The following is a 144179-nucleotide window of genomic DNA, read 5'->3' on the forward strand; positions in this document are numbered from 1 at the left end:
AGGGAAAGGCAAAGGCTACACGTAGAATTTGACTTGCTGACAACGGGTACTGCAGAGGCACAGTGGAGGAAGGCACAGGGTGTACAGTACGAATATGGGGAGAAGGCGAGCAGGTTGCTGGCCCACCAATTGAGGAAAAGGGGAGCAGCGAGGGAAATAGGGGGAGTGAGGGATGAGGAAGGAGAGATGGAGCGGGGAGCGGAGAGAGTGAATGGAGTGTTCAAGGCATTTTATAAAAAATTATACGAAGCTCAACCCCCGGATGGGAGGGAGAGAATGATGGGCTTTCTGGACCGGCTGGAATTTCCCAAGGTGGAGGAGCAGGAAAGGGTGGGACTGGGAGCACAGATTGAAATAGAGGAAGTAGTGAAAGGAATTAGGAGCATGCAGGCGGGGAAGGCTCCGGGACCAGATGGATTCCCAGTTGAATTTTACAGGAAATATGTGGACTTGCGCGCCCCGCTACTGATGAGGACCTTTAATGAGGCAAAGGAAAGGGGACAGCTGCCCCCGACTATGTCTGAGGCAACGATATCGCTTCTCCTAAAGAAGGAAAAGGACCCGCTGCAATGCGGGTCCTATAGACCTATTTCCCTCCTAAATGTAGACGCTAAGATTCTGGCCAAGGTAATGGCAATGAGGATAGAGGATTGTGTCCCGAGCGTGGTCCATGAGGACCAAACTGGGTTTGTGAAGGGGAGACAGCTGAATACGAATATACGGAGGTTGTTAGGGGTAATGATGATGCCCCCACCAGAGGGGGAAGCGGAGATAGTGGTGGCGATGGATGCCGAGAAAGCATTTGATAGAGTGGAGTGGGATTATCTGTGGGAGGTGTTGAGGAGATTTGGTTTTGGAGATGAGTATGTTGGATGGGTGCAGCTGTTGTATAGGGCCCCAGTGGCGAGTGTGGTCACGAATGGACGGAGATCTGCATACTTTCGGCTCCATAGAGGGACAAGGCAGGGATGCCCTCTGTCCCCATTATTGTTTGCACTGGCGATTGAGCCCCTGGCAATAGCATTGAGGGGTTCCAAGAAGTGGAGGGGAGTACTTAGAGGAGGGGAAGAATACCGGGTATCTCTGTATGCGGATGATTTGTTGTTATATGTAGCGGACCCGGCGGAGGGGATGCCAGAGATAATGCGGACACTTCGGGAGTTTGGAGAATTCTCAGGATATAAACTGAACATGGGGAAAAGTGAGTTGTTTGTGGTGCATCCAGGGGAGCAGAGCAGAGAAATAGAGGACTTTCCGCTGAGGAAGGTAACAAGGGACTTTTGTTACTTGGGGATCCAGATAGCCAAGAATTGGGGTACATTGCATAGGTTAAATTTAACGCGATTGATGGAACAAATGTAGGAGGACTTCAAGAGATGGGACATGGTATCCCTGTCACTGGCAGGGAGGGTGCAGGCGGTTAAAATGGTAGTCCTCCCGAGATTCCTCTTTGTGTTTCAGTGCCTCCCGGTGGTGATCACGAAGGCTTTTTTCAAAAGGATCGAAAAGAGTATCATGAGTTTTGTGTGGGCCGGGAAGACCCCGAGAGTGAGGAAGGGATTCTTACAGCGTAGTAGGGATAGGGGGGGGCTGGCACTACCGAGCCTAAGTGAGTACTACTGGGCCGCCAATATCTCAATGGTGAGTAAGTGGATGGGAGAAGAGGAGGGAGCGGCGTGGAAGAGATTGGAGAGGGCGTCCTGTAGGGGGACTAGCCTACAAGCTATGGTGACGGCCCCATTGCCGTTCTCACCGAAGAAATACACCACAAGCCCGGTGGTGGTGGCGACTTTGAAAATTTGGGGACAGTGGAGACGGCATAGGGGAAAGACGGGAGCCTTGGTGGGGTCCCCGATAAGAAATAACCATAGGTTTGCCCCGGGGAGAATGGATGGGGGATTTGGAATATGGCAAAGAGCAGGAGTAACGCAACTGAAAGATCTGTTTGTGGATGGGAAGTTCGCAAGTCTGGGAGCGCTGACCGAGAAATATGGGTTGCCCCAAGGGAATACATTCCGGTATATGCAACTGAGGGCTTTTGCGAGGCAACAGGTGAGGGAATTCCTGCAGCTCCCGACGCATGAGGTGCAGGACAGAGTGATCTCAAAGACATGGGTGGGGGACGGTAAGGTGTCAGATATATATAGGGAAATGAGGGACGAGGGGGAGATTATGGTAGATGAGCTGAAAGGGAAATGGGAAGAAGAGCTGGGGGAGGAGATTGAGGAGGGGCTGTGGGCGGATGCCCTAAGTAGGGTAAACTCATCGTCCTCGTGTGCCAGGCTAAGCCTGATTCAATTTAAGGTGTTACACAGGGCGCATATGACTGGAGCATGGCTCAGTAAATTTTTTGGGGTAGAGGATAGGTGTGCGAGATGCTCGAGAAGCCCAGCGAATCACACCCACATGTTTTGGTCATGTCCGGCACTACAGGGGTTCTGGGTGGGGGTGACAAAGGTGCTTTCAAAAGTAGTGGGGGTCCAGGTCGAACCAAGCTGGGGGTTGGCTATATTTGGGGTTGCACAAGAGCCGGGAGTGCAGGAGGCGAGAGAGGCCGATGTTTTGGCCTTTGCGTCCCTAGTAGCCCGGCGCAGGATACTGTTGATGTGGAAGGAAGCCAAGCCCCCGGGGGTGGAGACCTGGATAAATGACATGGCAGGGTTTATAAAGCTGGAACGGATTAAGTTCGTCCTAAGGGGATCGGCTCAAGGGTTCACCAGGCGGTGGCAACCGTTCGTCGAATACCTCGCAGAAAGATAGAGGGACTGGAAAAGAAGAAGAAGGCAGCAGCAGCCCGGGGGGGGGGTGGGGAGGAACCAGAAGGACTCTCAGGGTTGTTACTATATATGTATAATATGTATAGGTCGTTGCTATAAATAATTGTATATTGGACTGTTAAATCATATTTTTGGAGAGTGTTTATCTGAGACAAGGCAGTTGCCATTTAGTTTTAGTTTTCGTTTTTGTTATATATTATTTATTCTTTGTTTATAAAACAGGTCATTGTTATTTATACTGTTATATTATTGTGTAAAGGATACACAATGTACTGTGATGGTTGTCCAAAAATTTTCAATCAAATATATATTTTTTAAAAACCCCGAAGTCGGAGACCTGGCTATCGGACACGGCTAGCTTTCGTTGTTTGGAGAAAATCAAGTTTGCCTTGAGAGGGTCACTGTTAGGGTTCGCCCGGAGGTGGCAACCGTTCATCGACTTCTTCCCGGAAAATTAATCGGGGGGTTAGTTTAGCTTAGAGTGGGGGGTTAATAAAGGTGGGACCTGTAAGGGAGGGAGACCACTTTTGCACTATGTTTATAGTTTCATGTACATTGTTTATTTTGTTATTGTTATAATACCAAAACTATCTCAATAAAATGTTTATTAAAAAAAAAGATAATCATTACCACTCTTGGGAAGGCAAGTCAACTTATGGATGAGATGGTTCGTGACAGCTTCCTGCCATTTTTCTTTTCCAAGACCACTGCAAAACAATGATCAACCTGCACTAATTTCCTTGAGCTGACCCTCCTCGGGTAGACTAGCTAGCTCTCTATTGACAAGAGCTGTTCTGTTCTCAGATATGTAGCATTCTCCATGAGAGTGTGCATGTTCAATGCACCCATGGTGACCAGTGTCACCTCCTTTATTTGCTTTTTTGAGATTGACGTACAACCACATTGGTGAGATCCCTGCCAATTGCAGTCTACTGACAAAAAAGATGATGTTTTGTCTCTTCCTTATATTAGGGAGGTGAGCAATGTGGTCTTGAAAAGGGCTGCTCACTCACTCAGGGCTGCCAAGTTCCACTTTATTCTGGTGAAAGATGGCCTGAGCCACCTGTGTGCAGGTTCACGGCAACAGCTTCCAGTGAATCCACACCTGCTGCTACGTCACTCACCCATCGCCACAGGTCTTGTGACAGATAGATGATGGGTGACTGATAGAAAGATGATAAATATGACTTGCAGGTGAATTGGATTAAAATGAGATGTGCCTCATCGGTTTCACTCTCTCGTTCTGATCTATCTTGGTCCATGTTATAACCTGACTGTAGGCCACGCAGTCTGTAATATCAAAGTCCCTCTGGCCTCACCTGTGTATGATCTCCCTAAATGAGGGGGTGGAGCCACACCCTTAAGCCAAGGGCCTCATGGGACATAAATACCCTGGCCCAAATGTGGGCCGAGCGTGGGAGACCCTTTGGGGGAGTAGGAGTTGTATTGTAGTAGGTAAAATAAGATTGAGCTTTTCTTAAAGTCATTGCTTCAGCGTGGTCGCTCACCTGGAACTTTACAGTCCAGTAGCAAGTCAAGTCTAGATGGCTAAAGACAGATTCCTATGCAATGGGTGACCATTCTTCAATGTCTTGTTGAGCTCTATGCTTTCCAGAACACTCTGCCGACCTGCCTTCAAAACCATTGAACCTTAAATTAGTCTTGTCCGTTGGAATCTGTCTTCGCATGTCAGGGTAGATAGGTTGCTACATCACTAGGGATAGAATACCAGACAGCTACTTTCACCTGGTTTGTCCCGACAGTGGATCACAGCCTTGAATTACTTACGGGCCAACTGAACCTTTTAGGGAAGATCTATTTTATTTTAAAGAAAGACAAGCAAAGACACTGAGCAAAAGATGGCTTATGATGTGCAGTGACCACTTTCTCGAAAATTCCTTTCTGGGTTATACTTGACCGACTAATCCCGAGAGAACATGGAATTCCACAGCTGAAAGGTGTCATGGACTTTTTCAAACTGAGATTAGATTAGCTCTGCAGCCTCACGCCGCCGAGGTCCCAGGTTTGATCCTGGCTCTGGGTCACTTGTCCATATGGAGTTTGCACATTCTCACCGTGTTTGCGTGGGTTTCGCCCCCACAACCCAAAGGTGTGCAGGGTACGTGGATTGGCCACGCTAAAATTGCCCCTTAATTGGAAAAAAATAATTGGGTGCTCTAAATTTATAAAACAAAACAGAGATTAGAAAGAAAGATAGAAAAGATACAAAATACTAAACTTTAATCTCCTGCGCTTGTGAAGACAAAAGGCTAATTGCACGTCTCAGCAGGCATCGAGGCGGTATGGTGGCACAGTGGGTAGCATTGCTGCCACAGCACCAGGGACCTGGGTTTGCTTCCGACCTCGGGTGACTGTCTGGGTGAAGTCTGCACATTCTTCCCTGTATCTGCGTGGTTTTCCTCCAGGTGCTCTGGTTTCCTCCCCCAGTCCAAAGATGTGCAGGTTAGGTGGATATGCCATGTTAAATTGACCCTTAATGTCCAACGGTTAGATGGGGTTACAAGGATAGGGTGGGTATTGGGTCTGTGTAGGGTGGTCTTTCGAATGGTTGGTGCAGACACGATGGGCCAAATGGCCTCCTTCTTCATTGTGGGGATTCTATGATTCTATGATCACAACCCATCTCCTGTTGGTTTATATCTTAATGTGCAAATGGTCTGAGATGAAAAGAACTGGGGCCAGGATTCTCCGAGCCTCCACGCCGCAATCGCGCTTGGCCATTGAATGAGGCCCCCACGGCGATTCTCCGCTGGCAACTGGCTGAGTTCCCGCCGACGTGGTTCACTCATGGTTCCACCCGGACTCAGCCTTGGTGGGGGGCAGGTGGGTCCGTCACTGGGGGGGGGGGCCTCCAGGACGGCCAGGCTCGCGATCGGGGGCCACTGATCAGCGGGCGCGCGCGATCTTGGGGGGGGGCCTACATTCACGGGGCCGGTCTGCTGTGTTGGTCCGCCATGTTGCGCGGGGCTGCTGCGCGGACCTCCGGCTGGAAGTGCATGGCCCCATATCGGCATCAGGAACCTGCTGGGCCTCTGCAAAACGGAGAATCACTCTGGACTTTCTTCGGATAAGTCCAGAGTGATTTGCGCCTGTTTTTCAGCGGGTGTGGGGACATAGCGCCATTATCAGAGAATTCCGCCCATGGACTCTGGTTGCAACTCATAAGCTTCCCTTTCAGGAATAAAGAGGGAAATGGATTAAAAGGTGAGCTGCAGACCTGATTTGTGTATGCTCATGCAGTTCTGACCTGTGTGAGTGCTGCATTTTTATTATTTTTCTTGGGTTTTTAGTAACTAATAAACTTATTTTTTGACTCAAAAATGCCTGGTTAAATTGGATCCATCTAAAAAGTGTATACATTTGGACTGGGAAAAGGTATCCAAGAGGGGAAGGAATCCCATTTAAATTAACCTTGTTGTGACCAGCCAAGGGTGTTGAATAAAGATGGGAAGCCAGCTCATTCTTCCTCACCCGGGACCATAACAAAATTGGGGTCCTATTCGCGGGGGCTTAACAAATTAGGGAACCTCATCCGGAGACTGGTCGTAAACCCATCGCAGCAGTTTACTGGGGTTGGTCGCTGTCGCATGCCAACTACTACTTGGAGCCACAGGTAAGAGCTGTATGATGGTGAGGCTGAAAACAGGATGATCCAATTCCAACAGACCACCTGTTAGTCGTGCTACCCCTCCTTTACATCCCTTGTTCCTTGTAAACTACTGTGCAAATGCTCTGAATATTAAGTCTCACATATGATTAAGTAAAACCCATCACTGTTACCAACGTGGAGTGAGGTTTGAATTCCTGAACAGTTTGAAGTGACTTCAAAATGTAATAATAATAAATCTTTATTGTCACAAGTAGGCTTACATTAACACTGCAATAAAGTTACTATGAAAAGCCCCCAGTCGCCACATTCCGGCGCCTGTTCGGGTACACAGAGGGAGAATTTAGAATATCCAATTCACCTAGGGACTTGTGGGAGGAAACCGGAGCACGCGGAGGAAATCCACGCAGACACGGGGAGAAGGTGCAGACTCCACACAGACAGTGACCCAAGCCAGAATTGAACATGGGACACTGGAGCTGTGAAGCAACAGTGCTACCGTGCCAATTTATTACAATAAATACAAGTTCCTTCTTACTTTACCAGGAGAAAGATGAATTGCGTTGCAAAGGTATTTACAGAACTGTTACTGAGAAACACAAAAGGAGTGTTCATGATGAAATTTATGCCAATTTTGCTCCCAGCAATTTATACCTGAGATTCCCATTCACACCGGAGGGTAAAAGCCAACTTAAAGAAAGCAGAAATCAGTCTGAACAATTTGTGTTCAAGGAAAGTTTGGAATTTACACCATATTCCCTATTTGTAAATGAACATTAAACTCTGAGACAATCATATGTGCAAATTAGACATCGCAGATTCAAAATATAATCATGGAAACTTTTCCATTTTGAAGGCTTTCTAAAGGCTGCACCACAAATATTACATGTAAATTCACAATCTGTTCATAACAGGGGACGTGAATTCTCCATAAGGGGAAGGGGGGATGGTGTGGCGCAGATTGCTTTGGCAGCGGTTTCTGGATGCAAAAGATGACAAAGGGTGCAATTCTCCGGAAAGATTTCAAAGTGTGAAAGCGAGTGGGAATTGCCACGAGCTTCCCGTCGCTCGGCTCAGCGAGGCTGGCAACGTTATTCAATGTTAATTGGTCCACTTAACGAGGTCCCATGGGTTTCCCGCTGCACATGAAGGCTCGCAAGCCGATACACAGGGACCACGCTCGCCAGCCCCCCACGAACATGGTCGGCCAACCCCACTCAGCTCGCAGCTATGGCGCCGAGACAACCGGCCCCAAGATTCGGGATGCTGACCTGCGGAGGGTCCTTGGTGCGGTGGAAGCCAGGAAGGTTGTCCTGCTCCCCCGAGGATCACGAAGGGTGACCCACAAGGCAGCCAGTGCTGCCTAGGAGGAGGTGGTGGTTGCCGTGAGCTGGGGAGTGTGACCAGGAGGACTCGCCTCCAGTGTCATAAGGTCAACGACCTACACCGGGCAGCACGGGTTAGTTGACACCAACACCCCACACACCCCGAGACCTGTCTGCGAGCATCCACCCCCCACAACCCTCCATGCAGCCCCCAACCCTCCCTTCATCCCCATTTCCCATCAACCCCCCCCTGCAACCCTTCCTTTACACACCCCCTCCCACCACTGTGAACCATGTGTGCGACAACAATGCCCTCTGTGTTTCCACAGGAGAAACTCTCCCACAATTGCCGTGGGAGGGCCCAGACCGGCAGAGGGGTTCCGGACATATGAAACCACACCACCTTCGAGAAATGGGCCCTGGAGGTGACGGAGGTGGCCAAGGACAGAGCGGTCACCAATGCGGAGGCAGGCGGACACGCAAAGGTGGGGATCCACCGGCTCCCACACAGCCGACCTGTCAAACGTGAGTTGTTATTGCCATACTGACTGACCCATCCATCCCACTGACCATGTCCATTCTCCCACAGGTCCTCCAACCTGGTTGGCCCCCATCCTGACTCCCAGGAGAACACCTCAGAGGAGAGTTCCGAGGATGCCACGATCGACGTGTCACAGCTGTCATCCCCACCCTCCACCAGCATAGATACACACACCTCGGTGGGCAGGCTTCTGGGGCACAATCTGGTGAGCACCACACAGCTGCTGATGTACATCAGGTGGAGGCAGGAACGCCCAGGTGAGACAGCACTCGGAGGTCTGCTGGATCCCAGCTGGGTCCCAGCCTGATGCTGAGCCTCTGGTACAGGATTACCCGGAGCTGATGGAGACGTTAGGGTGTGGCGGGGACAATCAGATGGAGGTGTCAGCGACACTCCAGCACGTCCACAGCCGATTGGAGTAGTCCCAGAGGCTACAGGCGCAGGAGGTGTCACCGGCAATGCGTGGCTCGGAGGCCAACAAGATGGCAACCACAGTGGAGAGCCTGGTGCACGATGACGGCAGCATGAGTGAAGGTGTCCAAGGCATCGCGCAATCAGTGACAGCCATGGCTGAGGGCCTCGGCAGAATGGCCAACTCACTGGGGGATGTTACCCAGTACCAGGCTGACCTTGATGAGGTGCTGTGGAACATAGAATATAGAACAGTACAGCACAGTACAGGCCCTTCAGCCCACGATGTTGTGCCGATCATTTATCCTCATCTAAGATCAATCTAACCTACACCCCTTCAATTTACTGCTTTCCATGTGCCTGTCCAAGAGTCGCTTAAATGTCCCTAATGACTCTGACTCCACCACCTCCGCTGGCAGTGCATTCCACGCACCCACCACTCTCTGTGTAAAGAACCTACCTCTGACATCTCCCCTATACCTTCCTCCAATCACCTTAAAATTATATCCCCTGAAGACAGCCATTTCTGCTCTTGGGAAAAGTCTCTGGCTATCCATGCCTCTCATCACCTTGTACACCTCTATCAACTCACCTCTCTTCCTTCTTCGCTCCAGTGAGAAAAGCCCTAGCTCCCTCAACCTTTCTTCATAAGACATGCCCTTCAGTCCAGGCAGCATCCTGGTAAATCTCTTCTGTACCCTCTCCAAAGCATCCACATCCTTCCTATAGTGAGGCGACCAGAACGGGACACAATATTCCAAGTGTGGTCTAACTAGGGTTTTATAAAGCTGCAGCAAAACCTCGCGGCTCTTAAACTCAATCCCCCTGTTAATGAAAGACAACACACCATACGCCTTCTTAACAGCCCTATCAACCTGGGTGGCAACTTTGAGGGATCTCTGTACGTGGACCCCAAAATCTCTCTGTTCCTCCACACTTCCAAGAATCCTGCCTGTAACCCTGTACTCAGCATTCAAATTCGACCTTCCAAATGAATCACTTCACATTTATCAAGGTTGAACTCCATCTGGCACTTCTCAGCCCAGCTCTGCATCCTGTCAATGTCCTGTTGTTACCTGCAACAACCCTCAACACTATCTACACCTCCCCCAACCTTCGTGTCATCGGCAAACTTACTAACCCACCCTTCCACTTCCTCATCCAAATCATTTATAAAAAGCACAAAGAGCAGAGGTTCCAGGACAGGTCACTGCGGGACACCACTGGTCACTGACCTCCAGGTGGAATACTTTCCATCCACTACCACTCGCTGTCTTCTTTCGGCCAGCCAATTCTGTATCCAGACAGAGAAATTTCCCTGTATCCCATGCCCCCGGACTTTCTGAATGAGCCTACCATGGGGAACCTTATCAAATGCCTTACTGAAATCCATGTACACCACATCCACTGCCCAACCTTCATCAATGTGTCTCATCACATCCTCAAAGAATTCAATGAGGCTTGTGAGGCATGACCTGTCCCTCACAAAGCCATGCTGACTATCTTCAATCAAACTATGTTTTTCTAAATAATCATAAATCCTATCTCTCAGAATCCTTTCCAGTCTTTTGCTCACCACAGACATAAGACTAATTGGTCTGTAATTCCCAGGGATTTCCCTATTCCCTTTCTTAAACAGGGGAACAACATTCGCCTCCCTCCAATCATCCGGTATTACTCCAGTGGAGAGTGAGGACGCAAAGATCATCACCAACGGCGCAGCAATCATCTCCATCGCTTCCCGTAGTAATTTTGGGTATATCCCGTTTGGCCCAGGGGACTTATCTATCTTGATGCTTTTCAAAATTTCCAGCCAATCCTCCTTCTTAATATCAACCTGTTCGAGCCTATTAACCTGGTTCACACTGTTCTCATGAGCAACAAGGTCCCTCTCTCTAGTGAATACTGAAGCAAAATATTCATTTAGGGCCTCCCCTACGTCCTCAGACTCTAGGCACAAGTTCCCTCCACTATCCCTGATCAGCCCAACTCTCACTCTGATCATCCTCTTATTTCTCACATAAATGTAGAACACCTTGGGGTTTTCCCTAATCTTTCCCGACAGGGCTTTTTCATGTCCCCTTCTAGCTCTCCTTAGTCCATTTTTGAGTTTCTACCTGGCTACATTGTAACCCTCTAGAGCCGTGCCAGATCCTTGCTTCCTCAACCTTACGTAAGCTTCCTTCTTCCTCTTGACTGGAAGCTCCACTTCTCTTGTCATCCAAGGCTCCTTCACCTTACCATTCCTTCCTTGTCTCAGTGGGAAAAAACTATCCAGCACTCGCAGCAAGTGCTCCTTAAACAACCCCCACATTACTGTTGTGCATTTCTCTGAGAACATCTATTCCCAATTTATGCTCCTCCGCTCCTGTCTAATAGCAGTATAATTTCACCTCCCACAATTAAATACCTTTCCATACTGTCTGTTCCTATCCCTCTCCATGACTATGGTAAAGGTCAAGGAGTTGTGGTCACTGTCACCAAAATGCACTGAGATAGCTGACACCTGGCCTGGTTCGTTGACACGCACCAAATCCAATATGGCAACCCCCCTAGTCGGCCTACCTACATATTGAGCCAGAAATCCTTCCTGGACACACCTGAAAAAATCTGCTCCATCCAAACCATTTACACTAAGTAGGTTCCAGTTAATATTAGGGAAGTTGAAGTCACCCATGACAACAACTCTGTTATTTCTGCCCCTTTTCAAGATCTGCCGCCCAATCTGTTCCTCCATCTCTCTGCTGCTATTGGGGGGGTCTATAGAAAACTCCCAATAAAGTGACTACTCCTTTCTTGTTTCTGACTTCCACCCATACTGACTCAGTAAACCCTCCTCGACTACCTCCTTTTCTGCAGCTGTGATGCACTCTCTAATTAACAGTGCAACTCCCCCTCCCCTTTTACCTCCCTCCCTTATCTTCTTAAAACATCGAAACCCCGGAACATCTAACAACCATTCCTGCCCCTGTGAAATCCATGTCTCCGTAATGGCCACAACATCGTAGTTCCAAGTACTGATCCATGCCCTAAGTTATTCTCCCTTATTCCTGATACTCCTTGCATTGAAACAGACACACTTTAACCCATCCCACTGAGTACAACCTGGCCCTATCAACTGTCTATCCTTCCTCACAGACTCGTGGCATACTATTTCTGCACATTCAACAGTTACCCTATCCTCTGATCCATAGCTCTGGTTCCCATCCCCTTGCCAAACTAGTTTAAACCCTCCTAGAGCTCTAGCAAACCACCCGCCCAGGATATTGGTGCCCCACCAGTTTAGGAGCAACCTGTCCCTCATGTACAGGTCCCACCTTCCCCAGAAGCCATTCTAATGATCCACATATCTGAAGCCCTCCCTCCTGCACCAGCCCTGTAGCCACGTGTTCAGCTGCACTCGCTCGCTGTTCCTTGCCTCACTAGCACGTGGCACCGGGAGCAATCCTGAAATTACTACTCTGCTTGTCCTGCTCTTTAGCTTCCAACCTAACTCTCTAAAATCACTTTTTATCCTCATCCCTTTTCTCAGCTATGTCGTTGGTGCCAATGTGCACCACGACTTCTGGTTGCTCCTCCATCCCCTTAAGAATCCTGTAGACTCGATCCGAAACATCACTGCCCCTGGCACCCTGGAGGCAACATACCTTCTGGGAGTCCCATTCGCGACCACAGAATCTCCTATCCAATCCCCTAACCATTGAATCTCCTATCACTATCGCTTTTCTATTGTCCCCCCATCACTTCTGAGCCACAGAGCCAGGCTCAGCGCCAGAGACCTGGCTGCTATGGCCTTCCCCTGGTAGGTCCACCCCCACAACAGCATCCACAATGGTGTACTTGTTTTGAAAGGAAACGGCCACAGGCAATGTCTGCCTGTTCCCCTTCCTTCCTCTGACTGTAACCCAGCTACTCTTGTCCTGAATCTTGTGTGTGGCTACCTCCCTGTAACTCCTCTCCATCACCCCGTCTGCTCCTGGATGATCCAAAATTCATCCAGCTCCAGTTCCCTAATGCGGTCTCCGAGGAGCTGGAGTTGAGTGCACTTCCTGCAGGTGTAGTCAGTGGGGACACTAGTGAAGTCCCTTATCTCCCACATCCTACAGGAGGAGGATGCAACTACCTTAACTTCCTAACATGTCCTGCTCTCAGATAGGAATGGCCGATGCGCTGCGGAGCTTGTCCCAGAAGCAGGTAAGCATTGCCGAGGCATTGCAGAGCATGGCCCAAACACTGGGGAGCATCGCTGAGGGCATCGACATCTTGGTGGAGACTTTGGGAGCCACCTGGGCTGGCAGAGCGAGATGATGCAGGGCAGCCGGTGCTTGAATTAGTTGCCTCTCCATCCTGAGGTGTACCCCAGGGCCCTATGGGCACCAAGCAGGAGGAGGGGGTGCCAGATGCCAACCCGGAGCCATCCCCTCCCGAGTTCCACCCCTCTGATGAGGCAGCGTCTCAAAGTCAACACATGGACAGGGGTGCATGGCTATGCATGTGCCGTCGACAAGTGCTCCGGGGCCCTCTGGCCCGAGAGCCACCAGAGGACGTCCACCAGGGGCATCGAAGGCCACGGGCTTTGGCTTGCTGCCTCCACCTCAGATGTGCATCTTGGGGACACCTAGACGTAGCGGTGGAGCCTGAAATGTTTAGCACGTTGAGGATCACTGAGGGCTCCGGGGGAGGGGTGGAGAGTGTGGCGGGGTGGGGGGGGGGGTGGGGGGGGGGGGGTAGGCAGGGGGGTGAGGGGGTGGTGGGGAGAGTGGGGCGGCACCATCGGGAGAGTGGGGCATTGTTGGACACCTGTGACACATAAAAAACCCTTCACTCTCTTCCGCAATGTGGCCCGACCTCCGAACCCTTGGCCCATCTCTCCAGGCACCTCCCCCTCCCCATAGCCCTCACCCACCCTCCGGCCATGGACATGTCTCCGGAGATGTGTCCCATCCCCTGGATGTTCGGATGTTGGCTGCTGCGTGTGTGGTGCGCACAATGTCCATGCATCAAGGTGTGATTGGGATGCAGGCAATGATTCCCACATGCTACGCAATGATTCCCACATGCTACATGGCCCCCCCCATCCATGGTAATCCACTTGGGTTGTGTGAAGTGCTCACTTAACCACAATTGCAAATTCCCTATTAGCGATAGCCTTCAGCCGCACAGTCAGAAACCTCGGCAATCAGAGGGGGTTATGGGTGGTCGATGGGGCAGATGGACTGGGCTAGGGTTGCGTCCTGGAACGGGTACACACAATCCAGGAGTTGGCAGGCTGATGCTGCATGCGTTGCCCCCCCCCCCCCCCCCCCCCCGCCGCTGCCGAGAACTTGGGAGGAAAGCCCAGCGCCCCCAGGCTCTTTGCCTGTGAGCAAAGTTGGCTACTCACCTCCTCGGCTCCTCGCAGAACTTCTGCCATGTTCACGTTTTCAAAAGGAGCACTAATCGGTGCTAGTGTGACCACTGCTGGGAGGCTAATGAATCACGGGAAGCCATTGGGTATGGGGTCGTTCCCGTTAATTGTATGGAAATAGAGCTTAATGGTGATAATTGGTTTCTCACCACACTACGGCGCGATCCCATTTTCGGTAAGGGAGCTGACCAGTTGTATTGCAAACTGACGCCTGTCGCGGGTCTCGTTTTGGCCTCTCCCGCTATTCATCGGCCTTGTTTCGCTGTGGGGGGCACAACGTGGCTGGGGAATAGCACCCAAAATAAATTGTTTACGCCCAAATTTCCTCCATCTTCTGCGTTGAATGCTTTTTCTTTCGGAGAAGATTGGTTATTGTGCTTCCTACAACAGTAACAACATTTCGACTTCCGGTTGCGGCGATGCGGAGCTAAGCCACACATTTCGGCGGCTCCCGCTAGAACGGACTTTTGGGCTCTTCAGAGGAGCCCCAACGGAAATTTTTTGACGACTTCCCGTGTGGGAAGGTGAGAGCAAGGTCCCCCTTACACAGTATATGGAGTGGACCAGAAGTGGAGCGGTAAAAATAATGGCTTTGGAGCAGCGAAAGAAACGAGGGAGAAAAAACAAGATGGCGGAGGGCGGAGATCGAGCAGCCTGGGGGCCGGAGCAGCAGGAGTTTCTCAGGCGCTGCGTGGAGGAGTTTAAGAAAGAGGTGCTGCCGCCACTGCTGATGGTGATCGAGGGGCTGAAGGAGACCCAGAAGGCCCAAGGGGTGTGAAGGAATCTTTAATTTATAGGGATCTTAACCTGTCGAACCACGCCAAGTTTGGGGGAAGCTTAGTTGATGAATCAAATCCTGCCGACTACGCCAAAATGAAGGAATCTTTAATTTATTGGGATCTTCACCTGTCGAACCACGCCAAGTTTGGGGGAAGCTTAGTTGATGAATCAAGTCCTGGCGCAATACGACAAGTTGTAAGATTTGTACTATTTGTAGACTGTGTTAAGTTGTTCGATTCCTTGTATTATTCGACTGTGTATAGTTGAAGGAATTTATATCATCTCTGCTATTCGGTTATCAGTAGCACTTTGCGAATACTGGAACTCAGCATAAATTTGCAGTATAAACTCCTCAGGTGCCAAAAAGAATTGTTTTATTTGTAGTCGCTTGATTACAATTTGAAAGTCATTTAAAAGGCAATTCGTAGACAATTCGAAGCTTTCAGAGAATTACAGACATTATCTTTCTTTGCTTAGGCAGACAGCTCGAAAGTAACTTTTTAAAAGGTCAAAGTCTGGCAATGAAACATGAAAAGAGAGAGAAAGCTAATCTTCAGTTAAACTCAAACTCAAAGTCAAAAGTGGACTAACATCACTGACACAGACTGTTAGGCTGACAGAACCCCCAAAAGACATCTCTAAAATGGAGACTATAAAGGACAAAACTGACTAAACTAAACACTAAAACCAAACCTAACCTAAAATGGCCGGGAGAAACTTTTTAGTTATACACTTTCATATCTGTCTTAAATCGTCTAATTACACCCCAATATAATCCTAATTGGTTTGGGTTAGACTCAAACACATTTGATTTGATGGCAAGCCGTCCATCTTCAATGTGCAACATCAGCTTTTCTGACCTAGCTGTTATCTGCATTGTGAACAATGGTGCCTTCATGTTGCTGTGTATTCAATCCCTTGACCTTGACAATTAGCACAAGACAGTGTCAAATTATCTTGCAACTGTGCTTTTTTAATGTCACACTGTCTTTGAAAATATGCATTTGCCAGAACAACGGACCTCAGTAAAAGTGAATTATGCTGTATAAATGGGTATTTAAAACTGGGGCTCAACATTTATGCTTAAACAGCTATCTTTTACCTATACTAGTTGTATTCGAAATACCTGGCTTCTACAGGGTGGAGATCCGAGAGGTGCGGGAAAAAGCCAGCGCGAACGAGGACAAGATCTTGGGCCTGGCGGTGAAGATGGAGGTGCACGAGGCGCTGCACAGGAGGTGGGCCGAAAGATTCGAGGACCTGGAGAACAGGTCGAGGAGGAAGAATCTTCGGATTCTGGGTATCCCTGAAGGGGTGGAGGGGGCCAATGCCGGGGCATATGTAAGCACGATGCTCCATTCGCTGATGGGTGCGGAGGCCTCTCCGAGTCCCCTGGAGCTAGAGGGGGCTCATCGGGTCCTGGCGAGGAGACCCAAGGCCAACGAGCCGCCAAGGGCAGTAGTGGTGAAGTTTCACCGTTTCGTGGACAGAGAATGTGTCCTGAGATGGGCCAAGAAGGAACGGAGCAGTAGATGGGAGAATGCGGTGATCCGAATCTACCAGGACTGGAGCGTGGAGGTGGCAAAGAAGAGAGCTGGTTTTAATCGGGCCAAGGCGGTGCTGCATAGGAAGGGGGTGAGATTCGGAATGCTGCAGCCAGGGCAACTGTGGGTCACATTTCAGGATCGACACCACTACTTTGAAACGCCTGAAGAGGCTTGGACCTTTATCCAAACTGAAAAATTGGACTCAAACTGAGGGTCTGTGGTTGTGGGGGGGATGTCGGTTGTATACAGGGTTTTAACTATGCGTAAGGAATGTTCCACGGGTGGGGCGATGGAGGGGGAAGAGATTTGATGGGGAGACTGTGGGGAATGTGGGCGCCGGTGCTGGAGGGAGGGGAGGCCCGGGGATGGGGGAATTGGGATAAGGCCGCAACAGGAGCTGCGCCACAGGGGGCGGGGCTGGCTCAGGAAAGCGCGGGCTTTTTCCCACGATAGGGAAGGGCGGAGGGAGGGGGGATGGAGGAGCGCACACCGATTGCTGGGGAGGAGGAGGAGGGGGGATTTCCACACGGGGGGGGGGTCAACGAGAAGGCGGGGGAAGCCGGGGTCAGCTGACTTACGGGAGTGTTATGGGGGGAGCAAAAGAGCTAGATATGGATCTAGCGGGGGGAGGGGAGGGGGGGGGAGGGGGGGAAAGTAGGGTTGCTGCTGCATTGACCGAGGGGGAACTGAAAACAGAAGAGTTGGTCGGGGCGGGGGTTCCCCGTCTGGGGGACTGGAGAGTGCGGGAGGCACGGGCACGGGACTGGCCTAAAATGGGAGATGGCTAGTCGGCAGGGGGTGGTGGGGTGGGAAGCCCCCCAATCCGGCTGATAACGTGGAATGTGGGGGGCCTGAATGGGCCGGTTAAGAGGGCCCGAGTGTTCGCGCACTGAAAGGGACTGAAGGCAGACGTGGTCATGCTTCAGGAGACACATTTGAAGCTGGCAGACCAGGTCAGGTTAAGAAAGGAATGGGTAGGACGGGTATTCCATTCGGGGCTGGATGCGAAGAATAGAGGGGTGGCAATACTGGTGGGGAAGCGGGTGTCGTTTGAGGACAATGGAGGTCGACACGTGATGGTGAGCGGTAGGCTGCAGGGGGCGTGGGTGGTATTGGTAAATGTATATGCCCCGAACTGGGACGTGCTGGATTTATGAAGCGTATGTTGGGGCGCATTCCGGACCTGGAGGTAGGAAGCTTGATAATGGGGGGGGATTTTAACACGGTGTTGGACCCAGCATTAGATCGTTCCAGATCTAGGACCGGGAAGAGGCTGGCTGCGGCCAAGGTGCTTAGGGGGTTTATGGACCAGATGGGGGGAGTGGATCCGTGGAGATTTGCCAGATCCCTGGCTAGGGAATTTTCTCCCATGTACACAAAGCGTACTCCCGGATAGATTTTTTTGTTCTGAGCAGGGCGCTGATCCAGAAAGTGGAGGGAATGGTGTATTCGGCCATAGCCATCTCAGACCATGCCCCGCACTGGGTGGAACTGGAGTTGGGAGAGGAGAGGGACCAACGCCCGTTGTGGCGGTTGGATGTGGGACTGCTGGCAGACGGGGAAGTGTGCGGGAGGGTGCGGGGGTGCATCGAAAGGTATCTGGAGGCCAACGACAACGGGGAGGTGCAGGTGGGAGTAGTATGGGAGGCGCTGAAGCCGGTGGTCAGGGGAGAGTTAATCTCCATCAGGGCTCATAGGGGGAAGAGAGAGGGCAGGGAAAGGGAGAGGTTAGTGGGGGAGATTTTAAGGGTGGACAGGAGATATGCAGAGGCCCCTGAAGAGGGACTACTTAGGGAGAGGCGAAGTCTCCAGACGGAGTTCGACCTGTTGACCACAGGGAAGGCAGAGGCACAGTAGAGGAAGGCGCAGGGGGCGACCTACGAGTATGGGGAGAAGGCGAGCCGGATGCTGGCACATCAGCTCCGTAAGAGGATGGCAGCGAGGGAGATAGGTGGAGTCAAGGATGGAAGAGGAACTACGGTGCGGAGTGCGGTGAAAGTAAATGAGGCATTCAAGGCCTTCTACGAGGAGCTGTATAGGTCCCAACCCCCAGGGGGAAAAGAGGGGATGCGACGATTTTTGGACCAACTGAGGTCCCCGAGGGTGGAGGAGCAGGAGGTGGCTGGTTTGGGGGTGCCAATTGGGTTGGAGGAGCTGATTAAGGGACTGGGGAGCATGCAGGCGGGGAAGGCCCCGGGACCAGATGGGTTTCCGGTTGAGTTCTACAGGAAGTACGTAGACCTGTTAGCCCCGTTGCTGGTGACGACTTTCAATGAGGCAAGGGAGGGGGGGGGCCCTGCCCCCGACAATGTCTGAGGCGATGATCTCTTTGATCCTGAAGCGGGATAAGGACCCACTGCAATGTGGGTCGTATAGGCCGATTTTGCTCCTTAACGTGGATGCTAAGTTGCTGGCAAAAGTGCTGGCTACGAGGATAGAGGACTGTGTCCCGGGGGTGATTCACGAGGACCAGACGGGATTTGTAAAGGGCAGGCAGCTAAACACCAATGTGCGGAGGCTCCTAAACGTGATAATGATGCCATCGGTGGAGGGAGAGGCGGAGATAGTGGCAGCTATGGACGCGGATAAGGCCTTTGACCGAGTAGAGTGGGAGTATCTCTGGGAAGTGTTGCGGAGGTTTGGGTTTGGGGAGGGGTTTATCAGTTGGGTTAAGCTCCTATCTCGAGCCCCGGTGGCGACTGTGGTTACGAATCGGCGGAGGTTGGAGTATTTTCGGCTGTATCGAGGGACGAGGCAGGGGTGCCCCCTGTTGTTTGCATTAGCAATTGAACCTTTGGCCATGGCATTAAGGGAGTCCAGGAAATGGAGGGGGGTGGTTCGAGGGGGAGAGAAGCATCGAGTGTCGCTGTATGCGGATGGCCTGTTGCTGTATGTGGCGGGTCCAGTGGAGGGGATGGTGGAGGTCATGCAGATGCTAAGGGAGTTTGGGGACTTCTCGGGCTATAAGCTCTATGTTGGGAAAAGTGAGCTCTTTGTGGTGCATCCAGGGGACCAGGGAAGAGGGATAGACGATCTACCGTTGAGGAGGGCGGAAAGGAGCTTTCGGTACTTGGGGATCCAAATAGCTAGGAGTTGGGGGGCCCTGCATAAACTTAATTTGACGCGGCTGGTGGAGCAGATGGAGGAGGACTTCAAACGATGGGACATGTTGCCACTCTCGCTAGCTGGCAGAATACAGTCGATTAAAATGATGGTCCTCCCGAGGTTTCTTTTTGTGTTCCAGTGCCTTCCAATTGTGATCACCAAGGCCTTTTTTAAGAGGGTAGGCAGGAGCATTATGGGTTTTGTGTGGGCAAACAAGACCCCGAGGGTAAGGAGGGCGTTTCTGGAGCGTAGTAGAGATAGAGGAGGGCTGACGTTGCCGAATCTGGGTGGCTACTACTGGGCAGCCAACGTGGTGATGATCCGTAAGTGGGTGATGGAGGGAGAGGGGGCGGCATGGAAGAGGTTGGAGATGGCGTCCTGCAAAGGAACAAGCCCGGGGGCGCTGGTGACGGCACCGCTGCCGCTCTCGCCGACAAGGTACACCACGAGTCCGGTGGTGGCAGCAACGCTAAAGATCTGGGGGCAGTGGAGACGACACAAGGGTGAAATGGGAGCCTCGGTGTGGTCCCCGATCAGAGATAACCATCAGTTTGTCCCAGGAAGGATGGATGGGGGGGGTTTCAGAGCTGGCATCGGTCAGGTATTAGAAGAATGGGGGACCTGTTCATCGATGGGACGTTTGCGAGCTTAGGGGCGCTGGAGGAGAAGTTTGGGCTACCCCTGGGGAACGCTTTCAGGTACATGCAAGTGAGGGCGTTTGTGAGGCGGCAGGTGAGGGAATTCCCGTTGCTCCTGGCACAGGGGATTCAGGACAGGGTGATTTTGGGTGTATGGGTCGGAGAGGGCAAGCTGTCGGCGATATATCAGGAGATGAAAGAAGAGGAGGAGGCTCTGGTAGAGGAGCTGAAGGGCAAATGGGAGGAGTTGGGGGAGGAGATTGAAGAGGGTCTGTGGGCTGATGCTCTAAGTAGGGTTAATTCCTCTTCCTCGTGTGCCAGGCTCAGCCTGATACAGTTTAAGGTTATTCACAGAGCGCATATGACAGGGGCGAGGCTGAGTAGGTTCTTTGGGATGGAGGGCATATGTGGGAGGTGTTCAGGAAGCCCGGCGAATGACGCCCATATGTTCTGCTCGTGCCTGGCACTGGATGGGTTCTGGAGGGGTGTTGCCAGGACTATGTCTAAGGTGGTGAAAGTCCAGGTCAATCCAAGTTGGGGGCTAGCACTATTTGGGGTGGCGGCGAGCCGCGAGTGCAGGAGGCGAAAGAGGCCGGTATCCTGGCCTTTGCGTCCCTGGTAGCCCGGAGGAGGATCTTGCTATTGTGGAAAGACGCGAAGCCCCCCAGTGTGGAAGCCTGGATAAATGACATGGCAGGGTTCATTAAGCTGGAGAGGATAAAGTTTGCCTTGAGAGGGTCTGTGCAGGGGTTCTCCAGGCGGTGGCAACCGTTCCTAGACTATCTCGCGGAGCATTAGATGGAGGTCGGTCAGCAGCAGCAGCAACCCAAGGAGGGAGGGGGAGGGGTGTTTCTTTTGGTGGTGGTGGGGGGGGGGGGGGTGGAAGGGTGGGGGGGGGGAAAGGGTTTTTTCCTAGGGACATTTGAGAAAGGAAAAGCATAAACAAATGGGAAAATCAATATGGGCGGGAGGAACCCATTGTACAAAGTTTTGTATTATGTTGGATTGATATGTTTATATCCTGCGCTGTTACTGTCCTTTTCTTTTTTGTTAGGGGGGGGGTTGAATGGTTGAAAATTTTTGTTCAAAAATTGTGAATAAACATATTTCTTCTAAAAACAGTAAGGACATTTCAGAAAGTGCTCCGTTAGTTGTAAAACGCTTTGTGGCGTCTGGCAGTCGTGAGAGGCGCTATATAAATGAAAGTTTATTCTTCGGTCCTTGACTGATACTTCATTGCCCCCACCCCCAAAAAAAGCCTGTGCACTTCCAGCTGCCAATGAGCGGTGAGTTTAAATGCCGGTGGGACTTTCGGAAGCCAATGGTGTGCGGTGTTAGAAGGCGCTTAAAGTCGCCATAGAAACGGGATTAGCGGGGCCTGGTTTGGAATTGATTATAAATAAATAGCCTGTTTGCCCGGCCGCTCCTCTGGTGTCCCGAATGGCCAGCCGGCTCGGGCATGAGTGTTCTGCGCGGCGCTGACTCGCCCTCGGCGCCTGGTCGCTGACATTTTTAACAAGGCCCCCCGCCCTCGATCCGCCTCATTTTCCAGAACGAGAAACCGCGGCGGCCATGGAGTTAAATTTAAATCGCGTCGACTACCTGCAGGTTGGAGACCTGACTCCGCTGACACCAGGCTTTTTAATAAATCGGACGGTATCAGCGTTTAAATGGGGAGGGGGCGGGACAAATCAGCGACTATATTCCCAAACGACAGGCGCTGCACCTCAATGGAACAGACCCAGCCTTGTCAACAAATTCAAATGTGAAACTCCATTTGACTTTGGGTAAATGAATGCCCTCTGCTGCTCCCAGATTTGACACCTACTGTACTGACATGGGCCAGGATGACCAGGTCACTCAAATTGGCTTCAGTGACTTTGGCAGGCGAAGATCCTGTTCCTGAGCAATATTCATTGGCCATTACTCAGAAATATGAATATTTAAGTTTTCTATCACTTATTGTATAGATATCCTCTTGAGAAAATATGTATCAAGTGCGGCGCCAGGGACCTGAGTTCAATTCTGGTCTCTGGTGACTGCGTGGAACTTGCACATTCTCCCCGTGTCTGCGTGGGTTTCCTCCCACAGTCCAAAGATGTGCAGGTGGATTGGCCATGACAAATTGCCCTTTGTATCCAAAAGGTTAGGTGGGGTTATGGGAACAGGGTGGGACTCTTTCAGAGGGTCGGTGCAGGCTTGATGGGCCGAATGGCCTCCTGTCTATATCGTTGGTATAAATTTGATAATGTAATTATGTTTGTCAGCATTGTGGTTAAACCAGCCACCAAAGTTCTCACATCTATGGGCTATTTTAATCTCCCATTTCCAAGACTTGCAATGACTGTGCTGATCGTGCAAATTGGGCATGTGTTCGGAGGTTTTTCCACACAAAGAACGATGAACGCATGACATGAACATTTCAGTGGGGGTACTTGCAGGTTGCAAAAACTTTGGATTCATTTCAGAAGAATTCTTTTTGGTTGAACTAGGATGGGGCACCAGGACTTCCTGGAACTTTAATGGGCTTGTGAGAGCTTAGTCGTGTTGTAGAGCACGATCGTGTCCTTGATCTTCATTTAACACACCGCTGTCCTAAATTTCAAATTAACACTCTGTACACTACCATGCAAAATACTTTGACTTTCTTTTCCTTTGACTATCCTTTTTTAAAAAAAAAAAAAAAAATCTTTTTATTGGCATTTTCAAAGTTATGTACACTGCCGTTCGTATTTGTTTATTATACAGTGCAAAAAGGCATTTTCTTAGTTTACTCTACATATTCTTGCCATCTGATTCGGCAGAGTCGTCATCCCCCCCGTTCTCTCTCTCCACCCCCCCCCCCATTCCTAACCCCCCTGGTTTGTCTGGGGGGGGGGGGTTCCCCCTTCTCCTTGTTTCTCTCCCCCCCCCCCCCCTTTTCTCCCTCTGTCAGCTTTAGCTGTGTCTTTCCTGTGGATTGGGGGGTTGCCCACCTCCATCCCTGCATTGGTTCTCTTTGGTCCTCTCAGGCTCTCAGTCTTCTTCCCCCTTCTCCCCCCGGGTTATGTGTCCCTGATGTCCCTCCTTGTCTTCTTTTCTTTTCCTTTTCTACACCTTCCAGTTTCCCACTCTATTGGCTGTTGGCCTCAAACAGGTTGTGGAACAGACTGACAAATTGACCCTGTGCAGTAAGGAAGCCTTCCTCCGACCCTAGGATGGCATATTTGATCTTCTCCAGGTGGAGAAATTCTGAAAGGCCAGCTAGCCAGTCTGCAGCAGTGGGTGATGCTGCTGATCGCCAGCCAAGCAGGATTCTCCGGCCTGCGATTAGGAAAGCAAAGCTAGGGCATCAGCCCCCTTGCCCATGTGTAACTCTGGCTGCTCTGATACCCCGAAGATTGCCACATTTGGGCATGGTTTCAAGCTCACCCCCACAACCTTGGGCATCGCCACGGAGAAGGCTGTTCAGAACCCAGCAAGTTTGGGACATGCCCAGAACATGTGGGTGTGGTTGGCCGGGCCCCTCTGGCATGGTTCACATTTGTCTTCCACCTCTGGGAAGAACCTGTTCATTCGGGTTCTGGTCAGGTATGCCCTGTGCACCATTTTGAACTGCATGAAGCTGAGACTTGCGCAGGAGGAGGGGGACTTGGCCCTGCTCAGTGCCTCGCTTCAGGATCTCCACCCCACTTCTGTCTCCAGTTCGTCCTCCCATTTCCGTTTGGTCTCGTCCAGTGGTGTTCGGGCTCTGTCCAGTAGTTGTCCATATATTTTCCCACAGAGTCCCCCTTCTTTACTGTCCGTATTCATGAGGTCCTCTAATAGGCTGACCTGCGGGGCCCAGTGGTACCCTACTGTCTCTTTGCGGAGGAAGTGTTTTTTTTGCAGGTGTCTAATTTCCATTCGGCAATTCCCATTCCTCCATCAGTTTGTTCAGTATTGCTAGTCTGTGCCCTATGTAAATGTCCCTAACTGTCAGCGTTCCCCTGCCTGTCTCCATTTTTTAAAGGTTGCGTCTAGCATGGCTGGCGAGAATCTGGTCACCGCAGATGGGGTCCATGGGGGACATCTTGGTCAGCCACTGGGCTAGATGTGTATTTCATCGAGGGGGATCGGAGTGCTGCCGTGGCTAGGGCCCAGAGGGTTGTTCCCTTACAGGAGGCCTCCTCCATCCGCACCCATTCCGAGTTGGGTTCATGGACCCATCTCCTCACTCTGCGGATGCTGCCCAGTAGTAATGTAAGTTTGGCAGCGCCAGGCCTCCCTTGATTTCCCTCCTTTGCAGTGTTGATTTCGGGACCCCCCCCCCCACACACACACACACACAAACGCCATAATTACGCTATCTACGTTTTGGAAGAAGGCCTTGGAGATGAAGATCGGTATGGATCTAAACAGGAAGAGGAACCTCGGCAGCACATTCATTTTGATTTCCTTTGACTATCCTATCAAACGCTTTATATTCATTGATAAGGTGGTCAACATGTCTTTATTGTGATAGTGCTGTAATTCATCTTCCCTTTTTTTTGTCTAGGTGGGAGTGACTTCCCAAAAGACCATGAGGCTCCTACCTGCATCAGGACGCAGAGCAATCCAAAAGGTTAATTCCCATTCAGTATACCTATCAAGATGATCATTTGATTTTCGAGTTCCAGGCAAAAGTGTGGGAGAAGAAGAAGAGAAAGAAAATTAATGTCCTATCCTTCACCATTCATTAGGATATACTGTATGTTGTGACATTATTGGAAACTGAAACTGGAGCCTGGTCTCTTAATTTTATGTCGGCATTTCTGCACTTTGCTAAAACTTTTTTTTATGCAGTTGTTTTGAATATCTTTGATACTGTTTTGGTCTTTGAAATATTTTTATGTTTTGAACTTTTAGGTGGTCATTGCAGATCATGATGGAGTGGTTACTTGTTTCGGTATTAAAAAGGGAGAGGCAGTTGTAAGTATCAGTTGAAGGTTCTGACTTAAAGTAAAATTTTAAAATTTTGGGAACGTGATTATGGCATTGAGAAGTTGGACATTTGAAATGAACACTGTGCCTGTGCCAGGCTTGGTATTCTCCCAATGATATAACCCCCCCCCCCCCCCACACACACAACCTGTTGGGCAGTATCGGGGGCATTATGAGGATTTTGGAGGAGTATGGCCGGTTCTCTGGGGTACAAGTTGAACATGGGAACGAGTGAGGTATTCCCGATTGAGAGGAGAGGGCAGGAGAGGAGGTTAGGGGAGCTGCCATTCAGGGTGGTGGGGGCGAGCTTTAGATACTTGGGCATCCAGGTGACTCGTGGTTGGCTGCAGCTGCACAAGTTGAATCTGGCTCATCTGGTGGAGCAGATGAAAGTGGACTTCAGGAGATGGGATGTGCTGCCGCTGGCAAGGGGGGGTGCAGACAATAAAAATGACGGTGTTGTCAAGGTTTTTGTTGGTGTTCCAGAACCGACCAAGTTTCATCCCAAAATCCCTTTTCAAGACGGTCAATGTGCTGATCTCTGGGTTTGTGTGGGGAAAATCCCGTGGGTTAGGGTTTTTCTGGAGCGGGGTAGGCGGGGGGGGGGGTTCTGCTGGAGCTGCCGAACATGGTGAACTACTGCTGGCCGGCAAACATCGCTATGATTAGGAAATGGGTCATGGGGGAGGGGTTGGTGTGGGAGCGGACGGAGGTGGCATCTGGTAGGAGAACGAGTCTGAGCGCTTTGTTATCAGCACCTCTGCCATTCTCGCCGTGAGCCCAATGGTGGTGTTAGCTCTAACGGTGTGGGGCAGTGATGACAGAACTTGGTGCTGGAGGGTGCCTTGGTGTGGGCACCGATCTGCGATAACTAGGTTTGCGCTGGGGGGTTTGGTGCGAGGTTTCGGGGTGGCGACAATGAGGGATTGATCGATTTGGCGATCTGTTCATAGGGGATAAATTTACGAAGTTGGAGGACCTGGAGGAAGAGTACGGGCTGCCCAGAGGGAATGGTTTTGGGTACCTGCAGGTCCGAGATTTTGTAAGGAGTGTGGTGCCGTCCTTTCCTGGGCTGCCAGCCCTGGGGTTGCAAGATAAGATACTGTTGAGGGACGAGATAAGTTTTTAAAAATATATATATTTTATTCAAATTTTTCGGCCAAACAAAATAATACAAAGGGTTTTCCCTTTTACAACTATAAAACAATATATATAACAGTGACCGTTTTTAACAAGTAAATAAATAATATGTAAACTAAATGGCAACTGCCATAACAAAAATAATAACTCTCCCAGATAATAAAATCAAACAATCCAATATACATAACCAAGTACAAATATCTATACAAAAACACCCCTGAGGACCCACCCGAGCCCCCCACCCCCCTCCCCCCTGGGTTGCTGCTGTTACCTTCTCATTTCCTTTATCGTTCTGCGAGATAGTCAATGAACGGTTGCCACCGCCTGGTGAACCCTTGAGCCGTACCTCTTAATGCGAACTTTATCCGTTCTAGTTTTATAAACCCTGCCATGTCGTTTATCCAGGTCTCCACGCCCGGGGGTCTGGCTTCCTTCCACATAAGCAATATCCTTCGCCGGGCTACTAGGGACGCAAAGACCAAAACATCAGCCTCTCTCGCCTCCTGCACTCCCGGCTCTTCTGCAACCCCAAATATAGCCAACCCCCAGCTTGGCTCGACCAGGACCCCCACCACCTTCGAAAGCACATTCACCACTCCCACCCAGAACCCCTGCAGTGCCGGGCATGACCAAAACATGTGGGTTTGGTTTGCTGGGCTCCTCGAGCATCTCCCACACCTATCCTCTACCCCGAAAAATTTACTGAGCCTTGCTCCGGTCATATGCGCCCTGTGCAAAACCTTGAATTGTATCAGGCTTAGCCTGGCGCACGAGGACGAAGAGTTTACCCTATGTAGGGCATCTGCCCACAGCCCCTCTTCAATCTCTTCCCCCAACTCTTCTTCCCATTTTCCCTTCAGCTCATCCACCATGATCTCCCCCTCGTCCCTCGTTTCCCTGCATATATCCGACACCCTACCATCCCCCACCCATGTCCCTGAGATCACTCTATCCTGAATCTCTTGCGTCGGGAGCTGCGGGAATTCCCTCACCTGTTGCCTCGCAAAAGCCCTCAGTTGCATGTACCGAAATGCATTCCCTTGGGGCAACCCATATTTTTCGTCAGCGCTCCCAGACTCGCAAACGTCCCGTCTAAGAACAGATCTCTCAGTTGCACAATCCCAGCTCTCTGCCATGCTCCAAATCCCCCATCTATTCTCCCCGGGACAAACCTATGATTATCTCTTATCGGGGACCGCACCGAGGCTCCCGTCCTTCCCCTATGCCGAATAGGGGATATGCAGAATTAACAAATTGAAAAATCATCCCCCCCCCCCTACCCCTTCCTCGCCCCACATAATCACCCCACCACTTTGTCCCAGAAGCTCTTTCTCTCGCCAGACTATTCCAGCTTCTTGTCCACAATGAATGTCCACGCCTCTTCTGCCGTCTCAAAGTAGTGGTGCTTCCCTTGGTGTGTGACCCATAGTCTCGCCGGTTGCAACATTCCGAATTGAACCTTTTTGTGAAGCACCGCCTTAGCCCGATTGAAACTTGCCCTCCTTCTCGCCACCTCCGCACTCCAATCCTGGTATACGCGGATCACCGCGTTCTCCCACCTACAGCTCCGAGTTTTCTTCGCCCATCTAAGGACCGTTTCTCTGTCATTGTAGCGGAGAAACCTCACCACTATAGCTCGAGGTATTTCTCCAGCCTTTGGTCTTCGCGCCAGAACTCAATAGGCTCCCTCCACCTCCAAAGGGCCCGTCGGGGCCTCCGATCCCATTAGTGAGTGAAGCATCGTGCTCACATATGTCCCGACATCTGCCCCTTCTGCGCCTTCGGGGAGACCCAGGACTCTTAAATTTTTCCTCCTCGAATTATTCTCCAGTGCTTCCAACCTCTCCACACACCTTCTGTGCTGTGCCTCGTGCGTCTCTGCCTTCACCACCAGGCCCTGTATTTCATCTTCGTTTTCAGCAGTCTTTGCCTTCACGACCCGAAGCTCCAGCTCCTGGGTCCTCTGCTCCTCCTTTAGCCCTTCAGTCGCCTGTAATATCGGGCCAACGCTTCCTTCTTCAACTCCTTCTTCAGCTCTTCCACACAGCGCCGCAGGAACTCTTGTTGCTCCGGGCCCCATAACAAACGGCCACCTTCCGACACCATCTTACTTCGAGCTTCCCTTCCTTGCCGCTGCTCCAGAGGTTCTTCTGCAATCCGGTCGCTAGCCTCTCCTTTTTCCATACGTGTCCGGGGGGATTCCGTTCTGGTTTACCGCACAGTGTTTTTAGCCGTTTAAATTGCTGTTGGGGCTCCTATTAAGAGCCCAAAAGTCCGTTCCAACGGGAGGTGCCGAAACGTGCGACTCAGCTGGTCATTGCCGCACCCGGAAGCCTCAGGGACGAGATAAGTGAGGGGAAGGTGTCTGAGGTCTACAAGGAGTTGATGGATTGGGGGAGGGCCCTGGTGGGGGGCATAAAACGCAAGTGGGAGGAAGAGCTGGGAGGCGAGGTGGGGGTTGAGACGTGGGCAGAGGCCCTGCAGATGGTGAATGCATCCTCGTTGTGTGCAAGGCGAAGCCTCATTCAGTTTAAGGTAATACATAGGGCACATATGACGGTAACAAGGATAAGTAGGTTCTTTGAGGGGGTGGAGGATAGGTGTGCAGGGAGACCCGCACTCACGTCCACATGTTCTGGGTGTGACCAAGGCTGAAGGGGTTCTGGCAGGTGTTTGCAAACATAATGTCCGAGGTGCTGGGGGTGGAGGTGGCCCTGAGTCCAGAGGTGCCGATATTTCGGTATCAGAAAATCCAGGCGTCCAGGGGGTGAGGAGCAGATGTTTTGGCTTTTGCCGCCCTGAAAGCCCGGAGACGGATCTTGCTCTGGTGGCGGGACTCGGAGCAGCCAAAAGCGGGGGTGTGGGTGAGCGACCTGGTGGAATTCCTGAAGCTGGAGAAGGTCAACTTTGTCTTGAGGGGGTCGGCAGATGGGCTCTGTCGAAGGTTGAAGCTGTTTATCGATTTCTTTTAAGGAGGTTTGAAGGGTCGGGGGTAATGGGGGCGTTAAGGGGGTTAAAATGGGGAAAACGGGAGAAGTGGATAGTATCAGGGAAGCGGGGGGGAGTGGGTGTTGGTTGTTTATAATGTTGTTTGGTTGTTCTTCTGTTTTGTTTGTTTACATGAAAATTCCTTGAATAAAATATATTTTTTAAAAACATAACACTACAGTTTATAAACATTTATGCTATAAACTCAGTTTTACTTTTTGACTGTCCTCAAGAGTTCCCTTATCTTATGAAATCTTTAAGGTTGATTCACTTCTGGGGACCAACCCAAAAGGTATATCACAGCTCTCCAGAATTCATACTGATTTCTCTTCAGTGCTCCAGCTATTCGTCAAGGTAGAACATTTAATGGGGGTCCTTCCATTAGCTTTCGGTTAAGGGACCCCCATTTCTTTACCAACCTCATAAATCTGGATTCCACAGCTCCAACATGGGCCTTCCTGCGAGTCCTGTGCAGTGGCTTAAAAACATCGGAAGCCGCTTTTGGTTTTCCGATGATTCCAAAATGAAACCAAGCTGATTACTTCCACAACTCCAATTGCAATTTATTGAGGATTACTGTCGATTTCTTCCTTTAGTTTCTTGCTAAAGAAATTTTCCAATTGTTTTTCCCCTTTCCAGCTTTGTTTCCTATACCGAATACCAGCTCTCAATTGTAAGCTACATCACAAGACAATACCTTTAACCTGTTTCATTTCATGTCTCGGACTCATTTTTTCTTTTGACTTCCGAGGAGCTATATGTGGTTTAGGGTCAGAACTCAGACAATACTCTAACCCTGACCTGCCCCAAACCCATCTGTTTTTTGGGGGGGTTAAAATTCTCCTTATTGTAACTGATTATGTTAATTTACAATGGGTTCTTTTTTCAGGTCAGATGATATTTGTGACTGGCCATCTTGATGACTTTTATTTTGATTATTAGGAGTCAGTGAAGTTACCTTTGGATTAAACATGAAAAACTCTGGGATAGCATTCCTTCAGTTGGAACTGATGATGAAGTTCCTTGACCCCTGAGGAGTGATTGTGTACCATAGCACACCCTGTAGTTCCAGCGTTGTTGTGGGGCATATTTTGTTGAACTAATCTCTTTTTCACTGTGGATAGTATCCATTGAGTTTATGGTGTAAATTGTGTTTGAAGCTGTCCCCAAATAGTGAAATGCTAATGTGCTTTAATATAAGTTGCAAAAATCTTTTGTGTTTGAGGAAGTCAAATGTGTGATTTCACTTGTGCACAGCCAGTGTTCAAGACCTTGCCAGGACAGAAAGTTTCCAGATTGGAGCTAGGAGGAGCCATTGGTACCCCACAGGAGAAAATCTTTATAAGTGTTGGCTCAGAGGTGCGAGGCTTCACTAAGAAGGGAAAGCAGTTCCTGTCATTTGAAACTAACTTTACGGAAATCATTCGAGCTATGTAAGTCATTCATGAATTGTGCCCATTATCTTTTGTTCAGAAATAAAGCTTCCTTCTGTGGATTTACTGCTTGCTGTTCCAAGCAATATTTCAGTGATTTGCTGCCCAAATATTAATAGAAAATGTGCTCTTCTCTCCTCCACACTTCTACCAAAAAATTCCCTACATGTTGCTTCTGAGGAAAGCATTAATTACCCTCCAGGTTTAATTCAAGTTTCTATTTTGGAAAAGCTAAGTAATGTTTGTTTATCTGACAGCCACAGACTGAGGAATTTACTTTTGAGGATATATGTATATATGTATACAATATATACGCCATCTATTAGCATTGTCAATGTTAAACTGGATGTTGTTGATAGCTTCACATATCCAGGCTCCACAATCACCAGCAATCTGTCACTTAATGCTGAAATCAATACACACACCACAAAAGCTGCAGCTGTCATGTCCAAGCTGTGTAAAGGTGTGTGGAACAACAGTAACCTGACTGAGAACGGCAAAAAGTCTACCAAGCCTGAATCCTCGGTGAATTCCTCTACTCGCGTCAGACCTGAGACCTAGACAACATGTGCTGGGCAGGAGAAAAGAATGAAGTTTCCACCTTCACAATCTTGGATATATCCTTGGCATTTCTTGGCAGGGCAAGGTCACCAATTCAAAGGTCCTGATTTCATTACTAAGCAAATGACATCTGGGCTGTCTTGGCTCTGTTGGTTGGACACCTGCAAGTGAGATATGCAACTGGGAGAGAGATACCAATGGCTGTGTCTTCTGGAGACTGAATGGAGGGGCATACATACAAATAGCAGTAGGCCATTTGGCCCCTCGAACCTGCTCTGCCACTCAATAAGATCATGGCTGATGTAATTGTGCCCTCAACTTCACATTCCGCCTCCCCCCAATACCTTGAATTCTTGACTAACAAGGGAATCAATCTACCTCTGCCTTAAAAATATTTGTTGACGCTGCCTGCTTCGCTCTCAGGAGAGGAGGGTTCCAAAGATTCACAAACCTCTTCGAGAAACAATTTCCTCTCATCTCTGTCTTGAATAAGAGACCCCTTATTTTTAAACTTTGTCCCATAGTTCTGGTTTCTCGCACAAGGAAAAACATCCTTACAGCATCTACCCTGTAAGGTTCCCTCAAGTTCTGCATGTTTCAATAAGATCACTCCTCAAACTTCTAAACTCCCAACGGATACAGGTCGAGCCTGTCCAATGTCTCAGATATCATCGAGGCACCTTATCAGATACTTTCTGGAAATCAGAGTATAACACATCCACAGGTTCCCCTTGCCCATATTGCTTATTCTTCAACGATCTCCAATAAATTCATCAAACATGATTTCCCTTTCAAAATACCATGTTGGCTCTGCTTGATTGAACTGAGATTTTCTAATTGCACTTCTATAATGTACTAATGGTAGTCAAGCTATAACTGACCTGGATTCTGCTTGAATAGAGAAATCAAATGCACTATTTTCTATCTGATGAGAACTTTCTAGCATCTAGGGAATTTTGGAAAATTAAAACCAATCCATTAATGGAAGAAATGATGAAAAACATGCAGTTGGCCAAGAAGAGGGGCCAGAGAAAAATAAGAGGCCTGTAAATCCTGTGCCATCTCAGTTCACTGTCTTTCTCTGCAGCCAATGAGGAGACTGCCATTGCAGAGTCGGGTGCCTGAGCCACACCAGGCAATGTTTAACATGGTTGACTACCATAGCACAAGCTATCTTTTATTTTTTAAATAAATTTAGGATACCCAATTATTTTTTTCCAATTAAGGGGCAATTTAGTGTGGCCAGCCACTCCACCTGCCCTGCACTTCTTTGGGTTGTGGGGATGAGACCCACGCAGACATGGGGAGAATGTGCAAACTCCACATGGACAGTGACCCAGGGCCAGGATCGAACCTGAGTCCTCGGTGCTATGAGGAAGCAGTGCTAACCTCTGTGCCACCGTGCCGCTCACAAGCTATCTTTTATGAGATGAAAGGCTACCAGCATACAGAACGTGGTGTTTTGTTTAATTTGTTTCACTGAAAAAGTGTTTGTTCATGTCAAATATTTTCATAAAATTCTCACAGCATATTGATTCTTCACAGGTATGTGTCTGGTGCAGATCTTTTCTTATGTGCGAACTATATCTATAATCACTACTGTGACTGTAAAGATCAGGACTACTACCTGTCCAGTGACAAGATCAATGATATAATCTGCTTACCAGTGGAAAAAGTAGGTCATATTGCACCGATATTAGCCTGCCAAGACCGGGTGCTCAGAGTTTTAAAGGTAATGCAACAGATTTGTCATAGTTTTTGTCCATTTTTCCAGTTTGAATTTGAAAAAATAGTTACTTTTTTAAGTGTTGGTTGGGTTTTAACATAAATCATATTCACATAAATTTAGATAAAGGCTACTGAGGTGAATAGTTTGCAAAACTGTAATGATTTAACAATTCTAAACGATAAGCAATTTTTTAGCATGCCTTGGCAAATGATGAACTCGTTACGCCCATTGTATTGAGAAGTCTGTGGTCCTGGGCACTCAGCAGGGATATTGTGATAGGCCTGCCCTCAGTCTATGAACAGAGGATGATAAAACTGAGATACATACAGTCAGGCTCTAGATCAGAAATAGGAACAAGAAATGGCCATTTGGTCCATTGAGCCTACTCCACCATTCAACAAAATCATGGCTGACCTTCTATGTCAACGCCATATCCCCCTCTTGTGGGATTCCAGTCTTCACCTTCAAAGGTCTATCCTCCTGGATTCCATCCAATAGTCACTCTGTCTCGGACCACTTTAATGACTGCACACCTTGCAGGGTTTCATTGTCGTCTCCCAAGACTCGGTTTCCCTGGATTACCGGGCATGCACTCTAGCACAACTTAAGCACAATTTCAGCTCTTCATGCGCTGAACCGAACGCTACTGCTCCAGAGGGTTACCTTTGTCCCAGAAGCCCTCAGCATGGAATTACCAACGTTCTGCCTTCTTTGATCTCCAGGGCTTCTCCTGTACCATCACTACTTAAGGCTGCTATTTACAGCCCTTTTTCTGCTTGAGTCCCTTCTTTGTTCCACTCCCTCGTGGCTCAAACTGGTGGTCTCCTGTCCCTCAAGTCTGGGACTCTCTTTGGAGCCTGTCCCTGTGTTTTGTTTTGACTCTTCTCCAGTCACTCCTGGGTCATATGATCAGGGATTTTGCGGCATTTTTATTTTTTCCCAATCTCTCACCATTTAAGAAATATTTTACATTTCTATTTTTCCTCCCAAGTTGGAGAGCTTCATATTTTTCCACTTATAATCCATCTGCCATGTTCGTGCCCGCTCACTTAGCTTGTCTAAATCTCCTTGACGCCTCTTTGTAACCTTCTCAAAACTCACATTCCCAACAAGGTTTGTCATTAGCCAACTTGGAAATATGACATTTTGGCCCACATCCAAATCATCAATATAAATTGTGAATAGCTGGGGCCAAAGCACTGATCCTTGCCATACCCCACTAGTCACAGCCTGCCAACCTGAGAATGGCTGGTTATTCCTACTCTTGATTTTCTGTCATAGAAAGCATGTCATGTATGTGGAAAGCTGTGAGAACAATCTTTGACCATGCTTAGAAAGAAAATAGTTAGGATTTATTTTGTTTGTCAAGCAGGATAACTCTGCAATGAGAGTATAAAATAGTATATAATATAGCAGGTTAATATTGTTTTATAGCTAAAAGAGTTTAATGGGTTACAGTTACAGAGAGAGAGAGAGAATATGAACAATATATGTTGGAGACATTTCACCATAGGGCAGATTACCTGAGCCAAGTAAAATAAGAGAATTGGTGTTGTAATAAGTAACTGCATTCATGTAGAATTGATTTTAGACAAATACTTATAGATAAAGCTATAGAGTGGTAGGGACATAGCTTGGATATAGATTAATAATGGAAAATTGCTGCGGGAAACATAGACGCAGGAACGTTGAATATTTGAATTGAGAAAGATACTGAGTTTTAAAGGAAAGTTGACAAAGTGGGATTAGTTTTGGATTGCTTGAGTAAGTTCTGATATGGGGTGAATGGCCTTATTTGATGTAAACCTCTATGGTTCAGTGAGTTTTTAAAGTATTTTTCAGTTCTAGAATTTTAATCTCTCCTTGATGCTAGAGCATTTCCAAATTTCAGTTTGTTACATTTTCATTTTTTTATTGATCTGTGCAAATTGAAACTGGTGCATTTATGACATTTAAAATTGTCTCTGATCGCATAATGGTTAGCATATTTGACAATCTTGTATTTGCTGTGTTTTACCAGGGATCTGACCTGTTGTATGAAGTGGAAGTCTCTGGAGCACCCAATGTCCTGGCATTACACAATGGAAATGGGGGCAAGTATGGTGCTGTGTGTATTATTATTACGATTGTCATAGAACATAGAAAAATACAGCCCAGAACAGGCCCATTGGCCCACGATGTTGTGCTGAACCTTTGTCCTAGATTAATCATAGATTATCATAGAATTTACAGTGCAGAAGTAGGCCATTCGGCCCATCGAGTCTGCACCAGCTCTTGGAAAGAGCACCCTACCCAAGGTCAACACCTCCACCCTATCCCCATAACCCAGTAACCCCACCCAACACTACGGGCAATTTTGGACACTAAGGGCAATTTATCATGGCCAATCCACCTAACCTGCACATCTTTGGACTGTGGGAGGAAACTGGAGCACCCGGAGGAAACCCACACACACGGGGAGGATGTGCATACTCCGCACAGACAGTGACCCAAGCCGGAATCGAATCTGGGACCCTGGAGCTGTGAAGCAATTGTGCGATCCACAATGCTACCGTGCTGCCCTTAAGAACAAATTAATCGACACTATATCATTCTACCGTAATCCCTGTACCTATCCAATAGCTGCTTGAAGGTCCCTAATGTTTCCGACTCAACTACTTCCACAGGCATTGCATTCCATGCCCCCACTACTCTCTGGGTAAAGAACCTACCTCTGACATCCCTCCTATATCTTCCATCATTCACCTTAAATTTATGTCCCCTTGTAATGGTTTGTTCCACCCAGGGAAAAAGTCTCTGACTGTCTACTCTATCTATTCCCCTGATCATCTTATAAACCTCTATCAAGTCGCCCCTCATCCTTCTCCGTTTTAATGAGAAAAGGCCTAGCACCCTCAACCTTTCCTCGTAAGACCTACTCTCCATTCCAGGCAACATCCTGGTAAATCTCCTTTGCACCTTTCCCAAAGCTTCCACATCCTTCCTAAAATGAGGCGACCAGAACTGTACACAGTACTCCAAATGTGGCCTTACCAAGGTTTTGTACAGCTGCATCATCACCTCACGGCTCTTAAATTCAATCCCTCTGTTAATGAACGCTAGCACACCATAGGCCTTCTTCTCGTGAGAGTCCCTATAAGAAAAGTGTGTTTTATCAACTGGCTGCAGTGATGTCATTGTGTGAGTGGAGCTGGAATGTGATTCTGCTATTTACTTTTGTTTTGAGCTGGAAGCTCTTTTTGGCTCTGTGTTTTAGTTTCACTTTCAGTTGGAGAGCTGCATTCAAACCAAGCAGATGTATACTGATGTCTCTCTGTATGTTAAACAAGATGTTTAGATCACTTGATAATTTAAAAGTGGTAACTGTTCTCTGTAGAGAATCCAAACCTACTGTCTTTGTTTGGCTTATGGATGTTGTTACAAAAGTTACTAAGGGTTACCTATAGAGTTCTGTATCTTTTTAGGGGGTTATCAGTGTTGGCAGTTGGTAAGATGTTTACTGTGTGTTTATAAAATGTTAACTGGATTCATAGAATAAACATTGTTTTGTTTTTAAAATACTTTAGCTCTATGTTGCATCACACCTGTAAAGTGGCCCCCCCCCATAAGCAAAATCTATTAAAAGTTGTGGATCAGGTGAACTCCACAATATACTTTGGTGTTCTCTAAACCCTAGCCCATAACACTATGGTTTATCCTGCAACAATGGTATAGTTGTGGTCATAAGTTACAAGGTAGGTCATGATTTCCAATATGCCTACAGCCATAGTAACTGATGGCTAGTTGTTTTTACTCCAATTCATTGTATTGTGCGGCTGCAACACCATGTTCAGTGTGCACATGTATTAGCAAAGTCCTTTGCTATGCTAGCAACTTGAGATGACTGGCAGAATTATGACCTTAGCCGTGGCTTCTCGCTACATAACATTAAAATAAATAATGCTGTAAGAAATAACTTCCATTTATACAGTGTCTTACATAGGATGTTCCCAAGTGCAGAATTCCTAAATTGGTGCTTGTAAAGAAATGTGAGTGCCACATGAGCTCAAGTGATTTGTCTTCCTGTTGCTCTAGTTATCATTTAGTCTCCAGTCATAATGGCTAATACCCAGCAGTAAACATTTTGTAAGTGAGCAGAAGAGGAAAAATATTTCTAATTCGTACCTAGTAATGACTCTTTGTAGCAATATAATCATTGCTCACTTTGTCAAATTCTGCATTTTCTCCCAACAGTAGCTCTTTTAATTGTTCCATTGAAATTTGTTCGTTGTTGATTAAATCATTTTTCTTTGTAAATACTGTGTTATGTTTGGAAGTATGATGTACTGTAATATTGACTTATTATTCAATTGGCTTAGGGGACTCTGGAGAAGATCTACTGTATGGGACATCTGATGGGAAGTTAGGACTGGTCCAGATCACAAAAAGCTCTCCATTGCATCGTTGGGAAATCTCCAATGAGAAAAAGAGGGGAGGCAAGGACTGCTTTATTTTGTTAAAGTATTTTGTGGGATGCTTTTTTAATTGTTCTTTTCCCCCAGGGAAGGAAGTGGTTGCATTATTGTCATATAGCACATCCTCTTATCACTTGAGATCAGATGAGGGCAACTTTTCTATGATTCTATAATTCCCATTAATTGTGGAAATTCTGAAGAATATGAAAGTTAAAACTGGGGTAAAGCAATTAAATACCTGTTAACATGTGTTTAATTTCAATATCAAGCAAGAAATGGCCAACTTTCAGAATGTATGCTTCAAATTGTTTCATCAGCATTTTAAAAGATTCCTTTCAATCTTGTTTTCCCATGTTTTTTGTATTTTAAATGGCTGGATGAGCTTAATGTGAATAAATCCAAAGTTGGTCCAGGTTTATTGGGATGAATTTTCCTTTAGGGTCAGAACATTGATGTCAGGATCAAATCCAGATCCTGACTCCACATTGTGTCAGAAGTATTCACCTAATTCAAAAGCAGGGCTAATTAATGGCCAGGGAGTCTTTTGCCATTCAGATAAGGACAACAGATGGACTCCTGATGCTGAAGGTTCCAATGGGATCCAGCACTGAAAGTAGCTGCAGCCTACAATGCAGGAAATGAAGAGAGGAGGTGCTCTCTCACACTATTTACAGACTTTAAAAAACAATAGCCACAGGTACTGGACCACCATTGTGGCTGTAGGTATGGCAGCTGTGGGGATGGTGGGGAGGGATAACCCTCAAATTAGTCCCGCAATGCTACTCCCACCTCTCCCAAGCCATGTCGCTGAGCAGCTGCCTCTAGGTATGTCTGGCCTCTGGACGCTGCAGGGTGACGAAAAAATTCCAGTTGACCTCTGATCAACCTTAATAGGCCTTTCAACTATTTTAACAAGCTGTCTGTCATCACCCTGTCCTACCTGCCTCCTGAAAAATGACCCAGAGTGGGAAATCTTCGGCTGGCTTGCTCAGCCTATTGTGTAATTGGGTATATATATCGGATCTCTGGTCCAAATCCCCTTTATCTCTCATGCATGGTAACAGTGAAATGTAGCCCTGCTCTCAATCAGTTTTAGAAAAAAAAAAGTGATTTCCTTCAGTGGTTCACGAGGTAAATACATTGGTGTGATACTGAGATCTGTATTTGTTATGGTTTTAGATTAATTTCTGGACTCTGATTAGTTACCTGATATAACCTAGGATGGTGTGGGACTACCATGATTTCCCATATTATCTCTGAACCAGAACGAGAATAATAAATAGGATCCTATTCCTGTTTGTATTCGTGATCTCTGATGAAACATTAATTTATGTGCAATGCATCCAGCTTGGCTGTGATATCTGCACAGTTCATATATTTTAAATACTTGTTAAAATGTAGACAATTCTGGCAAAGCCAGAATTTGTAGTTGCCTTGAAAAGGTGGTAATGATGGGTCTTCCTGAAGTACTGCAGTCCTTGTTGGGAACGTGCTCCCGCAGTGTGTTAGGTATAGAATTCCAGGATACCAGAATGATGTGATACTTGAAACAGAATTGGGGAGCAGGGCTATGCAAATAATTGGTAAATTGCAAAAAATAATACTGCAGGAGAGAAAATCGACTCAGTTTACTTTGTGTGGATTGCAGGTGCACTGTGTGTTGATTACTATGATGTTCTGGGAGATGGAGTCAAAGAGTTACTTGTTGGTCGTGATGACGGAATAGTGGAAATCTATGGATTTGATAACAACAATGAGCCTGTCCTTCGATTTGAACATGTAAGTCTTCATTGCTTGCGAGGATGAAACGGATACTGTTATTCAGATGTAGATAAATAACTCCAAAATGTAAAGATTACATTTACATATAAAATTCCTGTTTTGAAATGGAATTAAACTCCATTGGTATAAGTCATTTTTTCATTACACGGTCTGCCTCTATCTAGTAACTGTTTTTATCTTTTCTCTCTGCCTTTGTTTGTTCCGTTACTTGTTACTGCAAATGTTTTTTTCTTTGTCTTGTAATGAATGTTGGTTTCATTCTTTTGGTGTATTTGGGTCACTTGATTACCATGAAAACTTTAACCAGCTAAATTAAAATGACTATGGGCATGATCAAACCAAAAAAAAAAGTCCGTTCTGGGTGGGATTAGAGTGATAGGGAGGGTCGGCACATTTGCACAGTGGTTAGCACTGCTGCCTATGGTGCTGAGGACCCGGGTTCGATGCCAGCCCCAGGTCACTGTCTGTGTGGAGTTTGCACATTCTCCCCGTGTCTGCGTGGGTGTCACCCCACAACCCAAAGAAGTACAGGTTAGGTGGACTTGCCATGCTAAATTGCCCCTTAATTGGAAGAAAATAATTGGGCACTGTAACTTTATTTTTTAAAAAAGTGGTACGGTGGGAATGACCCTGTAATCTAACGGCACTTTTTTTTCGTTCTCAATGGGGAACGCCCATCCCCCCCCCCCAAAAAAAAGCCGCACTCAGTTGCATTTCCTGTACTGAGGACCTCCGGTCACTCGATCCCCAGTCCCCCCCCCCCCCCCCCCCCCCCCCCCAACTCGCCCGTTGAGGGGTCCTCGAGTACCACTCCCCCCCCCCCCCCCCCGAGACCCACCCAAGTGCCACTCCGCCTGGTTCCTGTTTGTGGGGACCAGTGGTGAATGTCGCCAGGCTGGAGTCTCCATGGCGAGGCCGATAGATCTGGGAGCCGGTTCAATCTGGCAAAGGGATAGTTACGTGAGTTTTTCAACTTGCTTTAACTCTGCAAGCCTGGGTCTTGCCCATTGTGGGCGTGAACCAGATCGCGACGCCTCACGAGGTGTAACAACCGTCTGGAATCATGGAAGAGATCTTGCCCGGGATGTACCGGACGTGTCCCATCCCGATTCCGGCGGTAAATCGTATCCTATATCCATTTTATTACTTAAGTAGCTGTATCAGGAGGTGGGTTATATGGGAGAACTGTACATCTATGATATTTGTTAACAATTCCTGATATGAAGAAAATGTCATGACTTCGCAACAGGTGTATAACTGAGGACAGAGTCCTCTGACAGCAAATAACGCAAGTCCGAGACGTTAACAACTGTTGAGAGAAGAGTGAATAGCGCCGAGAATGGCTTTAGATCAATATTTCTTCTATAACCTATGCGACTCTCATGCCGCACACTTACAGAATCATAGAATGGTTACAGCACAGAAGAGGGGCATGTGGCTCATTGAGTCTGCTGGCTCTCTGCAAGAGCAATTTAGCTAGTCTCATACCTCAGCCACGCAATTTGTTTTTCCTTCCGTTACTTTTCCAATTCTCTTGAACGCCACAATAGAATCTGCTCCCACCACCCCTTCAGACTCTGCATTGCCGTTCATAACCACCCAACTCTGCATTACAAAAGGGTTTTCTCGTGTAACCATTGGTTGTTTTGCCAACCATTTTAAATATGTGTCCTCTGGTTCTCAACCCTTCCACCAATGGGAGCAGTTTCTTCCTTTCTACTCTGTCCAAATCCTTCATGACCCCCCCCCCCCCCCCCCCCCCCCCCCCCCCGCGCGACGAACAGCCCCTCAAACATGGTCACAAATATCCCCCACCTTTCCTCAAACCATCCTGAAGAGTCCCTTAACTCATACTTTTATCTTCCCTAATCGCAGGAAGTCGTGCAGGTCACCCAACCAAGCCGCTACCCCCGGTGGCGATGCTGACCGCCACTCCAGCAAAATTTGTCGCCGTGCAATCAGAGAGGCGAAGGCCAAGACATCGGCCTTCCTCCTCTCCATGAGCTCCGGCTTCTCTGAAACCCCAAATATCACCACCATAGGCTCCGGGTCCACCTCCTCCTCCACTGTCCTGGCTAAGACTGCAAACACTCTCCTGCCTCTACTTATAAAGCCCAGGATCCTGTATGCCTTTGTAAACGTTGTCAACCTGTCCTGCTACCTATAATGACTTATCCACATTTTTCCTCCGGTTTCTCTGTTCCTGCTCTTTAAAATTACATCCTTTAGGTTATGTTACTTCTTCTTGTTCTTCTTACCTAAGTGTATCATTTTACACTTCTTTTGAGTTGAATTTAATCTGCCACATGTCTTCCCATCCCATCAGCCTGTCTATGTCTTGATCATTCGTGGAATGTGAGCGTCTCTGGCAAAGCCAGCATTTATGGGCGGCATGGTAGCACAGTGGTTAGCACTATAGTTTCACAGCACCAGTGTCCCAGGTTCGATTCCTGGCTTGGGTCACTGTCTGTGCGGAGTCTGCACGTTCTCCCCATGTGTGCGTGGGTTTCCTCTGGGATGCTCCGGTTTCCTCCCACAAGTCCCGAAAGACGTGCTGTTAGGTAATTTGGATATTCTGAATTCTCCCTCTGTGTACCCGAACAGGCGTGGAATGTGGCGACTAGGGACTTTTCACAGTAACTTCATTGCAGTGTTAATGTAAGCCTACTTGTGACAATAAAGATCATTATTATTATTATTTATTGCCCATTCCTAATTACCGTAGAAAACATGGTGGCTAGCCACCTTTTTGTACCATTGCAGTTATTAGGGAGTTCTTGAGCTTTCACTCAGCAAGAGTTAAGGAACAGTGATATATTTCTAAGTTAGCATGACGTGTTGGAATTTGCAGGTGCAGATGTTCTCATGCACCTTTAACCTCTTCTTCTAGGTGGTAGATGCCACAGGTTTGACAAGTCTGTTGAAGAAACATTGGCAAGTTGCTGCAGTACATTGTAGATGGTACACACTGCTGTTACAAGTGCACTGGTGGTAGGGGGAATTAATATTTAAAGTGTTTCATGGGTTGCCGATCAAGTGGGCTATTTTGTCCTGGATGATGTTGGAGTTACACATATCCAAGCAAGTGTAAAGTATTCCTTCACATCGTCACTTGTGCCTTGTAAATGGTGGACAGACTTTGGGAGTTAGAGTCTGAGTTATTCTCCCCAGAATTCTCGGTATCTGACCTACTCTTGCAGCCACAGTATTTGTACAGCTAGTCCAATTCAATGTCTGATCGATAATAACCTGCAGACTGCTGATGGTAGGAAATATGGTGATGGTAATGTCATTGAATGCCATGGGGAGATAGTTAGATTCTCACTTGTATGGGATTGTCATTTCTTGGCACTTGTGTGGCACAAATGTTAGTTACCATCTAACAGCCCAAGCCTGAATGCTGTCCAGGTCTTGCTGTATGCAGTCATGGACTGCTTCTTTATCTGAAGAGTTGCAAAGATTTCCAAACACTGTTTATCAGCAAGCCTCCCCATTTTTGAATTTAAATTCAGGGCGCGATCCTCCGACCACGCTGCGCCAGAAAAGAAACTTGCCATGGTGCAGTGTTGCTGTTGAAAGCCGGGAGCCCTCGCTCCTGGGATCTACCTGGCTCGCAACGCCGCGCGAGATACAATGCTATCTCGCGAGATGTTGCAAGGTGAATCCCACCCACGATGGGTGGGATCAACTTTTAGCAAATCTGCATACTATCCCTTCACCTCCGGGACCTTGGGCAAGCACCGTTTGGTACTGGTCCCCATTTGTGGGGACCAGACGGAACGGCACTCGTCGGGGTCTCCAAGGGGATCAGAGGCCCCCACCTGCATGCCCTTTAGGCAGGGTGGTGCCCTGGCACTGCTGGTGCCACCTGGGTACCCTGGCACTGCCAGCTGGCATGGGCACTGCCAAGGTGCCAGGTTGGCGGTGCCAAGTGGGCATTTTCTGCGCACAATCGGGCCAGAGTTGCCCTGCGTTGGTGTTGGGGGGGCGGGGGACCCTCCTATATTGCGTTCGGGCTGGAGGGGAAGTCAGGGATTCTTTTGGAGGCCTCGGAGATTGGGACGTCATTTTTAAATGGCGGCCCAATCTTTCGCTACAACGAGGAGCTCCGGCGAGCAGAACTTCCCATTGTAAAAAAAGGGGCTATGCGGCCTCGGCCGTGCATTCCCTGTTCAGGCTCCTTATTCAACACGAGTCGCATTGAATAGACCAGTGTTTCTTAGCACTGCGGGTGCCGGAAAATACACGGCTAAACGCGCTCGCTCAGGGATTTTGTTCCCTTTTGGGAAGATTACGCCCTCAGAGTGCACATAACACTAAACAACTTTTGTTCCCCTCCTGATGGTCTATTACAGATAGGTGCCAGATAAAGCCGAGGTGAGCTTTGGGTAGATGTAAAAACAGGGATAATGCAAATCTATATTTTTTTTCAAAAAGCATGCAGGATGAGGAACTACCAGATGCCTTGGATGACACGAAACACTGCAAAAGAACTATCACTGCAATACTAGTTGTAGTGGGTCATAAACTTACAAACATAGTGACTGCTTCTTACTAGTTATTCTTACAGGTTAGATTTCAACTTCAATGTTTATATACACAAGATTCACGAGATAACTATGTGTTTCGTCAAATACTTTAGTTAAGTTTAAAAGATGATGTAAACCAAAAGCAAAAATTAAAATGCTCGAATTGTGAAACTGAAGCAAAAGTTGCTGGACACACCTAGCAGGTCAGTTAGCATCAGTGTTGGAAAACAGAGAAGTTCATGATTTAGATTTAGTTGTAGACCTTGCATCAAAACTGGAAAAAATTAAAGATGAACAGCATTTTAAAAAAGAACAGTACAAAGGTTGGGGGGGTGTAAAATTCCTCGGATTATTGGACTCCGCCAAGTTGAAGGAATTTAAAGTATTCCTACTATTCGGTTACCAGCAGCACTTTGCGATTACTGGGACTCAGTAGAAATTTGCAGTTAAAACTTCTCAGGTGCCAATAGGAATTGTTTTATTTGTCTTCTATTGATTACAATTTGAAAGTCATTTAAAAGGCAATTCGTAGACAATTTGAAGCTTTCAGAGAATCAAAGACATCATCTTCTTGCTTAGGCAGACAGCTCGAAAGTAACTTTTAAAAGGTCAAAGTCTGGAAATGAAACATGAAAAAGAGAGAGAGAGAACTAAACTAAAACTAAACGTCAAAACCTCAAAAACACTCCCCAAAATGGCAGGGGGAAACTTTTCAGTTATACCCTTTCATAACTGTCTTAAGTCATCTAATCACATCCCAATATAATCCTAATTGGTTTGGGTTAGACTCAAACACATTTGATTTGACGGCAAGCCGTCCATCTTCAATGTGCAACATTAGTTTTAATTGTTTCATGTCTGAATCATGTTATGGAATGTGATTCACGCTGTAATCACTAATGGCCTGAAAAGAGAACAATAGAGCATTAGTTACTGGACTCTTGTCACCTCGTTGCCAAGGAATTCAGCCCTTGTCCTTGACAGCAGCACAAGCATAGTGTCAAATTGTCTTGCAACTATGCTGTTTTAATCTATGATGGAATTATGCTGTTTCATGCTGTTTTTTGTGTCTCTATGTTCAGAGATGACCTGAGGTTATAAGTGAATTTAAAATGGGTATTTAAAACTGGGGCTTAATATTTATGCTTAAACAGCTATCTTTTACCGATACTAGTTGTATTTGAAATACCTGGCTTCTACAGGGGGTGAATGCACACTGTCACACGTCTACACACTCACCCGTGATGTAGATTTGTAGAATGATGTGTAACGTGCTGCAAATGAAAACATGATAATTAGGTGGCTGAAGTGGGCTAACGTGACAGAGGGATAATGAAATAAATTAAATGAGTGATTCTGAAGGACTGAGTAGCTGAAAGAATGATTGGGTGTAAGATGAATAGAAATGAAAACAGAGAAACTGACAAAATGAAAAGTAACTGCAAAAAGTTGGTTGACACCATGTGCCTTGTCAGCTGCTTCTTTCACGCTTATGGTTCACAGTAGCTTGCTTTGCTTTGCCAGTGTCTGATCCATCAATTTGTAATGGTCTTACGCCCCACCTCAGTTATTGGCAGGCTATTTATGTCTTCTAAATGTCCTTAATTTATTTCACAATGCTTCTTAGTGCCTCTTGTTTAAAATCCCACGCTGGATGGGAGAATCGCCTGGGCGCCGCGCGAGTCCTGCCACGCCGTCCCGACGCCCGCACGTGATTTTCCCCCCCCCCCCCAAACCGGCGTGGCGCGAATCACGGCTGGCCGCTGGGAGAATCGCCACTTGCCGTTGGTAATGGGCGAGCGGCGATTCTCCGGCCCGGATGGGCCGAGCGGCCTGCCCATCACGACAGGTTCTCACCGGCGCCATCCACACCTGGTCGCTGCCGGCGGGAACAGCGTGGGAACGCTGGGGGGGGGGGGGGGGCGGCCTGTGGGGGGGGCGAGGGGGGTTCCTGCACTGGGGGGGGCTCAAAAGGGGTCTGGCCCGCGATCGGTGCCCACCGATCGGCGGGCCGGCCTCTCTGAAGGAGGACCTCCTTTCCTCCGCGGCCCCGCAAGATCGATCCGCCATCTTCTTGCGGGGAGGCCACGGGGAAGACGGCAACCGCGCATGTGCGGGTGACGTCATTTACGCGGTGCTGGCCGCGTCATTTACGCGGCGCCAAGGCCCGGCACGCGTAAATGACGCAACGCCGCTCCTAGCCCCCTGGGGGCGGGAGAATAGGGGGCTGGGAACAACCTCCGACGCCGGAGTGAAACACTTCGGTTTTCACTCCGGCTTCGGGACTTAGTCTCCCGATGGGAGAATTGCGCGCCCCCAACTCTTATCATTCAACTTCCTATCTTGTGGGTGCTTTTGTATTTTGATTCCCTGCCCTTTGTGTTCTGTTCCTTTTTAAATGTTATTAGACATGTACTGATATATTCATCAATTGTCTGGCTGAGTGCTGCAGCAGCAATGTTGGAAAAACCTGACACCATTCAATAACAAGCAGATCAATTGTTCTTTATCCTTGCTACTTCTGCACTGTAGGGATTCTATGATTCTATTCTATTCTATGATATTGGATTCAATATCCAGCACCTCCATCACTGGTGCACTGTAGCTGCACACTAATTTCCCTAGCTGTTGGGAAGGCAAGAGACAAACAGAAGTATATCCATGCTCCTCTTAACCTGGGTCATTGTTCGTGTGGAGTTTTCATGTTCTTGCCATGTCTGCGTGGGCCTCAGCCCCACAACCCAAATATGTGCAGGGTAGGTGGATTGGCCACGCTAAATTGCCCCTTAATTTGAAAAATTAAAAAACATGTTTATGGATGTTTATGTTTTTATGCAAATTACACTCTAGACTTTGTCTGAAAGCATCACCTCCATTCAAGGAGGATGTGTTGGAAAAGAGGGATATGATGAAGTTTTGACTGCCACATATACAGGTAAGAAAATAAATTAAATGTTTTCCATTTTTAGAATTGACCATACTTTAATGAAACAAAAGATAACCTGTGGAACTCGGTGGTTCAATGTCCAAATGCATTGGCTAAACTGGGACTGAACCATAGAGCAGAAACCATCAGATTTTGACCTTTGAAGTAGTTCACAGAATCATAGAATAATGGCACAGAAGAGGCCCTTCAGCCCATCGAGTCTGCACCGACCCCTGGAAAACACTTGACCTGCCTACCTAATCCCATTTGTCAGAACTTGGCTCATTGCCTTGAATGCTATGACGTGCCTAGTGCTCATCCAGGTACTTTTTAAAGGATATGAGGCAACCCGCCTCTACCACCCTTCCAGGCAGTGTGCTCCAGGCCGTCACTACTCTCTGGGTAAAAAATATGTTTCCTCAAATCCCCCCATACCTCCTGTCCCTCACCTTGAACTTGTGTCCCCTCATAAGTGACCCTTCAACTAAGGGGAACAGCTGCTCCCTGTCCATGCCCCCCATAATCGTGTACACCTCGATCAGGTCGTCCTCAGCCTTCTCTGCTCCAGCGAAAACAACCCAAGCCTATCCAACCTCTCTTCATAACTTAAATGTTCCATCCCAGGCAACATCCTGGTGAATTGCCTCTGATCTCAATGGGGTAACAGCACAGTTGGTTTCATAGTATCGGGTCTAGGAGGTATCAGCTGTGGTTCCATGTTCACTGATACTTTCCAGAAAGTATGTTTGATGAAGACAGGATTGTGATTTTTTTATATCTTCAGTGATGAAATGGTCTGCTGGTATTCTGATTCGGTTAATGCATGAAAAATGGTCAGGATGGGGCCATTAATTGTAGAATTGCACCTTCAGATGTCTCCCTACTTGCAGAGAAGGAAATTGAGGGCTAGTTTATTTTTTAGCTATACAGGTTTTATTTGGGCACGCTTAATAGAAATTAAACTGGCAAGTTCGCTAATACCATAATTAAAATGGCTAGAGTGTTAATATCACTCTAAAGAATATTGCATCTTGTTGAGCACAATAATTTGTTCCAAAATACATTTTCTAAATTGTAAGTGACCAGAATACAAACAACAATATTCACATCACATCTTTATTGCAAGGGGTGGTATGGTGGCACAGTGGTTAGCACTGCTGCCTCACAGCACTGAGGACCGGGGTCACTGTCCGTGTGCAGTTTACACATTCTCCCCATGTCTGCGTGGGTCTCACCCCCACAACCCAAAGCTGTGCAGGCTAGGCGGATTGTCCACGCTAAATTGCTCCTTAATTTGAAAAAAAAAAGAATTGGGTCCTCTAAATTTATAACAAAGAAACATCTTTATTGCAGTAAAACGTACCAAAGTGCTTCATAAAATTTACGCTGAACTAAAGGAGGAGAGGTGACTAAATTAGGACAGGTGTGACTATTCGCCTGATCAGAGGTATAGATTTTGAAGTGAAGAGGTTTAGAGAGGAATTCCAGAGTTAGGTTTAGACAGCTGAAGGCACTGTCACCATTTTTAGGGTAAAGGAAGTGGGTGCCATATAATGCCCAGAAAGCAGAATTCATGGAGGATTACAAAGCTGGGGAGGCTACAGATTTGGATGGATGGACGTTGACGGCTTTCAATAAGAGGATAAGGACTTCTCAATCAAACCTCTCGTGGACTATGAGCTAGTGTAGGTCATTATGCACAGTGGTGAATGGTGATTGTGACTAGGTGTGAGTTAGGGCGTGGACAGCCTGAGATCATGCCCAGGGAGATGTGGAATTGGTGGTTATGGAAAGGAACTTGTACGGTTCAGTGTTTCCAATGTTGTTTAAATGTAGGGCAATTTAGCTTATGCAGATCTGGATGTCGAATAAGAAGTATGGAACACTTCCGGGTCGCGGCGATGCGGAGCTAAGCCGCGCGAGTCGGCAGCTCCCGCAGGAACGGACTTTTGGGCCCGCTAACGGAGCCCCAACGGACCTTTAAAAAAAAATCAACCCGGGGGGAAGAACGGAGGAAGTCCCCTACAGACCTGCATGGACCAGACCCGCAGTGAAACGGCGAGGAAAGCGGCCCTGGAGCAGCGGGAGAAGAAAGAAGAAAAAAACAAAATAGCGGCGCCCATGGACAGAGAGGAGATGAAAGAGTTCATCAAGTGCTGCTTCGAGGAGCTGCGTAAGGAGATGGTGGCGCCTATACTGGCAATGGTGGAAAAACTTGGAGCAACCCAGAAAGCCCAAGAGGTGAAGATTCAGGAGATCCAGGAAAAAGTGAGTGAGAACGGCGACGAGCTCGTGGGCCTGGCGGAGAGAGTGGAGCGGCACGAGGCGCTGCACAAGACGTGGGCGGGAAGACTCGAAGACCTGGAGAACAGATCAAGGAGAAACAACTTGAGGATCCTGGGTCTCCCAGAAGGAGTGGAGGGGGCCGATGCCGCGGCATATGCGGGCACAATGATCGGGACGCTGATGGGTGCGGAGGCCCCCCCGGGATTGCTGGAGCTGGATGGGGCGCACCGAGTGCTAGCGAGGAAGCCCAAGACAAAAGAGCCGCCAAGGGCGATGGTGGTGAGATTTCACCGGTTTACGGACGGAGAGAGGGTCCTGAAATGGGCCAAGAAGGAGCGGAGCAGCAAGTGGGACAATGCAGAGATCAGAATATACCCGGACTGGAGCACGGAGGTCGCTAAGCGGAGAGCGGGTTTCAACCGGGCCAAAGCGGTGCTGCATCGGAAAGGAGTGAAATTTGGAATGCTGCAGCCAGCGCGACTGTTGGTTACACATAATGGCCAACACCACTACTTCGAAACGCCCGAAGAGGCGTGGACCTTTATACTAGCTGAAAAATTGGACTCTAATTGAGGGTTTGTGTGGGAGGGGGGTGTTTGAGAGTTGAATTATGACGGTTGTTGTACATAGGGGGTCAACCACACACAGGAAAGGATATATGGGCTGGGGGAGAGGGACAAGGCCATGACAGGAGCTGCGCCATGGGAGGCGGGGCAGGCTTTGGGAAGCGCGGGGTTGTCTTTCCCGCGCGCGGCAAAAAAAGGCGGGAAGGGGAACAAAGGAATGTACATTGATTGGGAGATTCCCACACGGGAGGGGTTAAAGGGATGGCGGGGGAAGCCGGGGTCAGCAGGTGTCAGCTGACTTACGGGAGGGATATGGGGGGAGCAAAAAAGCTCGACGGGGATCTAGGGGGGGGGGGGGAGGGAGGGAGGGGAGGGAAGGGGGGGGGGGGAAGGGTTGCTGCAGCACTGGCTGAAAGAGAACGGGACACAGAAGAGGTGGCTGGGGCGGGGGTCCCCCAGCTGGGGGACTGGAGAGTGAGGGAGACGCGGACAAGGGACTGGCCCAGAAAAGGAGATGGCTAGTCGGCGCGGGGGGGTGGTGAGAGTCCCTCCAATCCGGCTGATAACGTGGAACGTGAGGGGCCTGAATGGGCCGGTGAAGCGGGCTCGAGTGTTCGCGCACTTGAAGGGACTGAAGGCAGATGTGGCAATGCATCAAGAGACACACCTGAAGGTGGCGGACCAGGTCAGGTCAAGAAAGGGATGGGTAGGACAGGTATTTCACTCGGGATTGGATGCAAAAAATAGAGGGGTGGCAATTCTGGTGGGAAAGCATGTGTCATTTGAGGCCAAGACTATCGTAGCGGATAATGGAGGGAGATATGTGATGGTGAGTGGTAGGTTGCAAGGGACATGGGTGGTGTTGGTAAATGTATACGCCCCAAACTGGGATGATGCTGGATTCATGAAGCACATGTTGGGGCGCATTCCGGACCTGGAGGTAGGAGGACTAATAATGGGAGGGGATTTCAATACGGTGCTGGACCCAGCACTGGACCGCTCCAGATCAAGGACGGGAAGGAGGCCGGCGGCGGCCAAGGTACTTAGGGGGTTTATGGATCAGATGGGGGGAGTGGACCCATGGAGGTTTGCAAGACCGCAGGCCAGGGAATTTTCTTTTTTCTCCCACGTTCATAAGGCTTACTCCCGGATAGATTTCTTTGTTCTGGGCAGGGCGCTCATCCCGAGAGTGGGGGGGACGGAGTATTCGGCCATAGCCGTTTCGGACCATGCCCCGCACTGGGTGGAACTGGAGCTGGGAGAGGAGAGGGACCAACGCCCGCTGTGCCGGCTGGATGTGGGACTGCTGGCCGATGAGGTGGTGTGTGGGAAGGTGAGGGGGTGTATTGAAAGGTACTTGGAGGCCAACGACAACGGGGAGGTGCGAGTGGGGGTGGTATGGGAGGCGTTGAAGGCGGTGATCAGGGGAGAGCTGATCTCCATCAGGGCTCATAGGGTGAAGATAGAGGGAATGGAAAGGGAGAGGCTAGTGGGGGAGATCTTGCGGGTGGACAGGAGATACGCAAGGGCCCCGGAGGAAAGATTACTTGGGGAAAGGCGACGGCTCCAGACGGGGTTTGACCTGCTGACCACGGGCAAGGCGGAGGCACAGTGGAGGAAGGCACAAGGGGCGACTTACGAGTACGGGGAAAAGGCCAGTCGGATGCTGGCGCACCAGCTCCGTAAGAGGGCGGCAGAGAGGGAAATAGGGGGAATCAAAGATGGAAGGGGAGCCACGGTTCGAGGGGCAAGGGAAATAAATAGGGTATTTAAGGACTTCTATGAAGAGCTGTACAGATCCCAGCCCCCAGGGGGGGAAGGGGGGATGAGGCGATTCCTGGACCAGCTGGGGTTCCCGAGGGTGGAGGAGCAGGAGGCGGTTGGTTTGGGGGCACCAATTGGGTTGGAGGAGTTGAGTAAGGGTTTGGGGAGCATGCAAGCGGGGAAGGCCCCGGGGTAGGACGGGTTCCCGGTGGAATTCTATAGAAAATGTGTGGACCTGCTGGCCCCGCTACTAGTGAGGACCTTCAACGAGGCAAGAGAGGAGGGAACCCTGCCCCAGACAATGTCGGAGGCGACAATCTCCCTGATTCTAAAGCGAGACAAGGATCCACAGCAATGTGGATCGTACAGGCCGATTTCGCTCCTCAATGTGGATGCTAAGCTATTGGCGAAGGTACTGGCCACTAGGATTGAGGACTGTGTCCCGGGGGTGATTCACGAAGACCAAACGGGATTCGTAAAGGGCAGGCAGTTAAATACCAATGTGCGGCGGCTCTTAAACGTGATAACAATGACATCGGAGGAGGGAGAGGCGGAGATAGTGGCAGCTATGGACGCAGAAAAAGCCTTTGGCCGAGTGGAGTGGGAGTACCTCTGGGAGGTATTGCGCAGGTTTGGGTTCGGGGGAGGGTTTATTAGATGGGTTAAGCTCCTTTACAGCGCCCCGGTGGTGAGCGTAGTGACAAACCGGCGGAGGTCGGAGTACTTTCGGCTGTGCCGGGGGACGAGACAGGGGTGCCCCCTGTCCCCCCTCTTGTTTGCATTGGCGATCGAACCCTTGGCCATGTCACTTGGGGAGTCTCGGAAATGGAGGGGGATAGTCCGCGGGGGAGAGGAGCATCGGGTGTCGCTGTGTGCGGATGACCTGCTGCTGTGCGTGGCGGACCCAGTGGAGGGGATGGTGGAGGTCATGCAGACTCTGAAGGAGTTTGGAGAGTTCTCGGGCTACAAGCTTAATGTAGAGAAGAGTGAGCTTTTTGTATTACAGGCAGGGGACCAAGAAAGAGGAATAGGGGACCTACCGCTGAGGAGGGCGGAGAGGAGTTTTCGGTATCTGGGGATCCAGATAGCCAGAAGTTGGGGGGCCCTACATAAACTGAATTTGACGAGGGTGGTGGAGCAAATGGAGGAGGATTTTAAAAGATGGAACATGCTCCCGCTCTCGTTGGCGGGTAGGGTGCAGTCGGTCAAAATGGTGGTCCGTCCGAGGTTTTTGTTCGTGTTTCAGTGCCTCCCCATCGTGATCACCAAGGGCTTTTTCAAGAGAGTAGGTAGGAGTATCATGGGGTATGTGTGGGCAAATAAGACCCCGAGGGTTAGGAGATGGTTCTTGGAACGCAACAAGGACCGAGGAGGGTTGACTTTGCCAAACCTAGAGAGTTACTACTGGGCAGCAAATGTGGCGATGATCCGCAAGTGGGTTATGGAGGGAGAGGGGGCGGCATGGAAGAGGATGGAGATGGCGTCCTGTAAAGGAACGAACCTGGGGGCGTTGGTAACGGCACCTCTGCCGCTCTTGCCGACAAAATACTCCACAAGCCCGGTGGTGGCAGCAACACTAAAGATCTGGGGCCAGTGGAGAAGACACAGGGGTGCAATGGGAGCATCGGTGTGGTCCCCGATTTGTCCCGGGGAAGATGGACGGGGGGTTCCAAGGCTGGCATCGGGCGGGGATAAGGAGAATGGGGGACCTGTTCATTGACGGGACATTTGCGAGCCTGGGGGCACTGGAGGAGAAATTTGAGTTACCCCCGGGAAATGCATTTAGATATATGCAGGTGAGGGCTTTTGTGAGGTAACAGGTGAGGGAATTTCCGTTGCTCCCGGCACAAGAAGCTCAAGATAGGGTGATCTTGGGGGTATGGGTCGGGGAGGGCAAGGTGTCGGAAATATACCAAGAGATGAAAGAAGAGGGGGAAGCGCGAGTAGAAGAACTGAAAGGTAAATGGGAGGAGGAGCTGGGGGAGGAGATTGAGGAAGGGCTATGGGCCGACGCCCTGGGTAGGGTTAATACCTCCTCCTCGTGTGCCAGGCTCAGTCTGATACAATTTAAGGTGGTTCACAGAGCGCATCTGACGAGGGCGAGGCTGAGTAGGTTCTTTGGGGTAGAGGATAGATGTGAAAGATGTTCAGGGAGCCCGGCGAACCATGTCCATATGTTTTGGTCATGCCCGGCATTGGAGGGGTTCTGGAGAGGAGTGGCGGGAGTAATATCCCAGGTGGTGAAAGTCCGGGTCAAGCCAAGCTGGGGGCTAACCATATTTGGAGTGGTGGATGAGCCGGGAGTGCAGGAGGCGAAAGAGGCCGGAATTCTGGCCTTTGCGTCCCTAGTAGCCCGGCGAAGGGTCTTGCTATTGTGGAAGGAGGCAAAGCCCCCTAGCCTGGAGGCCTGGATTAACGACATGGCGGGGTTCATAAAATTGGAGAGAATTAAGTTCGCTTTGAGAGGGTCTGCACAGGGGTTCTACAGGCAGTGGCATCCGTTCCTAGAATATCTCGCGGAGCGTTAGAAGAAGGTCGTTCAGCAGCAGCAGCAACCCTGGGGGGGGGGGGGGAGGGGGGAACGAGAGACTGTTTGAGGGGATGGACGAGCGGGAGATAGCATGGAGGGTGGGGAGAAATGGTACGCGCGGCCAAGAGCCAGTGTATAAAGCTATGTAAATATACCATCTTGCCATGTATATATCTTGCTCAGGGAGAATTTGCGCTATTTTGTTACGGGGTGGGGTGGGGTGTGATTGTTTGTAAGGGGAAAAAAGTTGTGTTGTTAAAAAACCTTAATAAAAAATATTTTAAAAAAATAAAGAATAAGAAGTATGACAACATAGAGGCAGTGGACAGGATGTAAGGAGGTGATGGGGGGAGGGGGGGAAGAGTGAACAGCCAGCTGTCATGGTGACCATAGGCACCAATGATATAGGTTTAAAAAAAACGGGATGAGGTCCTACAAGCTGAATTCAGGGAGTTAGGAGTTAAACTAAAAAGTACGACCTCAAAGGCAATAATCTCAGGATTGCTACCAGTGCCACAAGCTAGTCAGAGTCGGAATGTCTCAACAGGATGGATAGATAGGATGAATGTGTAGTTCAAGATATGGTTCAAGAGGGAGGGATTCAAATTCATGGGGCATTGGAACCGGTTCTGGGGGAGGTGGGACCAGTACAAACCAAACGTTCTGCACCTGGGCAGGACTGGAACTGATGTCCTAGAGGGGGGGATTTGCTAGTGCTGTTGGGGAGGGTTTAAACTAATTTGGCAGGGGAATGGGAACCGATGCAGGAAGTCAGAGGGAAGTAGAACGGGGCCAGAAACAAAAAATAGTAAGGGGGAAAAATGTACGGCAGAGAAGCCATAGTCAAAAATCAAAAAGGGCCACAGTACAGGGTACAGTGACTGAGGAGATTGTGAAAAGGGAGGTGGCCAATGGAGGATTGAGGGTGTTGTACCTAAATGCGTGCAGTATACGGAACAAGGTAAATGAGCTTGTTGCGCACATTGAAATTGGCTGGTACGATGTTGTGGGCATGACAGAGATGTGGCTGCAAGGGGATCAGGGCTGGGATCTAAATATCCAAGGATATATGTCCTATCGAAAGGACAGGCAGATGGGCAAAGGGGGCGGGATTGCATTGTTAGTAAGGAATGAAGTTAAATTGACTGCAAGGAGCGATATAGGATCAGAAGGCATAGAATCTCTGTGGGTAGAGTTGAGGAATCACAAAGGTAAAAAGACCCTGATGGGAGCAGGCCCCCTACAGTAGTCAGGATGTGGGGCAGAAAATAAATCAGGAGATAGAAAAGGCATGTAAAAAAGGCAGTATTACAATAATCATGGGGGACTTCGATATGCAGGTGGACTGGGAAAATCATGTTGGTAGTGGATCCCAAGAAATGGAATTTGTGGAATGTCTAAGAGATGGTTTTTTTGGAGCAGCTTGTGACAGAGCCTACTAGGGAACAGGCAATTCTGGATTTGGTGTTGTGTAATGAGACAGACTTGATTAGGGAACTTAAGGTGAAGGAACCCTTAGGGAGCAGTGACCACAATATGATAGAATGTACCCTGCAGTTTGAGAAGGAGAAGCTGCAATCAGATGTAATGGTATTACAATTAAATAAGGGTAACTACAAAGACATGAGGCTGGTGCTGGCCAGAGTTGATTGGAAAAGGAGCCTAGCAGGGAAGACAATGGAACAGCAACGGCAGGAGTTTTTGGGGGTTACTAGGGAGGCACAACAGAAATTCAGCCCAAGGAGGAGGAAACATGCTAAGGGGAGGACAAGGCTTCCATGGCAGGCGAGGGACGTCATGGACAGCATAAAGGCTAAAGAAAAAGCATACAAAGTGGTGAGGATTAGTGGGAAACCAGAAGATTGGGAAGTCTTTAAAAGCGAGTAGAGGACAACCAAAAAAGCAATAAGGGGGGAGAAGATGAAGTATGAGTGCAAGTTAGCTAGTAATATAAAGGAAGATAGATTTTTTTCAATATATAAAAGATAAGAGAGAGGCAAAAATAGACATTGGACCACGAGAAAATGTGGCTGGAGAAGTAATAATAGGAAACAAAGAAATGACAGACGAACTGAATAGTTACTTTGCATCAGTCATCACGGTGGAAGACACCAATGGGATGCCAGAGCTCCAGGAGAACCAGGGGGCAGAGGTGAGTGCAGAGACCATTACTAAGGAGAAGGTTCTGGGGAAACTGAAAGGTCTGAAGGTGGATAAGTCACCTGGACCAGATGGACTGCACCCCAGGGTCCTAAAAGAGATAGCTGAGGAAATTGTGATGATCTTTCAGGAATCATTGGAGGCAGGAAGGGTCCCAGGGGACTGGAAGGTGGATAATGTAACACCACTGTTTAAGAAGGGAGGGAGGCACCGGGCGCATATGACAGGGGCGAGAATGAGTTCTTTGGGGTAGAGGACAGGTGTGTGAGATGTTCAGGGAGCCCAGCAAACCATACCCATATGTTTTGGACATGCCCGGCACTTACGGCATTTTGGAAAGGCTTTGCAAAGGCTATGTCCAAGGTCTTGGACACTTGGGTAAAACCGAGCTGGGGGATAGCGATATTTGGGGTATCGGATGATCTGGGAGTGCAGGAGTCGAAAGAGGCCGGAGTTCTAGCCTTTGCCTCCTTGGTAGCCCGGAGAAGGCTCTTGTTAATGTGGAGGGATGCGAAGCCCCCAAGCGTAGAGGCTTGGGTCAGTGACATGGCGGGATTTCTCAGATTGGAGAAGATGAAGTTTGCCTTGCGAGGGTCCTTGCTGGGGTTCTCCAGGCGGTGGCAACCATTCCTTGACTTTCTCGCGGAACGTTAGATGGAGGTCAGCAGCAGCAGCAATCTAGAAAGGGGGGGGGGGTTGATTTCATTTTATTTGTAAGGGGCAAATGCCCCACCTTGTTTTGTTTTGTTTGTTAAATTGTTAATTTGTTAGAGGGTTAAGTTGTTTTTGTTGGCAAATTGTTTTGTTCTCTTTGCATTATATTTTCTTTTGTAGTGGTTTGTAAAAATTATTGAAAAACTTTGAATAAAAACATTTTTTTTAAAAAGGGAGGGAGGCAGAAGACGGGAAATTATAGGCCGGTTAGCCTGACTTCGGTCATTGGTAAGATTTTAGAGTCTGTTATTAAAGATGAGATCGCAAAGTACTTGGAAGTGCATGGTAAAATAGGACTGAGTCAGCACGGCTTTGTCAAAGGGAGGTCATGTCTGAAAAATCTGTTAGAGTTCTTTGAGGAGGTAACAAGGAAGTTAGACAAAGGAGAACCAATGGACATGATTTATTTAGATTTCCAGAAGGCCTTTGACAAGGTGCCGCTAAATAAGTTAAGAGCCCATGGTGTTCAGGGTAAGATCCTGGCATGGATAGAGGATTGGCTGACTGGCAGAAGGCAGAGAGTGGGGATAAAGTGGTCTTTTTCAGGATGGCAGCTGGTGACTAGTGGTGCACCTCAGGGGTCTGTGCTGGGACCACAACTTTTTACAATATACATTAATGATCTGGAAGAAGGTACTGAAGGCACTGTTGCGAAGTTTGCAGATGATACAAAGATCTGTAGAGGGACAGGTAGTATTGAGGAAGCAAGGGGGCAACAGAAGGACTTGGACAAGCTAGGAGAGTGGGCAATGAAGTGGTAAATGTGGAAAAGTGTGAGGTTATGCACTTTGGAAGGAGGAATTTAGGCATGGACTATTTTCTAAATCGGGAAATGCTTCGGAAAGCAGAAGCACAAAGAGACTTGGGAGTCCTTGTTCACAATTCTCTTAAGGTTAATGTGCAGGTTCAGTCGGCAGTTAAGAGGGCAAATGCAATGTTAGCATTCATGTCAAGAGTAGATCTTGGATCTTTGATTTGTAGACAATTTGAAGCTTTCAAAGAACCATAGAAATGATCTTCTTGCTTAGACAAACAGCTCGCAATAACTTTAAAAGTCAAAGTCTGAAAATGAAATATGAATACAGGGAGACAGTGAATAGTTCAGATCAAAGTATAGATGATTCATGAAAAAGAGAGAGAGAGAGAAATCCAACTTCAGCTCCAGCTTCAACTTCAACTTCAACTAAAAATGGCTGAACAAAACTTTACAGCTATACTGTTTCATATCTGCCTTTAGCCATCTAATTACACCCAAATATAATCCCAATTGGTTTGGGTTAGACTCAAACACATCTGATTTGATGGCAAGCCGTCCATCTTTAATATGCAACATTAGTTCTGTTTGTTTCATATCTGCGTACTTGTGTATGTTAAAGAATGCAATATTTTACTGTTCTCAAGGTCTTTTGCTGACTTATCTGTTATAACAATAGAGCCTTCTTGTTACTTTGTCGTGCCATGCTGTTGCTATAGATCCTGCCCTGTCCTTGGACACTGTCTTGAAAAATGTATTCATTAATTCAGTTAAAGTGTTTGTTTTAATCTCTACTGCCTTTGCATGTATCAAGTTCTTTTGTATAGTAAAGTGAATTATGCTGTTTTGGAAACTATGTTTTGAGATGATCTGAGGTTATGAGAGTGTTGAAATCCTTAATTTAAAATGGGTAAAACTGGGGCTTAATATTTATCCTAAATAGCTATCTTTTACCTATTAGGTGTGTTAGGAAATAGTTGACTTCTACAGCATCCATGTCAAGAGGGCTAGAATACAAGACCAGGGATGTATTCTGAGGCTCTATAAGACTCTGGTCAGACCCCATTTGGAGTATTGTGAGCAGTTTTGGGCCCTGTATCTAAGGAAGGATGTGCTGGCCTTGGAAAGGGTCCAGAGGAGGTTCACAAGAATGATCCCTGGAATGAAGAACTTGTCGTATGAGGAATGATTGAGGACTCTGGGTCTGTACTCATTGGAGTTTAGAAGGATGAGAGGGGATCTTATTGAAACTTACAAGATACTGCGAGGCCTGGATAGAGTGGATGTGGAGAGGATGTTTCCACTTGTAGGAAAAACTAGAACCAGAGGACACCATCTCAGAAGGGACGATCCATTAAAACAGAGATGAGGAGGGATTTCTTCAGCCAGAGGCTGGTGAATCTGTGGAACTCTTTGCCGCAGAAGGCTGTGGAGGCCAATTCACTGAGTGTCTTTAAGACAGAGATAGATAGGAGCATCGGTCTGGTCCCCAATATGTGACAACCACCGGTTTGCCCCAGGGAGCTTGGATGGGGGGGTTTCGAGTATGGCGTAGGGCGGGAATTGAGAGGATGGGGGCCTGTTCTTAGAGGGGAGCTTCCCTAGCTTGAGGGTGCTGGAGGAGAAGTTTGGGTTGGCAAGGGGAACAAATTTAGATCTTTACAGGTGCGGGACGTCCTGCGCAGGCAGGTATCATCCTTCCCACTCCTGCCACTAAGGGGGATCCAGGATAGGGTAGTGTCTAGGGGATGGGTGGGAGAGGGGAGAGTCTCGGACATCTACAAAGAACTTATGGGGGCGGAGGAGACGCAGACCGAGGAGCTGAAGCGTAAGTGGGAGGAGGAGCTTGGGGGTGAGATGGAGGATGGCTTATGGGCAGACGCGTTGAGCAGAGTCAACGCGACTGCAACATGCGCCAGGCTCAGCTTCATCCAATTCAAAGTGGTACACCGGGCCCACATGACAGTGGCCCGGATGAGTAGATTCTTTGGGGTAGAGGACAGGTGTGTAAAATGTGCGGGCGGACCAGCGAACGATGTCCACATGTTCTGGGCGTATCCAAAACTTAGGGGATATTGGCAGGGGTTTGCGGATGTCATGTCCAAAGTATTGAAAACAAGGGTGGCAATGAGTCCAGAGGTGGCGATTTTTGGGGTGTCGGAAGACCTGGGAATCCAGGAGGAGAAAGAGGCAGATGTTCTGGCCTTTGCTTCCCTGGTAGCCCGGAGACGGATATTGCTAGCTTGGAGGGTCTCAAAGCCCCTGAAGTCGGAGACCTGGTTAACCGACATGGCGAGCTTCTCGGCCTAGAGAAGATTAAGTTCGCCTTGAGAGAGTCATTGTTAGGGTTTGCCCGGAGGTGGCAACCATTCATCAACTTCTTTGCGGAGAATTAATCGTCAGCGGGGGGGGGGGGTTAGGGCAGCGTAGAATAGGGGGTCAAATAGGCGGGTCTTGGAGAGATGGGAGTTGGTGTTTGCACTATGTTTATTGTTCTTTGTACATTGTTTTTATACTGTTGCTGTTTGTAATGGCAAAAATACCTCATTAAAATTGTTTGTTAAAAAAAAAGACAGAGATAGATAGGTTCTTGATTAATAAGAGGATCAGGGGTTATTGGGATGAGAAAATATCAGCCATGATTGAATGGCGGAGCAGACTTGATGGGCTGAATGGCCTAATTCTGCTCCTCTGTCTTATGGTCTTATGTGGTAGAATGGGATCAGTGAGGTAGATCCAGTTTACATGTGAAACCTGACTTCCTACCTTTTGGGTGATGTCACCAAGGCGTGGAATACAGATGAGAAGCAGGAGTGGGCCAGGGATGAACTCTTGGGAAACTCCAGCGATAATGCTGTAGGGTGAGAAAGATAAATCATTGCAGGATATTCTGAAGCTACAACTGAATTGGAAAGAATGGAATCTGGCAAGGACAATATCAACTTAGCTTGAAAATGTTGGAGATATGTAATAGGAGGATTCTATGGTTGGTTTTGTCAAATGCTCCAAACAGGTTAGGAATAATGAAGAAGAATAATACATCACACTCCAAGGGGATGCAATGTATGACTTTGGTAAAGGACATTTCAGCTTTGTGCTGGGGTAGAAATCTGTTTGTACATGCTCTGGCATGGATTTGGGAAGCGATCACACATCCAAGACATGTGAGGTTGGGTATGCAATGTAAATTTATATCTTCAGGGAAACTGTTTTTTGAGGAACAAGTGATGAAAGCTGACTTTAGGAAGTTGGAATAATTTACAATATCAGTTAGCGTGATGACCAGAAAAGGAAGTTGAGTGGTCAGCAGCTTAGTAAGAATAGAGTGGGAATTGTGGGTCTCGAGGACAAGATGGTTTTGGAGAGGGCATGAAGGGATAAATTAGAAAAATGTGAGTTCAGGCTGGGATGAGGAAACCTTAGGTGGGCTTGGTGGGCTAAATTCATCCTTAAGTAATGCACAACACCTGCTTTGTGATGCTTCTTTTTCAAACAGTTCAATGCATCAGCATGTCTTTATTTGATCAAATTAAAAGGTAAAATTGACTGAGAGAAATAGGTTCAACTAACACCTGTGGATATTGACTCTTGGAAGTCTGTTATTTTTAGTAGTACTGGAGCAACTACCTGCTGAACACATTTACAAAAAATAATTGATTTTATATTTTGAACTGAAACCTAAAAATGTTATCAGCGGCTGATTTAGTTCGATAAATCTATGCTTGAGTGATCTTTCCAGTAATCGTGCATATTTACACCAGGAAAGTTGTTTTAATAGCTGATGTCTGTTGTGTTGGCATTTGCTTCTTGTATGTTTGTTTTTTAGGATGGGTGATGGGTCTAACAACAGAACCAATTCAGAGAGAGGTAGGGCCTTCTGACGATCTGAAGATAAACCAGGAGATGCAGAATAAAGTCATGAATATCAGGTCTGAAATACTAGCGTAGTTTTTAAGATGATGTGCTTGTTGTTTGTAGAAAGAATATTTTAACTATTCAGTATTTTAGTAATCAAGGTGTCCGAAAAGGAGAGTCAAACAATGGTTTATTTACATAAGGAAAGTATTTATGTACAACAGTCCCAGCCGGGACTACTCTGCAGTACGGTTCCTACCTGGGCCAGTTTTTATGGCAATGAATTAATGAGCCCGCTGAGGGATGGAAGCCACTCATTGTATTATCAGTAAGTTATATGACCAAAGAATTCTTGGCCACTGAGCCTGGTCATTTTGCAATTTGATATACACGTGTGTTTTCCAACAGGAATCGGTAGGTAATGATCAAAATGGAAACTGTTATGGGTAAGGGCTTAGAGAGCCCCAAAGTGTATCATGGAGTTCACCTGACCCACAACTTTGAATAGATTGTGGTTATGGGGAGCACACGGCCCTACTCTGCAGGTGCGATGCAACAGAAATCTACAGTACTTTTAAATTAAAACACTGTTTATTTATGAAACCAGTTAACACTTTATAAACCCCCAGTAAACATCTTAACAACTATCAACACCAATAAATCCCTCAAAGAATACAGTACTCTCTAAGTAACTCTTAATCCTTCCTTGCAACATCCATAAGACAAAAAGAACCCTCTTTATAGAAAGACATCAGGTTTAACTTCACTACTGAGAACAGTTACCACTTTGAAATCCCCAAATGAACATTCATAAGCTTGCAGAGATTCATACACATTTTGCTATGATTGCAGTTTTTCCAAATCTAAAACGAAACTAAACAACCCTGTAGCAAACAGCCTAAAGTGAAAATAAAAGCCGACCGACAGCCCAGCTCCACCCACACTCTGACATCACTGATAAACACCCATTTCTTAAAGGCACATCCACTACAGCTATTTTTATAAACACCCATTTCTTAAAGGTACTCTCACATGACAAAACACTGCATGATTTTGTTTCTCCCCTTCTAACCCATTCCACTTTAACAAGCTCATGCACTATTCTGAGGCTGAGGACAATTGTTTTTCATCCTTATTACTTGGAGATGCCTTAAAGTAGCCCTGGTGTCACGTTGGAACTCACTCTTTGCTTATACCTTGTAAAAGAACTTCCTTGTTTCAGTTCTGATGAAAGGTCATCAACCTGAAATCTGTATTTTACCAGCCTTCTGGAGACAGGCTTGGAGGTGTAAAGGCTATCAAATAATGGTGGAAGGTGTCAGTGGGGAAGCCCAAATTCAATGTTCCACCACAGCACATTCTCAGAAGCCAGGCTGACAGCAAGACAGCAATCCGCCAACCAGCAGCCGATTAGTTGCCATCCCCCTATCCCCCACCATTTTACCAACATCAGAACAAACCCCCAACCTTTCAGCAGACCACTAGGTATTTCAAAGTGGCCTCCCAGTGGGTTTCTGAGGAGCAGGAGGGGGACCACAAATTGAATATGTTCTCCTTGCAGCCTTAGCAGCGGCCACCTCTCTTGGTGACATTGCAGCACTCTCAGCCCTCTGATAGGGCTGGCAGACCTGAGAGACAGGCCATCATCCTCAATTGGACAGCAGTCTCAGTGGCTGCTTCTTAATTTGCTGCCACTGATTAAATGTCAATCAGGGTCCTGCTGCCAACTTGTGCGGGCTCAGGATCCTCTTTCAGTCACAGCGACGGGACTTCAGTCTTTCCGTCAATATAATTCTTGTTTTTCTCTCCACAGATTACTCCTGACCTGCTGCGTATTTCTGTTATTTCCTGTTTTCTTCCTTCTACAACAGTTCTTAGATTAGATAATGGGTTCGATCCAATTGCCTGAAAGTCAGTTCTCCGTGGCGCAGTCTGGCCGGTAAAAGTCGAGAGACACTGCTCCCGGGATCTACGCGGCTAACAATGCCTTGCAAGACATTGCAATGTAAATCCCGCCTGCCTTTTTGGCAAATCTGTATATTAAAGTGAGATGGCTAGTCTCACTTTAATGTGTAGATTCCCGAAGTACTTGAGGCTTTGGGATCAATCCTCTTCACCTTGGGAGATCTCGGGTGAGTGCCATTCAGCATTGGTGTCCACAAATGGGGACCAGACAGGAGGGCACTCGGCGTCTCCCAGGGGCTCGAAGGCCCCCAACTGCATGCCTTTATGGCAGAGTGGGTGCCCTGGCAGTGCCACCTGGGAACCCTGGCGGTGCCAGCCTGGGACAGGCACGACCAGGGTGCGAAGCTGGCATTGTTTACGCACGATTAGGCCGATGGTGCCCTTCATGGGTGTTGGGGGGGGGGCACTTCGGGTGCCTCAGAGATCAGGACGCCATTTCTTGCTACACTGGGGAGTTCTAGTGAGTGGAGCTTCTCGGTGTTCAAAACGGTGCAATGTGCGGCCTATGGGTGTCTGGAAATGCATAGCTGAACGTGCTTCGCGTGCTCATTATGGGATGTTCCCAATTAATTGAAATGCGCCCAACGTGTGGGGCTTTCAAGCTGTAAACCAGCATTGTGTGGTGTTGAACCCTGGTTTCTTTAAACGTGGTCTTTCATCATTGAAATTGAATTTGTAATTGGGAGTGAAATGGCAGGTTATTGTAAAACCATTTGTGTACTATAGAGCCTCAGTTACCCACCCATGTAGAATTGGAGGCATTTATGCAGTATTGCTGATTTCTACCACCTCCACATGAAACATCAAAATTTGATAGCATTGGTAGCCATTCAGCCCATTATATTTGAGCCAGGAAATCCCATAGATTTCTGCTTGAAATATTTATCCAATTTTCCCTTAAGAGATGCAATTATCTTTGGCACATGGAGTGTCTAAGACAAATAATTCCATGTTCCCAAAAAAATTGTGACCGGTGTTTTATTCCTAATTTATCTTTGTTGCAGTTTCAGATTAATAACCCCTTGTCATTTACTCTCCAAGCGAAACCCTTTTATAATTTACAATACTGTTATAACCTGCCTGCTTACCCTTGGCTGAGGACTAATGACAATCCCACAATCCTGTGGGAGTATGAGCTTCCCCAATAAGGGGGGGCGGAGAAACCATTAGTAAACTCCAAGTATAAATAAAGCTGGCCAGTTTAGGAACCAGCAGGAAGGAGTGTGCAGCAAGGGAAGTTGCTGCTGCTGTTATATATATATATGTTATTGTAAATAAATGTTATTACTTTGTATCCTTAAAACTCGTGCTGGATTCTTCATGGCCCTCTCAAAACTGGCGACGAGGGTTAAAGTGAATAGCTGTCTACACTGCTGAAGCCACCTCCCTGGATTTTTGTTGGATACAGGTTGGAAGTTGTTTTCTATTATACCATGCCTCTGTACGGACGTTTGGATGTTTTTGATGCTGCGCTGGAAAGCTGGAACCAGTACACACAACGGATGTGTTACTATTTCCGGGCAAACAATATCACCGAAAACGAGCGCCAGGTGGTCATATTGCTCACCGCCTGCGGCCCGCATACGTTTGGGGTGATTAGGAGCCTTGCGTACCCAGCTGCGCCGGACACCAAAACGTTTGATGAACTTGTGAATATAGAGGGGCAACATTTTAACCCAACCCCGTCCACGATAGTCCAGCGTTACAGGTTTAATACCGCTGAGAGGACCCCTGGAGAATCCCTTGCCGATTTTCTATCCAGGCTACGCAGGATTGCGGAGTACTGTGACTATGGTGAGACCTTGTCAGAAATGTTACGCGACCGTTTGGTTTGCGGTATTAACAATGCGGCCACCCAGAGAAAGTTGTTAGCTGAGCCAACATTGACTTTTCAACAGGCCATTCAAATAGTATTGTCCCGAGAGAGCGCAGAACGAGGAGTGCAGGAGCTACAGGGAATGGAAGTGCATGCCTTGGGGTGCAACCGCTTCTGTCCGAAAACGTCCCCCCGCACTCCTGCAGTACCTTGGGCGAGGCAACGCCCGGACCGACGCCAGTGGCCGTCGGACATTCCTCCCCGAAGGGAGCCTTCTCCAGAACCAATGGATGAGGAGCCATGCCCGTGTCAGACTTGTAGGTGCCGACCCTGTCGCGGGCGGCAGTCCTGGGGGCGCCAGAGGCGCCGTCATTCCAACCGAAACTGGGACCAGCCCAGGGGCCGTAACTGGGACCCGCCCAGGGGCCGTACCTTCCATGTGGATGAACCTGCGGCGACTACTCCTGAGGACGTGGAGACGGAGGATGACTGCCTGCAGCTGCATTGTGTGGCAGCTCCCCGTGTGGCCCCCATTAAGGTGACAGTACGGGTTAATGGCCACCCGCTTGAGATGGAGTTGGACACTGGCGCAGCGGTCTCCGTGATCGCCCAGAGGACATTCAGGGCATCAAGCAGGGTATACAGACCCTTACATTAACCGACTCACAGGCCAGGTGGCCACCTACACGGGGGAACCACTGGACATTGCAGGAACAACAATGACCCCTGTTGTTTATGGACGCCAGGAGGGGCGTTTCCCACTTATCGTGGTGCGCGGCCATGGGCCCAGCCTGTTGGGTCGGGTCTGGTTGCGCCATTTGAGGTTGCAATGGCAGCACATCCTCCAAACAGTTTCTGAAGGGTTGACTGAGGTGCTAGGACGATACCTAGATGTATTCCAGCCTGGTTTGGGGAAAATAAAAGGGGCCGTAGCCCGTATCCAAGTTGAACCAGGAGCCACGCCGCGCTATTTCCGGGCGCGCCTGGTGCCTTACGCCTTGCTCGAGAAGGTAGAAGGGGAACTCACTCGTTTGGAGAGTTTGGGAATTATCAGGCCCGTCCGTTTTGCTGACTGGGCAGCACCAATTGTACCTGTAATGAAGCCAGATGCCACAGTTCGCTTGTGTGGCGACTATAAACTTACAGTGAATACGGCTTCCCGACTCGACCGATATCCAATGCCTCGCATAGAGGATCTCTACGCGAAGCTTGCAGGTGGACTCTCGTTCAAAAATTTAGATATGAGTCACGCCTACCTGCAGTTGGAGCTGGACCCTGCCTCCCACCCATATGTAACGATTAATACACACCGGGGCCTGTATGAATATACACAGTTGCCCTTTGGAGTATCCTCTGCCTGCGCAATTTTTCAACGTGTTATGGAGGGCATTTTGAGAGGTTTACCACGTGTTGCTGTCTACTTAAATGACATTTTGATTACAGGGATGTCGGAGCAGGAACATTTGGAAAATCTGGAGGCTGTCCTTAGACGCTTTTCGGAGGCTGGAGTCCGTTTACGTTGCACAAAGTGTGCATTTCAGGCAAAGGAAGTAGTCTACCTAGGTTATCGGGTGGACCGCGAAGGTTTGCACCCCGTCGCAGAGAAGGTGCGTGCGATTCAACAGGTCCCTGCCCCGACTGACACTTCGCATCTTCGTTCTTTTCTCGGTCTCATAAACTATTACAGGAAGTTCCTCCCCAATCTGGCAACTACGTTGGCCCCTTTGCACTTTCTGCTAAAGAAAAATCACACCTGGGTTTGGGGTCAGCCGCAAGAAACCGCTTTCCGGCGGGTAAAGCAACAATTGTCGTCATCTGGGTTACTAACCCACTATGATCCTGGAAAGCCTTTGCTCGTCACATGTGATGCATCCCCGTATGGTATTGGGGCCGTCCTGTCCCACAAGATGGAGATCGGGGCCGAGCGCCCGATAGCTTTCGCCTCCCGCACATTGACTGCAGCGGAGAAAAAGTACGCGCAGTTCGAGAAGGAGGGCCTGGCAGTGGTTTTTGTGGTGAAACGTTTCCACCAGTACGTGTATGGCCGCCATTTCACTATCGTGACTGATCATAAGCCTCTGCTGGGACTTTTCAGAGAGGATAAGCCAATACCGCCCATTGCTTCCGCACGGATCCAGCGCTGGGCTTTGTTGCTTGCTGCATATGAGTATTCTCTGGAGCACAAACCAGGAACGCAGATAGCAAATGCCGACGCACTGAGCCGATTGCCTTTATCGACCGTCCCCATGTCGACCCCCACGACCAGTGAGGTGGTTGCAACCCTAAATTTTATGGACACCTTGCCTGTCACGGCATCACAGATCCGTGAGTGGACCCGGACGGAGCCAGTCCTGTCAAAGGTTCGGCACATAGTCCTGTATGGTGGGCAGCATAGACAGCTCCCAGGCGAGTTGCGGGCATTTTCCTCCAAGCTGTCAGAATTCAGCGTGGAAGACGGCATCCTCTTGTGGGGGACGCGTGTGATTGTCCCGGAAAAAGGCCAGGAGCTGATACTAACAGACTTGCACAATGGGCACCCAGGTGTGACCAAGATGAAAATGTTGGCCCGGAGTTATGTCTGGTGGCCAGGCCTCGACACCGACATTGAGAAGGTGGCCCAAAACTGCTCCATTTGCCAGGAGCATCAGAAGCTTCCGCCGGCCGCGCCCCTACATCACTGGGAATGGCCAGGGCGGCCTTGGGCATGCTTGCATGCAGATTTCGCAGGCCCTTTTCAAGGATCCATGTTCCTTCTATTGACGCCCAGTCTAAATGGCTAGAGGTGCATAAGATGCAGGGGACAACGTCCTGCGCAACAATTGAAAAGATGCGTTTGTCTTTTAGTACGCATGGCCTCCCCGAGGTGCTGGTCACGGATAACGGCACTCCATTCACGAGTGAGGAGTTTGCGAGGTTCACGAAGATGAACGGCATACGCCATATCCGCATTGCCCCTTACCACCCGGCTTCAAATAGGTTGGCAGAGCGCGCAGTGCAGACATTCAAAAGAGGCCTAAAGAAGCAGTCTTCCGGATCAATGGACACGAGACTGGCTCGCTTTTTGTTTACGTATAGGACCACCCCCCATGTGGTGACTGGGGTAGCTCCCGCAGAACTCCTAATGGGCCGGAGACTTCGCACCCGCCTTAGTATGGTTTTCCCGGACATTGGCGCAAAAGTACGCCGCACACAAGAACGGCAGGGACAGGGATTTTCTCGGCATCGGCCGATTCGGCAGTTTGCGCCCGGTGACCCAGTGTTCGTTCGAAATTTTGCTGGTGGTGCCCAGTGGGTTCCTGGCGTAATCTTTCGCCAAACGGGCCCTATATCTTACCAGGTGCAAGCCCAGGTTCGTCTCCAGCGCAAACATGTAGACCACGTTCGGTCCAGAAGAGTATCCCCTCAAAAGATTCCCCGCCCCCGGAGCTCATTTCTACAGCCGCAGAGACCAGAGACAAGGGAAGGTAGTCCTCACAATCTTCCACTGGTGCCTCACTCGAAGCCTGCACAGGTCGTTACAGAACCGAATGGAGATAGAGACGCTGACATGACGGAGGCAGCAGACTCTGACTCCGAGATGGAGACACAGGATGCATCAGAGGGGGAATCCTCGAGTCCATGGGCCGTGGATGTACAACCGTTGCGCCGTTCATCACGGAAGCGCCGGTCTCCGTCTCGTTACACGCCGCCTGATCCAGCGCCGCGTGCAAATGGTGTCCGGCCTGCGGCAAAACGAGTCCGACGCCCTCCTTCGCCAGGGTCTTCGGTGGATTCCTTGGACTTTGGGGGGGAGGGATGTTATAACCTGCCTGCTTACCATTGGCTGGGGACTAATGACAATCCCACAATCCTGTGGGAGTATGAGCTTCCCCAATGAGGGGGGCGGAGAAATCATTAGTAAGCTCCAAGTATAAATAAAGCTGGCCAGTTTAGGAACCAGCAGGAAGGAGTGTGCAGCAAGGGATGTTGCTGCTGCTGTTTTATATATATATATGTTATTGTAAATAAATGTTATTACTTTGTATCCTTAAAACCCGTGCTGGATTCTTCGTGGCCCTCACAAAAAATACCTTTATTAAATCTTGTCTTGGCTATCTCTGCTTGGGTTAATAGCAGCATGTAATAAACTGATACTAACCTCGATGAACTGTTGGGAATGTTCCAGTTGGGTATCTGTCCTCTGGACTTCCATTTACACACGAGTTGAATTACCAGGTCTTTTAAAAACATTTAACATTTTCTTTTCAGGAACACTTTAAAATGGGATTTTTATTCATTTGTTTATTTATTATTATTAACATTGCTGTGGTCATTTTCCAACTTTATTCATTAAGATGTTGATATCCTAAGTCACTAATTGAGTTCTGGAAGTTCTTTCATTTTTGACATAACCATTTAGGGTCACTTTAAAGGATACATTGCACGGTAGCAATTGTTCTTCCTTGTGTTCTGAAATATGACAATATTTATGCCCCAATGCTTAGTGTTTTGAAGATCTTCTTGCCTTAAGCTGCCAATCTGGCTTCTGTTTGACTTCCTAGCCATTGCTTTCTCAAGTATAGCTAACCTTTCGAGTCAGATGGTAACTAATAAACTGGAATATTTGTAACTCTGATAATCAGATAACCGAATCCATTGTAACTTTCGGTATAAGTGTTCATTACTCCATACCATATTCTTTGGCACAATGTATGAAGTTCACTATGGGATTCGCTTCTTCACTAGGGGAGAGTTGGAGCAGTTACAGATGAAGGTGCTTCAAGAGCGTGAGAAGTACCAGCAGTCAGCACAATCGAGCGGTACAGTTTCAGCAGTGCCTGTGTTTAGTGTGAATGATAAGTTTACGCTGAATCGTGATGATGCAAGCTACAGTCTCACCGTGGAAGTACAGACCGCTATTGACAATGTACTACTGCAGGTAAAAGCAGCTGTTTAGGACAATCACGTGTTGCAGAGAAAAATATGAAAGACATTTTTGTTTCCGTATTTATTTAAGTGTAAAACTAAAATTCATTTTGATTATTGGGCACTGAGCTTGATTGTTTTGCCATGTTTATTTGTTGCTGTGCAGAGTGATGTCCCAATAGATCTGCTGGATGTGGACAAAAATTCAGCAGTGGTCAGCTTCAGTGGGTGTGATGCAGAGGTAAGAAGTACCTATGGTTTATTGAAAAGTTACTATATTTGGTTGGGGCGGGGGGGGGGGGCGGAATTGAAGCTAATAGTAAATTAGAATACTCAAGAGTTTGTTTTCTTATTCGCTCTGAATGCAGTTGTTAGGTCCTGATTATATGCTATTTATTTCACTCTGTATTTTGCATCAATGATTGTGGCTGAATGGCCGTGGTGGTTCCTGCTAGAAAGTGGGATGTTTAAAAGGAACCGAGTGGTGGTGGTTTTCCCATTTTGATCAAAAATCCAGGTCCTGAGGATCGGGTGATGTGAGCGCAGGAGCGGCTGCATTATAGCGAGCTCTGGCTCTGCTCATCTTTCAATCTTTATTTTTATCCTTGTCCACATTTTTCTTGTCTTTTCTTGGTCTGCATGGTTAATGTAATGTGCGATGAGTTATTGGTCAATGTTTCAGCATTATTGAGTTGACATGAAAGGCTTTAACCCTCATTGATTTGTGGCAGCTGGAAGGATTTGGTGGTGGGGCCTTGACTTTTGTGGCGCAACTACTTTTGGTACACTGGTAGATGATGGTTGCTACGGACAAAGTTAATCCGCCTAAATGACTTGGCTCCGCAATGCGGGACATCAAAACCCCGTTTCAGGAGTTGCGAGGTGTCTTTATGGAGGCAGTGGTGGCACATGAGGAGGTTCTTGCGACAGAGAGAGCAGTGTCTTTGCTGGAAGCTTGACTCCACACAGTTGAGGTCCTGTTCTATGCTCATCTTCCATCCTGAGGAGTTCCTACGAGGATGAGGGGGAACCGGCGAGGAGCCCTGCTGAGCCTGGAGAGGTTCCCAGACGAGTTTGAGAACTGGTTGCCATGTTTCCAGAATCTTACTCAGGAGGGCAGGTAGCTCAAATTCGATGGAGCACATTTTTAGGTGCCGTGTCTTGCACAGGAACGGGCCAGTTCTTTGATGTTTTTATTCTTGTGGCGGTGCTGGACTTAGCCAGGCCATTGTCTCGGTCAGTTACCCTGTCGTTCCTCCGGTGGGTGGCCCACATTCGGAGAGATGTTGAAGTGGGGTAGGACTGAAGGTAAGACTCCGTCTTTATCCTTGGAAAGAGTTGGGCCGACCCATATGATGGTTGGTTGACCGTTGATTTGTCATAATATGGTGGATTGGAGCGTTAGTCCTGACGGTTCTTGCTTTGCTCCTTCCTCACTTTGCTTTGGACTTGATGAGGTGTTGGGCGTGTTAACAGTATTCCTCTTAGTTTTGATGCCTTTGCGGGCTAGTGGCGGTCCTGTTGGAAGGCGGGCCTTTCTGGGCTTCTCCCCCTATCTCTTCGACGGGGACCTGGCTATTATCCTCTTGAATCTTGGGTCGTAACTGCCATTTTGGGGGCAGTGTTAGTGGTTTGATGATCTGTTTTGTCCTTGGACCTGGGTCTGAGAGATAGGGTTGGGGGATTTGCTCTTGACTCTTGTTCTCTTTTTACTTTTTCTATAATAATAATCTTTATTAGTGTCACAAGTGGGCTTACATTAACTGCAATGAAGTTACTGTGAAAATCTCCTAGTCGCCACACTCCGGCGCCTGTTCGGGTACATTGAGGGAGAATTCAGAATGTCCAATTCACCTAGCAATCACATCTTTCGGGACTTATGGGAGGAAAGGGGAGCACCCAGAGGAAACCCACGCAGACACAGGGAGAATGTGCAGACTCCGCACAGACAGTGACCAAAGCCGGGAATCGAACCTGTGATCCTGGTGCTGTGAAGCAACAGTGCTAACCAGTTGTGCGACCATGCTGCATATTAAGGTCAAATGACCAATACTGGATTAATACTGAACGGCACCCAGTTGAGGCCTCGCAGATGCGGCGGTTCCTGGGCACTGGGTGAATCTGGCGAATTCATTTTTGGCGAGACTAACGTTTAAATATGTGGGCGAGATCAAGATCGCGCCAGGCCTCACGAGTCTGGCAACTCTTTGCCCCGCGTGAAGGCCAAGTCAGGTGCGACGAGGTTGTTGAATTGCGTCCCCGATGTTTCTTCATCACAAATCTAACAATAAAAGTGCAAGGCAAGTACACTGAATAAAAATAGCTGTATTCACCTGCATCTGGTCAAAGTAAGATGCATATAGTGATCCAAGTCTGGATTGTGATCCGCTCACCCAAAAATATTACCTGGAAAGACACAACTGTATGGATAGCATTGAAAGGCTTAAGTATCTGAATTCCCTATAAGTGCAAATGCTAGATAAAGCCACATAAAGGGCCCAATAGCATCTTGAGTCATATAAAAATATATACTAAAGTAAAGAAGTAATAACTTTATCTAAAACATTGGTTATGAGGTATTTCCAGGCCCGTGCGGTTTTTGACTCACTATTATACAAAGGATATAAAAGCTAAAGAGATCTTTCAAGCATATCTTCAGGATAATGCCAGAAACTGCAAAATATAGTTATAAGGATGAACATGAGACACTAATAGTGTTTCCATCAGAGTAGAGAAGCTTAGGGGGAGATTTAACAAAGGCTTTTAAAATGATAAAAAGTCGCTACCGAGTCTTTGGACATAGGCTATATATCCTAGTTATCAGGTCAGTAGCAAGGGTTGTTAATTATCAGTTGGTGAATGAGAACAAAGGTTAGTAGACATTTCTTTTCACAGATGGTTGTTACGGTATGGATTGCTCCAACAGAAGGTCTTTGAGGCAGAAAGCAGGTATCGTTTCAGGAAAAATTGACAAATATTTGAAGCAGAGGTAACTTGGTGGGCTGTGAGGAGAGCATGGTCAGTGGGAATCACTTTATGTTGCTGTAGTTACTGAGTTGACACGGAAACAATAGGCTGAGTAGCTTCTTTCCTGCTAGAAACAACTATGGTTTTAAGTAAAGAGCAAGCATCAGAGCCAGTTCCTCAATATGAGGTTATGAAAGTTGGTTAAGATCATGAATGAAGAAATGAAAAATGCCCAACTGTAACAACTTCACAGAAATATTGCTGTTGTGCATGCATCACTGTTTTTATTTAGATTAGATTTAGATTTTATTTGGATTTAAATTTATTGTCACTTGTACCAAGGTATAGTGAAAAGTATTGTCTGGGTTTTATTGTGGATTTGGAAAGTCAAAACTTTAAATTTCCAAATGCAATCAGATTCAACTCCCAGATCTCAAGCCAGTGACCCTTTTGTTCAGCAGCTGGAAGGCATGAAATACTTCCCATGCAGAAGATCCATTTAACTGCAAAGAGGGCCCACAGTCTCCACTTGCGTGCCAGTGTTGCAGGATGTCGGAAATACTGGGATCTTCCACTCATGCCAGTGAATGCTTATGCATCAGTTCTGATATTGTTGTGTGCCTATTATCAATGGCTTTTTGCTAAGTTAGTTGAGCAGTCATGGAAACTGACTTACAGTTCAGTCATTTAAGAGTATAGCCAGATAATTACATGACATACTTTTTCATATATGTTTGTACAACCTTCACAGTTGTTCTTTGTTTTGTCTCAACAGAATGGTAATTTTCTTCTGGCTACTTATCGATGTCAAGCAAATACCACCAGATTGGAACTGAAGGTACTAAGAATTGGTAAAGGTAGTTTTTTCTAACTACTGACTTATTAAAGCTCAGCACTGTATTAAAGTATTATGAAAACTTATTCAATATGAAAACATTACCAAATGCTGGAAATACTCAGCAGATCTAGCAGTATCTGTGAAGATAGAAACAGAATTAATATTTCCTCAGAACTGATGGAACGTCATCAAACTGAAACATTACTCTGTCTCTCTTCACAGATGCTGACAGAGCTGCTGAATATATCTGGTGTTTTCTGTTTTTATTTCAGATTTACAGCATCTGTAGTATTTTACTTGACAGTTTATCTTGAACTTGTTCATTTTTTGAATATCTCACATCTTTCCATAAGCCTGAAAGATGACCTTTGTATGTCATCCAATATTTTCCACTTGATTGAATTATTTTCTAAATCAATTTTCAAATTATTGAATCGTTAATAGCTTCTGTTCGCAATAATGTAAGGTGCTTGCAATAATGTCTTTTACCTGTTGAGTTACCTGAGGTCATTTAAAACTTTGCCTTAACTCGCAAAAAGCCCCATTATCCTGTGCCTTAACTCACAAATACCCTGTTACCATATCATTCCTGTGCTCACTGACATACCTAGTCATGCAAATAATTTAAAAATCTCATCCTTGATTTTAAATCCGTCCATGACCTAGTCCCTTGCAATCGCTGTAATCTCCTCAAGTCCATAACATTCTGTGCTCCTCTAATTCTGGTATTTTGTACATTACCAATTATAATGCTCCACTTTTGGTGGCCTTGCCTTCAGTTACCTAGGCCTCAAGCTCTGGAATATCCTCTCCTGCCTCTACCTGACTTTCCTCTTTATGATGCTGCTTAAAACTAACCTTTGATAATGACCTACTATTTCATTGGTGTCATACTTTGTTTTATAATGCTGCAGTGAAGTGTCGTTGGGCATTTCATTATGTTAAGGCACTTTATAAATATAAATTGTTGTTATTTAGTGAATCCTCCAGAGGAATGGTCACTAAGAGTGACAATAAAAGGAATATAGACAAAAGATGGGAATTTGTTGAGAGTGGGAATTTGTTGCTATGAAATGAAATGAAAATGAAAATTGCTTATTGTCACAAGTAGGCTTCAAATGAAGTTACTGTGAAAAGCCCCTAGTTGCCACATTCCGATCCTGTTCGGGGAGGCTGGTATGGGAATTGAACCGTGCTGCTGGCCTGCCTTAAAAGCCAGCGATTTAGCCCTGTGCTGAACCAGCCCCTTTGGGGAAGGCGATGCTGTTTTATACCTCCAATACTGGTGGTATTTCACTTAATCATGAGCTGATAATGCGGAGCAGGCTCGAGGGACAGAATGGCACAGACCTACTCCTAATTCGTATTAAGTATTTAACATTTTTTGTCCAATGTTGGAGTGTTTGGTTGAATTGTTGTTATCTAATTTATTTATTTATGCAATGTGACTAGCAAGATCAGCATATATTACCCATCTCTAATTGCCCTTGAGAAGATGGTGTTGAGCTATGCAGAAAAATAACTTCAAAACTAAAAAGGATATATATATATTATAAATAATTTAGACTAAGATATAGCAAAGCACGTTGTGTCTGGAATGCAGTATGTGGAATTTGTGGGCAGCGAAACCTGTTCTGGATGACCACACCTGACATTTAGTATCTCGGTCTTGAATCTTTCTGGTTCAAAATGATTGAGACTCACCAGCATCTCACGGAGGTAGAGAAGTATTTTGATAGATGACTCCAGATATCAGTTACACCTCATAGAGCGGCACAGGTTCAAGACTGGGTTGGTGTCTGCAGCTCGGATCAATGTTCTTGCTGTCTGTAAGAACAAGAATAAAGACTCAGAGGGGCAGTCGGAATGCGGGACATGACACCTTGGAGCAGGAGGCTGGCCAAAGATTGGAAGAAGAGGACGGGAAATGTAATGTGGTCGTTGTAGCGGATTCAATAATTTTGAAGCTCAAATAGCATCCTTTATAAGCAGGATCAAGAGTCCCACATGGCATATTACCTACCTGGTGCCAGAGTGAGTGACATCTCAAACTATCTTGAATGGATATTGAAGATTGAATGGGAGGATTCAGTCATAGAGATTCATGTTGGAACCAGCAACGAGGGGAAGAATAAGCAAAAGGTCCTGTTTGAGTGTACTGGGAACTATGCCCTAAATTAAAGAGGAGGATTATAATCTCTGTATTATTACCAGAACTATGTGCAATTTGTCAAATGGATAAGCAGACGAGGGAGGTGAAGATATGGTTGAAGGAGTGGCATGAGAAAGGGGGGTTCCATTTCATGGGACTTAGAAGGAACTGTCCCTTTGGGAAGGGTTGGGACCAGAATCCTATCGAAAAGGATGAATAGGATAGATGCCAAGACTTTAAACTAGTAAATGGTGCCAGTTTGTTGGGAGGAAAGCTGAGAGGGAAAACTAACAGTTTATTGCTAAAAAGGAAGTGAGCAACAGTTAGGATTTGCACTTGAGTGGCAACAGGTAAAGGAAAACTAAAAAGAGCATGCTGGGGAAGATTACACAAACTAGGGTTGATTCCCTGGAATTTAGGAATGATTTGATTAAAGTTTACAAGCTATCCCGGGGAACAGATAGGTGAGACAGAGATAAACTATTTCTGTAGGCTGAAGAGCTAAGACTGGGAGGCATAGTCTAAAAATTAGAACCAGTCTTAAGGCTTGACATTAGGAAACACTTCTACACAGGTGGGTGATAGAAATGTGGAATTCTGTTCCACAGATGGAAATAGAGGCTGGATTAATTGTTCATTTCAAATCTTGAGATTTGTTAACCAAAGGTAAAAAGGGATATGGGCAAAAGGGTATATGGAACCAGATCTCAGATTAGTCATGATCTAATTGAATGGTGAAAAATGATCAAGGGGCTAAGTGGCTTCCTCTTTCTATCTATGTTCTCTTTCTAATTTGAGTTACAGCTAGCTTTACAAATGATGCTCGTGAGAATCTAGATTGGGTCTGTGCCTGTTCCTTTTCTCTTTTGGCACACCTACTGTTTATTTCCAGAGATTTTCATTTTGTTGCTGATTTTCAGCTTTTTACATAATTTATGCCATATTTGGGAACATACTTAGTTTCAGATGAGACTTTAAGCATCAGCTGTCTCATATAATCTGATAATTTATAGTGCAGAAGGAGGCCATTCAGCCCATCGAGACAGTACCAGCCCTTGGAAAGAGCACCCTACTTAAGCCCACACCTGCACCCTATTCCCGTAACCCAGTAACCACAGCTAACATCTTTGGACACTAAGGGCAATTTATCATGGCCAGTCCATCTAACCTGCACATCTTTGGACTGTGGGAGGAAATCAGAGCACCCGGAGGAAACCCACGCAGACGTGAGGAGAACTTGCAGACTCCGCACAGACAGTGACCCAAGCCGGGAATCAAATCTGGGACCCTGGAGCTGTGAAGCATAAGTGCTAACCACTGTGCTACCGTGCCGCAGAGGGACATAAATGATTCTTTTCTTTTTTTAAATCTTTTTATTGGCTTTTCTCATATTTATAAACAGTTGTTACTTATATTCATTACATTTGTCTTGCCCGCGCCAATGTGCTTTATTTTACAGAGAGGTCTGTTTTGTCCTTCATTTGGCTAACTGTACATACATTTTGCTGCCCTCTGGATTGGTCTATGATATCCCTGCTCCCCCCCCCCCCCCCCTCCCCCCCCTCCCCCTCCCACCCACTCGTTGGTTTCAGCACCCTTCCTCTTCTCTTGTGGTTTCTCCCCCGGAACAGGAACAGGCTGACGAACTGCCCCACAAGTATCCAGGAAGGCTGTCCAGAACCCAGCAAGCTTGGGGCAAGCCCGAAACATGTGGGTGTGGTTGGCCGGGCCCCTCTGGCACCGCTCACATTTGTCCTCCACCTCCGGGAAGAACCTGCTCATTCGGGTTCTGGTCAGGTGCGCTCTGTGCGCCACTTTGACCTGCATTAGGCTTAGCCTTGCGCAGGAGGAGGTGGACCTCACTCTGCTCAGTGCTTCGCTCCAGAGTCCCCATCCTACCTCTGTCCCCAGGTCGTCCTCCCATTTTTGTCTGGTCCCGTCCAGTGGTGTTCGGGCTCTATCCAGTAGCTGTCCGTATATTTTCCCACATAGCCCCCCCCTTCTCGCTGCTTGTGCCTATCCGGTCCACTAGTATGTGCTTTCTGGGACCCCGGGGTACCCCACTGTCTCTTTGCGGAGGAAGTGCTTTATTTGGAGGTGCCTCAATTTTCTTTTCTTTTTAACAAACAATTTTATTGAGGTATTTTTGGCATTGTAAACAGTAACAATATACATTAGTGTGCAAATATTAATGACAAAATCAGTGCAAATAACAGTTCCTCTCTCGCAAATAGACCCGCCTATTCTTCCCCCCTACTCTACACTATTCTACCCCCCCCCCAGCTGACGATTAGTTCCCCGTGAAGAAGTCGATGAATGGTTGCCACCTCCCGGCGAACCCCGATAGTGATCCTCATAATATGGGCCCGGTGAACTACCTTGAACTGAATCAGGCCGAGCACAGGATGATTTTATTAATCCTTTTAAAAAAGGACCACGGAATGAAAATAGGGAGGCACTGAAAAATTAACCGGAGTCTCGGGAGGATCATCATCTTCACCGTCTGTACCCGCCCCGCTAGTGACAGCGGGAGCTTATCCCACCTCCGGAACTCGCTCCTCATTTGCTCCACCAGCCTAGACAAGTTCAACTTATGCATCCTGCCCCAGTCCCGTGCCACTTGTATTCCTAAATACCTAAAACTTTCCCCAACCAGCCTAAATGGTAGCTCCCTCAGCCTATTCTGACCCCTCGCCTGCACCACAAACATCTCGCTCTTTGCCATGTTCAACTTGTACCCCGAAAACCGGTCAAATTCCCCTAGTATTTCCATAATCCCGTCCATCCCTGCCACTGGATCCGACATGTACAAAAGCAGGTCATCCATGTAGAGTGAGACCCTGTGTTCTACCCCCCCCCTCGACCATTCCCTTCCACCCCGTTGCCGCTCTCGGAGCAATTGCCAGCGGTTCTATGGCCAATGCAAACAGCAATGGAGAGAGGGGGCATCCCTGTCTTGTCCCACGGTATAGTCGAAAATACTCAGATGTCGTCCTGTTTGCCCTTGCACTAGCCTCCGGGGCCTGATTTGGCAGTCTGACCCAGTCCACAAAGCCTTCCCCAAGCCCAAACTCAAGTCACAGCACCTCCCATAAATAGTCCCACTCCACCCGGTCAAAAGCCTTTTCGGCATCCAGTGCCACCACTACATCCACCTCTCTGCCCTCCGGGGGCACCATAATCACAGTGAGTAGCCTTCTTAGGTTGGCTACCAGCTGCCTGCCCTTTACAAACCCCGTTTGGTCCTCCACAATCACATCCGGTACAGTCTTCGATTCTGGACGCCAGGATCTTGGCCGGTAGTTTAGCGTCAACATTAATCAAAGAGATTGGCCTATAGGACCCACAGGCTTCCGGATCTTTATCCCGTTTTAATATCAGCAAGATGGTGGCTTGCGACATCGTCGGGGGTAACACCCCATTGTCCCTCGCCTCGTTAAACACCCTAACCAGCACCGGCCCCACTATCCCCGAGAACTTTTTGTAGAACGCCACTGGATACACATCCGGCCCCGGGGCTTTACCCGACTGCATGGCCTTCAGGCCCCCCATGACTTCTTCAGCCCTAATTGGGGCCCCCAGCCCCTCTACCATCCCCCTGCCCACCTTTGGGAAGGTCAGCCCATCTAAGAAGCGCCTCATCCCCTCCGGCCCTGTGGGGGGTTCCGAGGCATACAGCTTGCTGTAAAAGTCCCTGAATACACTGTTCAATCCTGCCGGGTCTCCAACCCGGTTCCCTGCCCCGTCCACTACCGTCCCTATTTGCCTGGCTGCCTCCCCCTTCCTAAGTTGCTGTGCAAGCATTCTGCTGGCTTTCTCCCCATACTCATACACCCCGCCCCTTGCCTTTCTGAGCTGCTCTACGGCCTTCCCAGTGGATAGCGCCCCCAGCTCCGCCTGCAGTCTCCGTCGTCCCCTAAGTAGCTCTGCCCTCGGGGACTACGCATATTCCCTGTCCGTCCGTATCATGTCCTGAACCAGTCTGTCCATCTCCGCCCTGTCCGTTCTGTCCCTATGGGCTCGGATTGAGATCAGTTCCCCTCTCACCACTGCCTTCAGCGCCTCCCAGAGCACCGCTGCTGAGACTTCCCCTGTATCGTTGACCTGTAGGTAGTTCTGCATGCATTTCCCCACTCTCTCACACACACCCTCTTCTGCCAACAATCCCACCTCTAACCTCCATTGTGGGCGCTGGTAACTTTCTTTGCAGATCTGCAGGTCGACCCAATGTGGAGCATGGTCCGAAATAGTGATCGCCGAGTATTCTGTATCCCTCACCCCCGCCAAAAAGTCCCGACTCATAATAAAGAAGTCAATACGAGAATAAACCTTGTGAACATGTGAATAGAACGAGAACTCCTTCCCTGTCGGCCGACTGATTCTTCATGGGTCTACCCCCACCATTTGTTCCATGAACCCCCTCAGTTCCCTTGCCATTGCCGGGACCCTGCCCGTTCTGGAGCACGACCGATCCAGGTCGGGATCAAGGACTGTATTAAAGTCCCCACCCATAATCAGCTTGTATGAATCCAAGTCGGGGATTTTCCCCAGCAGCCTTTTGATGAAATCTACATCATCCCAGTTTGGAGCGTAAACATTCACTAGGACCACCCTCACCCCCTCAAGTTTACCCCGGACCATGAGAAATCTACCAGCCCCATCCGCAACTGTGCTGTCCGCCTCAAATTGAACCCGTTTGTTAATCATGATCGCGACCCCTCTGGTCTTAGCGTCAAGCCCCGAATGGAAGACCTGGCTAACCCAGCCCTTCCGTAATTTAATCTGGTCCGCCACTCTCAAATGTGTCTCCTGCAGCAACATTACATCCGCCTTCAAAGCCCGTAAGTGCGCGAACACACGTGCCCTCTTGACCGGCCCGTTTAACCCTCGAACATTCCAGGCGATCAGCCCGGTTGGAGGGCACCCTGTGTCTCTCTCCCCCCCCCCCCCCCCCCCGCCGATCAGCCATCCCCCTTCTTGGGCCCACCCCCTGCCCATGTGCCGCTCCTCCCCTGGTCCGCCTCTTGGCAGCTCCCACCCCCGACCTCTTCCCTGTTACCTGGTTCAGTTCCCTCCCTTGTCAGCAGATCATCTCCTACCCCCCCCCCCCTCCCCCCCAGCAACAACCCCCTGCCCCCTGTAACCTAACCCCTGCCATATACTGGCTGTATACACACCCTCCACCTCGCTCCCGTTGACTAGCTCAAAGCAGCTAGCCTGGTGACTCTCAACTCCGGCGCCACCATGTCTCCCACCTATTGTCCCCCCGCTCCCCTCTCCCCTGCCCATCAACACCACTTCCCCAGAACAGCCCTGTTCGAGCAATCGCTCTGGGACCGAGGTGTAATGAGGTGGGCGCTACCACCCACCCCCCTCCCAACATTACCAGAAAAATAGCAAAAAGAACCCGTACAGCCCCCCAGCACCCAATAACTTAACCTTTAACTATGACTTTGGCTTTAACTTTAAAACTTTCAAACAGGCAAAAACAAACACAAGAACAGCCCAAATTGTAAGTAAAAGAACATGCCGAACCACATCGCTAACACGAAGGGCAATCCACAAACAAATGCAAACATCCCTTGAAACACTCTAACTTGAGTCCATGTGTCCTCAGTTCGGCACCAGTCCATGCCCCTTAGCGAAGTCCATCGCTTCCTCCGGGTCATCCAAATAATGTTACTGTTCCCGGTATGTGACCCAAAGCCACGCCGGAAAAAGTAGCCTGAACTTGACCTTTTTAAACAGGATCTCTTTAATTTGTCTGTAGGCTGCCCTCTTCTGGCCACCTCCTGGCTCAGATCCTGATAGATGCGCAGGACACTGTTGTTCCATAAGCAGCTCTTCATGTTCTTGGCCCACTGTAGGACCCGCTTCTTGTCCACGAACCTATGGAACCTGACCACCATCGCCCGGGGGGGGGGCCTGCACTCTGTGTGCCCTGTCCAGCTCCAACGGACGCAGGAAGAAATCATCCCCCACCAGCTTCTGCAGCATGCCTGCCACATATGCCGTAGCATCCACTCCCTCGGTCCCCTCCGGGTGCCCAATGGATCTCAGATTCTGCCGGCGAGACCTATTTTCCAGGTCCTCCAGCCTGTCCATTTACCGTTTGGAAATCCGCCTGCTCCTCCACTGTCTTCTCCAATGCCTGGACCACCTTATCCTGGGCGTCCAGCCTTTGGTCCAGTCGCTCCACCGCTTTCTGAAGCGGTTCCAAATTATCCCGCTGGTTTAGCACGCTGGGCTAAATCGCTGGCTTTGCAAGCAGACCAAGGCAGGCCAGCAGCACGGTTCATTTCCCGTACCCAGCCTCCCCGAACAGGCGCCGGAATGTGGCGACTAGGGGCTTTTCACAGTAACTTTGTTTGAAGCCTACTTGTGACAATAAGCGATTTTCATTTTTTTCCATTTCATTTCATTTCAGTGCTGTAAAGCTCTCCTTCATGACCTTCAGCGTGTTGTCCAGTGCTGTCTGGACCGTCTGTTCCGTGGTCCGTTCGTCGGCCATCTTTCCTCCCACTTGAACCTCCACACCACCTTTGTTCAGCCCCTTCTTCGCCTGTTTTTGCTCCCTTCTACTCCTTAAGTCCATACACTCTGTATGGATCCAGATCTACAGTGCTGTTGTTTTCCCCTCCAGCGCTCAAAAGTTCGAAAAAGTCGGGGGAAAAGGTCTAAAAGTCTGACCGGAGCGAGAGCCACCAAATGCGCGACTTACTCCCTCATAGCCGCCACCGGAAGTGGGTCCTCTTGCTAGTTTCCACTTCCTTGTCAGTTTGTCCATTGTCGCCAGTCTGCGCCCTACGTAGAAGTCGCCGACCATCAGTGTGCCCCCGTCCCGCCTCCATCTTTTGAAGGTGGTATCTAGCATGGCTGGGGGGAATCTGTGATTGCCACAGATGGGGGATAAGGGTCATTTTGGTTATCCCTAAGTGCTGTCTCAACTGGGTGCATGTTCTCAGCATGGCCGCTACCACTGGGCTTGTTGTGTATCTTGTTGAGGAGGATGGGAGTGCTGCTGTGGCCAGGGCCCAGAGGGTTGTTCCTTTACAGGATGCCTCCTCCATTTGTACCCAATCTGTGTCAGGGTCTCGTACCCATCCCCTCACTTTTTCTGCCGTTGCTGCCCAGTGGTAGTATTGTAGATTCGGTAGAGCCAGGTCCGCTCTGACTTTCCCTCTTTACAGTGTCGGTTTGGGAATTTTCGGGTTCTTGCGCGCCCCCCCCTCGCCCCCCCCCCCACACACACACACACACACACACACACAAACTCCATGATTAGCCTGTCTATGTTTTGGAAAAAGGCCTTGGGGATGAAGATCGCGATGGATCTAAACAGGAAGAGGAACCTTGGCAGTCCATTCATCTTGATCGTCTGCACTCTCCCTGCCAGGGAGAGTGGGAGTGAGCCCCACCGTTGAAGGTCTTTTCTTACATCCTCCACCAGGCTGCTCAGGTTCCACTTTTGGATCGGTGTCCAGTCTCTGGCTATTTGGATCCCCAGGTAACGGAATCTGTTCTTGGCCGTTTTGAATGGAAGCTCTGTCCCTCCCCCTTTTGGGTTCAGTGGGAATGTCTCGCTTTTGCCCAGGTTACGTTTGTAGCCCGAGAAGGTTCCAAACTCTTTCAATATTTGCGGTATTGCCTTCAGTCCCTCCTGTGGCTTCGAGACACAGAGGAGCAGGTCATTTGCATAGAGTGAGACTCTGTGCTCTCTGTCTCCTCTCCAGATTCCCTTCCAGCTTTTTGCTCCCGCAGGGCTATCGCCGGGGGTTCGATCGCTAGCGCGAACAAGAGTGGGGACAGGGGGCAGCCCTGTCTTGTTCCTCTCTGTAGCTGGAAGTATTCAGAGCTGGTGGTGTTAGTTCGGACACTGGCTTTGGGAGCGTTGTACAGGAGCCTCACCCAGGCGGTGAATCCCGCTCCTAGCCCAAACCATACCAGTACCTCGAGGAGGTAGCTCCATTTGACTCTGTCAAAGGCCTTTTCTGCGTCCAGGGAGACAATCACCTCTGGTGTTCTCTCCGGGGAAGGGGGGGGGGGTCATTATCACATTCAGCAGCCGCCTGATGTTCGCTGTGAGCTGCCTACCCTTGACAAAGGTCGTTTGGTCTTCTGCAACCACCTCTGGTACGCAACCCCCAGCCTTTTGGCCAGGACCTTTGCGAGTATTTTCGCATCCACGTTCAGCAGTGAAATGGGTCTGTATGATCCACATTCCGTCAGGTCTTTATCTTTTTTGGGTATTAGTGAGATTGTGGCCTGCGCTAGCGTTGGGGGCAGGGTGCCCCTGCCAGTGAGTCCGCAAACATGTCCCTTAGGTGTGGGGCCAGGACTGGTGTGAATTTTTTGTAGAAGTCCGCCGGGAACCCGTCGGGTCCCGGTGCCTCCCCCGCCTGCATGGAGCTGATGCACTCCATGATTTCTCCCAGGTCGATTGGTGCTTCCAGCCCCCCCCCCCCCCCCCCCCCCGTCTGTCTTCCCCCACGACTGGTAGTTCCAGTCTGTCTAGGAACTGTTTCATTCCCGCATCCCCGTCGAGGGGCTCGGAGGTATACAGTCTCCGGTAGAAGGTCTCGAATGCCCGATTGACGTCCTTTGGCTGTGTTACCAGTCTGCCTTTGCTATCCTTAACCTGCGCTATTTCCCTCGTGGCTGCCTACTTTCTCAGCTGGTGAGCCAATAGGCGGCCAGCCTTGTCTCCGTGTTCGTAGAAGGTCCCCCGTGTCTGGCGGAGTTGGTACACTGCTTTCCTAGAGGATAGCAGGTTTAAATCAATTTGCAGCTTTTTCCTCTCCGCCAGCAGCTCTACGGTCGGGGCCTCGGAGTATTTTCTATCGACTTCCGGAATGGAGTCCACTAGCTGTTGCCTGGCGACCCTGTCTTCCCTATCTCTACTTGCCTTGTAGGCTATGATCTCTCCTCTGATCACGGCCTTCAGTGCCTCCCAGAATGTGGAGGGTGAGACAAACTTAATCGCCTATGGCCCGCGATATTTTTTGGCAGAAAGCCTTGTCAGCCAGGTCCAGGTCCGTGTCCAGTCTCCATGTGGGGCGCTGGGCCCGGCCTGTCTCCAACCTCACATCCATATAATGTGGAGCGTGGTCGGAGATAACGATCGCGGAGTAGTCCGTTCCCTGGAAGCACCGATTTCCCCACTGCAAAGAAGCGATACAGGTGTATACCTTGTGCACCTGCGAAAAGAACGAGAACTCCTTTTCTCCGGGTGCAGGAACCTCCATGGTTCCACCGCCCCCATCTGTTCCATGAAGGCCCCTAGCTCCCCAGCCATTTTCCCCGTTCTGGGGTTTGATCAGTCGGTCCAGCATGCAGTTAAAGTCGCCCCCCCCAGAATCAGTTGGTGTGTGTCAAGGTCGGGGATTTCCGCCATGGTCTTCTTTATGAATTCTGAGTCGTCCCAGTTGGGAGCGTACACATTCACCAGTACGACAGGTGCCCCTTCCAGGACTTCGGTGACCATGACATACCTTCCCCCTGGGTCCGTAACTCGTCCTTTTGCTAATTAATATTGCTACCCCCCTAGCCCTCGTCCCGTAGCATGAGTGGTACATCTGTCCCACCCAGCCCTTCCTTACCAGCAGTCGGTCCTTCTCCCTCAGGTGCGTCTCTTGTAGATAGATTATGTCTGCTTTTAGGCTTCTTAGGTGGGCGAACACTCTGGATCCTTTCACTGGGCCGTTGAGTCCCCTTACATTCCAGGTAACAATCCTGTTAGGGGGTCTCTGACCACCCCCCTCCCGGTGCTGTGGATCACCCATACCTAGCTGATGGATGCGCCCCTGCACTCCGGGGTTTCCTTTTGCTAGGGAGCCGTCCAAAATGGCCAGGGTCGCCGCTCTCACCATGGGGTCGGGCCCCAGTGCTCAGGGGTTTCCCTTTGCCCAGAGGGCACCCAATGTGGCCACCAGCTGTGTGTACGCCACACGGGTGCGCCCCTGCTCTCCGGGGTCTCCCTCTGCCCTGATGCTCTCTCGAGTGTCTGTTTGCGGTGCCCTCTTGGTTCCTCGCCCTGCTCCATGCCCGCCCAGGCCTATGTTTGTACTGCTTCACTATCTCACCCTTCTTTTTGCTTCTCTTTTGTTCTGTGTTCTCCCCCAGACTCTTCTCCCTCCACCCCCAGCCCGTCCCTTTGACGTCCCCCCGCGTTCTCCCCTCCCCTTCTGTCCCCCCCTCCTTGTGCCAGGCGCTCCCCCTTCCCTAAGAGGGGTGCCGCGGCCCCCCTTCCTTCCTACCCTCCCGTGCTGGCCCTCCTCGCTAGTACAGTGGCCCTCCTCCCAGTATTCGCCCAGTTCTGGCCCTGTTTAACCTACTGGCCCTTGTCTCGCCCTCCTGGTTTGCTTTCCTCACTCATTTCCCTCGCTCCACCCCCCCCCCCCCCCCACTGCATTGAGAGAGGAGACAAGCTCTGAAACAAAACATCACAGTCCCGCGCAAGGCATAACACACGTGCACAGTTCATGAGTCCATTGTCCTTGTTTGTGGTCTGTCCTCCGCTCTTTGTTCTGGTTTTCCCTTCCTTTTCCACCCCCATGTCTTTCATTGTGGTTGCGTGTGCTCCTCCCCCAGCTTGTTCGCTCTAACGAACTCATCAGCCGCCGCTGGGGTGTTAAAATACAGCTTTTTCCCCACAAATGTTGTCCAGAGTTTGGCCAGGAATAACATCCCAAATTTTACCTTGCTTTTGTGCAGTGCTGATTTCGCTTTGTTGAATTCAGCCCTTTTTTTGGCCAGGTCCGCCCCAATGTCCTGATACACCCTTATGGTCTTCCCTTCCCATTTTGTTTGCCGGGCCCACTTTAGGATTCTCTCCCGGTCTTGGAACCGGTGCAGCTTCGCAATAGTTGCTCTGGGCTGGTCCCCAGCTTTGGGCTTGGGTCGGAGCGACCTGTGGGCAGGCTTGCGCTCTTAGGCACTAGTTCTGTTCGGAGACGTAACTCTCCTCGGCCGCTTCTGAGTCTCCGGTTCCGGTTCCTCCCGCACCTTTTAAAAAAAAATCTCCGGCTCCTCTCGCACACTTATTTCTCCCACGGGCCTCAGCTTACAGTTTTTTTCCTCCTGTTCGTACCTTCGGAGGAGCGCTGCATGGTTTCTTTCTTTTTTTTAAAAAGCAAGAATAAAAATACCCCCGGGACTAAACAAACAAAACAAAAAAAAAACCCTGAAAGTTTAGTCCTTTAGCGGGAGCTGCCCCGTGCACATCTTCTCCCTACAGAGCTCTACCGGAAGTCCCCCCATAAATGATTCTTTGACGCTACTCAAAGAACACAGGAGTTCACTTTTCCGTCCTAGCCAATATTTTTCTCCCCACCAGCAACATTACAACAGATTATTTAGTCATTACTATTTCTACATACAAACTAGCTGCTGTTTTTACTACGTGACAACAGTGATTACACTTCAAAAGTACTTCTTTGGTTGAGGAGATCCTAAAGTTGTGAAAGGCCCCCTATAAATGCAAATCTTTCTTCTTGCACTCCTTAGTCTCCTTAATGAAAATGGAAATGAGAAAGCCTTTCTTGGAATATTGCATTAGATTTATTGCATATTTAAGGTTAAGTAACCGGCTGTATAACTGAAAAAAATTGGCTTTTACCAGGGTTTGTTTTCTCCAAAAGAGCTACTGTAACAATTGCTGATAAGCCACTTAGAGACATAATTGTACTGGAAGTCACAAAACCAGATTTTCTGTTAATTCTCTGCTTTCTTAAAAATGTTGAGACTTGAGGATAATTTGTAGTCCTAGTGAGGATCACCATTAAGTGGTTCCAACTTTGTAATGTCAAAGGCTGGAGACTATAGTCTGCCTTTCCAGAGTGTAAATTTGCTCTTCTTTCTCCAGATTCGTTCCATAGAAGGACAGCACGGAACACTACAAGCCTACATTACCCCTCGTCTACAACCTAAAACATGCCAGGTCCATCAGTATCAGATCAAACCACTTTCGCTTCATCAGAGGACACATGTTATTGATCCCAACAGGTAGGCTAATAAAATGGTCAATAGAAATGGCTGAAGTGTGAGCAATATTCCAGCTTTTATGACAGATAAATCACTTCCATTAGCCAGCATCTTATCAGTATAGAATTTCATTGCAGATTATGAAAATTACAGTAGAAATTGGGTTTTCAGTATGCTTTATGAAATATATTATTGTGTAAGCGTCCTTCCTGTTGATTCCCTTATTTCCCCTTTATTGTTTTGTCATTATCATTTTGATCCATGAATGAGTAATGGACATGTATCTTTAAGTCAAGCCTCAGAGGGAATGAGGAATTCAAAACGTTACAACATAGTATATGATGCTAGCCTTAGAACAGCTGATCTCAGACTGGGTTGCATCCAATAGATGGGGTTGGACTCTGCTCGATTGGTTGGCTGGTGGCAAGGAATTTGTCAAAAGGCCGTATTCTGCCTGGTAACAGGTGGTGATTGGATCCTGCCTGAGTGGATGACTTCCAGAGACTCGGGTAAGGAGAATTAGGTCCTGGACACTCAATGAAGAAGGAGCTATAAGTGCTCTCTCTCTCTCTCTCTCTCTCTCTCTTTCTCACACACACACTCTCTATCTCCAGGTTGGATACACTGATGGATTTAAGATACAGACCAGCCATGATATAATTTAATGCTGGAACCTGTTCTCGGATTCTTCAGTGTGTGACAACTGAGATGCTTTCCACTGATTTAGATTATCTCTAGTTCTCCTTTTCCACAGACATTTTAAATCTTCTTTTGAAGAAGAAAGAAACCGTGAAGAAAGGATTTTGAATAGTCTGTTGCATTTACATGGTGTTCAATGACTTTGAATTTTTTATTGTTTTACTCAGATATTACTCAGAGGGGCTGGTTTAGCACAGTGCGCTAAATAGCTGGCTTGTAATGCAGAACAATGCCAGCAGCGTGGGTTCAATTCCCGTACCAGCCACCCGAACAGGCGCCGGAATGTGGCGAGTGGTGGCTTTTCACAGTAACTTCATTGAAGCCTACTTGTGAGAAGTGATTAGTATTATTATTATTTATAATAGTCAACTTTTGTTGTCAACTGTTTAGTAATAATTTAAAACTGAGTAGTTTGCAGTTAGCCAGAAGTAACACATTATGCAAGTCAGAAACTATTCCCATTTTCTCTTGATGTTGATCGTCCACAGTAAAGTAAAACATACAAGTGATGCTTAATGGTCTAGAGCAGTGTTTTACAAACTTTTTTCAGGCGGCCCATTTTTACAAAATAGCCGCCTCTCACAACCCACCCACGTTCACAATAGATTCTCCATAGTTACCTTTTGAAACATCATGCGCGCGATTGTCCGCTCTGCGCCGGTTGGGAGAAACGCCTGGGTCGCCAAATTTTCCTGCAACGCCGGTCCGACGCCCCCCCCGCGATTCATGGAAGTGGCCAGATCGGCACAATCGCGTTTTGCGCGGCGCGGTACAGTGAATCACCCGAGACAGACAAAATGGCGATTCACCGGTACCCCGCGATTCTCCGGCCCGTCTAGGCCGAGCGGCCTGTCCAAAGCGGCGGGTTCCTCCCGACGCCATCCACACCTGGTCCGCTGCCGGGCGGGAACAGCGCGGGAACGCTGGGGGGGGTGGCCTGCAGGGGGACGAGGGGGGATCCTGCACCGGGGGGGGGGGGGGGGGGGGGGGGGCCTCAAATGGGGTCTGGCCCGCGATCGGTGCCCACCGATCGTCGGGCCAGCCTCTCTGAAGGAGGACCTCCTTTCTTCCGCAGCCCCGCAAGATCCGTCATACATCTTCTTGCGGGGCGGACTCGGAGAGGACGGGCAACCACGTTGTGGCGCTGGGTTTCCGCCGGCCAACCCGCGCATGCGCGAGTGCCGCCAGTTATGCGGCGCGGCCGCGTCATGGATGCGGTGCCGCCTTTACGCGGCGCCAAGGCCTGGGCGCGCGTAAATGACGCGGCGCCGCTCCTAGCCCATTATCGGGCCCTGAATCGGTCGGGATAGGGGCCGTTTCGCGCCGTCGTGAACCTCGACGACGTTCACGATGGCGTGAACACTCTGCCTCCATTTCGGAGAATCCCGCCCCATGTTCATTGTTGCCATTTCTGTATTATTAAATGTAAAAAATTGTAAATTAAAATATATTTTCTATTTTTTGTTGTTATTTGGGATCTAAATAACTTGTAATAAAAATCTCAGCACAGATCAGTGTGCGAGACCTTTGATCGCAGACTCCTGAGGTGTTTGAAGGGGGAATGAGGAAATTCTTGGAAACACCTGGATTTTAGGCTGATGGGGAAGGAAGGAGACTCAGCATTGATCGCAAAGTCAGTCTCACTGAGAGAGCGACTGATCTCAGAAAGTGAGCGGAGAGTGGCTCTCCATTTTAAGTATACACCAACCCCTTATGCACGCACAGCACAATTTTAAACATAGATCTGATTGACAAGGTTAAGAGTAACTGGAATTTAATGGACATCAACAAGATTAACTGTCGCAAAAATTGAACCAACACTGACAACGTTAATGGTAACAGAAATTCAAGATTAATTGACAATGGTAACAGTGGCAGACATTAAACATGCATCCGATTCAGAACATTAACCCTGAAGTCGGTCTCTTTGAGTGATCATTGACTCTCTGCTTCCTATGAGCTGTACTTAAACAGATGCATTTCTCCCCTGAATGGGATATATGGGTCTGAATTCTCCGCCGTCGGGATGCTCTATTTTGCCGGCAGCCTGGGGGTTTCCCGACGGCGTGGGGCAGCCTCACACTGGGAAACTCCATTGACCGGCCGATGAAACGGAGCATCCTGACAACGTGCTGAACCAGAAATCTGGCGCGGCGGGACAGAGAAACCCGCCCATGGAGTTGCCAAACCCACATCCATCACCGCAGAGCCAAGTTCAGAATGGGGCAGACATAAATCAGCTTTGTGACAATGGACCAATTGAAAGATGGGGAAATCCCCACAGGATTTATCTGCTAGATCCTGTATAAGGGAGTACTCCGGCTATGAGTTACTGTCCGGGGTACTTGTGGATCCATATTCCAGTCGTCAGTCACTTGGTTTTGGGTGGGGGGTGCAGGCCTGGGCAAAAAAAAGATCGCGAAGTATTGCTGGAAACTAATGTTGTGCAGAAGGAGTATCTGCAGGAAATAAGTTTTAAAGATATTTGGTTTTTTTCCTTTTAAACTCTTCAGTTGTAGGTGCAGGTGTTGACTAACCTGGATGATCAGCTATTGCAGAAACAGGAGTGGCTGCTCGAGGCTGTGTCGGTGACTATAAGAGTGACCCAGGGAGGCAGAAAACCACGGCACCGGCCTGTACATCAGTCTCATGTGGCCAAACACTGCACTGTAGCCAGAATTCACCCAGGGATAAAATAGGAAAAAAGGTCAGGCGATCCTCAAGGATCATTTCTGGAGACCATTTGGCGACCCATTTTACATCATCACCCGTGGGTCGCGACCCCCACTTTGAAAAACATTGGTCTGGAGGGAGGATTTATAACATGATTCTATGAACCTTGTCATCATTTACTGTTAAGTAGAAAGTCAGTTAATTTAACACTAATGGCTCACTTAAATTTGTGCTGCCAATGGTGCAGATGAACTGTTTAGACCAGGAGGGTCTCTGGTTTGATATTCAGTGATATTAAGGATGATAAAATTAACCTCCGTGCTATTAGCTAGGGAGGGAGAAAAAATACTCCTGCCATTGATCACTTTTTTAAAAAAAATATATTTTATTCAAGATTTTTTGGCCAAACATAACAGTACATAGTTTTTCTTTTAAACAAAAATAAAGCAATATAAATAACAGTGGCCAGTTTTAAACAAGTAAATAAATAATATATAAACAGAAACAAAAACAAAACTAAATGGCAACTGCCTTGTCAAAAATAGTTACTCTCCAAAGATACAATCCAACATTCCAATATACATTACCTATAACAAATGTCTATACATATACAATGACATCCCTAAGAGCCCGCCCGAATCTCCCCCCCGCTCCCCCCCTCTCGGTTGCTGCTGTTGTCTTTCTTTCTTTTTCATTCCCTCTATCGTTCTGTGAGGTAGTTGACGAACGGTTGCCACCGCCTGGTGAACCCTTGAGCCGAACCCCTTAATACGAACTTGATTCGTTCTAACTTTATAAACCCTGCCATGTCGTTTATCCAGGTCTCCACGCCCGGGGGTTTGGCTTCCTTCCACATAAGCAATATCCTGCGCCGGGCTACTAGGGACGCAAAGGCCAAAACATCCGCCTCTCTCGCCTCCTGCACTCCCGGCTCTTCTGCAACCCCGAATATAGCCAACCCCCAGCTTGGCTCGACCCGGACCCCCACCACCTTCGAAAGCACCTTCGCCACCCCCACCCAGAACCCCTGTAATGCCGGACATGACCAGAACATGTGGGTGTGATTCACTGGGCTTCTCGAGCATCTCCCACATCCTATCCTCTACCCCGAAAAATTTACTGAGCCGTGCTCCAGTCATATGCGCCCTGTGTAGAACCTTGAATTGTATCAGGCTTAGCCTGGCACACGAGGACGACGAGTTTACCCTACGTAGGGCATCAGCCCACAGCCCCTCCTCAATCTCCTCCCCCAGCTTTTCTTCCCATTTCTCTTTCAGCTCATCTACCATGATCTCCCCCTCGTCCCTCATTTCCCTGTATATGTCCGACACCCTACCATCCCCCACCCATGTCTCTGAGATCACTCTATCCTGCACCTCCTGCGTCAGGAGCTGCGGGAATTCCCTCACCTGTTGCCTTGCAAAAGCCCTCAGTTGCATATACCGAAATGCATTCCCTTGGGGCAACCCATATTTTTCCGTCAGCGCTCCCAGACTCGCAAAAGTCCCATCTACGAAGAGATCTCTCAATTGTACTACCCCAGCTCTTTGCCATGCTCCAAATCCCCCATCCATTCTCCCCGGAACAAACCTATGGTTATTTCTTATCGGGGACCGCACCGAGGCTCCCGTCCTTCCCCCATGCCGTCTCCACTGCCCCCAAATTTTTAATGTTGCCACCACCACCGGGCTTGTAGTGGATTTCTTCGGTGAGAACGGCAATGGTGCCGTCACCATTGCTTGTAAGCTGGTCCCCTTGCAGGACTCCCTCTCCAATCTCTTCCACGCCGCTCCCTCCCCTTCTCCCATCCACTTACACACCATTGAAATATTGGCGGCCCAGTAATAATCATTTAGGCTCGGTAGTGCCAACCCCCCCCTATCCCTACTACGCTGCAAGAACCCCCTCCTCACTCTCGGGGTCTTCCCGGCCCACACAAAACTCATAATGCTTTTCTCAATTCTCTTAAAAAAAGCCTTCGTGACCATCACCGGGAGGCACTGAAACACAAAGGGGAATCTCGGGAGAACCACCATTTTAACCGCCTGCACCCTACCCGCCAGTGACAGGGACACCATGTCCCATCTCTTGAAGTCCTCCTCCATCTGTTCCACCAATCGTGTTAAATTAAGCCGGTGCAAGGTTCCCCAATTCTTGGCTATCTGAATCCCCAAGTATCGGAAGTCTCTTGTTACCTTCCTCAGCGGTAAATCCTCTATTTCCCTGCTCTGCTCCCCCGGATGCACCACAAACAACTCACTTTTCCCCATTTTCAATTTATACCCCGAAAAATCCCCAAACTCCCCAAGTATCCGCATTATCTCTGGCATCCCCTCCACCGGGTCCGCCACATACAACAACAAATCATCCGCATACAGAGATACCCGGTGTTCTTCTCCTCCCCTAAACACTCCCCTCCACTTCCTGGAACCCCTCAGTGCCATGGCCAGGGGCTCAATCGCCAGTGCAAACAATAACGGGGACAGGGGACACCCCTGCCTCGTCCCTCTGTAAAGCCGGAAATAATCAGACCCCCGTCCATTCGTAACCACACTCGCCATCGGTACCCTATACAGCAACTGTACCCATCCGATATATCCATCTCCGAAGCCAAATCTCCTCAGCACCTCCCACAGATAATCCCACTCCACTCTATCAAATGCTTTCTCGGCATCCATCGCCACCACTATCTCCGCTTCCCCCTCTGGCGGGGGCATCATCATTACCCCTAGCAACCTCCGTATGTTCGTGTTCAGCTGTCTCCCCTTCACAAACCCAGTTTGGTCCTCATGTACCACCCCCGGGACACAGTCCTCTATCCTCGTCGCCATTACCTTGGCCAGAATCTTAGCATCTACATTTAAAAGAGAAATGGGCCTATAGGACCCGCATTGCAGCGGGTCTTTTTCCTTCTTTAGGAGGAGCGATATCTTTGCCTCTGACATAGTCGGGGGCAACTGGCCCCTTTCCCTAGCCTCATTAAAGGTTCTCGTCAGAAGCGGGGCCAGCAAGTCCATATACTTCCTATAAAATTCCACCGGGAATCCGTCTGGTCCCGGGGCCTTCCCCGCCTGCATGCTCCCAATACCTTTCACTACCTCCTCCATCTCAATCTGTGCTCCCAGTCCCGCCCTCTCCTGCTCCTCCACCTTAGGGAATTCCAGCTGATTCAGAAAGCACATCATTCTCTCCTTCCCTTCCGGGGGCTGAGCTTTATATAATCTTTCATAGAATACCTTGAACACCCCATTCACTCTCTCCGCTCCCCGCTCCATCTCTCCCTCCTTGTCTCTCACCCCCCCTATCTCCCTCGCTGCACCCCTCTTCCTCAGTTGGTGGGCCAGCAACCGTTTCGCCTTCTCCCCATATTCATACTGTAGACCTTGTGCCTTCCTCCATTGTGCCTCTGCATTACCCGTAGTCAACAAGTCAAATTCTACATGTAGCCTTTGCCTTTCCCTGTACAGTCCCACCTCCGGTGCCTCCGCATATTGTCTGTCCACCCTCAAAAGTTCTTTCAGCAACCGCTCCCTTTCCCTACCCTCCTGCTTTCCTTTATGTGCCCTAATAGATATCAGCTCCCCTCTAACCACTGCCTTCAACGCCTCCCAGACCACTCCCACCTGAACCTCCCCATTGTCATTAAGCTCCAAGTACCTTTCAATACACCCCCTCACCCTTAAACATACCCCCTCATCTGCCAATAGTCCCATGTCCATTCCCCAGGGCAGGTGCTGTTCTTTTTCCTCCCCTATCTCCAGGTCCACCCAATGTGGAGCGTGGTCCGAGATAGCTATAGCCGTGTACTCCGTCCCTGTCACCTTCGGGATCAGCGCCCTTCCCAAAACAAAAAAGTCTATCCGTGAATATACTTTATGGACATAGGAGAAAAACGAGAACTCCTTACTCCTAGGCCTGCTAAATCTCCAGGGGTCTACTCCTCCCATCTGCTCCATAAAGTCCTTGAGCACCCTAGCTGCATCTGGCCTCCTCCCGGTCCTGGACCGCGATCTGTCCAGCCCTGGGTCCAGCACCGTATTAAAGTCTCCCCCCATTACCAACTTTCCCGCCTCTAGGTCCGGGATACGTCCCAACATTCGCCTCATAAAATTGGCATCATCCCAGTTCGGGGCATATACGTTCACTAGAGCCACCGCCTCCCCTTGCAATCTGCCACTCACCATCACGTATCTACCCCCGCTATCCGCCACTATGGTCTTTGCCTCAAACAGTACCCGTTTCCCCACTAATATAGCCACCCCCCTGTTCTTTGCGTCTAACCCCGAATGAAACACCTGCCCCACCCATCCTTTGTGTAGTCTGACCTGGTCTATCAGTTTCAAATGCGTCTCCTGCAACATAACCACATCTGCCTTTAATTTCTTTAGGTGTGCGAGTACCCGTGCCCTTTTAATCGGCCCGTTCAGCCCTCTCACATTCCACGTGATCAGCTGGGTTGGGGGGCTCTTTACCCCCCCCCCCTTGTCGACTGGCCATCCCCTTTTTTAATCCAGCTCCTCACCCGGTTCCCACGTAGCCGTATCTCCCCCCGACGGCGCCCTCCCGCCTCGACCGCCCCACCCCGTACCAGCTCCCCCTTCTCCCCAGCAGCAGCAACCCAGTTAACCCCCCCCCCGCTAGATCCTCTTCTAGCGTAATTGCACCCCCCATGTTGCTCCCAGAAGTCAGCAAACTCTGGCTGACCTCGGCTTCCCCCCGTGACCTCGGTCCCCACTGTGCGAGGCCCCCTCCTTCCTGCTTCCCTGTTCCCGCCATGATTACCATAGCACGGGAACAAAGCCCGCGTTTCCCACTTGGCCCCACCCCTAATGGCCGGCGCCCACAATTCCTCATCCTTCCCCCCCCCCCCTCCCCCACGACATGGGGAAGAGAGAAAAGTTACCGGGTCGCAAGATTAACAACTTGAGAGATCATCCCTGCCCCCTTTTTCCCCCCCTTCACCCCACGTAATTACACCACCACTTTGTCCCAAACGTTCTTTTTCTGGCCCGCCTATTCCAGCTGCTCCTCCACAATAAATGTCCACGCCTCTTCTGCCATCTCAAAGTAGTGGTGCTTCCCTTGGTGTGTGACCCACAGTCTTGCCGGTTGCAGCATTCCAAATTTGACCTTCCTTTTGTGAAGCACCGCCTTGGCCCGATTAAAACTCGCCCTCCTTCTCGCCACCTCCGCACTCCAATCTTGATATACGCGGATCACCGCGTTCTCCCACCTACTGTTCCGGGTTTTCTTCGCCCATCTGAGGACCATCTCTCTGTCATTATATCGGAGAAATCACACCACTATGGCTCAAGGTATTTCTCCAGCCCTCGGTCTTCGCGTCATAACTCGATAAGCTCCCTCCACCTCCAATGGGCCCGTCGGGGCCTCCGATCCCATTAACGAGTGAAGCATCGTGCTCACATATGCCCCGACGTCCGCCCCCTCCGCACCTTTGGGAAGACCAAGAATCCTTAAATTCTTCCTCCTCGCATTATTCTCCAACACCGCCAGCCTTTCCACACACCTTTTGTGTTGTGCCTCGTGCATCTCTGTCTTCACCCTAGGCCCTGTATTTCGTCTTCATTTTCAGCGGCCTTTGCCTTCACGACCCGAAGCTCCTGCTCCTGGGTCTTTTGTTCCTCCTTTAGCCCTTCAATCGCCTGTAATATTGGGGCCAGCAGCTCCTTCTTCATCTCCTTTTTAAGTTCTTCCACACAGCGCCGCAGGAACTCTTGTTGGTCAGGACCCCATACTAGGCGGCCACCTTCCGACGCCATCTTGCTTTGTGCTTGCTTTCCTTGCCGCTGCTCTAGAGGATCCTCCGCAATCCGGCCACTTTCCTCTCCTTTTTCCATCTGTGTCCAGGGGGAATTCCCTTCTGGTTTACCGCACAGTGTTTTTAGCCGTTAAAATTGCCGTTGGGGCTCCGATTAAGAGCCCAAAAGTCCGTTCCACCGGGAGCTGCCGAAACGTGCGACTTAGCTGGTCATCGCCACACCCGGAAGTCTCCATTGATCACTGTTAAGTGACTCCCATCAGAATATGTAACTGTGTTTGATCATTAAATGAGAATAGAATCAGGCTTGCTCTGATTACTTCAATGTTCAAGATGTGCTCACACACATGAAGACTGATTGCTTGGGCAAGATACTCAATTGCACTCTGACATGAACTTTCAGGATTGTCAACATGCCTTTTTATTCTTTCATGGGATGTGGATGTTGCTGGTAAGGCCAGTATTTGTTGCCCATTCCTAATTTCCCTTGAAGTGAGTAACTTGTTAAGCCATTTTAGAGCGCAGTTAAGAGTGAACCACATCACTTTCGGTTGCGGCCATGCCTAGGTAGGTCGCACGTTCGGCAGCTCCCGCCGGGAACGGACTTTTGGGCTCTCTAGCGTCCCCAACGGCAATTGTTCGACGGCTTCCAGTGTGGGAAGGTGACAGCAAGGTCCCCCCGACATTATATGGATTGGACCAGGAGTGGAGCGGTGAAAAAAGTGATCTTGGAGCAGCGAAAAGTGAGAGGGAGAAAAAACAAGATGGCGGCGGGTGGAGACCAAGCAGCATGGGCGCAGTGATCGCAGGAGCAGCAGGGGTTTCTTAAACGCTGCTTTGAGGAGCTGAAAACCGAAATGCTGGCGCCAATGAAGGCGGCGATTGAAAAGCTTGTGGAGACCCAGAAGACCCAAGGGGCGGTGATCTGGGAGGTGCGGCAAAAAGCCTCGGAGAACGAGGACAAGATCTTGGGCCTGGCGGTGAAGGTGGAGGCGCACGAGGCGCTGCACAAGAGGTGGGCGGAAAGATTTGAGGACCTGGAGAATAGGTCGAGGAGGACAAATCTTCGGATTCTGGGTCTCCCCGAAGGAGTGGAGGGGCCCAATGCTGGGGCATATGTGAGCACGATGCTCAATTCGCCGATGGGCGCGGGAGCCTTCCCGAGGCCCCTGGAGCTAAATTCCCGAGGCCCCTGGGGCTCACCGGGTCCTAGCAAGGAGAACCAAGACCAACGATCCGCCAAAGGCTGTAGTGGTGAGGTTTCACCGCTTTATGGACAGAGAGTGTGTCCTGAGATGGGCCAAGAAAGAGCGGAGCAGCAGGTGGGAGAACACGGAGATCCGAATCTACCAGGACTGGAGTGCAGAGGTGGCTAAGAAGAGAGCTGGTTTCAATCGGGCTAAGGCGGTGCTCCATCGGAAGGGGGTGAAGTTCGGTATGCTGCAGCCAGCGCGATTGTGGGTCACGTTCCAGGATCGGCACCACTATTTCGAAACGCCTGATGAGGCATGGAGCTTTATACGGACTGGAAAGTTGGACTCAAATTGAGGGTTTGTTGTGGGGGGGATGTTTACTGTGTATATGGTGTTTATTACGTTTAGGGAATGTTCCTTTGGTTTGGGTGCTGGATGGGGATGGGCAAAGGGATTTGATGGGGAGAGTGTGGGCGTCGGTGTTGGAGGGGCAGATCCCCACGAAGGAAGAGGGAGAGTGGAGGCCCGAGGATGGGGAATTGGGGTAAGGCCGCAAAAGGAGCTGCGCCAGAGGGGGTGGGGCCGGCTCAGGAAAGCGCGGGCTTTTTCCCGCGTTAGGGAAGGACGGGGGTGGGGGCCGGGGGGGGGATGGGCGGTGCTGGAGAGGACCACACACTGACTGCCAGGGAGGGGGGATTCTCACACTGGGGGGGGGGGGGGGTCGATGGAATGGCGGGAGAGGCCGGGGTCAGCTGACTTACGGGAGTGTTATGGGGGAGCAAAAGGGCTAGATGTGGATCTAGCGGGGGGAGAGGGGGGGGTAATAGGGTTGCTGCTGCATTGGCCAAAGGGGAGCTGGAAGTAGGAGAGGTGGTCGGGGCGGGGGTCCGCCGTCTGGGGGACTGGAGGGTGCGGGAGGCGCGGGCACGTGGCTGGCCAAGAAAAGGAGGTGGCTAGTCGGCAGGGGGGTGGTGGTGGTGAGTAGCCCCCCAATCCTGCTGATAACTTGGAATGTGAGGGGCCTGAACGGGCCGGTCAAGAGGGCCCGGGTGTTCGCGCACTTAAAGGGACTGAAGGCAGACGTGGTTATGCTCCAGGAGACACATATGAATGTGGCAGATCAATAGGCAGATCCGTAGGCTGAGAAAGGGATGGATCGGACAGGTATTCCATTCAGGGCTGGATGCGAAGAACTGAGGGGTTGCAATACTGGTGGGGAAGCGGGTGTCGTTTGAGGCAATGAATATTGTAGTGGATAATGGGGGTCGATATGTGATGGTGAGCGATAGGTTGCAAGGGGTGCGGGTGGTACTGGTAAATGTATATGCCCCGAACTGGGATGATGCCGGATTTATGAAACATGCTGGGTCGGATTCCGGACCTGGAGGTAGAAAGCTTGATAATGGGGGGTGATTTCAACACGGTGATGGACCCAGCACTGGATCGCTCTAGGTCCAAGACGGGTAAGAGGCCGGCTGCGGCCAAGGTGCTTAGGGGGTTTATGGACCAGATGGGGGGAGTGGATCCATGGAGGTTTGTCAGGCCCCTGGCCAGGGAATTTTCATTCTTTTCCCACGTCCACAGAGCCTACTCCCGGATAGATTTCTTTATTTTGAGTAGGGCGCTAATCCCGAAAGTGCAGGGAACGGAGTATTCGGCCATAGCCATCTCAGACCATGCCCCGCACTGGGTGGAGCTGGAGTTAGGCGAGGAGAGGGACCAGCGCCCGCTGTGGCATCTTGATGTGAGATTATTGGCGGATGAGGAGGTGTGCGGGTGGGTGCGGGGGTGCATTGAAATATATTTGGAGGTCAACGACAACAGAGGTGCAGGTGGGGGTAGTCTGGGAGGTGCTGGAGGCGGTGGTCAAGGGAGAGCTAATCTCCATCAGGGCCCACAGGGAGAAGAGAGAGGGCAGGGAGAGGGAGAGGTTGGTGGGGGAGATCTTAAGGGTGGGCAGGAGATGTGCAGAGGCCCCCGAGGAGGGACTACTCAGGGAGCGGCGGAACCTCCAGACGGAGTTCGACCTGTTGACCACAGGGAAAGCAGAGGCACAGTGGAGGAAAGCACAGGGGGCGACGTATGAGTATGGGGAGAAGGCGAGTTGGATGCTGGCACACCAGCTTCGTAAGAGGGAGGCAGCGAGGGAGATAGGTGGAGTTAAGGATAGCGGGGGGAATACAGTGTGGAGTGCGGTGAGAATAAATGAGGTATTTAGGGACTTCTATGGGGATCTGTACAGATCTGAGCCCCCAGCGAGGGAAGAGGGTATGCGACGATTTTTGGATCAGCTGAGGTTCCCGAGGGTGGAGGAGCAGGAGGTGGCTGGTTTAGGGGCGCCAATTGGGCTGGAGGAGCTGGTTAAAGGATTGGAGAGCATGCAGGCGGGGAAGGCCCTGGGGCCAGATGGGTTCCCTGTCGAGTTTTACAGGAAATACGTGGACCTGCTAGGCCCGTTGTTAGTGAGGACTTTCAATAAGGCAAGGGAGGTGGGGACCTTGCCCCCGACAATGTCCGGGGCGCTGATCTCTCTGATCCTGAAGCGGGACAAGGGCCCACTGCAATGTGGGTCGTATAGACCGATCTCGCTCCTCAATGTGGATGCTAAGTTGCTGGCAAAAGTGCTGGCTACGAGAATTGAGGACTGTGTCCCGGGGGTGATTCATGAGGACCAGACGGGATTTGTAAAGGGCAGGCAGCTAAACACTAATGTGCGGAGGCTCCTCAATGTGATCAAGATGCCCTCGGTGGAGGGAGAAGCGGAGGTAGTGGCAGCTATGGATGTGAAGAAGGCCTTCGACCGGGTGGAGTGGGAGTATCTTTGGGAAGTGCTGCGGAGGTTTGGGTTCGGGGAGGGGTTCATCAGCTGGATCAGGTTGCTATATAGAGCCCCGGTGGCGAGTGTGGCTACGAATCGGCGGAGGTTGGAGTACTTTCGGCTGTACCGAGGGACGAGGCAGGGGTGCCCCGTCCCCCTTGTTGTTTGCATTGGCAATTGAGTCTCTGGCCATGGCATTAAGGGAGTCCAGGAAATGGAGGGGATTGGTCCGAGGGGGAGAGGAACATCGGGTGTCGCTGAATGCGGACGACCTGTTGCTGTATGTGGCAGATCCAGTGGAGGGGATGGTGGAGGTCATGCGGATCCTAAGGGAGTTTGGGGACTTCTCAGGGTATAAGCTCAATGTAGGGAAAAGTGAGCTCTTTGTGGTGCATCCAGGGGACCAGGGAAAGGGGATAGACGACCTACCGTTGAAGAGGGCGGAAAGGAGCTTTCGGTACTTCGGGATCCAAGTGGCTGGGAGTTGGGGGGCCCTGCACAAGCTCAATTTGACACGGTTGGTGGAGCAGATGGAGGAGGATTTCAAAAGATGGGATGTGCTGCCACTCTCGCTAGCGGGCAGTGTGCAGTCGGTTAAAATGATGGTCCTCCCGAGGTTTCTCTTTGTGTTCCAGTGCCTTCCCATTATGATTCCCAAGGCCTTTTTCAAACGGGTAGGTAGGAGCATCATGGGTTTCGTGTGGGCAAATAAGACCCCGAGGGTAAAGATGGTGTTTCTGGAGCGAAGTAGGGACAGGGAGGGCTGGCGCTGACGAATTTGTGCTATTATTGGGCTGCCAATGTGGCAATGATCCGTAAGTGGGCAATGGAGGGAGAGGGGGCGGCGTGGAAGAGGTTGGAGATGGCGTCCTGTGTGGGCACGAGCCTGAGGGCGCTGGCGACGGCACTGCTGCTGCTCCCGCCGACAAGGTACACCACGAGTACGGTGGTGGCGGCGACGTTGAAGATCTGGGGGCAGTGGAGACGACACAGGGGCAAGGTGGGAGCCTCGGTTTGGTCCCCGATTCGGGAGAACCATCGGTTCGTCCCGGAAGGATGGATGGGGGCTGGCATCGGTCCGGGATTAGAAGAATGGGGACATGTTTATAGATGGGACGTTTGCGAGCCTAGGGGCGCTAGAGGAGAAGTTTGGGTTACCCCCGGGAAATGCTTTCAGGTATATGCAAGTGAGGGCGTTTGTGAGGCAGCAGATGAGGGAATCCCCGCTGCTCCCGGCACAGGGGATTCAGGACAGGGTGATTTTGGGTGTATGGGTTGGAGAAGGCAAGGTTTTGGCGCTCTACCAGGAGCTGAAAGAGGAGGAGGCCTCGGTAGAGGAGTTAAAGGGCAAGTGGGAGGAGGAGCTTGGGGAGGAGATAGATGAGGGTCTGTGGGCTGATGCCCTGAATAGGGTTAATTCTTCCTCCTCTTGCGCCAGGCTCAGCCTAATACAATTCAAGGTTACTCACAGAGCGCATATGACAGGGGCGAGGTTGAGTAGGTTCTTTGGGGTGGAGGACAGATGTGGGAGGTGCTCGGGAAGCCCGGCGAATCTGGTCGTGCCCGGCACTGGATGGGTTTTGGAGGGGTTTCGCGAGGACTATGTCCAAGGTGGTGAAAGTCCAGGTCAAGCCGAGTTGGGGGTTGGCACTATTTGGGGTAATGGACGAGCCGGGAGTGCAGGAGGCGAAAGAGGCCGGTATCCTGGCCTTTGCTTCCCTGGCAGCCCGGCGGTGGATCTTGTTATTATGGAAGGATGCGAAGCCCCCCGGGGTGGAAGCCTGGATAAATGACATGGCAGGGTTCATTACGCTGGAGAGGATAAAGTTTGCTTTACGAGGGTCTGTGCAGGGGTTCTTCAGGCGGTGGCAACCGTTCCTAGACTATCTCGTGGAGCATTAGGAGGTCAGCAGCAGCAGCAACCCAAGGGTGGGGGGGGAGTCTCTTTCGGGGGAGGGGGAATTCAGGTGGTTGGGGGGGGGGCTCCCTATGGGTACCTTTGAATGTCATATGGGGGGTTGCTGTATATGGGGGAAACCCAATGGATAAGTTTTGTATAATTTTTGACTGTTGTGTTTGTGTTTCTTTTTGTTATGGGGAGGGGGGGGGGGGTTTGTTAAAAATACTGTTGGAAAATTTGAATAAACATTTTTTTTTAAAAAAAGAGTGAACCACATTGCTGTGGGTGTGGAGTCACATGTAGGCCAAACCAGGCAACGATGACAGATTTCCTTTCCTGAAGGATATCTGAAACAGATGGGTTTTTACAACGATTGACGATCACTGAGACTAGTTTTCAATTCCAGATTTTATTAATTGAATTTGAATTTGACCAGCTGCCCTGTGCTTTGTGGTGGCATCATGCTGGAGGGAGGATAAATGACAGAGGATGATCTGTTAAATATGGAGGCTGGTGGGGTTGAAGGTGAGGGGCAGGGGAACCCTATCATGCTTCTGCAAGGAAGGAGACAGCGTGAGAGCAGAAGTACATGATGTAGATCAGGCAAAATAGTCAACCCTGTAAACCACAGGTTGGGGGAAGAATCCTCTGTTGAGGACAGAGGAAGACGTATTGAAAGGGCTAGAATGGAAAGTTGTGTTATCTAAACACGTGAAGGAGAAGCTGGGTGAATACCGTAACATGTTGTGGCTGATCTGAACGGGAGCTTCAGGGCGCGATTCTAAGTTTCTAAGTTAATTTGTGGTGTGTTTTTCAGAGTTTTTCGTCGGCTCTGCCAGTGAGATCCCCACTGCAATCCAGTGACACTTCATCACTTTTTTGGGCCCTGGGGAATTTTCTCACCGGTTTAGTCCTCAGTTCGAATTTTTTTCAGCACTGGGGAGCTGAACTCCAAGATCGGCCACCATTTGAAAGGGTGCCTCGATCTCTAAGTGAGCGTGTGGTTCCCCAGACATTCTCCACCAATGGGCAATTTCACCTCCCCCCCCCCCCCCCCCCCCCCCCCCCTTTTCATACCCCGCTCAACCCTCCTTTATGGGCATGGCTCCCTTCTGTCCCTGAGCCTTGGCTGTGCCTCCCTGGCACAGGGCTCCCTTGCACTGGCACCCAGGCAGTGCTACTGCCAACTTGGCAATGCCACCCAGACATCTTGGCAGTGCCAGGGTGGCGGTACCAAGGTGCCAGCTGGGCAGTGTGATGGTGCCCATGTTCCAGGGGGAGGGCCAAGAGGCCACCCTGCACTATCCCTGACCACCCGATAACCTGGGAGACCCCATCCGGGTGCCGTTCTGCCTGGTCCACGTTTGTGTGAACCAGTGCTGAACGGTGCCTGTCTGCGGCCTCACTTAAATGAAAATGAAAATCGCTTATTGTCACGAGTAGGCTTCAATGAAGTTACTGTGAAAAGCCCCTAGTCGCCACATTCCAGCGCCTGTTCGGGGAGGCTGGTACGGGAAGAGACTGGAGACTGGTAGATCCCGGCTAAGTTTACCGAAGTCGGTTTAAACCCGACTTCAGCGTGCGCCATTTGGTCCCGCCCCTTTTGGCCGTGCTTCTGACTCCGACGCCTTGCAGGACTTGGGTAGATCCCACGAGGTGCAATGGCTACCGGGAAACCCGCGGGAGACCTCTCCCAGCATTCATCGACCGCACCACGCTTGAGCGAGATCCTAACGAGGTCAGTAGATCGCACTGTCAGTCTCGATGCTACAGTTTGTCTTGGTATCTTTCAGTTTGGATAGGAAAATTGAGGGATTTTATGCACTAAGCCCTTTTGAAAGTTTGCATATTATATATGGTGAGTAAGGACAGTATGTGCTGGAACTGACATATAAACAAAACGCTGGAAATGCTCTTGTGTCTGACCATCTACCGAGAGCGAGAGACAACTAACATTTCAGGTTAATGACCTTTCATGTGAACTGTGCTGAAATTCACTGTGTAATGTCACACTTATACCCTTGTAACTACTTTCAAGAGATAGTGGACAATGGCAGAAAATTAGAGAGGGAATATTATTGTAACTCTTGTGGTAGTTATTTTTGATTTTTTTCCTCCCCTCTTTTCTGTATCTCAGGCCAATGAATACACTGACACTTACAGGACAGTTCAGCTTTGCAGAAATTCATTCCTGGGTTGTCTTCTGTCTACCTGAAGTACCAGATAAAGTTCCAGTGGGTGATAGCGTCACATTTTACTTTCAGAACACATTCCTGGAAACACAATTGGAATGTTCTTACAAGTAAGAGAAATGACTACACTGGCTGGATATCATTTGCTGATTTGTTCGTTAAATGGTAATCTAAACATTGGTTGTTTTAATTATTTTTAATAAAGCTATCCTTTTATTAGCCATTATGATCTGTATTTAACTCCTGAAACGTAGCTTGATCAAAAGGCAATCAGCAATTATATAACCTAATGTGACAGTGTATTATAAATATTGAAAACAACCTGTGCAAAATAAACCATGTGTTAAGAACAGTCTTAGGCTATAACTATAAAATAATGAGGACAAACACAAGCTAGCATTACACAACATGCCGGAAGGGGTCTCGTGCTCAGGACTTCATGCTGCCACTTTTTGCATTAAAAGACACTTTGGATCAATGCAAAATATCACTGGCACTTCTTATAAACTAATCACAATGTCTCTGAGGTAAGCAAGAGACTTTTGAATCTTTGGTAGAAGTTCCGCACAGGACTAAAACTCTGGAATTCTCTCATTTTGCCTTCAACTTTCTCCTTTTAAGGTGCTTCTTAAAACCTACTTTTGTTTCCCTGTCAAATGTCATCGCCTTGGTTTGCCATCCATATTTACCTGATTACAATACTTAGAAGTGCTTTCAGATATCATACTCCATGAAAGGAGCTAAATAAATACAAGTTATTGTTCACTTGCAAAATCTGCCATTTTGCATCTTTATTTTTTGTAAATTGAATGATAAATATAGTGAATTGCTTTGGAGGAAAAAAAACTCCATCATATTCCCCCAACCCCTTAAACTGGCATATCCCAAGATGGTTTGTAGGCAGGAGCATGTTGGCACGCCAGCCAGTACAGGAAATTGTGGGCCAGTCGTCCTGCCTTCGTGGCCATTCAAATGGAAACTGTGTTATGAATAGTGATGTGGCAGATTAATTTATTTACTTTTCCTAGGGTGGCACGGTAGCACAGTGGTTAGCTCTGCTGCTTCACGGAGCCGAGGTCCCAGGTTCAATCCCAGCTCTGGGTCACTGCCCGTGTGGAGTTTGCACATTCTCCCTGTGATTGTGTGGGTTTTGCAGCACAACCCAAAGATGTGCAGGGTAGGTGGATTGGTCACGCTAAATTGCCCCTTAATTGGAAAAAATTAATTGAGTATTCTAAAAAAAAATTTTTTAAATTACATTTCCTGTCGCCAGCGACATTGAGACTTAATTAACTACATTTGAATATGGTGTGTTTGTATTTTGTTTCAAACCTCTGACAAATTAAGCTTTCATTATCTTTAGTCCATAAGTAGCCCTGGAGGAAATGAACTGGGCTATGTAAAATATTTTAATTTATTAAATCAGAATCAGTTTGTTGCAGAATAGCAACCTTGCTCCTAATTATTTTGGTTTCCTTCCAACAGATTTACTTTTGCTAAGTATTTAATTAATATTCTTTTAATTTGATTTTAGAAAAGGTGAAGGAACTTTTAAATCTGACAATATCTCTACTATTTCCATCCTGAAAGATATATTAACAAAAGAAGCTACAAAAAGAAAAATCAATCTCAGCATCTCGTATGGTGAGAACCAACCCACAATTTAATTCCGTTTTTTCCAGATCTTTGAACACCGTTATTTATGAACTGTTTTTCCTGAGATTTGTGTTTTTTTAAAGATGTCAATGAGGAATCCATAAACTACACGCTAAATTTGATTCATCCCAAATTGGAACATCAGTTGCTTTTGGCGAAGAAAGTTCAGCTGATTGATGCTTTGAAGGTAAGTTGCACAGATAAAGTGACAAACAAACTGAGTAAATCAATTCATAAGTGAATCTCTTGAGCTGACATACTCTCTCGCCTACTTTTCTCTCTCTCACGCGCGCACACAAGCAAAACAGATGTGCATTTAAAACTACTGTGCTGCAACAACCCTTTCAAATATAGTGTCGGGATTGTCAGAAATTCTGTTACATTGAATGTTTTTAATGGGAAATAACTTTTGAAAATGTAAAAGTTGTTCCATTTTACCAGTTAAATTGTTAAAACAAATTGAGTTGCAAAGCCGGATTAGGCTTGGTTAACTTTCCAAGATTGATCACTGGCTCTGCTAAATTCCCTGTATGAAAAACTAATTTGGACAGCAATCCACCTTCAGTAATCAAGTGTAGTTGCTCTTCTGAGTGCATTTTCTGTAAACCAGTGCAGTGTTTAGGGTTGCCATGAGTCCCTTGAATGGGGCACAAAATGCTGGGGCGCTGCTTCTAACAGCCTGGGAGAAGTGGCACATACACAGCTCCAACTACTCACCTGGTCCATGTTTGTGTGGACCAGTGTTAAACGGTGCCATGTCGAGATATCCCAGGCGCGGGCCTTCGTTCCTGGGCCTTGGGAGAATTGGGTGGCAATATGTTTAAATGAACCTAATGTCTCTAAATCTCGCAAGGCGCTCCAAACGTCGCAAATCTCGCAAGCGGTATCTCGAGATTTGATGGCATCGCCGTGCCACTGGGTTGGGCGCAGTGAGACCGTTTGATCATGCCCCTTATCTCTGTAAATTGCTCCATAAGCTCTGGTCTCTTCTGTAACTTGCACTCCATTCACCCCACCATTGCTACTGTGCCTATCTAAATATACATTGTTGTTGTGCTTTCTGTTGTCTGCCCTGAATCTCTCGAATATTTTCCTAATACTTGCTGCATCTCAACCTGCATCTCCTTCTTTAAGATCCTCCTTTAAAACCTTAAAATCTATTTCCTTTAGTTGCCGTCTTGAGATCCTCTTCTTTGGGTCAGTGCCGATTTTTGTCTGACTATGCTTTTATTTTGGCTTGTTTTTCTTCAGTTAAAAATATCATAGAAGTACAAGTTATTGTTATGTTAATAGCAACAGTACAGTATTGAGGGTCTCTGAAATTAAGTAATGATCTGTGTGATCAGATGACCCATTTCCTTGCAGGAGCTGCAGCTGTATGAAGGAAATGTGGATTTTCTAATACCTGAATACCGTTGCATTCTAGAGGAAGCTGATAGTCTGCTGGAAGAGTATAAGAAACAACCTGCTCACTTGGAGAGATTGTATGGCAAGTACTCTAACTGGAGAAATGGAATATCATGACTAGTTGAAAACATGGAATTAGTCTGGATGTCTCTTCAAAGTGCATGTTGCACAGCACAACTTGGGACCTTTTCCATTGCTTTTAGTTTTCCATTGCTTTTAGTTTCTCCAATCCCTCAAACCAGTCATTTTTTTAAGCTTCAGTATGGCTTGCACTATTTATACTTTGAAAGTTTTCTTAATGGGATCGTATGTTCCGGTGCAAATATTCTCAGTGTCAGGGAAGCTTAAAGCTCCTAAAGTAGCAAACCTAGCCATTAAATGATCTCTTCCTTTACTCTTAAAGGTGGCAGAATTAGTGGGGTATATGTTCACTGGTGAGGATCATCCTTCGTACTTGTAAATATTTAATTAACAGCAGTAACATTTATTTCTATAGTACTTTTAATATAGTAAAAAAACATCCTTGAATTCATCATGAGGGTGATTATCAGTCAAAAAACAAAATCTTGAATGATGGGTAATATGAAGTATAATAAAGGAGGACGGTGAGCTAGAGTGGCTTAGGAAGGAGTTCCAGGGCTTAAGCAGCTGGAGACATTGTCATCAGTGGTGGAGCAGGTAAAATTGGATAACAAGAGGCCAGAATTGGAAGAGTGCAGAGATCTTGAAGGCTTATTGGGCTGAGGAGGCTATAGTTATAGAAAGGGGTACGGCAGCAGTCACTGTCACATTAGATGTCATTTGTGACTTTGATAAGAACTGTTCCACGCTTTGGCAGGGCAGAAACCCAATTGGAGTGATTCAGTTATGTTGCACGAAAGGTGAGCTTGGATTTGGGAGGTGACAACATATTCAAGGAACTTTCTACATCATTATCAAATGTTTGAAAATTGTACTTAAACTGTTTTTTGTGCATTTTCTACATTACAGTAATGGCTATACTTTTGAAGCTGTAATAATTAATTAATAAGTTGTAAATTGCTTATCAAAAGAGCATAGACATAACCAAAGGATTGAATGGCTTCCTTGTGCTATTTCGTTCTGTGACTGCTCAACTTCCACTTGTTAAACCACAAAATAAATGCATTGTACTTTAACAGTAAAATCCAAATGCATCTTTGAATTCATACTAATTCTCTTTTTTTCTTCCTCAAATAGGCATGATAACTGACCTCTTCATAGATAAATTCAAATTCAAAGGCACCAACGTGAAAACCAAGGTTCCTCTTTTGCTGGAGATTTTAGATAATTATGATCCTAAAAGTCTCATGGCCTTCTTTGATTCAGCCTAGAGAAACTACCCAGAGCCTGTTAAAAAGCAAATGTAATGTTCCTGACCATGGCTATTTTATAATAGTGAAATGCTACAATTCAAAGCAGTAGCTGAACAGGCAATTTCTATTGATGGGGAGAATGAATAAGAACTGATCATGTTACTGTAAAGGTATTTAAGGATGAATTTCTCTCTATCATCTGCCGTGATTTCGGCAGATGATCTGTGGAAACTATGGAGAAATTGTATAGACAATAATGTTTCTTCTCTAGGTCTACATGGATCTTTCCCCAAATGCATTGCACATGAGTGGGAGAACCCTTATGGAATTTCACCCCTCAAAAGACCTGCAAAATACAGTCATAATATGTAAATACCAACATGAGCTTTTTTTAAATGGTAGTTGAGAGACTTAATTTAAAAGCCCCCTCTTTTCTAGAGTTTGAGAATGACTGGTTAAAAATACTATTCTCCTAAAGTTACCCAGAATAGATGTTCCACCCACCTAACTCCGCCAACCTTTTCCCTCACATACTCCACCTGTACACATCTTGAATGTAGATTGGTGGGTTCAGGCAACCAATAATTGGACTTTAGGGTAATCGACCTTGAGTCCAAGAATCAAATTTGAAATATGTCATGTGATATTCCAGTTAGCCTGTAGTGAGGTATGTTAGTCTTTCTCCTATCTGATTTTTCATAATTTACTTTTACATATTTTACAATTCATATAAAATTGTCTTTGCTTTCCCATTTTTTCTGTGAAATGTAATGATAGGTACTGTCTGATTTTATAATCTACTGATCCAGCAGTATTGCTTACACTTGTCATCACAAAATATCTGGCAAAGACCAGAAACCCATATATTTTGTAGGTCACCTTGTCTTAAAGTGTATTTTCCATCTGTGGGTGCTGACATTTTTTTGAGATGTATCAATTTTTGATATATTGAGGTAAAAAATACATAGGTATGGAATCACTCATTAATATCATGTACATATAAAATAATCTTGTTAATAGTGTGTAATACTTATCGGAAAATACTATATAGTACAATTTCCTATATTCATTGTTATTACAGTAACATTAGTTTTGGCAACCCTTTTCAATGTTATTGTTTGTTTCTGTCCTCAAAGATTCTGTTAAATTTCCAGAACGTAAATCTTGTCAAATAACTTTTATAACAGTGATGGTCATCCTTTTGCAGCAAATACAATCTATCATTGTCTCTCTGATAATGTTACACCTAAGCAGTTGTTTGCTGAGCTGTTTTTAAACTTTCATTCTTTCATTGCACTGCTTAACCATTGATGCAGTGATTGTATTGTAAATAGAATTGATTGTAAATATGGTGATGTTGAAAATATCAATATTAAATTATATAATATGTTCATCAGATCTCCATTACAATGCTTCATTGGTTTGGTAATGCCTTTCTGTTCAAAGCCTGACGAAGAATTGAGATAAGAATGGTCAAAAAAAAAATACTGTGACAAAAGATAAACGATCCCTCTTCATCCTTCTTTACCGATCTGCAGTCTTTGACATGGGTGACTACACCATCCTCCACCAGTATCTCTCCTTTGTTGTCCAGCTGAGTGGGACTACCCTCACTAATAATCTTTATTTAATAATCTTTATTATTGTCACAAGTAGGCTTACATTAACACTGCAATAAAGTTGCTGTGAAAAGCCCCTAGCCCCTGTTCAGGTACATGGAGGGAGAATTCAGAATGTCCAATTCACCTAACAAGCACGTCTTTCGGGACTTGTGGGAGGAAACCAGAGCACCCAGTGGAAACCCAGGCAGACACGGAGAACGCGCAGACTCCGCACAGACAGTGACCCAAGCGGGAATCAAACCTGGGACCCTGGCGCTGTGAAGCAACAGTGCTAACCACTGAGCTATCTCGCCAGTTGCAGCCAGAGGATCATCTTCAGTGAATTTTCTTGCTCCTACACTGTTGCTTCTGGTGTCACCCAAGTATCTATTATTGGCCCCCTCCTATTTCGCTTCTTGCTGTCCCATGGAAAGATCATCAGAAAACCCTGTCAGTTTCCACATGTATGCTGACAGAAACCAGCTCTACCTCGCCAACACCTCTCTGGACCTCTCATTGGTAATGCTGCTTGTCTGAGATCCAATACTGGATGAACAAAAACAAATATTAAGAAGACTGAAGCTATTGTTGTTAGTCGCTGCCACAAACTTCGCTCCTTAGCTACTGACTCCACCCTTTGTAGCCATCTGGGATGGCCAGGTCCCGGTTACAAAATGGACACTCGCAAAGAATGCAGGGAAAAATGGACAATACTAAGAAACAAGCAGGTGCAAGCTCAGTCTGTTGATTAGAACCTTAAACTCTCAGACAGGACAGAAACTGCCAAGCAATCTACATACTAATGAGCCATCTCCGGGGACAAAAGGGAAACATTTAGATACACAATGTTAAGGCAGACACCCCGGCGCCAGAAGAGGCTAAAACAAAGCAGACCAACGGTCACTGTAAACAGCTCAACCCAGCAGCCTCAGAACTGAGCAACGGCCATTGTTTCTCTGACTGAGTGGGCACCCGAAGCTAAGTATAGGCTTTAGTAATAGTGGTAGTTTAGTTTGTAGAGTTTATGCATGAGTAGATTTGACTGTGCAAATAAATGAGCATTGCTTTTGAACTTACTAATTGGTGTATCGAGTCATTGATCAGTATTCGGTTCTGAACCTTGTGGCAGTGTCGAAAGATACCTGGCGACTCTTGAGCAAACGTAATTAAACAGAATTAAACGTAATTAAAAATTAAGAAACACAAAGTAAATGTTGCTAACTTTGGCTGTGTTTCTTCATTTGGCTCTGTTTAATTACGTTTGCTCACTTAGCGGAACAAAGGCCGTTGCTCGGTTCTGAGGCTGCTGGGTTGAGCTGTTTACAGGGTAGCAACAAGGAGCGTCTATCTCGTAGCGTGCGTTGACTTGGAACTTACTTGGTCTGATGCAGCTGTTAGGCTGGTCTCTCTCTTCGCTGAGAGACAAAGCCAAAGGAGAAAGATTCTCCCTTGGGGAATACCTTTTATATCACTTTTGGGCGGGCCTTGAACTTGGCCTCAACTAATTGGGTCTTTCCCAATCATCCATATCGATCTTCCTCCAATAGAGGGGTGGTTCCCTGATCACTGGGCGTGTCCTAGTGACCATTGGTCTACTTTGTTTTCGCCTCTTCTGGCCGGGGTGTCTGCCTTAACATTGTGTATCTAAATGTTTCCCTTTTGTCCCCGGAGATGGCTCATTAGTATGTAGATTGTTTGGCAGTTTCTGTCCCGTCTGAGAGTTTAAGGTTCTAATCAACAGACAGAGCTTGCACCTGCTTGTTTCTTAGTATTGTCCAATTTTCCCTGCATTCTTTGCGAGTGTCCATTTTGTAACCGGGACGTGGCCATCCCAGATGGCTACACGCCCTCCTTGAGATCCTCAACGCGAAGCGTGAAGGATCACACTACTATGTCGTCTTCATCCTCTGACCAACCGGGGCACCCATACTTAGGCTCTACACTGTCCTATCCTATGCAACACAATTTTACCTAAACCGTTTTAAATAGATTCATTATCATAAAAACTCTACGGGGCGCTATGACGTTAATACATGCATTACAGAAAAATAAAAAAACTGGAACCTCTAACTATTCTCAATAAGTTATCCTCATTGAAATAATCTAAAAATATAAACAATCCAAAAATAATCTATACGTCTTAAACTGTATAAAATAGCAGCACACAAATTTATCTGGCTTGGCAGTCAGACACAGAGGTTTACATCTCTTTATTCCACAGAATACATGAGGAAAAATTGATGCATTTTAATCCGTCCCAATGGGTTCGGGGTTCTGATGAAATCCGAAAATGGGGGACCTAAACCTGTATACCGGGGTGTGAGAGCGATATGCTGTCTTTCGCCATTTCCTAACTCTAAACGTTTGCATGACACTGCAAAGTATCGCCAGCACTGAGAGTGCTTTGACTACATATGAGAGTGAGTACCAGGTGATAAACTTATCACACCAGGTTGGGGTATTGCTAGCTGTCGCTGGGCTAGTTATCTCGGGGTTCCGTGTATTGCAGGGGTGAGAATCATTTACGGTTTGTGTGGTAGGGGACAGGGGGGTAGCATCCGTGCGCAACTGAAGGGATCCCGCTAAGATCCATGTGAACTCGAAGGCTGTCTTCATCTTTGTCGGTCTTCTTTGTCTTCCTCTGGGTTCCGGAGTTCTGTGAACACAAGCATAATCTGTTATTATCTTGCTTAAGATCTCGTATGTCTGTCCTTTATTGACAATTCCCCTTTATAATTGGTCACCATCTGTGACTCCCTCATTTAAAAAAAAAAACCGAATATTGGGACAAGACATCTAAGAAAAATACTGCCATACTGCGAGCCGTCTCGCAGCCTGTATGATTTACCATCCCAGTGTTTGAGGATGTAAATAACATAGGGAAGCAACCTAAGGGTTGCCAAAACCAAACAAAAGAATTTTGAATGTAACGAGCCAAAATGGGGTGCGTATGGGCCGCGGCAGGTAAGAAATGGGTGGAATCCCCGGGTAGGATGGTGATCAATGCCGTTTCTGCTCTATCCGAGCGTAGGTGACCAGAGGGGGGTTCCTCAGGCAGGGCGGGGACCAATGCCGTTTCTCCACTGCCTGAGCAACCGGCAGGAACGGGTAAGAATGTGGTCGTCGTGGGGGGCTGCCTCTCGAATTAGGAGAGCAACTATGAGTCGTATTCTGTCGACAAACTAGATCCTCTGAACTATTGTCTGGGGACAAACTTGTTCCATTAACAAGTTTCTGGGGACAAACTTGTTCCATTAACAAGTTTCTGGGGACAAACTAGTTCCAGGGGGCGTCAATGGAGTGGTGAGGTGGGGCCGTGAAAACTTTCAAGTTTAGGGGCAACACTTAACGTTCACACTAACAAACAAACATTCAACAAACATGGTGCAGGTTCCATCAGAAAGGACACCGTATCCCTCCATCGGTTCCTTTTTTTCTCGACATCTGGACACCTCACTGCTCAATAGCGAACAGGGTCGCAAAGGGATTCTTTTGGTGGGAGTCAGACTCTAAGTCATCATCTTCTCCCGGCTGCCAAACTCTTGTCTGTAGTAACCGTGCTAAAGCTGCTTGGGGCGAATTTTATCATAGAATTTACAGTGCAGAAGGAGGCCATTTGGCCCATCGAGTCTGCACCGGCTCTTGGAAAGAGCATCCTACCCAAGGTCAGCATCTCCACCCTATCCCCATAACCCAGTAACCCCATCCAACACTAAGGGCAATTTTGGACACTACGGGCAATTTATCATGGCCAATCCACCTAACCTGCAAATCTTTGGACTGTGGGAGGAAACCGGAGCACCCGGAGGAAACCCACGCACACACGGGGAGGATGTGCAGACTCCGCACAGACAGTGACCCAAGCCGGATTCGAACCTGGGACCCTGGAGCTGTGAAACAATTGTGCTATCCACAATGCTACCGTGCTGCCCTGGGCAATTGGGGTCCATCTCATCATTCTGGATGAGCCTGAACAAATTGTCTCGGTGCCAGAATCGTGTGTCGAGGTTGGAACTACTAGGTTTCAGTCCGTAATCGTTGGGCGGTGGGTCTGAGTCAGGGGCTTTGATATAAGTGATCTCAAATGGGTCAGTAAAATCATGCTCGGATTCGCTGGGAGTGGGGCCTGGTACAGGGGTATAGTGACGTGGTGTGCTGTGGCTATCGTCGTCACTGTCGCTGCTGGTTGATGGAAGGGAGAGGCGGTGTTGTGCCTCTGGGGGCGGAGTTGAAGTTGTGTCTGAGGGCGGGCTGGACTGGGTGGGGGAGGGTGGGACTACGTCATCTGTGGGCGGGGCATGATCATCTGCTGCTGCGAGCAGGATGTGGTGCATGTGGTTATTCTGCGAGCCGTAAGCCTTGAGCTTGTTTATATGAAACCACGCAGACATGCCATTGGGATAGGTTATTTTGTACACTGAGGGGCTGACTTTGTCCGAAATGGAGTACGGTCCAGAAAATTTGGGGGAGAGGAATGAACTGGGGTTGTAAAGGGAAAGCATAACTTGTTGCCCTACTGTAAACTCAGTGGTGTGTACTGTTTTGTCGAAACAAGCCTTGCTCTGTTTCTTCCTGGTTCCAAGTCTCACTGCTGCTGTGAGTTGGGCTGCCTTTATATTCTGTATCAGTTGTTTAACCGCATTTTCATGCGTGAGGGCTGTAACTGCGGGGCTGGCCAAATCCAGCTGTAAAAAATACTCAGTGCCTTTCTTGGGACGTCCGGTCATGAGGGTGTATCATGTGGACGTGGATACCGTGTTTCTTAAAAACATTAAAGCAAATGGGAGTACTGAATCCCAGGTGCTGCTGTTCTGCTGTACCATTTTCCTGAGGGTGGCTTTCAATGCCCTATTCATTCGTTCTACAATACCACTTGACTGGGGGTGGTATGCGATATGGAACTTTTGTCGAATGCCGAAAATCGGGAGGACATTTTTCATTGCACGTCCTGTGAAATGGGAGCCTCGATCGGACTCTATACTGCGTGGGAGGCCCCATCTTGTAAAGATGTGTGTTAATATTTTAGCCGTTGTCTTGGCCGTATTAGTTCGTGATGGAAATGCTTCCACCCATTTTGTGAAGGTGTCTATGACCACCAACACATACTTGTAACCATTTCTGCATGGGGGTAGGGGTCCTATATAATCAATCTGGAGATTTGTCCAGGGTCCATTAATGGGGCGGGTATGACTAAGTTGAGCCTTTTTAGCATATCTGTCCGGATTGTTCTGGGCACAGATTAAGCAATTCTCAATATGGTGTGTTGCATCGATTTTTAAATCAGGCCACCAGAAGAGCGGTTTGAGGTGGGCTAAGGTGGGTTCAATTCCTTAATGTCCATGATTATCATAGAACTGACAAATGATCTGGTTCCTGTCCTGGCTGGGAACTATATAAATGCCATTCTTTAAAATCACACCGTCTTGTGTGGTGATTGCGTTTCTGTATTTATCATACGGGGCTGGGAAGGTTCCCTTTAAAACTTCCCTGAGTTTCTCGTCCTCTTTCTGGGCCCTCGCTAAATCCTGAATGTTGGTCTGTGAGACCTGAACTGCGTGTACTGGGGTGCTTTCGGTGGGTTCCAAAAATAACCATGCCTGGAGCCTGCCTTCGCTAGGGAGTCTGCTTTAACATTACCAGGGGGAAAAAACGGTGATGACTGCGAACCTTAATTATTCCGTATTTCCTATCCATCGCTGTCTCTAAGATATGGCGGAGTAATGGGGCTGAGGGTAGGGGTTTACCGTCCGCGGAAACAAATACTCTTGTTTCCCAGAGTGGTAGGAACTCTGTCAAACTATTACAGACATACACGCTGTCCAAATAGATGTCTGCTGGAGTTGGGAACAAATCTCGGTGGTCTACAATATATGCAATCGCTGCCAGTCTGCTGCCTGCGAGCCTAAGTGTCCTGGCAACTTTAATGAAATTTCATCTAGGGCGTGTCCCTCTACATATATACCGCAACCGGTAATTCTCTCTCCATTTAACACTGTGGATGAGCCATCCACATAAATCTTCAGGGGTGCGCACGTGTCTGTAGGCTGGGGTCTCTGGGGTGTACTACCTGTTTTCCTGGGAGGTGTCTTGGGAATAAATGGGCCTGTGTTCTGTTTCGTGGTGATGATCTCACATTTATGAGGGGTGCCTGCATACTGCAAATTATCGGCAAGGAAGGTGTGGGTTTTGGTTCTCTTTACCGTAATGTCCCGTCCCTGCAAAAGAAGGGTCCAACGGGCTGCGCGGATTTCGCTGACTGTGCCATCTTTAAGTCGGCCGTCTAACAATAGCTGTGTCGGGGGGTGTTCTGTGAGGATGGTCATGGGTTTGAGTCCTGTAATGTAGACAAAGTATTGTACTGCCCAAAAAACTGCGAGCAGGTGCCTTTCACAGGCAGATAATCCTTGCTCCACAGGGTCTAACACGCGTGAGGTGTATGCTACGGGGCGTAATTGGTCGTGGCGTTCCTGGAGGAGCACGGCCAAAAGGGTTCGGTCGGTGCTTGCTACTTCGATTGCGTATGGGGAAAGTGGATCTGGGACCTGTAGTGCGGGGGCTGTGCTGAATGCTCTTTTTAAAGCGTCCACGGCATCTGTATGCTGTGGAAGCCATTCCCAAGGTGCCTGCTTCTTGAGAAGGTCGGATAGGGGCGCTGCTTTAGTGGCAAAACCGTCAATATGGTTTCGGCAGGAGCCAACCAGTCCTAAAAACGACCGGAGGGCTGAGACATTGTGGGGAGGGGGCAATTTGACGATCGAGTCAATTCTCTTTTGCTCGATCTCACGTTTACCATGAGTGATCACTGTTCCTAAATAAATCACTTTTTCTTTCAGAACCTGGGCCTTCTTGGGGTTGACTTTACAACCAATTTCTTTTAGGAGTCCTAGGAGCTCGGCGAGAAGCGAAATGTGCTCTCCCTTTGTGTCTGTCTGTAGTAACATGTCGTCTACATACTGGACCAGACAATCGAGGCGGGAAAATTTTGCTAATCCATTTGCCAGCTGTCGGTGCAAAATGGAGGGGGAGTTGTGGAAGGCACGTCCACGTGTATTGTTGCCCTTGGAATGTAAAGGTGAATTTGTACTGGAGTCCCTGTTTGAGCATGGTCTCGGGACTCGTGGCTACGGTGGGGGCTGCTGCTGGCGTTACTTTGTTCAGTTCCCGGTAATAAATGGTTAGTCGCCATGATCCATCCGGTTTCCTGATGGGCCAAATTGGTGCGTTGTTTGTGGAGACTACTGATCTGAGTACGCCTTGATCCAACAAACTCTTTGGAGATTTTTCCCTCTGCTTCCTGGGAAAATCCGTACTGCTTCTGGGGTTTAGGGTCGGGACCTGTAATGTTCACAAAGCCGGCCAAATTGCCACAGTCGTGCTTGTGCTGTGCAAATGCTGCTTTATATTCCTGCAGGACTGCCCTAACCTGTTTGTCTGCACTAATGGCTCGAGGGTCGAACCAGAAGTCTCCTACTGAGCTAATCCTGTTTACGTATTCTCCTACTGTGAGCGTGGCGGGGGCTCTTGCTGCCTTTGCCATTTTCCAGACACACTTGTTAACTGGGTCAAAAGAAAGGTTATGGGAGCTCATGAAATTGATCCCAAGGATATGTTCTGTCTGGGGCAGATCAACCAAAACTACAGGGTGCTTAGTTGTGATGTTACCTATTTGTATCGCTACAGGGGCTGTGATGTGTCCCTGTTGTAAGTGGCCTGTAAAGCCGCTGAGTGTGATGGTGTCTGTTGTGGGCCACGTGTCTCGCTGGAACATCGTGGAGGAATTGAGTGTGGTGCGGGACCCTCCTGTGTCCCAAAGAAATTCTACGGGTTGTCCCCAGACTTTGCCTGCTACTACCGGTCTAGCGGACTTGTCCCAAAGGGTGTCGCAGACCCAAGTTGGGGAGCCCGAACACTGTCAGTCGGTGCCGTTCATGTCTGCATTCTCTGAACGGGCGCTAACGCTATGGATCGGCTTTGCCCTATTCCTGTTTAGGGTGCCTGTCTGTTGGTTTCTCTGCTGCTTTTGGGGCGCGTTGCACACTCATGCAAAGTGTCCTAACTATCCACAGTTGTAACATTCCTGAGCTTTGGGCTGGGGTGGGCTGTTCCTGCCCTCATTTACCCATGCGGGGTTCTGGTATGCTTTAACTGGGTTCATCTCTGCCTGCTCTTCATCGGGTGTTATAAATGCTAATTTCCGGCCTACAAAACTCCCGACAGTTTTACGCGACAAAATTACTCAGGTTTACCTTATATCCCTGTTAGTACGCATGCATTAACACACTTCCGAATCTCAGAGGCTTGATCAGTACTATTTTGACGCTTGTGATTTTTCTTTCTGTTCCCGATTGGATTCTCAATTCAAATTTTGGGTTCTCTCGGAGTGGTTAGGCCACTTCTAAGTCGAGTCCTGTCAGATGTCGCCAGTAAATGTTGCTAACTATGGCTGTGTTTCTTAATTTGGCTGTGTTGAATTACGTTTGCTCAAGAGTCGCCAGGTATCTTTCGGCACCGCCACAAGGTTCAGAACCGAATACTGATCAATGACTCGATACACCAGTTAGTAAGTTCAAAAGCAATGCTCATTTATTTACACACAGTCAAATCTACGCATGCATAAACTCTACAAACTAAACTACCACTATTACTAAAGCCTATACTTAGCTGCGGGTGCCCACTCAGTCAGAGGAACAATGGCCATTGCTCGGTTCTGAGGCTGCTGGGATGAGCTGTTTACAGGGTAGCAACTAGGAGCATCTATCTCATAGCGTGCGTTGACTTGGAACTTACTTGGTCTGATGCAGCTGCTAGGCTGGTCTCTCTCTTCGCTGAGAGCCAAAGGAGAAAGATTCTCGCTTAGGGAATACCTTTTATACTAAAAAGAGCTTTGCGCGCTTTTGGGCGGGCCTTGAACTTGGCCTCAACTAATTGGGTATTTCCCAATCATCTGTATTGATCTTCCTCCAATAGAGGGGTGGTTCCCTGATCGCTGGGCGTGTCCTAGTGACCGTTGGTCTACTTTGTTTTAGCCTCTTCTGGCACCGGGGTGTCTGCCTTAACATTGTGTATCTAAATGTTTCCCTTTTGTCCCCGGAGATGGCTCATTAGTATGTAGATTGCTTGGCAGTTTCTGTCCTGTCTGAGAGTTTAAGGTTCTAATCAACAGACAGAGCTTGCACCTGCTTGTTTCTTAGTATTGTCCAATTTTCCCTGCATTCTTTGCGAGTGTCCATTTTATAACCGGAACGTGGCCATCCCAGATGGCTACACCTTCTCCCTCGTAACATGCTGAGATTAAACCAAGCTGTTCGAAACCTTGGTATTATATTTGACCTTGAGATTACTTTTTTTTTTAACCATATACTAAGGTGGTCTATTTCCATTTCTAACATTTTCTGATTCTGCCCTGCCTCGGCTTTTCTTCTGAAACCCTCAATCATGCCATTGTTATCTCAGAATCACAGAAATGCTACAGCGCAGAAGGAGGCTATTTGACCCATCGTGGCTGCACCGGCTCTCTGAATGAGGAATTCACTTAATACTATTCTCCTGCCTTTTCCCAGTAACCCTACGCATTCATCCTTTTTAGATAACTGTCTAATTCCATTTTGCATGCTTCAGATGAACCTGCCTCCACCACAAACATACAAATTAGGAGCAGGAGTCGGCCACTCAGCCCCTTCAGCCTGCTCTGCCATTCAATCAGATCATAGCTGTTCTGTTGTAACCTCAATTTCACATTCCTGCCTACCCCTGATAGCCTTTCACCCCCTTGTTAATCAAGAATATATCTAGCTCTGCCTTAAGAATATTTAAAGTCTCTGCTTCCATTGCCTTTTGAGGAAGAGAGTTCCAGAGACTCATGACCCTTGAGAAAAAAAGTGTCCTCGTCTCCGCCTTAAAGTAGTGACCGCTTATTTATTTATTTAAAATGTTTTTTTAGAGTACCCAGTTCATTTTTTCCAATTAAGGGCAATTTAGCATGGCCAATCCACCTAGCCTGCACATCTTAGGGTTGTGCGGGCGGGTTCCGGAAAGCTCGCCACAATTCCCGCTTGCTACAACACATAGAAATCTTTCCGGAGAATTGCGGCCAGTGCCACGCTGGCACTCGGGCACCCTGGCACCCAACCAGTGCTCCTGGCTTGGCAGTGCCACCTGGGCACCTTGGGAGTGCCAAAGTGACAGTGCCAAGGTGCCCGCATTCCAGGGGGACGGCCGGGGGTCACCCTGCACTGACCCTGACCACCCAGGGATCTCCAATGGCCCGGAAGACTCCCCGGCTGCCTTCCACCTGGTCCACGTTTGAGTGGACCAGCACTGATCGGCGCCCAGCTGCAGCCTCCCTGGGGAGGCTGGAGAATCGACGGAGGCCTGTAGGTAGGTAGGTCATAAGTAGTGTCATTTGGTCACGCCTATTTGGGGCGGGGTTCCAACTCCGATGTCTCGCGGGACTTGGGCGAATCCCAAGTGGGATGTCAGGAGGCCAGCTGGAGGCCTCCCGGGATTCTCCGGCTGGGTTGTGGTCTCGCTTGAGCGCAACGCAGCAAGAGAATCGCGCCCTCTATTGAAATATCCCTTGAGCACATTTGCCAGTTTACTCTAACTAGTTCTGCTTTCATGCTCTCATAATTACAAACCCAAACCTCCCAAGTACCTCAATGAGGTACTTCCACTCCACAATTTTGAATGTTTTCTCTGCATCCATAGATATAACCATCTCCAGCTCGGGAGCTGAAGAAGGCAAGAGGACTACGTTCAGAACCGCTGTATATTAGACGACAGCTGCCTGTCCTTCACAAATCCTGTCTGGTCTTCTGCCACTATATCTGGGACATATGGCTCTAACTGCAAAGCCAGTACCTTAGCATCCACATTTAGCAGATAAATTGGCTTGTTTGTACCACACTCCATGGGGTCCTTACATTTCTTTAAAATAAGGGAGATGGAAGCTTGTGAGAGTGTATCAGGCAGGGCACCTCGAGCTAAAGCCTCATTTAAAACCTACCTAAGTTCACAAAACCCAATCCAATAGATAGACTTTTATCCCGGACGAGCCCCCAATTGTTATGGGCGAGGCGTTTTCAGAACCCCAAAATGTATCATGGAGTTCAACCAACCTCTCCCTTTAATGTATTTGTTGCTTTGTCTAGCACACGGCTTGTTCCCTAGGTGTGGGATTACAATTATGGACACGTGAGTTTTTAAACACAAAACACTGTTTATTCCATGAACTCAACTTAACATCTTCAATAAACATTTGATCTCTTAACACCCCTTACTTCAAAGCTAACTCAGAAAATATTGCAACAGTAAATAATTCCTCAAAATGTTCCTTCAAATTCCAAGAGACTTAACACCTTTAAACAGAATCACATCAGAATCACATCAAGTGTCCCAACAGTGCCCCTGGGAAACCAGGACAACCACCTTTCTCCAGCACGAAAAACATTCATTAATCACTGCTGTGTCTCCTGTCATTCAGCCAATTCCGTATTCATGGTGCTACTGTTCCTTTTATGCCATGAACTATAACTTTGCTCACAAGTCTTGTGTGGCACTGCCTTTTGGAAGTTCATGTATAGTACATCAACTCTCATCAATCCTCTTTGTTACCTCTTCAAAAAAGTTAGTTAAACACAATTTTCTCTGAAGAAATTGGCTGACTTTCCTTAATTAATTCACATTTGTCCACCTGATTAATTTTGGCGTACATTATTGTGTCCAGAGGTTTCCCCACCAAGTTAAACTGACTAGCCTGAAGCTTCTAGGCTTATCTTTACACCATTCTTTGTACAAGTATAACTTTTGAAATTCTCCGATCCTCTCGCATCATTCCTGAGTCGAAGACGGTGCCTCTGCAATTTCCACTCTCGCCACTCTCATTTTCCTCTATCGTTGGATGCATCTCACACATTCCTGATGCCTTATTAACTTTTAAGTACAGATAGTCTATCCAATGCTTCCTCCTTATCGATTTCAAACTCTTTTCATGTCTGAATTACCATTTTCACCGCGGTAGCATATTCTTTCTTGGTAAAGTGTGATGAATGTAGAAATTGATATGTATTTGTAGCAGTAATGTTATTAAAAACCCTGGTTTAAAATACATACAGGGACGGGCAGTACGGTGGCGCAGTGGTTAGCACTACTGCCTCACAGAGCCAAGGACCCGGGTTTAATCCTGGCCCCAGGTCACTGTCTGTGTGGAGTTTGCACATTCTCCCCGTGTCTATGTGGGTCTCATCAAAGGATGTGCAGGGTAGGTAAATTGGCCACTCTAAGTTGCCCTTAATTGGAATAAAAAAGAAATGGGTCCTCTAAATTAAAAAAAATATATATATATAGATATATACATATAAATATATATATAGGCAGCTGTAATTAAGGGTCCGAAAAGGTGAGGTAATGATTGATTTTAACCAGTTACTTGTTGGTGGCTAATGGGATATTGTTTTGATTGCTGGAGATTCCCTGGAGAGTAGATAATTTTGGGGTTTATATTTAGACCTAGCTAAGCAGATGATGGACATCTTAGTGGGATATACATGATGTAATTAATGGGGAGAGACAAGTCTGTTTATAGTTTTCAGTTTTGCCAAAGGCTGTTAGGTTGAGCAGAAAGGTCTGACAAGACAGAAGGATTCTCTGGTTGTTCTGACAAGGGTCTCCCTTTCCAAAGATTTGCACAGCTAACCAAGTAACCTGTTTTGTTAACTTTATTTATGAGCTGTATTGGGTGACATTTGAGCTGTATTGGATGACATTTGAGCAGTATTTGGTTGCTTAATTGGAATTAGTGGCAAGTGTAGATTGTAAGTTGAAGTTGTTTCCTTTTATTTTAGAACTGTTTATCTGTTCATTGTAAAACCATTTTTTTGATAATGGGGTTAATTCTGTGCTTGAACATAAAACTATTAGTCAGAGTCATCACTCCTGGGGTAAAGTATCCTTTCCTCAGTTTTACAAATTGAAAAATTGTTGGAGTATCTCGTCTGGTACCCTAACATAAATTGGAGTCTGGTCTGGTATCCTAACAAAAGATATTCATTTAATATCTCAGTTACACTCTTTTCCTCCATGCATATATCCCCGTTTTGGTCCCTAATCAGCCGTGCTCCTACTTTTAACAACCTTTTACTATTTGCATGCTGATGGAAGACTTTGGGATTCCCTTTTATGTTAGCTGCACGACTCCATCCATACTCCCTTTGTTTCTTCACCTTTCCTCTGAACCTTCTATATTAAGCCTGGTTCTCAATTGTGTTTTCTACCTGTCATCTGTCATAAGCATACGGGCGATATGGTGGCACAGTGGCTAGAACTGCTGCCTATTGCGCTGATAAACTGAGTTCGAATCCTGGCCCTGGGGCACTGTCCATGTGGAGTTTGCACATTCTCCCGTGTCTGCGTGGGTTTTACCCCCACAACCCAAAGATGTGCAGGGTAGGTGGATTGGCCACGCTAAATTGTCCCTTAATTGGAAAAGAAAATTGGGTACAGATGTTACAGAGGTGGAAATAGGCGGTCTTGGTGATGGACCAATTATGTGGCTAGAAGTTCATCTCGGGGTCAAATATGACACCAAAGTTGCAAAACAGTTTGGTTTAGTCCTGGACTGTTTTCAGGAAGAGATGGAGTCCGTCACTAGCTAGGGAACAGAATTTTGAGCAAGGACAGAAACCGATGGTTTCAGTCTGCCCAATATTTATTTGGAGAAACATTTAATAATGTTCTCCGTCAATGAGAAGTTTTCAAAATGGTGCGGTATATCACAGAGCATTATAGTACGAGGTTATTATGACACATGATGTACAATAGTTCAGCTATTTTGTAATTCACAAATTTACCACTTGTTGGCCACTGTCCCAAATGTCAGAAGTAAAAGTGATTTGGATCTGTTTCAACAAAAACAGTCTGCTTCTCAAACAAACCTTGATCATAAGACACTTCTGTGTATGGAAAGCCATTTGGCCCATCGTCATTGATGCATCCAGAAAATCCCTACACTTATTGCCATATCTTATTGTTTCTTCAACGATTCAAGTGTTTCACCTCAAACACTTTGCTCAGAAGTCCATTCTATTGGTTTACTCTGTGTCAAGAAGAATTTCCTGGTATCAGTCCAACAGTTCTCTTTTACTAGATGAAATCTGCGATCCCTTCACCTATATCCAGTTTCATTAAATGTAATATTCTGTACACATTTTGAATGCTGTTCTGCACCAGAACTCATTGCCTTAGCTTTTATTTTCCTCTAGGGTCCTCTCGCCTCCTCTTCCTGTCACAGAGCTATGCCATATTTTCATTTCTCAGGTGCTTTCCCTACCCAAGCCATCTCACATGCTCAATCTTCCTTCTCTCTCCTGTTATGGTCCCTGGCCTGAATCCTCCTTATTGTGGATAATTCCAGTGAGATCTTGGCTTTAATTGGAAATTATCTCATGGATAGTTACACTTTGCCCCTTAACAAAGCTATCACACCCAGCTATACTTCTCCACCTGAATTGCTGTCTGTTATCACTAAACCACAGCTTGGTCTTGCCCCTTATTGTTCATGTCTTTGAGAGAATCACTTTGTCTCATCTCTCTTGCCTCTCCCTACTGGCATCCCAGATTTCTTCTCCTCAAAATATACACCCTGTTTTCTAATTATAGCCGCTGCACTCAGCAATTCCTCATCTTTGGTGATTTCAGTCTCCACTTTTATTTTCCCTACACTCACCTGAATTTACTGCCCTTATTCAATTCCTAAACCTTTTCCCTCCAAACTTCTGCTACTAAGAATTCATGCCAATTCTCTCAACCTTGCCGTCACCCGCAACTTTTCTCAAAAACTGACCAGGCAATCTCCAAAAACATTTCTGGATCCATCATCACTGACAATCCCATACTTCTTCCAGCTAGTCTTTACTTCTGCATGTGCCCTGGTTAAAAAACACATCTAAGTTGTTTCCAATTCGGCACTCAACTGCTGATCCACAACATCTTTGCTCCACTAACACTGCAGCTGATACTCAACCAGGGTCGATTTAGCTCCGTTGGTTGAACAGCTGCTATGGTGGCATTTGAACCATTGTCAGAGCATTAACCTAGACCTCTGGATTACTGGTCCAGTGACATTGCCACCATCTCCCTATAGCTTTCTCAACATCGCTGAGAAGCAGTGCCTCAGGAGGTTCAGTTTCTATGAATAGGTTGCTGCTGACAGCTGCAGTCTCCTGGAACAACAACAACTTCCCAATGGAGCAGGTGGATATGCATTGCCAATGGCCAACAAGGCGCCTGTCACTGGAGGCCTACTACCATCCCTCACCCACCCCACCATTGTCTCTGCCCCTCACCAAGTAGTGTCCCCTCTTCTGCTAGGAGAGAAAGCAGAGAGGTATGACAGGTCGTAATGAGTTACGTGGAGAGAGGAAAAGGACACCGTTGTTGCGGGTCATTGGTGTGGGAGGTGAGTAGGCTGCGGGAGAGTGTGTGTTCACTGTGAGCAACCCCACCCCATGAGATGCCGATATTGAATACCCCCAGCCCCCAGTTGAACGTAACAGGGTCCCCTGTTTTCTCTCCGGTGCCCCCTCTGCAACTAGTATCCTGGAGGGTGATGGTGACCTGAGCACTCATCTCCGATATCCCCTTTGGAGGTGAGGTCACCAGGTTTTCATTTCTTTATTCAGCTGTTGTAATTCGCACTATACTGGCTTCCGATGAATATTAATTGAGAGGAAAAGTCCAGGCGGCGGTATCACTAATGATATAATGTATCTATTTTAAAAATATTTTTATTCTCCATTTTCTTCAGACGTTACACCCCATCAACAAACAGTAAACGGTAACAAATACAATGTCAATCCTCTTATCAACAACAACGATCCCATCCTCTCATCACCCCAAACAACGGCCCACCTGACAATATAAGCATCAAATAAAACAAACCCTCCCACGGTGGAAAAAAAAAAGGGAAAAAGGAATCAGGAATCGCCTATGGTCACCATTGACATATACAGTCCAACCCCCAACCAACCTCCCCCCCCCCCCCCCCCGAATATTCAATGCCATCCAATCCCCGAACGAGTACCGTGAATGAACCCATGAATTGTAGACACCCCATCCCCACTCCCCCTCCCAGACTCCTCCCCTCCACTTCCTCTTGTAAACTCCGCCCCCCAACCTCGGTTCCTTCCCCCGACTTTTCACCCCGGCTAGACTCACCGAAACCTGTTCTACCAGGCTCCGATGGCCGCAGCCCCCCCCCCCCCCCGCCCCGCCCCCCCCCCCCCCCCCCCCCCCGCAACCTCACTCCCGTTCACTGGCCGGCTTCAACCGGTCAGCGTGGAGGTCCCCGCCCGGGTCTCCTTCCCCCTTGCCCGGTCCCAGGAAAACCACTAAATCCTCTTTAGCACACAACCCCCGCATACACACCCAAGTCCCAAAGAACCATCATTGCAAATGAAAGTCCCATCTCTTCCCTTGTCTAAATATACAGAGTCGACTCATTTAGTACATACACCAACACGCAGTGAAAAAATAAAGTTACATGAGGCTACATCGGTACACGACCATTTCTCAATTCTGTCACAGTCTTTCTGCCTTCGCAAACTCCTCCGCTGCTGCCGTCGTGCCAAAGTAAAAGTCCTTAGATTTGTAGGACACCCTTAACTTAGCTGGATATACTATGCCGCACTGCACCTTGCAGATGTACAGTGCCTTCTTCACCCGGCTGAATGAAGCCGCCTCCTCGCCAGCTCCACCGTAAAGTCCTGGTATATGGGTATACCAGCTCCAGCCCACTGCACCACCCGCTTCTGCTTTGCCCAGCACAGGACTTTCTCCTTCTCGCTATACCTACGGAAACACACAGTTACTACTCTTGGTGGCTCACTTGCCTTTGGTATAGACCTCCATGACCGATGAGCCCGATCCAGTTCATATCGGGAGGATCGTCCCTCTCCCCCAATAGCTTCGCCAACATCGTGGCAAAATACTCCGTCGGCATTCCACCCTTTCGGGCAGATCCACAATCCTCAGATTCTGTCGCCTGGATCGGTTTTTCAGGTCTTCCATTTTGGCTCGCAGACCCTTGTTGATCTCTATCACCCTCCGCAACTCCTTCCCCATCGAGGTGAGTTGATCACTGTGCTGCGATAATGTCTCTTCCACTTCCTTCAGTGTCTCACCTTGCTCCCGCACCTCTGCCGCTGCGCTTGATACCGCCGCCCTCACTGGGGCAATCGCCTCCTCCACAAGCACTTTCAATCTCCTCCTTCATCACTTCCATGTGTTTTGTGAACTGTTTTTCCAGTTCCACAGTCATCACCTTGGTCATTTCCTGTTGTGAGCGATGCGGCCTCCCCTGATGTTTTCCTTACAATTCCTGCGCTGACTTTTTCACTCACCGGTGGACTTTCGTTAACCCCCTTTTTCACGGCTGTTTTTCTCCCAAACTTGGACATTTCTCCTCCCTGTGCCTTCTTACAGCCTTTCAGCCTCCGTTGCCCCCGGAGCCGGGTGTTAAAACTCTGAAATTTCTATTCCCGATCGGGAGCCCTCCAGTATGCGGTTGCCTCCCGCCCGCCGTCACCGCAAGTCTCGATATAATGTTTTTAAATGAGGTTCCTGACCTTCTGTGACGGATTTTGTGTTACGCCACTGCCGAGGGGCCAGGAAAATCGGAAAACGTAATAGTTTCCTTATTCTCACCGTATTTTCCGCCTGCACCGCTGTTCCCGCTGACTGCTAACACCGGCTCAAAATTCCACCCATTGTTTTCTAAACAAAAAGCGTTTTGACAGGTCAGGTGCAATGGGCAAGTCACTCGGTTGTACCAAAAACTGTCACAAAGGTGACACGGTGGCGCAGCACCGAGGACCGGTTCAATAACAACCCTGGGTGACTGTCTGTGTGGAGTTTACACATTCTCATTGTGTCTTCGTGGGTCTCACCCCCACAACCCTAAGATGTGCAGAGTAGATGGAATGGCCATGCTAAATTGCCCCTTAATTGGAAAAACTAAATTTAAAGGGATGAAAACTGTCACAAAACCGACAGAAAGGTTTGAAACTGGATGAACCACCCAACATCAACCTAGGCACTGGAAATGACAATGGCAAACCCAGCCCTAATGACCCTGCAAAGTCGTCCTCCGTAGCATCTGGGGATTGTATCAAAAGCGGCAGAGCTCTCCCACAGATTAGTGAACCAACAGCTTGATATAGCCATACTCATGCAATCAGACCTCATAATAATCATACCTTATAATAATCCCAGACACCACCATCACCACCAGAGGTGGCAGCACATTGGTATACAGTTGGGAGGAGAGTCCCTGAGAGTTCTCAACATCGGCCATAGAGTCCATTAAGTCACATGGCACCAAGTCAAACATGGGCAAGGAAACCTCCTTTTGATTGCCCCACCCCCTGCCCTCAATTGAACCAGGACTCTTCCACATTGAACACCACTTGGAGGAAGTACTGAGGGTGGCAAGGACACAGAATGCCCCCACTGAGGATGGTTCAGTAGCACAACTACGGACTGAGATGGCTGAGTCCTAAAGGACATAGACTGGATCTGCAGGAGGTAGTGGAGGAACTAACTGCAGGGAAAAGCATACATGGCCATGTCCTCACCAATCTACCTGTCGCAGATGCATCGCCCATGAGTGTATTAGTAGGAGTGACCACCATGCAGCACCGGGCATACCCAAAAATGAAGTTTCAACGTGGTGAAGCTACAACACAGGATTACTTGAATGCCAAACAGTGAAAACAGCATATGATAGACAGATGTCAAGAAACAAAGGTAGTTTTAAGTAATCTATATTTGTATTTATGGGTATAGAACCAAGGTATACCTTAAATAAGTTTAGATTTGTATTTTTATTTGTGAAAGGTTTAAAACATCAGTTAGCTTCATGTTAAACAAAGGTGCCAGCATGTCTGTGGGTTTTGGTCACTTTAATCTGTGCCTGCATTACAATTAAAGGGTTTGCAAAGTGAAAGTAAGCAGGGTTTAAAGAAAAACTAGGGTGTTGCTTAGCAACCAGAAGCTACCCTGCTGAATCAAGGAGAAATTGGCCAGGGCAAGGTATCTGCAGGGAGCAGACTTCCTAAAACCAGGGAGTTGGGAATAAAGTATGTATCAGGAAAACAGTTAAGTTAAAGGAACAAAGAAAAAGAAGTTGAATAATGTTATGTTCTGTGAAGTTAAAGTAAAAAGCAGAAAAACTATTGAGTTAAAGAGACAGCTGCAAGAATCAAATTTAAAGTGAGAAAACACATTAGAGGTAAATTAAAAGTTTGGTGACACCTTAATATAGCCTGTGAAGTGGTGGTGTTCTGTTGGCATAGCTGGGTACCTGGGAGATTGCATGAAAGCTTGAATGTACATGGCAATCACGGGCAGAGGAATACGGAAAAGAATATTTGAAATGCTGTATGTGGATCCTTGGTGAAGGCATTTGAAAGAAAGCCTCCTGTGGGAGATTTCAAAGTGTGTTCTTTGAGAGTGGTGATTGGAAACCCTCGTGTAGAAGTCAAGATTCCATTGAGACTAGTTGGCTCACGGAGTGACAAGCATCTGGGGGGTCTGATGAGAAATCCACAGAATTTGCTTTTAGCGGCATTTGTCACTAGGTTTCAGAGGGTAGTGTAGCTGACCATATTTCACCGATTGGTTTTCATGGACTGTGTACTTATTGAGAATGTTAGAATTTAAGATGTTTTGGGCAGCGTGGTGGCGCAGTGGCGCTGTCTCACAGTGCCGAGGTCCCAGGTTCAATCCTCGCTCTGGGTCACTGTCAATGTGTTTATTTTATACATTTATTTTTAAAAAGAATTTAAGATATTTTGAAACTTGTGTAATCATTCTAAATCTGTACATACCTGTGAAGGTGTAGTGGGAGTGAAGGAGCAGTGTATTCTAGTTAATCTTGTTAAAAGTTAATCGGCAATCCTGCAACTCTTCATCCACGTCACTAAGCAAAAAATAAAAGTTCTAACCTATTGAACCAGGGTTCCACTCTGGGATGTGACTACCCAGTAATAACATCACTGGCCAACTGGCATCATAACACAGAGCTAAGCAATCCCACAACCAACAGATCAGATCTAAACTCTGCAGTCCTGTCACATCCAGTCGTCAATGTTGGTTGTCAATTAAACAGCTAACAGTAGGAGGAGACTCCACAAATATCCCAATCACCAATGATTGGGGGTGGGGGCATCAGTGCAATAGACAAGACTGAAGCACTTGTAACAATTTTCAGTCAGGAGTGCTGAGTGAATGATCCTTCTCCGCCTTGACCCGAGGTCCCCAACATCACAGATGTCAGTCTTCAGCCAATTTGATTCACACCATGTGATATCAAGAAACAGCTGAAGTCACTGAATACAGCAGAGGTTATGGCTCTGACAACATTACAGCAATACTACTTGAGCTCCAGAACTAGCTGCGCTCTTAGCCAAACTGTTCCAGTACAGCTACAACACTGGCATGTACCCAGCAATGTGGAAAATCTCCCAAGCATGTCCTCTCCACAAAAAGCAAGACAAATCCAACCTGGCCAAGCTACCCCACCAGGCTACACTCAATCTTCGGCAAAGTGATGGAAAATGTCATCAACAATGCTATCAAGCGGCACTTACTCAACAATAACCTGCTCATAGATTCTCAATTAGGGTTCTGCCAGAGTCACTCAGTTCCTGACCTTATTCCAGCCTTGATCCAAACATTGGAAAAAAGAGCTGAACTGATGATGTGTAATGCGAGTGACTGCCCTTGAACATCAAAGCAGCATTTGATTAAGTATGGCATCGAGAGGCCCAAGCAGAACTGGAGTCAATGTGAATCAGGAGGAAAACCCTCCACTGATTGGAGTCATACCTAGCACAAAGGAAGATGGTTGTGGTTGTTGGAGATCAGTCATCTCAGTCCCAGGACATCATTGCAGGAGTTCCTCAGGGTAGTGTTCAAGGCCCAACCATTTTCAGCTGTTTCATCAATGGCCTTCCTGCCATTAGGGTCAGGTGGGGATATTCGCTGATGACTGCACAATGTTCAGCACCATTCGGGCTCTTCAAATACTGAAGAGTCCATGTCCAAATACAGCAAGACCTGGGCGATATCCAGACTTGGACTGACAAGTGGCAAGTAACTTCCATGCCACATAAGTGGCAGGCAATGACCATATCCAACAAGAGATACTCCAATCATCCCCCCCTTAACATTCAATGGCATTACCATCACTGAATTCTCCACTATCAACATCCTGGGGGTTACCATTGTCCAGAAACTGAAGTAGACTAGCTATATTAATACTGTGGCTAGAAGAGCAGGTCAGAGGCTTGAAATTCTGCAGAGAGTAACTCACCTCCGGACTTACCGAAGCCTGTCCACCATCTGAAAGAAAAGTCAAGAATGTGATGGAATACTGTCCACTTGCCTGGTTGAGTGCAGCTCCAACAACACTCAAGAAACCCGACACCATCTAGGACAAAGCAGCTCGCTTGATTAACACCCCCTCCACCTTCAACCTCCGCTCTCTCCACCACCGACACACAGAGGCAGCAGTGTGTAGCATTTACAAGATACACTACAAGGCTCCTTCAAAACCCAAAACCTCTACCACCTAGAAGGACAAGGGCATCTGATGCACTGGAACACCACCACCTGGAAGTTCCCCTCCCTCCGGATTTGGAAATAAATCGCCGTTCCCTCACTGTTGCTGGGTCAAAATTCTGGAACTCCGTCCCGAACAACACTGTGGGTGTACGTACTCCATTTGGGCTACATAGCGGTTCAGGAAAGCAGCTCACCACCTCCTTTTCAAGGGCAATTATGGATAGACAATAAATTTTGACCTAGCCAGGTTGTGCCCACATCCTGTGAATGAAGAAGAAAAAAGGCAAAGCATTGAGAAAAGTGAAAGAAATCTTTAAAAGAATAAAGGAAAACAGAACAGAGAATAAATTGAAATGACAGCCAGATCAAGAAACAATGATTATCTCTCAGTTTGTGGAGGTTAATGCTTTAAAAAGACTGAAAGGGACGCGGAGAAGGCCTTCGACCGGGTGGAGTGGGAGTATCTTTGGGAAGGGTTGCGGAGGTTTGGGTTCGGGGAGGGGTTCATCAGCTGGGTCAGGTTGCTATATAGAGCCCCGGTGGCGAGTGTGGCTACGAAGAGGCGGAGGGCGGAGTACTTTCGGCTGTACCGAGGGACGAGGCAGGGGTGCCCCCTGTCCCCCTTGTTGTTTGCATTGGCAATTGAGCCTTTGGCCATGGCACTAAGGGAGTCCAGGAAATGGAGGGGATTGGTCTGAGGGGGAGAGGAACATCGGGTGTCGCTGTATGCGGACGACATGTTGCTGTATGTGGCAGATCCAGTGGAGGGGATGGCGGAGGTCATGCGGATCCTAAGGGAGTTTGGGGACTTCTCGGGCTATAAGCTCAACGTAGGGAAACGTGAGCTCTTTGTGGTGCATCCAGGGGACCAGGGAAGGGGGATAGATGACCTACCATTGAAGAGGGCGGAAAGGAACTTTCGGTACTTGGGGATCCAGGTGGCTGGGAGTTGGGGGGCCCTGCACAAGCACAATTTGACGCGGTTGGTGGAGCAGGATTTCATAAGATGGGATGTGCTGCCACTCTCGCTAGCGGGTAGGGTACAGTCGGTTAAAATGATGGTCCTCCCGAGGTTTCTCTTTGTGTTCCAGTGCCTTCCCATTATGATTACCAAGGCCTTTTTTTAACGGGTAGGTAGGAGCATCATGGGTTTCGTGTGGGCAAATAAGACCCCGAGGGTAAAGAGGGTGTTTCTGGAGCGTAGCAGGGACAGGGAAGGGCTGGCGCTGCCGAATCTGTGCGGCTATTATTGGGCAGCCAACGTGGCGATGATCCGAAAGTGGGTAATAGAGGGAGAGGGGGCGGGTGGAAGAGGTTGGAGATGGCGTCCTGCAGAGGCACGAGCCTGAGGGCGCTGGTGACGGCACCGCTGCCGCTCTCGCCGACAAGGTACACCACGAGTCCGGTGGTGGCGGCAACGTTGAAGATTTGGGGGCAGTGGAGACGGCATAGGGGCGAGGTGGGAACCTCGGTTTGGTCCCCGATTCGGGAGAACCATCGGTTCGTCCCGGGAAGGATGGATGAGGGGTTTCGGAGTTGGCATCGGACAGGGATTAGAAGAATGGGGGACCTGTTTATAGATGGGACGTTTGCGAGCCTAGGGGCGCTGGAGGAGAAGTTTGGGTTACCCCCGGGAAATGCGTTCAGGTATATGCAAGTGAGGGCGTTTGTGAGGTGGCAGGTGAGGGAATTCCCGTTGCTCCCGGCACACGGGATTCAGGACAGGGTGATTTTGGGTGTATGGGTCGGGGAAGGCAAGGTTTCGGCGATCTATCAGGAGATGAAAGAAGAGGAGGAGGCCTCGGCAGAGGAGTTAAAGGGCTAGTGGGAGGAGGAGCTTGGGGAGGAGATAGATGAGGGTCTGTGGGCTGATACCCTGAGTAGTGTTAATTCCTCTTCCTCTTGCGCCAGGCTCAGCCTAATACAATTTAAGGTTACTCACAGAGCGCATATGACAGGGGCGAGGTTGAGTAGGTTCTTTGGGATGGAGGACAGGTGTGGGAGGTACTCGGGAAGCCCGGCGAATCACGTCCACATGTTCTGGTCGTGCCCAGCATTGGATGGGTTCTGGAGGGGTTTCGCGAGGGCTATGTCCAAGGTGGTGAAAGTCCAGTTCAAGCCGAGCTGGGGGTTGGCACTATTTGGGGTAACGGATGAGCCGGGAGTGCAGGAGGCGAAAGAGGCCGGTATCCTGGCCTTTGCGTCCCTGGTAGCCCGGCGGAGGATCTTGCTATTATGGAAGGACGCAAAGCCCCCCAGTGTGGAAGCCTGGATAAATGACATGGCAGGGTTCATTAAGCTGGAGAGGATAAAGTTTGCCTTGAGAGGGTCTGTGCAGGGGTTCTTCAGGCAGTGGCAACCGTTCCTAGACTATCTCGCGGAGCGTTAGGAGGAGGTCAGCAGCAGCAACCCAAGGGTGGGGGGGGGGAGGAGGGGGGTGTCTCTTGCGAGGGGGGTATTTGGGTGGGTGGGTGGGGGGGCTTCCCCAAGGGTACCTTTGAATGTCATATGGGGGGGTTACTATATCGGGGGAAACCCAATGTATAAGTTTTGTATTATTTTCGATTATTGTGTTTGTGTTCTTTTTTCTTTTTGTTATGGGGGGGGGCGGGGGGGGGGGTTTGTTGGAAAAATCTGAATAAACATATTTTTTTAAAAAAGACTGAAAGGGTTGTCTATTCAATGTGAGTGAAATGTATAGACTATAATCACTCCCTCCTTTTAATGCTCATCTTGTATGGGGGCAATGTCTGTTTGAAAATAATGGTTGGTTGCGTTACTGCTGTCAATTTGAGTTAGATCCTGGGTTTACTGGTGTGTCAAATTAGTCACTTATAATGTTATCGCAGAGTCTAAGGCCCCAGCATAATGTATTCTTATCCCATTCCTCAGTGATTGTGTGATCCAACTGCCAACTCAGTCCATGAATGCAACAACTCATCTGATAATGTCGAGCATATGGACTGCTTCAGGAAAATCAGTTATATGAGTTACACTGAGAACAACAGATGTGTTATCCTTGCAGAGAATACGTAATCTTGAGTGCTTTAGGCTTTAATTTCTTCAGACAGTCTTTGTGTTCTGAGTATTGTATTTTATTTAAAACTTTCATGTTTTGTATCATGCAACCTCATTAGAGGCTTTTTGTTTTATTACACCAGTGGAATCACAGGTGGACAGGGTGATGAAGGAGGCATTCAGCATGCTTTGTTTCATTATCAGAACATTGAATATAGGAGTGGGACGTCTGTTGAAGTTGTACAAGACATTAGTATGGCCGCACTTGGAATGCTGTGTACAGTTCTGGTCACCCTATTATAGAGAGGATATTATTAAACGAGAAAGAATGCAGAAAAGATTTACGAGGATGCTACCGGGACCTGCTGGTTTGAGTTATAAGGAGAGTCTGGAAAAACCGGGACGTTTTCCCTGGAGCGTAGGAGGCTTAGGGATGATCTTATAGAGGTCGATAAAATAATGAGGGGCATTGATAAGGTAGATAGTCAACGTCTTTTCCCAAAGGTAGGGGAGTCTTAAACTAGAGGGCATAGGTGAGAGGGGAAAGATACAAGAGGGTCCAGAGGGGCAATTCCTTCACACAGAGTAATGAGTGTCTGGAACGAGCTGCCAGAGGCAGTAGTAGAGGCAGGTACAATTTTGTCTTTTAAAAAGCATTTAGACAGTTATATGGGTATAGAGGGATATGGGCCAAATGCAGGCAATTGGGAGTAGTTTAGTGGTAAAAACTGGGCGGCATGGACAAGTTGGGCTGAAGGGCCTGTTTCCATGCTGTAAACCTCTATGGCTCTCTGATTCTACACTGTTGTGTTAAATCATTAAGAGGATAGAATTTAATTAGGTTGTCAGCTCTGGCTCAGTAGTATTATTCTCACCACGGAATCAGAAGGTAATGGGTTCAAGCCTCACTCTAGAGATTTGAGCACAAATCTTGGTTGACATACAAATGCAGCACTGAATGAGTACTGACTGGACTGTTGGTGATCCTGGCCTGCAAATTCAGTGGTACCACAGCTTATGTGGAAGTTTTACTGTCAGGCAGGGGAGGACACACAGGTCCTAAGTCTACCTCAGCTGCAAAACGCATCGAATCCCAACACTGTTTGTGTTACTCTGAACCACATGTTAGTTACCTAGCCAACTGAGTTAACTACATGTTCACTAATTATGAACCTTGAATAAGATTGAATACATTTAATACACGCTGAATATTTCATAAGTTTTAGGAAATACTTAATCATTCATATATAAATAGAACTATCATCAACTTCAAGTGGTAAAAACAAAATAAATATTTATTCTTGATTGAATGCAGAGGGAGAGCACAGTTTTCACTCCAGGTGTGGTCTTACCAAGGCCCTGTATAACTGGAGTAAGACATCCCCACTTCTGAACTCAAATCCTCTTGCAATAAAGGCCAACGTACCATTTGCCTTCCTGATTGCTTGCTGCATTTGCCTCTTCACTTTCATTGACTGGTGTACGAGGACACCCAAATCCCTTTGTACATCCACACTTCCCAATTTATCACCATTTAAATAACACTCTTCCTTTCTGTTTTTCACACTGAATTGTATAACTTCATTGCATCTGCCATACTGGTCGTATCAGGTCAGTTAGCTCATTTGGCTGAACATCTGGGGCGAAATTCTCCGGTATCGGCGCGATGTCCGCCGACCGGCGCCAAAAACGGCACAAATCAGTCGGGCATCGCGCCGCCCCAAAGGTGCGGAATCCTCCACATCTTGGGGGGCCGAGCCCTAACCTTGAGGGGCTAGGTCCGCGCCGGACTGATTTCCGCCCCGCCAGCTGGCGGAAAAGGCCTTTGGTGCCCCGCCAGCTGGCGCGGAAATGACATTGCCGGGCGGCGCATGCGCGGGAGCGATAGCGGCCGCTCACGGCATCCCCGCGCATGCGCAGTGGAGGGAGTCTCTTCCGCCTCCGCCATGGTGGAGACCGTGGCGAAGGCGGAAGGAAAAGAGTGCCCCCACGGCACAGGCCCACCCGCGGATCGGTGGGCCCTGATCGCGGGCCAGGCCACCGTGGGGGCACCCCCTGGGGCCAAATCGCCCCGTGCCCCCCCCAGGACCCCGGAGCCCGCCCGCGCCGCCTTGTCCCGCCGGTAAGAGAGGTGGTTTAATCCACGCCCATCCGGGCCGGAGAATCGCGGGGGGGGGGGGGGGGGCCGCCAACCAGCGCGGCAGTATTCACGCCAGCCCCCGGCGATTCTCCGACCCGGCGGGGGGTCGGAGAATCTCGCCCCTGGTTCTTGATCAGGAGTACCGCCAACAGCAGGTTCAGTTCCTATACTGGTTGAGGTTATTTATGAAGACCCCACCTTCTCAACCTTGCCCCTTGCCTGAGGTGTGGTGACCTTCAGGTTAAATCATCACCAGTCAGCTCTCTCAAAAGAGGAGAGCAGCCTCTATGGCAGTTTTCACTTTCATACAGTTAGGAAAAAAGCTACCCGGATGGAAAACAATGGAATGTAGCAACTCTGTGCTTGGGCAACAATCAACAATATGACTCATGGGCCGCACTCAGAACTCTGATGGGCCGCAGGTTGCCCACCACTGTCTTAAAGGCTCTGTTGTAGGCTGCCATTGTAAAGGTTTTTAAAAATATTTCCTAACTCCAATGCAGTGTGACTGACTATTGCTGGCCCCCATCACCTCTCCCTCTACCAATTGCTGCCCCTTTCCCACCCCATTCACTTCCTCCCTCCTGACCTCTTCCTTGTTTTCTCCTAGTTAGTCCCTCCCTCCTGATTGCTTTCCCTATGGGTACCTCCCTCATGACGGCTTCCCCTTCTCTCAAGACCTACTTGAAGGCTGGGAGCAGAGGTACACCAATAGCGTTCTCTATTTTTTTCAGCAGGTGTCTATGGAGCAGGAATAACATCATGAAGAGGAGAAAAAGCTGCAGCAACATTGACTGCCAGTCATCATATCTTCTAGAGTTCTTTTTACAGAGCAGGTCATCCAAGAAACTTTCCCACAACAGCAACTTGCATTTATATAGTATTGTTAATGTGGTAAAGTGTCTTGAGGTGCTTCTCAGGGACTTTATAGACAAAGGTTGACACTGAGCCACATAAAGATATATTATGACAAGTGACCAAAACCTTGATCAGAGGCATAGGTTTTAAAGAACGTCTTAAATGAAGAGAATGCAGCAAGGGGTTTCAGGGAGAGAATTTCAGAGTTTAGGACCTATAATAATCTTTATTAGTGTCACAAGTAGGCTTACATTAACACTGCAATGAAGTTACTGTGAAAAGCCCCTAGTCGCCACACTCCGGCCCCTGTTTGGGTACACTGAGGGGGAATTCAGAATGTCCAATTCACCTCACAGCACATCTTTCGGAACTTGTGGGAGGAAACCGGAGCACCCGGAGGAAAGCATCAGATGACACAATTGCCAATGATACCATAATGGAATCAATAATACTTTCTATTCACAGTACATCACCAGTCATGCAATTCTCACCAGCATCATCCTTCCAACAATTTAGTCTTTGTGGTCTTGCCCTCACTCACTGCAAAATATTAACATCAACACCATATAAAAATTAATGCAGCAACCTCAGTCCATCTTATCAAAAATTTAACAGAATATTAAGAATTCTGGTGCATGTTTATCTACTTTTTGTAAGGGCCCCGAAGAATCCAGCACGAGTTTAAGGATACAAAATAATAACGTTTATTTACTATAACAATATATACATAACAGTAGCAGTAACTTCCCTTGCTACCTTCTCCTTCCTCCTGGTTCCTGGACTGGCCAGCTTATTTATAGTAGGTGTTTCTCCGCCCCCCTCATTGGGGAAGTTCATACTCCCATAGGATTGTGGGATAGTCATTAGTCCCCAGCCAATCGTCAGTAGGCAGGTTATAACATCCCTCCCCCCCAAAGTCCAAGTAATCCACCGTAGGCCCTGGCGAAGGAAGGCGTCAAACTTGTTTGGCCGCAGGCCGGACGCCATTTGCACGCGACGCTGGATCAGGCGGCGTATAACGAAACGGAGACCGGCGCTTCCGTGATGAACGGCGCGGTTGTACATCCACGGCCTGTCCACCCGAGGATTCCCCCTCTGATTCACCCTGTGTCTCCATCTCGGAGTCAGAGTCCGCTGCCTCCGTCATGTCAGCGTCTCTATCCTCATTCGGTCCTGTAACGACCTGCGCAGGCTTCGAGTGAGGCACCAGTGGAAGATTTGGAGGACTACCTTCCCTTGTTTCTGGTCTTTGCCGCTGTTGAACTGAGCTCCGGGGGCGGGGAATCTTTTGCGGGGATGATCTTCTGGACTGGACGTGGTCTACATGTTTTCGCTGGAGACGACCCTGGGCTTGCACTTGGTACGATATAGGGCCCGTTTGGCGAAAGATTACACCAGGAACCCATTGGGCACCACCAGCAAAATTCCGCACGAATACTGGGTCACCGGGCGCAAACTGCCGAATCGGACGATGCCGAGACAATCACGGTCCCTGCCGTTCTTGTGTGCGGCGTACTTTTGCGCCAATGTCCGGGGAGACCATACTAAGGCGGGTGCGAAGTCTCCGGCCCATTAGGAGTTCTGCGGGAGCTACCCCAGTCACTGTATGGGGGGTGGTCCTGTACGTAAACAAAAACCGAGCCAGTCTCGTGTCCATTGATCCGGAAGACTGCTTCTTTAGGCCTCTTTTGAATGTTTGCACTGCACGCTCTGCCAACCCATTTGAAGCCGGGTGGTAAGGGGCAGTGCGGATATGGCGGATGCCGTTCATCTTTGTAAACCTAGCAAACTCCTCACTCGTGAATGGAGTGCCATTATTCGTGACCAGCACCTCGGGGAGGCCATGCGTACTAAATGATAAACGCATTTTTTCCAATTGTTGCGCAGGACGTTGTCCCCTGCATCTTATGCACCTCCAGCCATTTGGACTGGGCGTCAATTAGTAGAAGGAACATGGATCCCTGAAAAGAGCCTGTGAAATCTGCATGGAAGCGTGCCCAAGGCCGCCTTGGCCATTCCCAGTGATGTAGGGGCATGGCCAGCGGAAGCTTCTGATGCTCCTGGCAAATGGAGCAGTTTTGGGCCACCTTCTCAATGTCGGTGTCGAGGCCTGGCCACCAGACATAACTCCGGGCCAACATTTTCATCTTGGTCACGCCCGGATGCCCATTGTGCAAGTCTGATAATATCAGCTCCTGGCCTTTTTCCGGGACAATCACACGCGTCCCCCACAAGAGGATGCCGTCTTCCACGCTGAACTCTGACAGCTTGGAGGAAAATGCCCGCAACTCGCCTGGGAGCTGTCTATGCTGCCCACCATACAGGACTATGTGCCGAACCTTTGACAAGACTGGCTCCGTCTGGGTCCACTCACGGATCTGTGATGCCGTGACAGGCAAGGTGTCCATAAAATTTAGGGTTGCGACCACCTCACCGGTCGTGGGGGTCGACATGGGGCCGGTCGATAAAGGCAATCGGCTCAGTGCGTCGGCATTTGCTATCTGCGTACCTGGTTTGTGCTCCAGAGAATACTCATATGCAGCAAGCAACAAAGCCCAGCGCTGGATCCGTGCAGAAGCAATGGGCGGTATTGGCTTATCCTCTCTGAAGAGTCCCAGCAGGGGCTTATGATCAGTCACGATAGTGAAATGGCGGCCGTACACATACTGGTGGAAGCGTTTCACCGCGAAAACCACTGCCAGGCCCTCCTTCTCGATCTGCGCGTACTTTTTCTCCGCTGCAGTCAATGTGCGGGAGGCGAAAGCTAGCGGTCGCTCGGCCCCGTTCTCCATCTTGTGGGACAGGACAGCCCCAATACCATACGGGGATGCATCACATGTGACGAGCAAAGGCTTTCCCGGATCATAGTGGGTTAGTAACCCAGACGACGACAATTGTTGCTTTACCCGCCGGAAAGCGGTTTCTTGCGGCTGACCCCAAACCCAGGTGTGATTTTTCTTTAGCAGCAGGTGCAAGGGGGCCAGCGTAGTTGCCAGATTGGGGAGGAACTTCCCGTAATAGTTTACGAGACCGAGAAAAGAACGAAGATGCGAAGTGTCAGTCGGGGTGGGGGCATGTTGAATTGCACGCACCTTCTCTGCGACGGGGTGCAGACCCTCGCGGTCCACCCGATAACCTAGGTAGACTACTTCTTTTGCCTGAAATACGCACTTTGTGTGACGTAAACGGACTCCAGCCTCCGAAAGGCGTCTAAGGACAGCCTCCAGATTTTCCAAATGCTCTTGCTCCGACGTCCCTGTAATCAACACGTCATCTAGGTAGACAGCCACATGTGGTAAACCTCTCAAAATGCCCTCCATAACACGTTGAAAAATTGCGCAGGCAGAGGATACTCCAAAGGGCAACCGTGTATATTCATACAGGCCCCGGTGTGTGTTAATTGTTACATATGGTCGGGAGGCAGGGTCCAGCTCCAACTGCAGGTAGGCGTGACTCATATCTAATTTTGTGAATGAGAGTCCGCCTGCAAGTTTCGCGTAGAGATCCTCTATGCGAGGCATTGGGTATCGGTCGAGTCGGGAAACTGTATTCACTGTAAGTTTATAGTCGCCACACAAGCAAACTGTGGCATCTGGCTTCATTACTGGTACAATTGGTGCTGCCCAGTCAGCAAAACGGACGGGCCTGATAATACCCAAACTCTCCAAACGAGTGAGCTCCCCTTCTACCTTCTCGAGCAAAGCGTAAGGCACTGGGCGCGCCCGGAAATAGCGCGGCGTGGCTCCTGGTTCAACTTGGATACAGGCTACGGCCCCTTATATTTTCCCCAAACCAGGTTGGAATACCTCTGGGTATCGTCCTAGCACCTCAGTCAACCCTCCAGAAACTGTTTGGAGGATGTGCTGCCATTGCAACCGCAAATGGCGCAACCAGTCCCGACACAACAGGCTGGGCCCATGGCCACGCACTACGATAAGTGGGAAACGCCCCTCCTGGCGTCCATAGACAACAGGGGTCATTGTAGTTCCTGCAATGTCCAGTGGTTCCCCCGTGTAGGTGGCCAACCTGGCCTGTGAGTCAGTTAATGTAAGGGTCTGTATACCCTGCTTGATGCGGTCGAATGTCCTCTGGGCGATCACGGAGACCGCTGCGCCTGTATCCAACTCCATCTCCAGCGGGTGGCCATTGACCCGTACTGTCACCTTAATGGGGGCCACACGGGGAGCTGCCACACAATGCAGCTGCAGGCAGTCGTCCTCCGTCTCCACGTCCTCAGGAGTGGTCGCCGCAGGTTCATCCACATGGAAGGTACGGCCTCTGGGCTGGTCCCAGTTACGGCCCCTGGGCTGGTCCCAGTTTCGGTCGGAACGACAGCGCCTCTGGTGTCCCCAGGACCGCCGTCCGCGACGGGGTCGGCGCTTACAAGTCTGACACGGACATGGCTCCTCATCCATTGGCTCTGGAGAAGGCTCCCTTCGGGGAGGAATGTCTGATGGCCACTGGCGTCGGTCTGGTCGTTGCCTCGCCCAAGGTACCACAGGAGTGCGGGGGGACGTTTTTGGGCGGAAAGGGTTGCGCCCCAAGGCATGCACTTCCATTCCCTGTAGCTCCTGTACTCCTCGCTCTGCGCTCTCTCGGGACAAGACTATTTGTATTGCCTGTTGAAAAGTCAATGTTGGCTCCGCTAACAACTTTCTCTGGGTGGCCGCATTGTTAATACCGCAAACCAAACGGTCGCGTAACATTTCTGACAAGGTCTCACCATAGTCACAGTATTCCGCAATCCTGCGTAGCCTGCATAAAAAAATCGGCAAGGGATTCTCCAGGGGTCCTCTCAGCGGTATTAAACCGGCAACGCTGGACTATCGTGGACGGGGTTGGGTTAAAGTGTTGCCCCACTATATTCGCAAGTTCATCAAACGTTTTGGTGTCTGGTGCAGCTGGGTACGTAAGGCTCCTAATCACCCCAAACGTATGCGGGCCGCAGGCGGTGAGCAATATGACCACCTGGCGCTCGTTTTCAGTGATATTGTTTGCCCGGAAATAGTAACGCATCCGTTGTGTGTACTGGTTCCAGCTTTCCAGCGCAGCATCAAAAACATCCAAACGTCCGTACAGAGGCATGGTATAATAGAAAACAACTTCCAACAAAAATCCAGGGAGGTGGCTTCAGCAGTGTAGACAGCTATTCACTTTTACCTTCGTCGCCAGTTTTGTAAGGGCCCCGAAGAATCCAGCACGAGTTTAAGGATACAAAATAATAACGTTTATTTACTATAACAATATATACATAACAGTAGCAGTAACTTCCCTTGCTACCTTGTCCTTCCTCCTGGTTCCTGGACTGGCCAGCTTATTTATAGTAGGAGTTTCTCCGCCCCCCTCATTGGGGAAGTTCATACTCCCATAGGATTGTGGGATAGTCATTAGTCC

At 48.3% G+C, this 144179-nt stretch overlaps 1 protein-coding gene across 3 annotated transcripts; it reads left to right on the forward strand.

Moving 5' to 3' along the window:
- The first annotated feature begins 21528 nt into the window (after window positions 1-21528).
- bbs7 (Bardet-Biedl syndrome 7) lies at window positions 21529-110940 on the forward strand. Of its 3 annotated transcripts, none has more exons than XM_072495726.1 (19): window positions 21529-21767; window positions 24676-24741; window positions 25026-25088; window positions 30486-30661; window positions 32768-32954; window positions 34972-35044; window positions 37310-37426; window positions 39054-39184; window positions 46567-46651; window positions 61243-61345; window positions 69778-69970; window positions 70124-70198; window positions 73700-73762; window positions 87778-87917; window positions 105096-105260; window positions 106685-106794; window positions 106890-106993; window positions 108233-108295; window positions 109432-110940. In XM_072495726.1, the coding sequence occupies exons 1-19, from the start codon at window positions 21732-21734 to the stop codon at window positions 109435-109437; spliced, it is 1956 nt and encodes a 651-aa protein (XP_072351827.1). In that variant the 5' UTR covers window positions 21529-21731; the 3' UTR covers window positions 109438-110940. The 3 variants fall into 3 exon arrangements, with proteins under 3 accessions (XP_072351827.1, XP_072351824.1, XP_072351826.1); XM_072495723.1 differs by having other exon boundaries at window positions 21530-21767; window positions 108172-108295; XM_072495725.1 differs by lacking the exon at window positions 21529-21767 and adding an exon at window positions 21782-21946 and having other exon boundaries at window positions 108172-108295.
- The last annotated feature ends 33239 nt before the right edge of the window (window positions 110941-144179 follow it).

This window comes from Scyliorhinus torazame, chromosome 3, assembly GCF_047496885.1.
Source record: "Scyliorhinus torazame isolate Kashiwa2021f chromosome 3, sScyTor2.1, whole genome shotgun sequence".
Classification (NCBI taxonomy): Eukaryota; Metazoa; Chordata; class Chondrichthyes; order Carcharhiniformes; family Scyliorhinidae; genus Scyliorhinus; species Scyliorhinus torazame.

Coding starts and splice junctions, on each gene's coding strand:
- bbs7 (XM_072495723.1), top strand. CDS start 21,732: ATGGAGTTAAATTTAAATCGCGTCGACTACCTGCAG. Junction 37,427..39,053: donor CAATGAGAAAAAGAGGGGAG/GCAAGGACTGCT, acceptor TGTGGATTGCAG/GTGCACTGTGTGTTGATTAC. Junction 46,652..61,242: donor TTTGACTGCCACATATACAG/GTAAGAAAATAA, acceptor TTTGTTTTTTAG/GATGGGTGATGGGTCTAACA.